At 41.0% G+C, this 144,179-nt stretch overlaps 7 protein-coding genes and 1 pseudogene across 7 annotated transcripts; all 8 read right to left on the bottom strand.

Annotated features, from left to right (window-relative positions):
- Positions 1 to 16,370: 16,370 nt before the first annotated feature.
- On the bottom strand, positions 16,371 to 17,303 carry LOC139016925 (olfactory receptor 2A7-like). The gene has a single exon (XM_070425100.1). The coding sequence runs from the start codon at positions 17,301 to 17,303 to the stop codon at positions 16,371 to 16,373; it is 933 nt and encodes a 310-aa protein (XP_070281201.1).
- Positions 17,304 to 30,156: 12,853 nt separating this feature from the next.
- On the bottom strand, positions 30,157 to 31,089 carry LOC139016924 (olfactory receptor 2A5). The gene has a single exon (XM_070425099.1). The coding sequence runs from the start codon at positions 31,087 to 31,089 to the stop codon at positions 30,157 to 30,159; it is 933 nt and encodes a 310-aa protein (XP_070281200.1).
- Positions 31,090 to 67,856: 36,767 nt separating this feature from the next.
- OR6B1 (olfactory receptor family 6 subfamily B member 1) lies at positions 67,857 to 68,783 on the bottom strand. Its single transcript, XM_070425098.1, has one exon. It carries the CDS (start codon positions 68,781 to 68,783, stop codon positions 67,857 to 67,859), a length of 927 nt encoding a protein of 308 aa, XP_070281199.1.
- A 10,115-nt stretch (positions 68,784 to 78,898) lies between these two features.
- Positions 78,899 to 79,840, bottom strand: LOC139016922 (olfactory receptor-like protein OLF3). Its single transcript, XM_070425097.1, has one exon. It carries the CDS (start codon positions 79,838 to 79,840, stop codon positions 78,899 to 78,901), a length of 942 nt encoding a protein of 313 aa, XP_070281198.1.
- A 14,981-nt stretch (positions 79,841 to 94,821) lies between these two features.
- LOC139016921 (olfactory receptor-like protein OLF3) lies at positions 94,822 to 95,754 on the bottom strand. Its single transcript, XM_070425096.1, has one exon. It carries the CDS (start codon positions 95,752 to 95,754, stop codon positions 94,822 to 94,824), a length of 933 nt encoding a protein of 310 aa, XP_070281197.1.
- A 15,781-nt stretch (positions 95,755 to 111,535) lies between these two features.
- Positions 111,536 to 112,489, bottom strand: LOC139016920 (olfactory receptor-like protein OLF3). Its single transcript, XM_070425095.1, has one exon. It carries the CDS (start codon positions 112,487 to 112,489, stop codon positions 111,536 to 111,538), a length of 954 nt encoding a protein of 317 aa, XP_070281196.1.
- A 14,645-nt stretch (positions 112,490 to 127,134) lies between these two features.
- LOC139016919 (olfactory receptor-like protein OLF3) lies at positions 127,135 to 128,088 on the bottom strand. Its single transcript, XM_070425093.1, has one exon. It carries the CDS (start codon positions 128,086 to 128,088, stop codon positions 127,135 to 127,137), a length of 954 nt encoding a protein of 317 aa, XP_070281194.1.
- Positions 128,089 to 140,808: 12,720 nt separating this feature from the next.
- On the bottom strand, positions 140,809 to 141,595 carry LOC139015987 (olfactory receptor-like protein OLF3; annotated as a pseudogene).
- Positions 141,596 to 144,179: the final 2,584 nt, after the last annotated feature.

Here is a 144,179-nt window from a genome sequence, read left to right as displayed (position 1 = left end):
GGGCTTCTCCACCTCTCCCTGCTCCTGAGGGGCTATCAGGGCAGCAGCAGCCACTTGCACCTGCTGCTGGTGCCAGCCCCAATTGCTCTGTGCTGTCAGCAGGTACAAGCAGGGCCAGCTCCATCAGCATGTGAGAGCAGTGGCAGTGGGAGCAGGGCTGCCAGCAGACAGGGAACCAGGAGGCTGCGGCAGGAGGGGCCGGGTGAGGGTGCAGAGGATGGGTCGAGACCTGCCTCTGTGCCTACTGCAGCCTCGTGGACCACAGTTCCTTTATTTTTTAAAAAAATATATTTTATTGATTGTTTACAGAGAGGAAGGGAGAGGGATAGAGAGTTAGAAACATCAATGAGAGAGAGAGACATTGATCAGCTGCCTCCTGCACACCCCCTACTGGGGATGTGCCCGCAACCAAGGTACATGCCCTTGGCCGGAATCAAACCTGGGACCCTTCAGTCCACAGGCTCAGCCCTAACCGGTTGGGCTCAGTGGGTAGAGCATTGGCCTGCAGACTCAAGGGTCCTAGGTTCGATTCCGGCCAACGGCATGTACCTTGGTTGCAGGCACATCCCCAGTAGGGAGGGAGCGAGGCAGTGGAGAAGGGAGGGAGCGAGGCAGTGGAGAAGGGAGGGAGCAAGGCAGCGGAGAAGGGAGCGAAGCCCGCTTCGGTGGGCTTCACTCCCTTCTCTGCTTCACTCGGGTCTCAGGAAGCCCTATTCTTGCAGGAATCTTCCTGCAACGGGCCTCTAGTCTATATATATATATATATAAGTCTAATATGCTAAGTGTCTGACCGTCTGCTCGACCGTTTGACCAGTCACTATGATGTGTACTGACCACCAGGGGCAGGCACTCCAACCAGTAGGTTAGCTTGCTGCTGGGGTCTAGCTGATGGGGACTGGGCGAGAGGGGCCAGACACTACCTGGAGCCCTCCCGTGGTCCCTCCCAGGCCCTGATCATGCACCGGTGGGGTCCCTCAGCCTGGCCTGTGCCCTCTTGCAATCCAGAGCCCCTCAGGGGATGTTGGAAAGCCAGTTTCAGCCCAATCCCCACAGGCCAGGCTGAGCGACCCCACTGGTGCATGAATTTGTGCACCAGGCCTCTGTGGCTTCCAATCTGATAATCATCATGATATGCTGATAACATGGGAAGGTCAGGAAAGGAAATAACTAGGTGGCAAACTTACACCTTACACTATTTCAGCAAAGAAACAACTTACTGAAACTCTTACTAGGATTTTCTTTTCCACTGAGAGAACTTTCCTTGGACATCACCACCATCATTAGGCGAAGTAATATACAACATCATTAATCTGGCTATGTCAGAGCCTCACTCAGAGACAATGCCTGGATACACAGCCTCTCACTGAGATGCTGTGCTGGCTCTGCCCACCACCACGCAGGTGCATCGGGAGGTCAAGGCGCCTGCCCACAGCAAAGTCGGCAGAAGTTCCCTAAGATAAGGAAGGAAGAAATCTAGGTGCCTATTATATCTACCTGCAAGGCACAATATGAGTCAAGAGGAAAGATCACCCAGCAATGTCATTCCTGTCCACACAGCCAGGTGGTTTCTGTGGCTGTCCTGGCCCACACCAGCTACCTGCACTGAAACCTACTTCCCAGCATGAATTCCCCACTTCTGCACAAGGAGATGCTAGCACTGGGTTTCTCATGAGCATCTCTCTGACCTGGAATAAACCCCCAGAGGTGAGAGATGTACCTCTAAACTGGTGTGGTATCCTGCTGCCTCAGCAGCTTGTGGGGGTTTAAATCCAGGTACAGGAGGATCCACAGGTCTTGGTGATGGTTTCTCAGAGAAGCCCAGGAGCACAGCTTTTACTTTAGAATCAGATGAATTAAAAACATTCTTCAGTTTCTATTCAAATTCCCAGAAGGATCATAAAATATCCTATCTAGTTATCTTCTGGAGGAGAGCTGAGATTGGGTCTGATTGTCCTCAGAGGAAAAATACTAGGGAACAGGCAGGGTGGATACTAGCAGATACTGTTTCTACATAAACTTCCAGATATCTCAAGGTTTTTAAACCTGAGACAGGTATTAAAAATTATAGTACCCAAACTCTTACCATTATTAGCTTTATGAATGCATGCTTCTCTACAATCCCCATGAAGGTACATATGAGGTTGGGACTTTTAGGTGGTTGAGAGGTGGATTCCCATGGAACTTGTTAGGACAACCCTAAGAGAGAACGGTTCCCCCAAGCAGGACTATCTCTCACTGCAGTGAGGGTTGATAGGTACAAAGGAGGAAGGATTATAACATCCATAAGCAACAATGATTGAGTCCTTATGTTTCAGAAAAGGTGCTAAATACCATATGTTGACCACATAGTTCCATCTGATTATAATTTTCACTTTACAGATGTGGAGATTGAAGCTTAAGCACACTGTTATGAATTCTTTGAGTGTGCTCCAGGGACCACTGGGAATCTCTGAGAACCTTTCAAAGGGTCTATGAGGTCAAAACTACTTTCACAATAACATGTAGACACTTTCTGCCTTCTTCATCCTCACTCTCTCCTGAGTGCACAGTGGAGCTCTAGAGGCAAAATGACATGTGATGTTGCAACAGACAGAATGCAGAAGAATAAAAGCCAGTTGTCCTTTGTTAAACCAAATACTGGAAAATTTTCAAAACTGTAAAACATGCCTACTCTTCACTATTTTTATGTCTTATACAAGATAGTTATTTATCATAAAAAGACATTCTTCATATTAAAATATAACAACAGAAATGTGTCTAAATGAATTAGAAATAAATATTTAATAAATTCCCAGTTTTAAGTTCTAATGTAACACATATAGATAATAATATAACCACACAAATAAAATGTCTTTGAGTAGAAGAGGATTCTGTCTTGTCTTTTCACCCTTTTTATGCTCTTTATTGAATAATACACATTCTTAATTTTAATTTAGTCAAATTTATCAGTGTTTTCTTTTATAACTTATAATTTTACATATTATTTTTAAAATCCTCCCCCTTCATATCTTGTAAAAGCTTTATAGTTTTGCCCCTGACACTTGGGTCTTGAATATACTAGGAATTGTGTTTTCTATGTGTATGTATGTGGTTACTCAATCGTGCCAGCACCATTTCCGGCAAAGCCCTTCCTTTTCCCAGGGACCTGCCCTGCCACACATCTCATCTAGCAAGTGGTCATGAAGTCATGGATCTGCTTCTATGTTTTTATTATGTTCAGTTTGTTTGCTGGTCAATCCCTGGATGACTACTACACTTTCCTTTACTGGCACCTTATAGTGCATTTTGTTACCTGGGAAATCAGATCCTTCCACGTTGTATTTTATCATTTTTAATAGTATCTGGGCTAGCCTCAGCCCTTTGCATTTTAGAATCAGTGTGTCAAATTCTGCACAAACCCACACATGCTGCTGGGATATTATAGGAAATTGATTCGGTTTACATTAAATATACCAATCAGTTTGAGGAGACTCAATGCTTGTAACATTATGTTTCCCAATCCAAGAATCTAGCATATCTCACAGTGAATATCTGTGCACTTAGTTACCACAGTGCCTCGTTGCCTCTTTATAGTGTTTTATACATCCTTTGTTACATTTACTCATAAGCATTGAACAATTAAGTCCTGGTGTTTTGGGCTGCATTTTGTAAAATTTCATTTTTAATTATTTGTTATTGTTATATGAAAATATAATTTATGTTCATATTGATTTTGTATTAAGCTACTTTGTTAAACTATCTTGTAATTACAATTATACATCAAAAGATTTCTTTGGATTTTCAACATAATCATGTCATTTGCATATAACCATGATGTGTTTATTCCTTTTCAAATGTGTGTGTGTGTGCACATGTGCATGCCTGTATTTCTTATTTTTGTCTAACTGTACTAGTTTGGATCTCTAGTAAAAGTTGAAAACAAGGCGATAGTATACATCTTTATTTCATTATTTTACAGGAAAGGATGTTAGCATTTCATCATTAAGTATGATGTCTGCTGTGTGGGTTTTCTTTTCTTTCTTTCTTTCTTTCTTTCTTTCTTTATTTATTTATTTTTTTTTTTTTGGTAGATCCTCTTTAGAAATGCTTATTGTCATACTAACATATAAAGAGTTTATCATAATTCAATTTTTTTAAGTGTTATCATAGTTAAATTTTGTCAAACACTTTCTTATATCTACTGACATGCATCCTTTAATTTGTGAATGTGGCAAATTATTTTCATTGTTTGTTTTTGACGTTAAACAATTCTTGAATTGGGGGCATAAAATCTTCATCAAAATGTAAAATTATTTTATGGACATGTTTTACTAATATTTTCATTAAGATAGTTGGATCTATTTCCAGAATAGGATTAAGTCTGTGATTTTCTGTTTTACACTTTATCTCAGATTTGGTATCAATGGCTTAATAGTAAGAGTATTTATTTTCTCATTTTTGCCCTTGCCAGTGTAGTTCAGTTGATTGGACCTCACCTTGTGCAACAAAAGGTTGCTGGTTTGATTCCCGGTCAAGGAACATGCCCAGGGTTGTGGGTTGATCCCCAGTAGGGAGTGTGCAGGAGGCAGCTCATCAATGTTTCTCTCTCCTTCTACCTCTCCCTCTCTGTCTACAAATCAATAAAAATATTTTTAAAAAACACAATTTGATATACATATGGCATTAGTAATCTTCCTTTTTAATGTAATATGAATTATAGATATATGGCAAGTCTATATATATATATGTATATATCCTATCTAATAATAGACAAACATGGTAATTAACCATAACTTCGCTACCCTTCCCATTGGCTAATCAGGGTGATATGCAAATTAACTGCCAACAAAGATGGCGGTTAACCACCAACAAAGATGGCTGTTAATTTGCATACATAGGTGCAATGATGGGAGGCTATAGGGGAAGGACAGTGATTGGAAACACAGGCGGCAGGCAAGAGCCAGGAGGCACTGCCCCTGGCCCTGGATCGGAGAACAGGCCGCCTTTGCCCGCCCCCCTGCCGGTGATCGGAGAAGCGGTGCCTGCCTCTTCCCTGGCCACCGCTGCCAGGGATGTGCAACTGGAGATCCCACAGCAGGAAAGGGCGACCTGCAGCCAGCCCCCCTGTGCACCTGCCTGCCCATGGGATCGCCGACTGGATCCCACAGCGGGAAAGGGCGGCCTGCAGCCATCCCTGTGTGCACCTGCCCCTGGGTCACCACGGCGATCACGGAGCAGGATAGGGTGGCCTGCAGCCAGCCCCCGTGTGCGCCTGCCCCTGGGTCGCCTCTGCGATCCCACAGCAGGAAAGGGCGGCCTCTAGCCAACCCCCCTGTGCGCCTGCCCGTGGGATTGTCCCAGAGATCATGGAGCAGGAAAGGGCGGCCTGCAGCCAGCCCCCATGTGCACCTGCCTGCCCATGGGATCGCTGATGCAATCCCACAGCAGGATAGGGTGGCCTGCAGCCAGCCCCGCTGTGCACCTGTCCCTGGGTCGCCCTGGTGATCCCACAGCAGGAAAGGGCGCCCCACCCTGGCCACAGCTTAAGGGAGAATACAACATGCAGTGGAGGCCAGGAGCCTGAGAGATCAACAGAGAGGGGTGCCTGCTCCAAGCCTCCAGGGTGTGGCTGGGGGCAGGCCCCCAGCAGACACACACACACACACACACACACACACACACAGCGCCTACTCTGAGCTTCCAATGTGGCTGGGAGCAGACCACCAGTGGACACACACACACACACGGCAACTGCTCGGAGCCTATGTGGCGCGGCTGGTGGCAGGCCCCAGCAGACACACACACACACACACACATACACAAACACACACATGGGATGCCTGCACCGAGCCTCTGCTTCCAGACTGTGGCCATCGGTAGGACATCCACTGAGGGCTCCTGGACTGAGGGGCAGGCTTGGCTGAGGGAACTCATCCCCCAGTGCATGAATTTCGTGCACTGGGCCTCTAGTATATATATATATATATATATATATATATATATATATATATATCATCTCAAAACCTGACTTTTAATAAGATATTCTTTAATATGCATGTTCCACATAAATATGTATTTTACTTATTTCATAATGTTGGGAATCTTGAAAGTTTAAAATCATTCACTACTACAAACAAACACTACAGTGAGGAATCTTTGCTCACATAATTATTTCCTTAGATAATTCTTTAAATTGGAATTCCTGGATCAAAAGTAACTTGTGGTGCTCATCTCTTTGCTATTATGTACAAGATTGCCCTCGGCAAGATAAGAGGCTTCAGGTCCTCATCAGTACTGTAGGGTATTACCCATTTTCTCAAAGCTCTGCCATAAAATCAAAATAGACTCATGGATAGAGAAAAGACTGACAGCTGTCAAAGGGGCAGGGGAATTTTGGGGCTAGGTGAAAAAGGTGAAGGGATTAAGCAAAAAACAAAAGCAACTCAGACACAGACAACAGCATGGTGATTACCAGAAAGGAAAGGGGGTGCAAGTCAAGTAGATGAGGGTAAAGGGGGGATAAAAGGTCATGCATGGATGGAGACTTGACTTGGGGTGGTAAACATACAATATACAGATGATGTATTATAGAATTGTACACCTGAAACCTATATAATTTTATTAACCAATGTCACCCCAATGTAAAATTTTGTTCAATAAAATTTTAAAAAAATGATAATAAAATTGAAAAAGTTATCAATATCAATTACAGATAATTGTATCTTCTTTTTACTTTAATCTTTATCACTGATGATATTTGTCCTGATTATTTGGGAAATTATTTTTAAAGTGTTTTGAAAATGCTTAAAAAGAAAGTTAATTTTTTTTTTCTAATCAATTTGGTCTTTTTTTCTCTCTTTAAACTCTTGAAATACTTTGGGAAAGAAACTTAGCTGTTAAAAAACTTCATTTAGAGGAGACATCCAGTTAAAAACTGGAGCCTTAATAAGGAATATTGAAATGTTAATTGGGCAAGAAGTTTTCTTTCTAAGAAAGCTCTCTTTTCTTATATACCATTGTGAGTACATTATTATGTGGTCTTACAGAGCTTACTTGCTGCTAGAGATTATTCTGACTTTCTCTGTATTTTTTAAGGCATATCTACTTATATTAACATGGAAGAATATTCAAGAGCACTATTAAATAAGAAACTTAAGATGCATAACTGTATGTCCAAAATGGTAGCCAACCTCTCAGATGGTCACCATATTCACACCTTTGTGTGACCCCTTCATCTTGACTTTCTCTGTGTTTTTGCAACTGATTTGGAAAATGAGCATGAATTACTCTAAGAAGTTCTAAAGTTGATAAATTAATCAATATAGTTTATATTGAGTCATTTTAATTTCATAGTTAAATACTCAAGTATGTTCTATTAAAAAACAACTGACCAGCTTGAGCAAACTTCCTCAATCATTCTATATTCTGCTTTTGACAGCTAAGATAGAATTTTTGAGTCCATACCAATATAGAATCATACAATTCAGGCTTTGTGTGAAAGACTTCTAAATTCATAATAGTTTCATGAATAAATCAAGATCTATTTCTCTGGCACTTAACCTCTCATTCACATTCTCAGACCTCTCGACCTCCGTTCTCTGGGACCTTCACCCAATTATCCCAACTCAGCCACCACTGTGACCAGCTCTGGGCTCTGACCTGTTTGGCTTTACCTGGAAAAACCTGAGAGCACCTCACTTCATGTCACTTCCCATGCCTCTTGCTTCCTGATCCAAGGCTTTCCTTCTGCCCCTGGGGAAAGTCACCCTGGATTACTTAGTGGCCATGATGTACATGCAACTTGTACTGTGAGATAAATAACACCCATGGAGTGAAACACTCCTTTCACCAATGGGAGGTAAGAGTGAGCCTTACCTTCTTCACTTTGACTCTTCCTGATGTAACTGTCTCAAGATGCATGCTGCTGAAGGCCTCTCATTAGATCATCCCATGAGGTGGAACAGTTAGTTGTTTCTAACACCACATAGTGACCAGCATCAGTAAGTCACCCTGGAACTTGCTTTCCCTACTCTTTTGTCTCACTCTTCTTTCTCTTTATTTATAATTTATTGTTGGCACATAAGCTTTTACATCGGGTTCTATTTTTTTGAGAACCAGGCTAATAAAACCACTGAAGTTGCCAAAAGCAAGCGGTGGAGAGAACTCAGCCTAAGATGTAAGGGTATTCTCTGCCATTTTGGAAAGGTAGAGTGTCTGTTTCTCTGGCCCCAATAAAGTATAAGGGAAAAAGGCAGACAGGCAAGAAAAGTATGTATATCCTGGCTTTCCCACTGTGGTTTGAAATGACAGATAGGGGTTTGCTACATCTGATGAGAATGAACCTGAAAGCATACAAGTAATTCTCTACGTCCCCCATTAGTGTCTCTGGGTGGAGACCAATGTACAGGCAACTGCATAAAACATCATAGCAGATGGAGCAGGAGAGGCGAGCACTGAAGAGCTGAGTTGTATAGACAGACAAGCCTGAGGCCACTCTCCTGGTTCCTTGCCGCCTCTGTATTTTCTGGAAAGGATTCAGATGATTCCACATGTCCTCAGGTGGTGGATGCAAATATTGGAGAAATAGGGCTACTGTTTTCACAGGGAATCACCATGGGGCCAGTGAAAGTCTGGTACCTGAGGATTTCAGGGTGGTTCAATGAAACCCAAGAGCAAAATAAAATACACAACCATATTTCAGAGAGGTTCACAGCACCAGTGAAGGAGTAAGATGTGAATGAGACACCAACGAAGTATAATTGATGCTGATTCAACAGAATAAGAAAACATACTTTCCACAGCCCCTGCTCCAGGGCCAAAGTCAGGACAGGTCCTGGAATATTTCCAGAGAGGCCAAGTTTCAGCACAGAACAGCCAGGCCTCACCATGGACACAGCAAGTCTCCCAGGAGAGACTGCCACATGGAACAATGACATGACATGAGAAAGGGGCTCTTAAAACCCGGCTGACTGTGAGAGCTTCAATAGAAACATTTAGATATTCATGTAGTCCTAACACACATAGATGGCTTCATTTTCCCCACTCCCCAAACCTCTTAGTGCTGGTAATTAAAAAATATTGAGCTAATTATAAAAGAATAAATGTGGGGCGTGGCTATAGGGTTAATCCTCGGATTGACCTGTTGGCAAAGTCACAAACAAGTCCCAGCCTAGAGGGCACTGTCCTCTTAGCATAATTAGGCTTGACCTTATAACTCTCCCTATGTCTTATCTGGGAAACTAATGGGCTGAGGGAGGTGCAGCAAGTGCTGCCAAAACAAGTGAAACTCACAAGAAGCTAATGGGTTGATGGAGGTGCAGGAAGTGCTGCCAAAACAAGTGAAACTCACAAGAACAGTGTAACTACAGTAACCACTACCTTGTTTACCTCTGACTATAAAATAAAGGCTCAGCTTGCCTCTGGATCTCTCTCTGTGGCCTCAGCCAGGCACAGGAAGACCCACAGAGACTAAAGAGAGCTATGCTCATCATCTGAACGCTGTCTCTGTGTCCTTCATTCTTCACCGACTCCATCCACACCTTTGGGAACCCCAGGATCGCTGGGGCTGGACCCTGGAAATAAATAATTTCCTTATTCCTGATTGAACTATCCTATCTAATAATAGACAAACATGGTAATTGACTGTACCTTCGCTACACCTCCCATTGGCTAATCAGTGTGATATGCAAATTAACTGCCAACAAAGATGGCGGCTAATTTTCATACTGCAGGCAGATCCCACTGTGCCGCTCCACCTGGGGCTGGCGGCAGCCTGATCCCTAGCTGCTGGCCGCCCCAGCACGGGATCCAGGCCTGTCGTGTGTGGGGCGGGGCAGACGGGGCGGGAAGCAATACAATCCCGAGCCGCCACCTGCCCCAGCTCAGGATCCGGGCCTGCCGTGTGTGGGGCGGGGTGAGCGGGGCGTGCGGAGTCAGTGGCAGCGAGATCCCAAGCCGCCACCTCCCCCAGTGCGGGATCCGGGCCTGCCTTGTGCGGGGTGGGGCAAGCAGGGCTGGCAGCTGCGAGATCCCCAGCTACCACCCGCCCCAGCGTGGGATCTGGGCCTGCCGTGTGCGGGGCGGGGTGGGTGGGGTGGGCGGCAGCACGATCTGAGTGGCCGCCCACCCCAGCGTGGGATCTGGGCCTGCCATTGGGCCTGTCATCTGCCACCAGGGGAGCGGGCCTAAGCTAGCAGGTGGTTATCTCCCGAGGGGTCCCAGACTGTGAGAGAGCACAGGTTGGGCTGAGGGACCTCCCCGACCCCCGCCAGTGCACAAATTTTTGTGCACGGGGCTTCTAGTTTAGATTTGTACACAAATATCATATGATTTCACTTATTTGTGGAATCTCATGAACAAAATGAACTGACCAACAAAATAAGACCTGAAGCATGGGGGCATGGAACAGACTGACATACCTTGATGTGGAGTTGGAGGGACGAGAAGAGATAAACCAAAGAATTTACCTATATATATAAAAGTATAAGCAACCGTTATGACGGAATGACCAGAATGACTGGTCACTATGATGTGCACTGACCACCAGGGGGAAGATGCTCGACGCAGAAGCTGCCCCTAGCCTGCAGGCTGGCCGGACAACCTCCCGGTTCCTCTCCCCCGGCCAGCAGGTGGGTCCGGGTCCCTGGGCTAGGACAGGAAACCAGGGGTGGGTAGTAGCAGAAACAGCCCCTTTCCCAGGGAGGCTGAGGGCCAGCTCCCTCCTTGGGGCTGGCAGTCAACCTCCTGGGTCCCTCCCCCCAACCCTCCCCCCAGCTGGCAGGTCCTGATCACCCGATCGGGGCCAGGCTCCAGGCTGGGACAGGGAACCGGGGGTGGGTGGTGGCAGCAAGCAGGTGGTGAGGGAAGGAAGAGGCGGGGCGGCGGGGATGTGGGGAACCTGATAAGCCCTGATTGTTGGCCAGGCCTAGGGACCCCACCTGTGCACGAATTTCATGCACCAGGCCTCTAGTATGGACATGGGCAATAGGGTAGTGAAGACCTGGAGGGGTGGATAGGGACTGGGAGGGGGGGGGAAGGGAGGAAATGGGAGAAATCTGTAATATTATCAACAATAAAAATATATTTAAAAAAATAATTGTGACCCAGTAATATATCTACATATACAACTAGAGGCCCGGTGCACAAATTCATGGACTAGTGGGGTTCCTCGGCCTGGCCTGCGGAATCAGGCCGAAACCGGCTCTCTGACATCCCCCGAGGGGTCCCGGATTGCCAGAGGGCGAGAGATGCGGAAGGTTGGCAGCCGGGGAGGAACCTCGGGAGTGCTCCAGGGCTTGTCTGGCCTGTCTCGCTTAGTCCTAATCGGCTGGACACCAGCAGCAAGCTAATCTACTGGTTGGAGCATCTGCCCGATGGTGATCAGTGCAAAAACATAGCGAATGGTCTACCGGTCGACTGTCCGCCCCCTGGTGGTCAGTGCACGTCATAGCTAGTGGCAGAGAGGCATTAGCATATTACGCTTTGATTGGTTGAACAGCCAACCAGTTGACTGGACACTTTGCATATTAGGCTTTTATTATATAGGATTATCAGAGTCATTGCCAATATCCCTAGTTAGACTGCACATTATCTAGGTCGAAATTTCATATATAGTTGTCAGTTTAACAATGCAGAGGTTAGGGACACCCATTCCCCATGTATTCAAATACATGTATAAATTTGACTTCCTAAAAACATCGACACTAATAAAAGAGAAACATGGTAATTAGCGTACAACCGCTACCCTTTTCATTGGCTAATCAGTGAGTATATGCAAATTAACTGTCAGCCAAGATGGTGGCCGGCAGCCAGGCAGCTGGAAGCAAACATGAGGCTCGCTTGCTTCAGTGACTACGGACTCCAACGTTCCCCGCCTCACTTTCCTGCCTCTCAGTTGCAACTCTAAGCAACTATGTACTATGTTGCAAATAAGAAGCTAAACAAAAGCCCAGAAACCGGCTTTCAGTCAGCCAGGCTTTAGCAGCGAGGCCTCAGAGCTAAAGCTGGCCCAGAATAAAAAAAAGAAAAAAGAAAACAAGGAGCGATTGGAAGCTTTAGTCACTCGCTTCCGGAAAACAGCCCTCAGCCCCTCACCCAGACTGGCCAGGCACCCCAGTGGGGACCCCCACCCTGATCCAGGACACCCTTCAGGGCAAACCAGCCGGCTCCCACCCGTGCACCAGGCCTATTTTCTATATAGTAAAAGGGTAATATGCCTCCCAGCACCGGGATCAGTGGAGCCGCGAGGCCTCCCGGCACCGGGATCAGCATGACAGGGGGCAGCGCCCAAAACCCCTGATCGCCCTGTGGCTCTGTGTGTGACAGGGGGCGGGGCCACAACCTCCCTATCTGCCCTGCTCTGTGCCTGATAAGGGGGAGCTCCCCAATCCCCTGATTGCCCTGCAGCTCTGTGTTTGACAGGGTGCAGCGCAACAACCCCCTGATCCGCCCTGCTCTGTGTGTGACAGGGTGCGGCGCCCCAACCTCCCCTCCCCATGGGCCCTGCTCTGTGTGTGACAGGGTAGAGCCATAACCTCTCCATCGGCCCTGCCCCGAGTGTGACAGTGGCGGCGCCCCAACCCCCTGATCGGCCCTGCTCTGTGGGTGATAGAGGGTGGCGCCCCAACCCCCCTCCACAGGCCTTGCTCTGTGTGTGACAGGGTAGAGCCATAACCTCCCCATTGGCCCTGCCCTGAGTGTGACAGGGTGCAGCGCCCCAACCCCCTGATCCGCCCTGCTCTGTGTGTGACGGGGGCGGTGCCCCAACTCCCCTATCGGCCCTACTCTGTGAGTGACAGCGGGGAGCTCCTCAACCCCCTAATCAGCCCTGCTCTGTGCATGACAGGGTATGGAGCCCCAACACCCCTGATGGGCCCTGCTCTGTGCATGACAGGGGGCAGCACCCCAACCCCCTGATGGGCCCTGCTCTGTGCGTGACAGGGGGTGGCGCCGCAACCTCCCCATTGACCCTGCCTTGAGTGTGACAGGGGGCGGTGCCCCAACCCCCCAATTGGCCCTACCCTGAGCGTGACTGAGGGTGGCATTGCAACCTCCCGATCCGCCCTGCTCTGTGCATGATGGGGTGGCGCCCCAACTCCCCAGTTGGCCCTGCTCTGAGCCTGACCAGGGGCTGCACTTAGGAATTGGGCCTGCCCTCTGCCACCCGGGAGCAGGCCTAAGCCAGCAGGTCGTTATCTCCCGAGGGGTCCCAGACTTCGAGAGGGCACAGGCCGGGTTGGGGAATCCCCCCCCCCCCCCCCGCCCCGAGTGCACAAATTTTTGTGCACCGGGCCTCTAGTAATTAATAATAGCCTAATGTTGACCAGAAGCCTTGCCAATAATCTAGTCAATGGACACATATTTTTTATGTTATATGTATTATTTACTGTACTCTTATAATAAAGTAAGCAAAAGAATAATATTAAGAAAATTATGAGAAAGAGAAAACATTTTACGGTACTTATTGAAAAAATATGCATAACAGTGGACCCATGCAGCTCAAACTCCTGTTGTTCAAGGGTCAACTGTATTTGGCTCACCATTGTCTTACCATCATTATCTCGGTGTGAGGAACATTGTAAGTGATGAGTAAATGATAGCAATAATGATATCGGCAGCCTATCAGACGTCCAAGCCAAAGCAGATCCAAGTCTAGGACATTCATAACCCAGAACTTCCCTGAGAACATGTCCAACAGAAATGATTACATCTGTTCCCCAAAACCCATGTGTAATAACCTTCATGGACTAACTATTTATTAGAGCCAAACTCGTAGAGAACTAGAAATCTACTATCAGAAATGCGATAGATAAATTGTGATAGGTTTATACAATGTAATGCTATGAAACAATTAAAATTAATGAAATAGAGCTATATAGAACAACCTGAATGAATCTCACATTCATTCAGTAATGAGTGAAAAAAGGAAAACAAAAAGAACACATATTGTATATGTGTGTGTGCACATACTTACATATAATTTTTTGCAATTTTTAATTATATTTATCCATGTACTTTTTTTGCATTTCTTCTTTAAAATTTATCTTTATTGTTGAAAGTATCACAGATATCCCCCCTTTTCCCCCCTATTGACCCCTATACCCTGTGCTCCTGCCCCTTCTCCAGGCCTTTACCACACTATTGTCTGGGTCCATGAGTTATGCATACAAGTTATTTGGTTAACCTCTTCCTGCCTGCCTCTGAAATCTGTCAGTCTGTTGTATGCTTCCATGTCTCTGGATCTATTTTGTTCATCAGTTTATTTTGTTCATTAGATTCCACATATACTAGTAAGTGAGATCATGTGATACTTGTCTTTCTCTGAATGCACATTTTGTGTATGTGCACATACTTATATATAAACTAGAGGCCTGATGCACGAGAGTAGGCCTTCACAGCCTCGGCTGCCTCGGCCTTCACAGCCCCGCCCTGGCTTCATCTGGAAGGTCGTCTGGACAGTTGTTCCTCTGTTGGGCCATTCATTCAATTTGCATATTACACTTTTATTATAGATTTTTGCAATTTTGAATTGTATTTATCTATGTACTTTTAAAAATTCTTTCTTTCGAGAACTGAGATTGCAAAAAGACTGAGTCATTTTGAATCACATAAAAGGCTACCTTTTGTAATAGTCCTGCTTTTGTCTAGTATAGTAGCAAATCTCATTTTACATTGTCTCATTTATGTCACAGTCCTTGTTCTATAAAACTGATGAATGTATATAGAGGATAATATGAATAATTACCATTTATTGAGCTCTTATTTTAACTTGTGGGTTCTGCTAATCATTTTGCACAGAGTATTTCCTCTTCACAACAAACTATGAGCTTAGTACTAGTAAATTTATTTTAGATGCAATAAATCTAAATTCTAAAGAATTTAACTATATGGTAAAAGTTTGTACATCTAGCAACTGGCAGAACGCTGTTAAAAAACAAACAAACAACTTTATCTGAATTCAAAATCATGGGTTTTTAACCATTGTTTGGTCATGGAGTAATGTCTACATAACAGATTTCCTTATAAAAGGGATGCTTTGTAAGAAAGAAATCCATATACTGTCCTCTTTAAAAATATTGTTCACGAAACAAAATTATTTTTAAAGTAAAATATTTCCCTTTGATGCAGTTCAAATATTCAGAAGGTTTAACTTAGTAAATAATTTAAGGAAAGTGTTGAAAAAGTAAAAGTCTCTTTTCCCACTATTTTGTAACTGTATTCTATCACTTCAAAATTAAGTGTTGGAGTTTCATGTTTGATTAAAATGGTTATTTAACTTACCTCAAACCTCTGAAATTAAAAAGCAAATCAATTCTAGTAATTTATAGCTTTAGTGTCATTGGTCAACTAGTCATCCCAACAATTACAGTCTATTCTTATTTGTCAGAATGTTCTCTCCAAGTTTTGGTCATTTCCCATAAAGACAATTGACCAAATGAATGAGAGGAAATGTATATTTCTTCCAAGGATTCTCAGCTACTTCCATTCTGCTCTCTGACTCTCGTCTCCATGATCCATGGATCTCTGCCTACACTCCAGAAGCAGAGAAAGACGTCGACAGAGAAAGCTCCAATATGTCTGAAAATTTTTAGAATGACACCCCTCGGGGTTTGGTTCTTGTTAGTTCTATCACAGTTACACACTTAATCCTCTTTCCCTTAAAGTCATGGCTCATGCTCTTCCCAATTTAAGTTGAAAACATCACTAACTGTCATAGAAATATGTAGAAATATAATTAAATATTTTAAATGTGGATCAATATTTGAAGATGACAGTTGCCAAATTTAAAATATTCAAATAACTACTATGTGGTCGATCTTTTTCAATGTCCGTGTTTTCAATATTCTGCTGAACCTTGTTTTATTCTACATTTTGTCTATAAGTCCTCATTATGGAATATATAAATGTATTCCATCATATGCGAATATTTCACATCCATATTAAAAGTGTGTGCAACATACAGATAGTTGGGAGAGGTTTTCACTTTCGGTGCAGCACTGAGGAGGGAGGAAAGCAGAATGGCTCTCTTGGGAGGGAGTCACAGGGAAATTTAAAGATGAAAAGGATTCCCTAGAGCAGTGGTTCTCAACCTTCCTAATGCCACGACCCTTTAATACAGTTCCTCATGTTGTGGTGACCCCCAACCATAAAATTATTTTTGTTGCTACTTCATAACTGTAATTTTGCTACTGTTATGAATCGTAATGTAAATATCTGATATGCAGGATGTATTTAGGCGACCCCTGTGAAAGGGTCGTTTGACCCCCAAAGGGGTCGTAACCCACAGGTTGAGAACCGCTGCCCTAGAGCATGTCTGTGTATCTTGTGTAGATACTGGGTGACAGGAGTCCTCAAGTCCCTTTAAGCTCACTTGTTTCCTGATTCTAAGGCTTTCATGAAGTTCTCTCCTTTTCAAGCACCCTCTTCAGAGCAGCTTTGACATCTCTGTTCCTCAGACTGTAGATCAGGGGATTAAGCATGGGATTGAAAAGGCTGTGAAAGAGGAGGAGATATTTCTTCTGCTCCGTGGGGTCCCCATGTGGGGGCCCCACATACATGATAATGGCTGTGCCATAAAAGAGTCCAACCACGCACAGGTGGGAGGAGCAGGTGGAGAAGGCTTTCCGGCGCCCCTCCCCTGACTGGATCTTTAGGATGGCGCGTAGAATCTGAATGTAGGATATCACAATGGAGGAGACTGGTCCCACCAGTACAGATGCTGCCCCAGCCAAAACCATAATCTCGTTCATGTGGGTGTCTGCACAGGCAAGTTTGAGAACCGCTAGAATTTCACAGAAAAAGTGATTCACTTTCTGGGGTCCACAGAAGGGCAATGATAAGAGTAGCACTGTATGTACTAGGGCCAGGAGGGCCCCTAAAGTCCAGGAAGTCACTGTCAGCGTGGTGCAGACTCTCCAGCTCACGAGGACAGAATATCGGAGAGGGTGGCAGATGGCCACATACCGATCATAGGACATTGCCACTAGGAGAAGACATTCAGTGCTAGCAAAGGTCAAGAAGAAGAAGGTCTGCGTCATGCAGCCAGCAAAGGAGATGGGCGTGGCTGGACTCAGGAGGTTTACCAGCATCTGGGGCACCGTGTTGCAGGCATAGGACATGTCAACAATGGCCAGGTGTGAGAGGAAAAAGTACATGGGGGTGTGCAGTCGGGAGTCCAACCAGATGAGGCCCAGGATGACCCCATTGCCCAGCAGGGTGAAGGCATAGAACAGGGAGAAGAGCCCAAAGAGGAGCATCTGAGTGCTTGGGCTGAGGGGAAATCCCAGCAGGAGGAACTTTGTGACCAAAGTCTGGTTTTCCCCCATTTTCCTGGGAAAGAGATAAGGGCACTCACGTCTGAATGCCGGGGGTAGGGGGATGGGAGGGTAATGACCAACCTGGTGGATCTGTGTCATTGTTTCTTTCCTCAGAAAACATCTTCCATGATATGTTTGTCCTGTTAGTCACTTACTACATGAATACTATGCCTTACAAATAACACAGAAGGAAATTGTTTTTCACTGTGATAAACTAAATGCTAGTGTTCAGTCTTACCTGTATTTTCAAACTTTCACCACTGTTCACAATATGGTAACACTGCAACTGCCTTCACAGCCATGGATACTCCTGGTTGGTGTGATTGCATCAGAGGTTTGCCCGTGTGTGATCCCGCACTGCAGTGCACACAGAGCCACATGTGAGAATCTGGGCTATGGTCTTGTATCCATATCTGCACATGAGGATGGGAAGATGGACCAGGAGCATGTCAGAGACCCTCTTATCAATGACCTCACAAATCTATGCCTTCATTATGTGAATTTCTTGTTAGCCTTGTAATTTTTACTGACAGAATAATCTTGAATTGAGAGAAGGGTAGGCAGCCTGCCACACCTTGAGCTGGATTTAAAAGAGAGAACTTTGTCTTTTGACTTTTGTACCCACAGATTGTCTACTCTGATCCTGCTGTTTCATGATCGGATATTACCCATCACGCTCTTATCCTCTATATCAGTGATGGTGAACCTATGACACCCGTGTCAGAGGTGACACATGAACTCATTTTTTTGGTTGATTTTTCTTTGTTAAATGGCATTTAAATATATAAAATAGATATCAAAAATATAAATCTTTGTTTTACTATGGTTGCAAATATCAAAAAATTTCTATATGTGACATGGCACCAGAGTTAAGTTAAGGTTTTTCAAAATGCTGACACGCCGAGCTCAAAAGGTTCGCCATCACTGCTCTATATGAATATTTATATTCTATACCTGCATGTGTGTGCATGATGTATATGTAAGATAAAGAGTTATATATGTACACATGCACTTGAATCCTTATTATGTGCAAGTGTGCAAGGTACTTGGTATTTTCTATATTATCTTCTACTATATTTCACCAGTAAAAATGCTGGTTGAATATCTCAATGGGTCATAGCCCAAGATTTTAAAAACCCAAGTCTAAAGCTCTAACTATATACTCATATTCATAGAACCTCCAACATATTTTATAGCTTAACTCTAATATAAAGATATTTATCATGAACCTTTACCTTTTTGTGGTTTATCAATTTTTTAAAGTATTTCTACCACAGAGTGGGTATTCTAAGGTTTGATTTGTAATTATTAAACCATTGCTTTTGTTTTCTTGTCTGTCCGATTCTACATCTTCCTTCAATCCAGAATCCATCTGAATTTCACTAAAACAAAAATCCCAGGAAAATTCATAATTGAGTTCCTATCGATCGGTTCCCCATTCAAATTTTCTGATTGACAGGTCAGCAGAGGACATTTGGCTCAAGCGGACTAGAAAGTCCTAAATGAGAAAGTGGCCCAGCCTCATTTCGTGGAACAGCCAACAGTCACCCTATCCAGCACAACAGGAGGCAGCTGCTCCAGAGCGTGAGACAGCAGGCCAATAGTAACAATGGCCGCTTACAGCCCGCAGCCTCCATGGCCAGCACTGATCAGTCTGAAGGATAATAAACTCCATCTAATCTGACTAGAACATTTACATCCCCCAGCCTCTGCCCCTTGTGGTTTTTGCACATAAAATTCAATCCCAAGGACAGTGAAGGCTGAGTCCTAATCTTTCCCGGTTGTGGCTCTATCCCCCGTTCCCTCTAATAAACTCCCCTCTTGCTCGCTGCATCTGCCTAAAGCCTTGAGTGACTCCAATCTTACACTGGTAAGTTAGTATTTGCAAGGTTTTATAAGCAAAAGTTTGAAGGTTTTATCCTGCTTCAAAGGAAGAATCAGAATTCACAGTAGAAATATTGGGAGATGATTTTACCTTAGTTTAAGAAATAACTTCATAGCAATTGGAATCACCTCCTTGAAGAAAACTGTTGTTTCATTAGGACTGACCTTCATGTCAGTGAATGTTTTAAATCAGAGATTGATTAACCATATATTCAAGATGGTATTCCCATGTTATGTGAGAAGTTGAACAAGAAGAATGCTGAAGTCTCTTCCAACTATAGGATTCACTGGCCCCAAATGTATAGAAAAGTGTTAGCGGTTTTTATTTCGACTTTCTTGCAACATTTGGGGACAATGGAGACAGTGGTGCTATTTCTAAAATGTCATGGATGAAGGCACACAATGAACTAAATTAGAAGGACTAATGGGTGTCATCTCATCTTCTTTCTATCTGCCAGTAGCTAAAACACAAAACATAAAATCCACAGATATTTACTAAACATATTCAATGTCCTGCCACGTGTCTTGACTGAGGACATACAAGACAATTCCCGTCTGCTGGTGTATTTAACCACTTGAAATGAAAAAGACTGTTAAAAGGACTAGAAAGATGATAATTCTCATATTTAAATAACTCATCAAATGGCAGTTCACTTTCAAAAATAAAACTTTCAGGACACTCTTCTGTAACAAACTCATTTTGTGGTCAATTAGGTCCATTATTTCATGAAAACATAATTTAATTTCATGGGACAATGGAAATATTTTCAAGCAAACCTCTCAAATAGCTTCTTACCTTATAATTTAAACATGAAATTCAACACTAAATGCATCAAAATAAGTGATCCATATTAGGTGAATCTAAAGGAGACAATAACTTAAATTATCCTATTAGGCATGTCTATACATAGCAGACATCTGGCATTGACAGACAATAACAATTCCATTTGTGATTTTTTCATTAGAGCCTATCTGAAACTGTACAGTGAACAAAGTCTGGATAATATAAAAAAACTTACCACAGACTTACAGCTAAAAAGAAGAAGATGAGGTGAATGTGAGTGGGGGTAAGCAAAAATACACCAATAAAGTGAATAGCATCTGTGAGTTAGTGTTGAAATCCTGTCTCACAAGGATCTATCTCTTAGGAGAAAAGGTGCCCCAACAGAAGCAACGGGATTCCACTCAGAAGAGAAGATTTATTCTCTGCTTAACTCCCCCATCTCTCAATAGACTGAGTGTTTGGTATAGAGGAGGGAGAAAGACCCACCAGGCACACTGCCATCTGCTTCCTTCCAGGGAAAAGGGGCTCTCCAAGGACTTGTCTCTGGTTTTCTCTAGAGGGACATTTACGACAAGATGATGTTGATGAGTCCTTCACTCACTGGAGGTCCACCATCATCAATTTAGAAGCACTAGAATGATTTAGGGAACTCCTTCATACATTACAATTACCACACACTTGGATTTATTACAGCTTCAAGAACTCTAACATTTCCCCACCTACTAACCCTCCAAATAGAGTAAGTAGGAAACAGGGCAGATGGAACCATCTATTTTTCCCATCCTCTCTAATGTTTGCTGAGCTTTATGTTACACCCAACCAGAATATGCAAAATATATATATGTATTTTAATCAAGTCACCATAAGGAATACATCCCATAAAGCAGCAGAAGCTATGGAAGCAATGGGGAACATGTGAAGGAGTCAGAAACAGGATAAGCTATCCCAAGGGGACTTGTTAAATTCTGTTTGGTAGGATTTAACTTCGGTGCCAAAAGCAAAGGAAGACTCTCACCAGGAAACACTCTTAAATAAAAGACCAGAAACCATAAAATTTAGAGAAGAAAACACAGGAAAAAAGCTCTTTGACATTGGTCTTGGCTATCAAAATGAACAAGTGAGTTTTCATCAAACTAAAAACCTTTGGATAGCAAAAGAAATGATCAGCAAAATGAAAACATAACCTACAGAATGGGAAAACATGTTTGCAAACCATATATCTCATAAAGGATTAATATCCAAACTATATAAAGAACTCATACAACTCAATAGTAAAAATATCAAATAACTTCGTCAAAAAATGGGCAAAGAAACTGAATGGGCACTTTCCCAGTGAAGGCATACAAATGGCCAAGAGGTACATGGAAAGGTGCTCATTATCACTAATTATAAGGGGAGCGCAAATCAAACCTACATTGAGATAGCACCTCTCACCTGTTAGAATGGGAGCCATCAAGAAGACAAGAGATAAATGCTAGTGAGGATACAAACAAAAGAGGACAGCAGAAGAGGAAAGCACCTAAAGGTCGGGCAGAGTCCTGCTTTCTGGAAGTTCCATGGGAGCTGCAGAACCCTCTCTTTTGTTCCTGATTGAAAATGGGGCAGAATCCTCAGAAAAGGGGATTTATTCTCTGATGGGCTCATCCTAGTTATCAGCTTCTCAGGGCTCACTGCAGGGTGGGCTGTGAGATGCAGTGCGTGCCCACTTCCACTGGGAAGGAGACAAGCTACTCTCTTTTCCTATTTCTGCTCTCATCTCTGGCAGGACGCACAGTTAGAAACTCAGACAGACACGGAGCACACCTCTGAGACATCACTCATTACAAAACCTGAACACTCCATAGTATTTGAATTTCATGAATCCCAGCACTGCCCTAGTCCCCCGTCTGGTCCAGGTGAGCCCATAAGGAAGCAGAACCCATGTGAAAATGAATAAGCTCCTGGCATTATCTCTGTGGTTCAGCTTATCCCCACTGTGATATGGGGCCTGTGTGTTACAGCAAAGGTGGGATGAAAGGCCCCCTCCCCCCCCCAAAAAAAAACAACAACAGCTGATTCCAGTGACAACTCAAGGTTGGAGATGCTGTACACAACTGGCTGTGGGTGCAGGGAGTGGACTGGGGACTCCAAGGAGAGGTCAAGGGGTCCCAGTTGGGCTTATCAGAACCTGCCTGAGGGAGGGGGGAACAAGGCACACACCCATTGAAGGTGTCCTCTAATCTCTATTTTGAAGTGAGGAGATTCTGAGTCCAGTTCCTCAGGGAAGGGGAGGAAGGGACACTCCCCACGGCAGCTTCCCCTCGAAGCTTCATGCTTTTTCTGAGCCTGAGAGAAGATTTGCTACATAAGGCATTGTCATATTTATTTGTACTCTACTGCATTCTTTTACTGAAAGAACATACGGAGTCAAAACGTTATTTTGGAAGTTTCATTTCAATTAATCATGCAACTTACAAACTGATTTGTTTACTACAGTGTGATTCCTGACTTGCTGGGTTTATGAAACAAATTTGGAAAAACTGAGCATAGTTATCAAGTTTGGAGAACAAGTCCCCCTGTGCTGTGACCCTACATAACCATGGTGAGGAGAAACACACATTTAGAAACACCAAAGTGCATACCAGTCAATCCATAAATACTGGCACCTATCCACCTTCCTTTTCTTTTTCTATTATTGGTTACCTACAGAATATCAGAAAATCAGAAACCTGACAGATAGGTGACAAAATTAGGAGCCAACTAATCCTGTGAAAACAATAGTTTAGGACATAGTTTTCTATGTTTGTCATCATCTAATCATCCTATATAATAAAAGGTTAATATGCAAATTGTCCCCTCCACTGGGAGTTTGACCGGGAGTTCAACCAGGGGGCGGGGCCGGCCAGTCAACCACCTGCAGCCCCACCCCTGACCAGCCCCACCCCCAATTCCCCCCCACCCTGATTGGGGGAGGGGCTGGCTGGCCAACTGCCCACAGCCCCTCCCCCTGGCTGGCCAGACCCCGAATTCGTGCACTGGGCCTCTAGTCAATTATAAAAAGTAAAAAATTAGAACTAAGTCATTAAATATAAATGCTTTGGGTACCAAACAGACTTTAACCTAATGCATCCTCTCAAAATGACATGTTTTCTATGGCATATCAAGATGAAATTCCTTTAATGTGTGAAAAAACTTCTAAAAGTGGTTAGAGTAAAGCATAAACATACATGAAACATAAATGTATACAAAGGAAAATGACATACACAACACAGTCAGCTCTTAATTGCAATAAATATGTTCTCAGATATTTACATTACCTGTCAGCACTGGGCATTTTCTGTAACCACAGATCTTATTTCAACTGCATTTATAACTCATAGGGGCCCAGTGCATGAATTTGTGCACCTTGAAAGGAACTGTGGTGGGCACAAGGGCGGGTCTCAGCCCATCCTCTGTGCCCGAACCTGGCCCCTCCCATCTCTGCTCCTGTTCCTCTGTCTGCCAGTAGCCCCACTCTCACCACCACCACTCTGAGGCGCTGATGGTGTCGGCTCCACTTGCACTCACTGAAGATGAAGATGCGGAGCCAGCAGTGGGTGCTAGCGGTGGCTGCTGGCCCCAATTGCCCCTTGGAAGCAGGGGAAGGTGGAGAAGCCCTCAGGGGCAATCAGGGCCATTAGCCACCACTCCCACCCGCTGATGGCACTGAGCAATCAGGACCGGTGCCAGGCACCAGCAACGGGTGCAAGTGGTGGCTCCAGCACCAGCAGCAGGTGTGAGTGCTGTGCGGGACCATGACACGTGGAAGCAAAGAATTTTCAGTAACCACCAGAGGCTTGCCCCAATGAGAGCGACCAGCACCCTGCCTTGGTCTGGCACCCCTACTCACCTGCTCCATCATCCCACCGCGGCCAACACCCACCATGTTCCGCACTCTGCCACCTGATGCCGATGCCCACCATGTTCCATGCGCGCCCCTTGGTGGTCAGCACACATCATAGTGACAGGTTGTCCCGTTGTTCTGCTGTTCAGTCTATTTTCATATTAGGGTTTTATATATAAAGATAGTTATAGAAAGGGCTACTAAAATTCATATATACTTTCTACTTGAAAGTAAAATAAGTAAAAATCAACACATTGATAATTTAAACAACTTCCAAAGCAAGTTACCATAAATTTGGTTTTCAAGTTTTTGGTTTTAATTGATGTAATAAATATTCAACTCAAGGGTGAACGGATATGCAGAAAGTCATATAATTGATGGAAAATAATTGGAAATTGTCATTAATTGTGTTTTTGGGGTAATTGTGTGTTAAAAGGTCAAAAGTTCAATATTTTACTTGAAATCTTGAAAAATAAGAAGCTGAATTTGTTAGAGATTATTAAGCACAGCCCAAGACACAGACACTTCAGCTGACAGACACCTGAGTTCTCATTATGAGAAGTATGATCTATTGGAGATTTTTTCTACACTTTGATCCCTCCATATTGTTCAATTGCATTTTCTCTAACTCTGTGTTCCTTGAGCCATATTTTTATTTTTCACACATTTCTCAGATTTTTTAAAAGAAAACTGGGTGTTTTGGATAATAGGTATGAGGACTCCTTTTCCTGGGAAGAAATATCCCCCCTTACAAAAGTTGAAATTGGCATCTGCAGGACCAAGTTTCTGAGAAGTGAAGAAAGGACCTACCTTCCAAGAAGGGGAGTCAAGGATGCAGCACCCAGTCAGGTCAGGCTCTGTGTCCACTCCTCCGACACCTTTGCCCCTGGTGGTGAGGCTGGTGGCTATGGAGAAAGAGCACCCAATTCCAGACGCACAGGGACACTGGGGAGGTGCCTGTAGGAGGTGGCCATGTCCGGTGGGATCTGGCAGCTCCAGCAGGGCTCTGACCCGGTGGCTAGATGAGGTGAGGTCTGGGGATGAGGCCTCCAAGTTCTGGCCCAATCCCTGCATTGTGGGCCATCAAATGCTAAACACCTGCCACCCACCATGGAGGCCCTAGGTGCTGGGAAGCTCAGAGTAGTTGGCCAGTCATTCAGGCCCCACCCCTTGCCCTTTGACCTCTCTCTTCCAGAGCTGGCCGTGAGTGCGCACCTTTCTAGGTGAGGAGTCAGGGAGACATCAGGAAGCTCCTGAGTCAAGGCACGTCGGAGTACTCTGGGGCAGGAGAGGAGCAGGAAGGAGGGAGACATTCCCCCAGTGTCCTGCTCTATTCTAAGCTGTTTGGAACACAAGTGGCCCTCCATGGGCAACTTACTCTATAAACTTCACCCGGTGGTTTTCCCTGTCATCTGAAAAGATGCCCAGCCTGGCAGGGTCCACCCTGCTACTCATGTACCTGCCCTGGGTTCCATCTGGATTCTGCACCTTTATCATCAGGCCATTTATATCCAGTCCATGGATATAAATCAGGCCATGGGCTCCCCTTATGGGGATGCTCCCCTTATGGGGATTCTCCCATCCAAGACCTGGAAGGACCCTCCAAAGAGGCCCCTGCTATTTGTTCCTCATTTCATCATGTTTGGACACTCGAGAACCATCCACATCCCTCTTCTAGGGAGCAGATTTTCTCTCCCACATTCACCACCTGAGCAGGTAGTCAAGGTTGTGAAGCTGGAACCATTCCACTTCTTTGCCCAAACAAGATGGAGGGGAAGATCCAACAAGAACCAAGAGGATCACATGGAGACCAATGAACAGGACAATGGGAACAGCCCCACAGCAGTGGGGATCTACCACCCACATCTAGGACCCTGGACACCAACAGTCTCCAGTTCCCACAAGTGCAGTCCTGGGCCCTTGGACCTGCATCCCTAGCACCCACAAGACAGCTTGTGTGAGGTCGCCCAGAAGTCTCCCATGGGCTCCTCCTCCGAAGGCCAGTGGTCACAAGCTCACAACCCTGCAGGAGATGTCCTCCCTCCTCTTAAGCCTGATTCTGAAGCAGCAGTGCTCTCTAACCAACCCCATGCTGCTCCAGGCTGCCCTGCGATACACAAGGGAAATGCTGGGTGAAGACCATCATCCAGCTTGACAGGTTCGCTGACTTTGGTTAAAGAGATACACCATGAAAAAAGCCTTCAGACCTCTCACCAAGGAGCAAGTCTCCACAGGACTCTTCCTGCAGGAAGCCCTGTAAACACAAAGCGTCCATGCCACTGCCAACACTCTGTAGGATGGAGGTGAGCTGCCCCCATCTCCTAAGTGGCCTTGCCTTGCTGTGGACAGAAACCTGGGCACCTTGGAGAACACTGAGTATTAGTGGAACAAGATCATGGAGACAAAAACTGAGATCTAGGCTGACTGCAGTGCCATACAGCCTGTCCCTTCTTTGTCTCCTCCAGAAACCTGCCCCTGGCCACTCAAACTTGGCAGGCCCCTGCCACCACTAATGTGGCTGTGCTATTTGTGCCACCCCAGAACCTGTTAATCCCCCACCTTCTCTGACACCACATATTGATCAAGAAATAAGAGGCACAGTCCCCCATCTCCTCTTGTTGCTCACAATGAGCCTCTCAATTCTAATTGCATTCCGGAATTCCACTTCATGAGAATGCAGTCCCTGCTTTTCCTATATAATAAAAGGCAAATCGACCGAACAGTGGAATGACCGGTCACTATGACACTCATTGACCAGCAGGGGGCAGACACTCAATGCAGGAGCTGCCCCTGGTGGTCAGTGTGCTCCCACAGGGGGAGTGCTGCTCAGCCAGAAGCCCTGAGCTGGGTCATGGCTGGTGAGCTCAGTGGCAGTGGCGGGAGCCTCTCCTGCCTCCGCAGCAGTGCTAAGGATGTCTGACTGACGGTTTGGGCCCACTCCCCGGGGAGCGGACCCAAACTGTCATTAGGACATCTCCTGAGGGCTCCTGGACTGTGAGAGGGCACAGGCCAGGCTGAAGGACCCCCCAAGTGCACAAATTTCGTGCACCGGGCCGGGCTGAAGGACCCCCCCCAAGTGCACAGATTTTGTGCACCGGGCCTCTAGTTTATTTATAACCACAAGATCTTCTATTTCTGACATTCCCACACCTCCTAGGACCTCAACCTTCTTCTTCCAGCCCCACTCTTGTGAAAATGAATTTCTGACACAAATGGGTATAGATTCTTACCCTATTTTTGTCTTAGCTACCTCTGTTCCAGTTTTGCCTAAGATAAACCCCAAGATTGGGGAGGCTTACATATGTTTAGAAGCTGTGGCATAATACAGATATGAATGCAAAATAGGATGCCCCTTAATTTGAGCCAGTGCTGGGTTCCTGCTTTCCTTTAATCCCATAAGCCTAGAGCACTGGTGAGGTCCATCCTAGGTCCATATACAGGTGAGGCAGGGAAGCTTCCAGAGATTCCTCATAAAGGAAAAGAAAACAAATGTGTAAACTTGATGATGGGCATCTCAGAATCCTAGGTAAGATGAGATGCTGAGAACAGCATGGTGTCTTACTCAGATTGCCTCCTTTAGGGCAGTGCAGAGTGGCATGGAAAAGGAGTTGTTACTAGGCATGATTTAGGCCACTCAGGTGAGAGTTTCTGCTCTGATCAAGAGAAGTAATGTTTCTCCAATGACAGGCTGGATAACAGACGTGTTCTTTGTAGTGTTAATGCTTTGACCAGAATAATATAAACTCTTTTTTTGTTTCTTCCACTCTGTCATGTGGATGCCAACGCTAAGCCATGTTGAGTTAAAATCTGCGATATTTTGGGAAGAAAGCAAACAAGCAGTGTGGGTTTGAAATAAGTATGATGCTGTTAAACCCCCAGCTAGGTCCTATTACCGACTGTGTGGTGTAGGCCAAATTACTAAATTACTCTGAAAGTTTGCTTCCTTGTCTATGAAAGGACGAAAATAGGTGAAGACAAAGAACATATATGCATAGCCCATGGACACTGACAACAGTGTGGTGGTGGCCAGAGGGAGGGGAGCTGGGGCTGGATGGAGGTGGGTAAGGGGGAGTTGGAATGTGGAACATCTGTAATAGTGTCAACAATAAAAAAGGAATAATGTTGATTTCACAGTGTTACTGGTGAAATGTAAATAGGGTAATTGGGAAATATCCCTCAGAATCCTCAGGATAAAGAAAATGCGTCCTTTTTTTGTTTCTCATCTCTTTGAAAACAGTGACCCATGTTGAAAGAATATATATATATATAATATATATAGTCATAAAACAATATTCATAAGCAGTATTTGGACTCGTGCTAAATAAACTCTAATTAGGAGTATACCTCCAAAACAAAAGAAGTCATAAGAGTAAAATATAATTTATTAGAATTCTAAAACTCAAATATTAAAACAGTTAATAGAATTTCCTCATATACTCAAACATTTCCTGCAGTTTAATAACAAAATAGAGTTGGGGTTTTTTTTGTGTTTCTTTTTTTTTTCAGTCCTCACCATTTCTCAGACCTACTGGAGGCTATAATTCAGTGGTACCAGTTACCTTCACAGAAGCTTGGTCTTTTAGGCCCATTCTTTGTCAAGTATTTTTGAACTGACATAATAAGAGTGAATGCCATCCCTAATTTTCCTAATGGGCTCTTCTAAAAATATTCTAAATTCAAACCTATGGCTTATGTTTTGTGTGAGAGAAATTATCCTATATTTTCTTCTTCCTCTTCTTTTGTAGGGTTTTAACCTTAACACAAGATATACATATTTTTGAGAAAATAACAATTTCTCTAGGTATAGTTAAAAAGCCTGTTTGTTTCTTTCTAACTTTCAAATGGGGCACTCGATAATTCCATAGTGCTTTTTGTTACACTCAGAGCCAATATGAATTGCTTTATTCAAATTGTTTGTATACCGGGGCAAGGGGGCTCAGAGCAAGGTTTGTGGTTTTCTGGGGCTGGAAATGTCTTGATTCCATGAAGATAAAAAGACTAATGGCTGGAGATAAAAAGACTAATGGCCAGAGATAAAATGTATTTCCCAAATGAGCTAATGAATGAAACTTTTTGAGAACTGAGAGGAAAATAGGAGGGTGGAGGGAAAAGCTTCCCTTTTGCTTCCTAATTTCATGGGAGAAGAAAGCTATGAAGTGATAATGGTATATGAGAAAATTCAGATGAAAAAGTAAATCCAAAGAAAGCAGATAATATACTATCACATATATGATACACTTGAATGACGCATGATAAAACAAGAATAGAGAAGAAGAGAATTCAGAAGACACCATTACTGTGTTAAAGAAATCATTCATTATACTATGCTGGCCACTTAAGCCCTGAACTTGTGTTTTTTAAAAAAAAATAAATTCCTCTTCCATATCATTCTGATCACTTGGGTCCAGAAGAAGTAATTTATAGTCCCTGGAACAGGTGTTCTTTGGAATTTTGTTGAGGTTCCTACAAGTCCTTATCCGACTTTGTCGTGTTATTGGTTCTAACTGTGGGTCTACAATGTTCTGTCAAGCTATTAGCCTTTCCTGATGCTTTCTTCCTTTCACAGGGTTTCCTTACTCCTAGAATATTTTATGTAATGATCATCCTAATGGGTGATGACAGACATCAAGCTCTGTCACCAGGACTCTGGGAAAGACAACTTCCCTAGTAACTGACTCATTTATTCTAGACACAAGCTCTTACTAATCAAATGGTGCAGAATGAAATGAAACTAAGATTCTGATATTTCTGTCTCTCGTATTGAAAATTCGTATAATTAAACTTTGCTTTTCACAGAAATAGATTTATTGGGCTCAGATGCAGATGCTTTTTCAGATCGAATGTCATCATCTCTAGTTGTTACATTCCAGAGCAGGGAGTTGACTATAGGAGCCTGCTTGTCCCCAGGTGAGTATTCTGTCTTGATAGAGGTGCCCTTTGTAGCAGCATATATTATGGAATTGTTAGCATATACTTACAGCAATAAGGGCAATGGAAATTACAGAGGAATCTAAAAGGAGATTAGAGAGAACAAATCCTCAGCAGAAGAGAAACCGCATATCAGATTGTGCTGGGAATTTGCTGTAGGAGTCCGTGGCTCTCTGGCCCTGTGCTTACACACTTTGTGACTTGTCTCAGAGTCTATGTGCTCTGTCACTTTCTACTTATGCTCCATGTTCTGGACAGTACACCATGTTAAGGATAGAATCTGATGAATATATATTCTTGATAGCAGAAATCTAAGACATGAGATTTTTGAATATTCACAACACCGTTCCCCCAGATCTCACAGAGAACAAATCTTCTACCTTCAGGCCTCTCCCTGGCATCCCTCACACTGCTCTCTGTTTCCACTTCACTCTCTTCAGGGCACCCTTGATTTCTGCGTTCCTCAGGCTGTAGATCAGCGGGTTCAGCATAGGGTTGAAAAGGCTATAAAACAGGGAAAGGATCTTCTGCTGCTCTTCAGGATGGTAGGATTTGGGGGCCATGTATATGACGATGGCACTGCCAAAGAAGAGACCAACCACACAGAGGTGGGAGGAGCAGGTGGAGAAGGCCTTTCTGCGACCCTCTCCAGACTGGATCCTCAGGATGGCAAAGAGGATGCGTGTGTAGGACACCAGCACCAAGCTGAGGGGCCCCACTAAGATAAATACAGAAGCAGCAAAGATGACAACCTGGTTGAGCCTAGTGTCAGCGCAGGCCAGCCTGAGGACAGACAGGATCTCACAGAAGAAGTGGTTGATTTCCTGAGGCCCACAGAAGGGCAGCCTCAGGATGAGAACCACATGGACTAGAGCCAGGAGGGAACCACATGCCCAGGAAGTAGCAGCCAGGACTGTGCATACTCTCCAGCTCATGATGACAGGGTAATGGAGGGGGTGGCAGATTGCCACGTACCGATCATAGGACATCATTACCAAGAGGAGACACTCAGTGTGAGCAAAAGCCATGTATAAAAAGGTCTGCATTATGCATGGGACAAAGTAGATAGTTTTTTCCTTGTTCAGAAGGTTTTCCAGCATCTTTGGGACATTGTTTGAAGCATATGAAATATCAACAATGGCCAGGTGTGAGAGAAAGAAGTACATGGGGGTGTGCAGTCGGGAGTCCAGCCAGATGAGCCCCAGGATGACTGCGTTGCCCAGCAGGGTGAAAGCGTAGAACAGAGAGAAGAGCACAAAGAGGAGCAGCTGCGTGTTTGGGCTGAGCAGGAATCCCAGGAGAATGAATTCTGTGACCCATGTCTGATTTTCCATCATGCCCTGGCAACTGTGCCTATGTGGGTCACTGCAGTATGCTGTGGGCTGAGGAGCAAATGCAGATCTGGATTAGTTATTACACAGAAAGAGGACATTTATGGTGCCCACTGTATGCTGACTCAGCTAGCAATCTCTTTCAGGGTCATTACATCAGATCCTTTTATCCACATGAAAGTAGAAATACAATCTGTTCAGGTAACTAGTCTAAATGGGCACAAGGTATCATGTACTGTTTCCATTTCTAAAGAATTTTATTAACTTTGATTGCAAGATCCACATTTTTACCATCCTGATGGCAGCCACAGAATAAATCATTTTCCAGAATGCCTAATCATTTTATTTCTTAGAAAGGCCCATTGCCATATTCTCATGTAGTTTTACTTCCTAATTTATTTAGATTTTTAATTCTGTTCCCATTTTTTCCTCCTCATTTGATTTTCTCTTATTATATAATGTGTGCGGAGTATATTGCCCATTGCAGGTGCTCAATAAATGATCAGGAGCAAATATATGAATTAATGAATTAGGGAATGAGATTTACAAATACAATTTCAAAGAGGTCCGTTTTCCTCTGTATTCACTAGGTTTAGGGCTTTAGTAAATGCTGGCAGTAAGTTTTTTACTTCCTGATGCCATGCAGGAAAATCTAGCTGTCTTCTTTCTGGGCACAAGCAGAGCAACATCACTAATCTTTCCAGTGTTCATAGAGTCAATTCATGGTACAGGGTCAGGGCGAGTGGTTATCTATGTAAAGAGTTAACAATATAACCTTACCCCCTCCTACCCCACCCCAGCCTCTTATAGGGCTTCTCCCCTGCTTCTGAGTAGATACTGTTTCTGGGCCCACTGCATTTGAATAGTGCCCAGTACATTTGTTGGATGGATGGATGGATGGATGAAAGACAATACATTCCACCAACCATATGGCCATAGGGAGAACCAAAAGGGAAAACCTAAGATATTCCATAGAAGTGTACACCTACTACCTGACAATTCATGGCATTCAAGAGCATTCATTCTCAATGGGCAACGTATAACCCCAGATCTGCAAATTCCAGCCCTGCCTTAAGCCCAGAAAGCTGCCTGCCCATAAGTTGACCCTGTACCCCCCATTTAGTTTGCTGATTTCTGGAGCCCTTCCTTCCTCCAGACCCCAGCTTCTGTAAATTACCACACTTTGCAAATGGCCCTTTACTCACTGCGGCACCAGCCTTATCTCAGAGATATTAGATTTAGAGAAACTGCACAGAAGTGAGGAGAGATTTTGCAGGTCGGAGCTGAGGATCTTGCTCCCTCCAACAGTCGTGGAAAGAGGATCTTGGCAGGTGCAGGAGTTGTCCCAGTTCTCTTTTTTTTATATAGCAAAGGTGGATATTTATTGAAGAACAAGTATAGACTCCCACGTGGGAAGAAGGAAAGAGTCCCACAGAATGAACTCCCATGTGGGGAGGGGGCAAAGGCTTCCACTGACTCCCTCTGTCCCTGTTCTCTTGATGCAGGCGAATGCAGGGATAGGCTGGCTCACTGTGAGCACAGCTGTAAAGGTTTTACAGTGAGGTCATCGCCACCCAAGCTCTCCTAGATTGTTCCTGAGGGTCCCTGAGAGAGATGAGACAAGGTCACAAAAGATACAGACACCATCTCTACCAGGAAAACCAGAAGTTGTTTGTCTTTCTCTCTCTCTGGGCCCTGGGGATGGATGTTCGGAAGAAAAGGAGCAGGTATTATTGACTTAATACCCAGCTGGATCCATATACATGAAACTTGTATCATAATAAGGATAAACATACTCCTGGGGCCACATTGCAAATTACACCCCCTAAGTATTTGGATAGTGATGGATCCTGGATCTCAGTCTTGTCCCAAATGAAATTAGTGGAGCTCAGAGGAGGCAAAGCATCATCCTTATGAGATAATGACTTTAAAAACTGGCATTAATTTATTTCTCCTTTCTTCTTAGAGAATTTTAAGTTTGGTATCGGTAGGTAAGAAAAACATTTTTATCAACCTTCCCACACTTGGTGAGAAAGATGCTGAGACATTTCCACATAGTACCTGAGATTTTTATATGGGGTATTAGAAGGAAGGGAAACCAGAAACCAGAGTAAAGCTAGCCTTGAAGAGGTGTCTTGGGGTTTAGAGGGCAGGAATGTCAAATTCACATCTAGACTATGATATACTCAGGATGTTCAGTGAACACTCTGATACAATGATGCCTTGGAATAAGGTGTTGTCTTTATATAACACAAAATAAAATATAAATAGAGAATTTCTTGAAAATTTTTCTGTATGTCTCTCTTATGGGTCAAGCCTATACAGGTGTGAATGTGTATATTTATGTGTTTGCTCATTGGGCAAAGTTTTGGAGAGAATTGTCCAAAACCCACCTATCAGAACACATTTGGGGAGAGAATAACCAAGATGGCGGCATAGGTAAACACCGGAGACTGCTGCCGCAAACAACCACTTCAAAAATACAACTAAAAGACGGAACAGACATCACCCAGAACCACAGGAAAGCTGGCTGAGGAGAGACTCTTCAACTAGAAGGAAAGAGAACAGCATACCGAAGCTCAGAAGAGGCGCAGTGTGGAAAATATAAAGGTACCGAGGTGCGCACGCAAAGCGGGCTGGTGGCTGAGGGCGCGGTTGTCGTTTTCAATCAGGAGGGAGTCTCAGACTCTGGGCTCCAGATCCGGGCGAGTCTCTAGGGACTCAGACTCAGACGGGAGAAGCGGGATTGTCTGGCATCAGTTGGAATCTGAGGGCAGCCTTCTCTACGAGGTTTGCAGTGGCGGCCGGGGTTCTGAGAAGCAGAGCCTCTAGGACCGGGACTGAGAGCAGCCATAACTGCTCCCTCCACCCGCCCTGTTGATCCCGCCCTGCCCAAGCCCTGCACAGAGCCATTTGCTGGATCGCCTCAGGCAAAGGCTAGATTAGCACCTCCCCAGAGGACACAAGTTTTCCACACAGCTGATTCTCACAGCCGGTCAGCCTGGTGGTCAAATCCCTCTAGTATTAACTACAACAATCAGGGCTTAACTACAACAAGACTGCGCACAAAGACTACTAGGGGGTGTACCAAGAAAGCGTAAAAAATGCGGAGACAAAGAAACAGGACAAAACTATCAAGGGAGGATATTGAGTTCAGAACCACACTTTTGAGGTCTCTCAAGAGGCTTCTAGAGTCTGTCGATAAACTTGATGAGATGTACAGGAAATCTAATGAGACCCTCGATGGTGTGATAAAGGACCATCTAGAAAGTAAGCATACACTGACTGAAATAAAGAATATTATACAGACTCCCAACAGCAGACCAGAGGAGGGCAAGAATCAAGTCAAAGATTTGAAATGCGAAGAAGCGAGAAACACCCAACCAGAAAAGCAAAATGAAAAAAGAACCCCAAAATACAAAGATAGTGTAAGGAGCCTCTGGGACAGCTTCAAACGTACCAACATCAAAATTATAGGGGTACCAGAAGATGAGAGAGAGCAAGATATTGAAAACCTATTAGAAGAAATAATGGCAGAAAACTTCCCCCACCTGGTGAAAGAAATAGACTTAACAAGTCCAAGAAGCGCAGAGAACCCCAAACAAAAGGAATCCAAAGAGGACCACACCAAGACACATCATAATTAAAATACCAAGAGCAAAAGACAAAGAGAGAATCTTAAAAGCAGCAAGAGAAAGAAACTCAGTTACCTACAAGGGAATACCCATATGACTGTCAGCTGATTTCTCAACAGAAACTTTGCAGGCCAGAAGGGAGTGGCAAGAAATATTCAAAGTGATGAATAGCAAGAACCTACAACCAAGATTACTTTATCCAGCAAAGCTATCATTCAGAATTGAAGGTCAGATAAAGAGCTTCACAGATAAGGAAAAGCTAAAGGAGTTCATCACCACTAAACCAGTATTATACGAAATGCTGAAAGGTATCCTTTAAGAAGAGGAAGAAGAAAAAGGTAAAGATACAAATAGTGAACAACAAACATGCATCTATCAACAAGTGAATCTAAGAATCAAGTGAATAAATAATCTGATGTACAGAATGAACTGGTGATTATAATGAATCAGGGACATAGAAAGGGAATGGACTGACTATTCTTGGGGGGGAAAGGGGAATGGTAGATGCGGGAAGAGACTGGACAAAAATCGTGCACCTATGGATGAGGACAGTGGGTGGGGAGTGAGGGCGGAGGGTGGGGCAGGAACGGGGAGGAGGGGAGTTATGGGGGGGAAAAAAAGAGGAACAAATGTAATCTGAACAATTAAGATTAAAAAAAAAAAGAACACATTTGGTACTTAACTTTAGAGAGATGTAGGTTTTTATGTGTGTGCAATGTGGTTCTGTGTTAACAAGGAAGGAAAGAAAATTTGTCTATGGTTTTTGGTTCACAGCCTAGTTGATAATTGAAAACATACATATTTCCATTGGCGAAATAAAGAAGCTCAAGGAACAATTTCCCTGAAACCTCTGGAGAAGTGATAAGAAAAGTTTAAAAGCCATTGTATAGTGGTTTAAAAATTAATGGAAGCACTTAATTAGATAAAATTAATTTACTGACTACCTAAAACTGGAGAACTAAATAAAATATCACCAAGATGCGTTTCAATTTCTATATAGTATCTCTCCATATATGAATACTTTATCTCCATAATTACTCATATGTAGATATTAAATTTCATTGAGTCATTCATTTCTTAATCTACTTATTCAATTTACATTTATTGAGTATCTGCTATATGTGGGCATTATCCTAGATACTGGAGAAGCAAACATTAATGAGATACTGCCTTGAATGTGAAGGACATTACAGTTTCCCTATAGAGCTAGCCATGTAAATAAACAATTTAGGGGCTGTTTTAGAAGTGTGCATAGTATGCCCTGGGACAAAGAGAAGGTGTGCTAGATTATTCTGAAAGGGGTTGAGACAGGCCTCATAGTGGGTGGGACACCCTTCAAGAAGACACAAGATGGATAGGACATGCCGGATGTACCCTAGGGTGAACATTATGCAACATGTATGGAACATTTTAATTTACAAAGATCCTGTTATTAAAAGGTTAACCAGAAATACCATACAAATTTGCAGCAACATCACTGTGAAAATGAAAAGCATGAAACAAGGAGTCAACCGATAGAATATGACGCCAAGGATGGCGAGGCAAATGACCAAAGATTTCCAATGTGAGATTTATCAATAGTGCACCCTGCCAGGAATCTATCACATTCAAAAGGAGTTACTGTCAGTACCCTGGAAATACATCTATACTCCATCAACTTATCACATTGTTCTAAATTCCTCAACACTCTCAGAAAGAGCTGATGACTGGGAAAGTAATGGATTTCACACCTTCTCATTTTTTCTTCAATTAGGGGACAAAAGTCCACATGATCTCTCGTATCTCCAGGGCCACAGTATAGACTCAAGGGGAGGGACAAGGAGCAATGGCATTTTTAAACACAGAAAAATCAGTATTAGATATGCAGAGTATTAATAAATATGATTATGAAGGACAAATTGTGTGCCTGTTTGTTGGGTTTTTGTTGTTGTTGTTGCTAGAAAACCATCAAATTCTCCTTTTATCTCTCAATTGCTCAGCATTTGGTAGCGTCCTTAGCAGCAGAGATGTGTTTCTCAAAACCTGGTCCAAGGACCACCAGCATGAAAAGAGAATTTCACTCTTTATAAGGAAACAAAAAGTGCTTTGTAAATTCTAAAGTTCAAAGTAAATGTAAGGTACTATTTTAAAAAAAACCCAGCTTTCATGCATGCAAGAAACCTTAGAGATTATTGCAACCAAAGGTGTCATTTGGAGATGAGACTACTGAAGCTAGAAAAGGTATGACTCATTCAAGAATAAAGGCAATTTAAGACAAGAACCCAGGCATTTCAAATTTAGTGTATTCAAAATGGATGCTTCATTTTCCTGTCTTACCTTTCACAGGTTGAAGTGCTATCCCTCCAAGTTACTCTAGTGAGAAACTGAGTCATTCTTCTTCCTTTCCAAAATTACTTAAATTCTGTTCACTTCTCTCCATCTTCAATGCCACTGCCATGGACCACAGTCTAAGAGGAATGCTTGAATTAGAAGACAGGGAGAGAGGTTTGAGCCTCAATGTTAAAAAAGAACTTAAACATACATTTAGTATTAATTCCAAATTTAATAATATAAACAGATATAGATTCACAACATCAATTAAAACTTTTTTCAACTTTGTGCTTTTTATTGGCAGGCAACAACTTTATACTCCTAGGTATCACTAAACTGTGTACAGTTAGAGACGCAGCATTCTAGAAAAGCAGGCAGCAGGATTAAACAGAGCAGACTTACGAGAAGGTCAGTCTTCATTATGTTGCCCATCTTTCATTATGTGTACACAGAAGCACGAATGCAATTTGAAGTTTTTTTTGTTAAATATATTTTGATTGATTTCAGGGAAAAAGGGAGAAGGAGAGAGAGAAAAACATTAATGATGAGAGAGAATCATTGATTGGCTGCCTTCTGTGTGCCTCCAACTGGCGATTGAGCCCACAACCCAGGCATATGCCCTGACCAGGAATCCAACTGATGACCTCCTGGTTCTTAAGTCAATGCTCAACCACTGAGCCATGCCAGCAGGGGCAATTTGAAATCTTTTAATGGAAATGAAGTTACAATCACGCATCTATGTGACCAACACCTTAACTCCAAATATTTGACTGTAATGTGTACGTAAGCAGTTTCTCATTGCACAATTATTAAAATGTATTTTTCCTGTTAGAAACCAGCAACTTATTTTTTGTGTTTTTCTTTTGAAGAACTATGCTCCACACAGAACTGTTCCATTGTATGGAGGAAGATCAACTGAAGAGTGAGGAGTCACAAAAAACTGATTGCTTTCATCAGGGCTAAAATCTCCAAAAATATACTATGGGCCCGAGGGCCATGGCAACCAGTTTCAGTGAAACTGGGTTCCTCCCTCCTCCTCCACCACTCTGCCCCCACTGGACTCCTTACACAGCTTCACTCACTGCCATCACTTCTCACCCACGCACACTCACCTAAAAACATTATTGTATAACCTTAAACCTGTGTCTCACTGCTGGACCACACTGCTCCCTATACTATACTATAAATAATATCTTAACAACTCATAATTACCTTATCTCTAACAAAGATAGATTGTGTTATTATTGTTGCCTTAACAACATTAATTAGTTAAATTAAAACACTTGATCTGTATCTTAAGTTATGTGAGGTTTTATTTTAGTCAGGGGGACAAAATCCCCTATATTATGTATAGTCTCTTAACTTGGCTTCAGACTTCCATTCCTGCTGCCACACAAGCCATTCTCCACAAAGTAACAATTATCCCCTTCAAACGCAAAGCATATTATATATGTCTCCTGGTTAAAAATCTCCAACCACCCTTACCAGTTTGGCTCAGTAGATAGAGTATCAGCCTGCGCATTGAAGGATCGTGGGTTCAATTCCAGCCATGAATCTCAAGTCTTTTTTTTCAAGACTTATAAGACAGTTAGATAAAGAATAGATCTTTTCCAAAAGTGTAATACTGGACTTCTTGTAATTATATTGATGTTCCTCACTGAACGTGGCTGGGCCTGAGCTAACATTTATATAAGGAAGGCTCACCCATTATCTTTTGGTTAATGTGGAGTAGCAGCCATGAATCTCAAGTCTTTTTTCAAGATTTTTTTTTACAGTTGTTTCATGTCTTCACATCCTGAACACATTGTAGTAGTGAAAGTAGTGATGTAAATATACTTTTCCTCATCTCAATGACAACTTGCATAATGTATAAAAATTTTGAAATACTTGTATATTAATCAAAGACTAGTGATTTATCATTGATCAAGAGAATAAGAAGGGTTTCATGTTTTTATAACTAGAATGGGGACCAGTCAAAAGGAAATTTAGGAGTGCCAAGAACTTTAAGTTCAAAGCAAGTTTTTTCTTAAGTTTCTAGTTGTGATCTAGGTAAAATTCATGATTAATTATTATTGATGTGGAATTGTCCCACATACAGAATCTTAAATATTCCCCAAAACTTAAGATCATGAGCCATCTCATCTCCATTATCAGGGGAGGTCAGAGGTTGAGATGTGGTGTACCCTGCTCAACTCTCATCTGATGAACACCTAAAGATGAGTGGGAATTAACCATAACAGTGAATTCCTTACCAGTCAGCACCCCTTAGATAAACTGTTTTAAAAGTTGTCTAGTTTATATTTATGTACTCCAGTTAGTGGTATTTTCTATCTGGACCTATGTTTTGTTGCTAATTGTATCTAAGAACCTCAAATTGAGTTCACATTTATCTCTACAAACATAATCCTTTGCTTCTAAGAGCTCAACTGGTGATGATAATAGACACATTGGTTCAGTTCTTGGTGTATGTCAGGAACTGTTCCAGAAACTTTGCATATATGCTCTCATTCAGCAATTGTCCAAAATACACGGAAAACTAATGAGTTCATGTGAATGAGAAAATTAGGCCTACAAGGAGGTAAGTAATCTTGAGCCCCGCTCAATCTGACTACAACTCCACGCTCTTAGCCACTGCCCTCTTCCTTGTCTGGTAGGTTGCACTTAGTAAGCCCAGGAGGCACATGAATATACATGCCACATGGCAAGATGGTCATGCTGCCTGGCTGAGTTTCATTTGCCTTAGTGCTTGTAACACAGAACAACTTTTTAAATGCTTTAGGCCTCCTTTGATTTTAAATTAATGTTTATGCTTAAAGTAGAGAAAAATAAAATTCACCAAGACCACCATTCAGAGGTAAATTTTGTTAACATTTGTTATTCTTTTATTCAGATTTCATATATTTTTAAAAGATAGTCAAGCTCATATAATTTCCTATGCTGTCACACTCACCAATAATAACCTAGGCAATCTATCAATAAATTTAATTTTTTATAGTTACATAGTATCCCATTGTGTGAGCATATTATAATTTATTTAATCAATTTTTAGATATTGAGATGTTTCTCCATACACTAAAATATTATACTACTAGTATTTTATTTTACTTTTAATAAATCTTTATTGTTCAGATTATTACAGTTGTTCCTCTTTTTCCCCCCATAGCTCCCCTCCACCCGGTTGTCACCCCACCCCCTGCCCTTACCACCCCCACTGTCCTCGTCCATAGGTGTACGATTTTTGTCCAATCTCTTCTCGCACCCCCCACACTCCCTTCCCCCTGAGAATTGTCAGTCCACTCCCTTTCTATGCCCCTGATTCTATTATATTCACCAGTTTATTCTGTTCATTAGATTTTTTATTCATTTGATTTTTAGATTCACTTGTTGATAGATATGTATTTGTTGTCACTTTGCTGTTCATAATTTTTATCTTTACCTTTTTCTTCCTCTTCTTAAAGAATACCCTTCAGCATTTCATATAATACTGGTTTGGCTGTGATGAACTCTTTTAGCTTTTTCTTATCTGTGAAGCTCTTTATCTGACCTTCAATTCTAAATGATAGCTTTGCTAGGTAGAGTAATCTTGGTTGTAGGTTCTTGCTATTCATCACTTTGAATATTTCTTGCCACTCCTTTCTGGCCTGCATAGTTTCTTTTGAGAAATCAGCTGACAGTCATATGGGTACTCCCTTGTAGATAACTGTTTTTCTCTTGCTGCTTTTAATATTCTCTCTTTGTCTTTTGCCCTTGACATTTTAATTATGATGTGTCTTGGTGTGGTCCTCTTTGGGTTCCTTTTTTTGGGGGTTCTCTGCGCTTCCTGGACTTGTAAGTCTATTTCTTTCACCAGGTAGGGGAAGTTTTCTGTCATTATTTCTTCAAATAAGATTTTCAATATCTTGCTCTCTCTCTTCTTCTGGCACCCCTATAATTTGGGTGTTGGTACACTTGAAGTTGTCCCAGAGGCTCCTTACACTATCTTCATATTTTTGGGTTCTTTTTTCCTTTTGCCTTTCTGGTTGGGTGTTTTTTGCTTCTTCATATTTCAAATCTTTGACTTGATTCTTGGGATCCTCTAGTCTGCTGTTGGATCTCTGTATACTATTCTTTATTTCAGTCAGTGTATGTGTAATTTCTAATTGGTCCTTTTTCATATCCTTGAAGGTCTCACTATATTTCTCAGAGATTTCTAGAAGATTCTTGAGTAACCTTATAACCGTGGTTTTGAACTCTATATCCAGTAGTTTGCTTTTCTCCATTTCTTTCATTTGTGACCTGTTACTTTGTCTCCACATTTTGGCTGCTTCCCTCCACACTTCCACACCTCTGCACCTCTTACCGGACTCAATGTGCTTTTTCTTTTTCCTTCTAGTTGTAGAATTTCCACTCAGCCAGCCTTCCTGTGGTTCTGGATGATATTCATTTTGTCTTTTAGTTGTAGTTTTAATGTGTTTGTGTGTGACAGCAAATTCAGGTGTTTACCTATGCCACCATCTTGGTTGCCTATACTACTAGTATTTTAAAATACTAGACTAACATTACACATACTAGAGAATATATATACCTTTTCTATAAGTTTAAAATTATTTCAAGATAAAATATTTACAACAATCAAATAATACTTTGACAAAGAGAAGAATTTCACCCTTAAAACAAAATCACTCTTGGTAATTATTTAACTTATATTAAAAATTTTAGAGTTCAGCTTCAATTACACATGGGCTTTGGAACTTACGTGCAAAGTTCCAAATACATCTATAATCATTCTATATTTATGTATACATATTTTTAATATTTTTATTGATTTCAGAGAGGAAGGAAAAGGGAGAGAGAGATAGAAACATCCATGATGAGAGAGAAGTATTGATTGGCTGCCTCCTGCATGCCCCACACTGGGGATGGAGCCTGCAACCTGGGCATGTGCTCTGATTGGGAATTGAACCATGACCTCCTGGTTCATAGGTTGACACTTAACCACGTCAGCTGGGCTATGTATATATATTTTTAATGAAAATATGTTTAAAAAATATTTATAAGATTTAGGTGAAATGATAACTTGTACTTCAACAAATTAAAAACTTGTTTTTTGAAAGGTACTGTTAAGAAAATGCAAGGGCTAGCAACAATATTAAATAAAACATACCCAATACATATTTCTGACAGCTGAAAGGACAGCTACAGAGAATATATAAAGATTTCTTAAACTTAATAAACAGATAAGTGACCTAAATAATAAATAGATATTTGAACAGATACTTTACAAACAAATACATACAAATGGTCAATAAACACATTAAAAGGTGTTCAATATTATTAATCAGAGAAATACATATTAAAACAAGCAGATACCACAATACACCCACTATAAAGATTCAAAATCTATATATATATAAAAGCCTAAGAGACCTTTACGACGGAACGACCAGAACAACCGGTAACTATGATGTACACTGACCACCAGGGGGTAGATGCTCACCGCAGGAGCTTCCCCCATCCCACAGGCCCCAATTGCCAATGGGGCCTACTAGCCAACCTCGTGGTCCTTCCCCTTGTCCGGCAGACCCCGATTGCCTGATCAGGCTGGGACATGGAACTGGGGATGGATGGTGGCAGACATGGCCCTTTTCCCAGGGGGTACAAGGGCCAGCTCCCTCCTTGGGACCAGTGGCCAACTTCCCGGGTTCCTCCCCACGTCCCTCCCCTGGCCAATAGGCTCCAATTTGCCCCCTGCCCACCCGCCACAGTAATGATTGGCCCCTCCACCCCAGCGAGGGAAGGAGGAGGTGGGGAGGTTGTGGGGGGCGGGAACCTGATCGGCCCTGATCGCCAGCCAGGCCTAGGGACCCCACCCATGCATGAATTTCTTGTACTGGGCCTCTAGTAAAAAAAAATTTAAAAAGTATACTAAAGATATTGGTCAACTGGAATTCTCATATACTAGAGTCCTGGTACATGGATTCATGAACATGTGGGGTCCCTTGGCCTGGCCGGCAATGGGGGCCGATGAGGGCCGATCGGCTGGCCAGCCGGGGAGAAGGTATTGTGGGAGGTGGGCCAGCCATGGGAGGTTGGTTATGGGAGTGCATTCACCACCAGGGTGCAGCTCTTGCATTGATCGTCTGCCCCCTGGTGGTCAGTGCGTCATCATAGCAACCAGTTGGCTGGTCATTCGGTTGACAGGTCGTAATGGTCACTTAGGCTTTTATATATATAGATTGCTGGTGGGGATGTAAAATGGAACTGTTTTTCAGTGCCCTCTGAACTAAAACATACACTTCTACATGGTAAAGTAAGGAAATGTTTTTAGGTATTTTCCAAAGAGAATGAAAGCATATCTTCACACCAAGATATACACAAACATTCAGAGCTGCTTTTTAAAAAATAGCAATACTTATGTGAAAGAAGCTAGAGAGAAAAGAGAATATTCTGTATGATTGCAATCACATGAAACTGGAACAGGCAAAACTAATCTATAGTGACAGAAATCTATAGTGGCAGGTCAGTGGTTGCATAGGGCAGAGGTGAAGGTGCATAAATTCATTGTACAGGACACCAGGAGAATTGTTTGAGTAATGAAAATTGTCTATATCCTGATCACATTGATTTGTCATAACTCATTGGATTGTACTCTTACAATATATACATTTAATTGTGTATAAATTACACCTCAATAAACTGACTTAAAAACAAAATTATTTCATACCAATTGCTCAATTCCAACCTACACCTCTAAGTGTTTGCTAGCCTACCCACTATCCCATAGTTATTAGTACATTTTTCAATTGTGATAAGTCCTCAAAGTATCTGCTTATTTGCACAGTACATCCAATGTCCCAACCATGCTACCTCTATACTTTGCATCCTGAGTACCTCTGGTGCACGTCCATGAGTTCCTGCATCACTACCCCACCCACACCCAAGCAACTGACCAACTATTGATTTCTTCTAGGAAAAGAAGGTAGGAAAATGGAATTATCTAATTATTGACTGTTATAGTTTTATTCTCTCCATCATTTATATTTCCACTGTTGTTTTTTTGTTTGTTTTGTTTTTGTTTTGTTTTGTTTTTGGTTTTGTCTTTCATTGGAAAATCTGTATGTGGAGTTTCAAGTAGGGGGATAGGATAGTCCAGCTAGACATTTTGTTGAGATTCCCTCAAATGTGAATGTCTCTTGCAAGTATGGTTTATCCAAATGGCTTCTTCAACCTCTTGCCTAATTGGGAGCAGGAGGGGTATAATGCACCAGAGTGTGAGAGACTGAGGTGCAGGGAGAGTAACAGAGCTCACACTCTCATTCTTTGGTGCTCAGACTTTCACTTAATTCCTGTTTTCAGAACCAAGCCTCACTGGTTTCTGCTTTGTCTGGGATCCTAAAATCTAGGGCTTTTATCTTCCGTTTCTCCATAGAATGAGCCTCCCACTCCTGCCCAGAGTGAGCTGTTGACTGGCTGTGTGGGGGTGGTACAGAAGTCAGAAGGTCCAACCACTGTAATAACAGACTCTCATCTTGCCTGATTTTCACCCTTTTGCCCACCCCCACCCTCCATTGTTGCTAATGTGCTCAAGTCTGCAGCCCCTCAGGGGTTCTTGGAGGTAACCTGTCTTACTTCCTGTGCGTTTCCCCTTCTGCATGCTTCTTAGTTGGTAGCTTTTTCTCTAATAAATTAATTATCATTCCTCCATGTGATTTCCATATTTAAAAGTATGTTTCAGTTTCTCTGATTCACTAATATCTCCTCTGCCATTCTATTTGCTCCTGTGGGTTATGTCTTTTGCTCTATTGCCATTTCAATGGTGTCTTGGAAGAGAGAAGAGATAAATGTTTCTGACACATTTCCTTGTGCAAATAGACCCCTTATTGTCACTTATAATTGTATATTTCTATCAATTCTTCACTCTAAGAATTCTCTCCTCTCTAACGTGAATTTAATTAATTTATCTAATTTTTTACAAAAAAAATTGCCCTTGCATATTCTGGAAAATCTTTTGACTATTAGTAGCTTATGGCTTATTTTTTCCCCCAGAAGGAATTTGAGAAATTCTTTAAAGTCATAAACTGAAGACTCTTTATAAAATTCCATCAGAGATATCATGTCAGTGTCTTCCCTGCCTCATCTATCTATAATAACTCTAATCCATCGCAGGTTCTTCCATTTACCTTGACCCCAACTCTGTTCCACTGGCATATTTGATAGATGGTGAGCATGAAAACCAATGGAAACACAAGGTCAAGGAACTCAAAAGAATTGGTCATTTCAGCAATAAATATCAATCTATTCCATTACTTAGCTTCATGGACCCAAACTTAGTTCTACGAAAGTTTGAGTTAAATGTTTTTCATCATGAATTCATTAATCTGTTCAATTAAAAGTCCAATCTGGTCTGTGTATGCATAAGCATATATACCCTATATACACATTCTTTGTGTGCTGATTTCCTGGGGTGAGAGGACCACCTGCCATATCGTCAGGTTAATTAAAGACCTGAGGTAGCCTGAGGCTGGGGCTAGGGATGGTAAGAGTACTTATGTTCCTCACTGCAGATCTGATCAGTGCTCCAGCTCATAGCTGACAGGATATAGTTGAGAAGCCCAAAGTCTGCACTTATATATGAAATTATTTGGAAATGCCTTAACCAGTGACCTGTTAAATCCTTTTGGAGTACTCTCCCTTCCTTTTTCCCTCCCTCAGTGGCCATGACTGAATCTAGCAATTGTAAATTGAAAGGTATGGATACCTCTGAGCCTGCCCAGAGAAATCACCTAAGGGTTTCTCAAGTTTTCTTGTCCTCTTTCCAGCTCCCAGAGCTCCTGTAACTTCAGTTATTTCATGAAAGAACCTCAGGGTCCATGAGCCATTTAGAGAACTCATTAAAAAGACACAACTGGAAAGTTGCCTCAAGCACCTTGACAAAGATTTAGTTTTTAATTGATCTCAAAGGAATAAAAGCTATTTCAGGAGCTAAAAAGTAAGTGTCAGAAAAAAATCTCCTTGTGGAGTTCATTAAAACTTTGCCACTCTTAATTATATCAGGAGCACTCTCAGCAGGCAACAGCTCAGGAGACCACAGAGGCACGTGGCCTTTGGGGGAAAGCCCTGGTTACTCAGCAATGAAGCCCTACAGTTAGTGTTTAAGTGGTGTGTGGAGACACCCTCCTTGGAGGCTGAAGCTGAAAGCATCTTATCAATGAACTGAATGCTTTTCCCATTCACACATTTAGGTAAGAGAATAACAAACTAAGACCTTCCTATGAATTATTACCAATCATCAAAATAACATTTAAAAGTAAATATTTCTTTCCTTCCTGTTTATAAAAAAGAAGCAAGTTCAATCAAGTGAAAAACCTCATCCGAGGTCACATAAGTGATAGCTCCCAAATTTAAAACTGATTCCAAAGCCTTTTACATTTTTCTGCTGACAGAGTCCAGTATGAACTCAAGAATACTCTCTTTAGACCTACTCATCCTCCCAAACAACCATCTTATTTATTTCTTCTTTGGCAACAAGGAAGACCAAACAGGGCAACATTAACTCAAGACATAATGATAAAAGATATAAGCTAGAACTTCTTTGAATTGACATTATTCCAATATTTACATTTCCTGCTGCTAGCATATGTCGGTCTCAGTTGCTATTAACCCCAGGTCTGAGTCCACCATCTCCCTGTCATAGTCCATTTAGATGCCTTTGCTGGTTCACTAATACAACAGAATCTTTCCGAATAGATAGACACCAAATTGATGTCAAATTAGTCAACCATCTCAATTCTGTAAGCGTCAACTAATACCCAAGGCATGGAGGAATGCTTGGGTTCATAAGCTGCAGTGTTTGTCTGGGTCTTCCAAGAGCTGATGCTCAGACAAGATTGGATGTACAAGGGAAACACCATGAGGAAAAGTGAGGAGGAATCCAGTGGAGGCTTGGATAGCCATTTGATGAAGGTCTGATTCCTGTGAAGGGAGAGAGAAGAGAACAAGCCATGTGTATTACCTAGACTCACAACTGGAAACAAGGTTCACTCAAATTTGGTAATCTGAAGGAAGTTTAATCCAGGGTAGTGCAGAATCCTGGGCTGGTAATAAAACTCCTTTACAAACTGCAGGCCTAAAGAAGAAGAAGAGATTGCTGTTACAAGAACCTGGAGACTAAGAGGAATGTGTAGAAAGTGTGACCTGATAGAAACTGAAATCCTAAATCAATTGGACCAGTCCACACTGAACCTGCAGGAAATGAATAAACACTAGAACTCCCTCACCCCTCTCTCCCCAAGCTCTTGTCTTTCTTTCCAATGCACCAAACCCTAACAAGAAGCCAGAGGGCAGTGAAGCCCCAGGGTGTGGTACATACAGATTGGTCTTAACAAACACAGAGCAGGGCAGAAAAAGTGAAGTGTAGATATGGAGGGGCAAAGCGAGGATGTTCGCAAAGCATTTGATTTGTATGTTTATCAGAACTGGCCATGAATTTGGACTCTGTCTGATCAGAAACCTCAAAGGAATTTCACACATGTTGTATTTACAAATATTTACTTATAGGTATAAATAACATTTTGAATAGTCATAAAAGGTACATGAGGTAATAATGATGAGAAGCAGAAAAGAAAATTCTTCAGAAAGAATGTCAACTAATAGTTGTGAAAAGTAATGTCAGAATTTGAAAATCACAATTTCGCAGCCTACTTAGTAATTGATTCAGACAGTCAATGGATGCTAAAATTATTGGCTGAAATACTGTTAGGAGACAGGTTCTTCACATGATCTCCAAGACCCAAACTGCAGGATACTAATTCATTTCAAAGAAGAACAATGTTCCTTTATGATGCAGAATTTGGTGGAAACACTTAACCAAATTACCAAATTTAACATTATTGATAATGGGCAGACTGACCTCCTATGCCTCCTGATATGATGTACTCCACAGAACACAACATAGTCTATGTAGAATTCCTCCAAAAATAGTGTTACCTGAATCTAGATATGATAAATCCAAAAATCAGGATAATTTACAAAACAACTAGCCTGGACTCTTCAAAACTGAAAGACAAAAGTGGAGAAAACCCTTTGAGATTAAATGAAAACAAAGAGATAAGAAACTAAATGACTGTATGATCTCTGATTGGACCCTGAATTGAAAAACAAAACAAAACACCAGAGTCATTAGTAGGTATTATTGTATTGATGTTAAATTCTATGAATGTGATAATGGTACTGTGTTTAATATTTGTTTTTAGGAAGTACATGCTAAATTATATAGGGGTGATTAAGTACATGTGTATATGCTCTATTACAGTTAACCATAATGTCTAAATCATACTTCTAAATGATTCAGCAAAAATATATATTAGCAAATCATATATATTTATTATTTTGTATGTATCATTACATAATTATATATAATACATAATATTGTTTTATATATAAATTTGTAAATATTTTAAATAAATATATATTTATTAATGGTACATATAACATTTATTGTAATAAATATTATATATATACTCGTACAGGGTGGGGCAAAAGTAGATGTACAGTTGTGAGTATGCAAAAGTTTATTCTTTATTATTATTATTTGATTGCTGTATTATTTTACATATGAACAATTATAAACCTACTTTTGCCCTACCCTGTATATATTCCCCTCCTTAACTTCAGCACTGTTGGCTAAATAATTTTGGACTGGATAATACTTTGTTGTGGAGGGATGTCCTACACATTATGGGATGTTTAGCAGCAACACTGGTCTCCTACCAAATACCTCTCTCTCCCATTCATAACAATCAAAATTATCTCCAGACATTGTCATATATCCCCTCAGGAATGGGCACAGAGTGTCACTATGATATATTTAGATATGGAGAACTATCAAGAGAAAAAGCAAGAGAGATAGCTAGATAGGCAAATAGTATAGTAGATAGGTAGGTAGATAGATAGATAGATAGATAGATAGATAGATGATAGATAAAAACATGTAAAAATACTAACAATTAGCAATTATTAAGTATAAGAAGAGGAGATATAGGTATGTGTCATATTAATCTTTCAAAAATTCTGTAGATTTAAAAATTTCACACAAAAAATCAGGGAAAAGTTAAATTAAATAATATATCACTCTTTGACCATATGGGAGCCTCTAGTCTTTCCATTATTCTACCTTTTCTTCTATTAGTTTTCACTGCTTCTCTGAGCCTGCTTAGACTCCACATTCCATAATTTTAACAATATTTTTAATAAATCATCCCAGCCGAAACCGGTTTGGCTCAGTGGATAGAGCGTCGGCTTGCGGACTGAAAGGTCCCAGGTAAGATTCCGGCCAAGGGCATGTACCTGGGTTGCGGGCACATCCCCAGTAGGAGATGTGCAGGAGGCAGCTGATCGATGTTTCTCTCTCATCGATGTTTCTAACTCTCTATCTCTCTCCCTTCCTCTCTGTAAAAAATCAATAAAATATACTTTAAAATAAAATAAAATAAAATAAATCATCCCAATGATACATATATACAATGGAATACTACTCAGCCATAAGAAAAGATGAAATACTGCCATTTGTGACAACATGGCTAGATCTTGAGAAGAGCATGCTAAGTGAAATAAGTCAGACAGAAAAAGTTAAGAGCCATATGATTTCACTCAGATGTGAGATATAAAACTGAAAGCAACAAATGAACAAACAAAAAAAGCAAACAAACAATAATTCATAGACACAGACAACAGTGTGGTGGTTACCAGAGGGAAGAGGGGCGAGGAAGTAATAAAGGGTAGAAGGTGTCAAATATATGGTGACAGAAAATGATTTGACTTGGGGAGATGGGCATATAATGCAATATATAGATGATGTATTATAGAAATGTACACTTGAAACCTACATAATCTTATTAACCAATATCACTCCAATAAGTTTAAAAAATACAATAAAATAATTTGCACAACAAAAAATAAAATATACAACATAATTTTTAAAGTTATCAATCTACCAAGCTTAACATAAAATCAGATGATAGACATCAGAACAAACTCTTAGTCATAACAATAAATGTAAAGAGACTTAAGCTTACTTATTTTTTTTGTTTTTGTTGTTGTTGTTAATTAAGGATTTTTTCCATTGATTTTTTTTAGAGAGAGTGGAAGGGATGGGGAGAGACAGAGAGAGAGAAACATCTATATGAGAGAGACACATTGATTTGTTGCCTCCTGCACACACCCCAACCGGGGCCGGGGATTGAGCCTGCAGCCAAGGTAAGTGCCCTTGACCAGAATTGAGCCCATGACCCATCAGTACTTGGGACAATGTTCTGACCACTGAGCAAAACTGGCTAGGGCTAAGCTCACTTATTAAAAGAACTTAGAGATTGGATCAAAACACAAAGCTCAGCCCTAGCTGGTTTGGCTCAGTGGATAGAGCATCAGCCTGCGGACTGAAGGGTCCCAGGTTGGATTCCAGTCAAGGACACATGCCCTGGTTTCAGGCTCAATCCCCAGTAGGGGGCATGCAGGAGGCAGTCAATCAATGATTCTCTCTCATCACTGATGTTTCTCTCTCTCTTTCTCTCTCTCTCTCTCTCTCTCTCTCAATTTTATGGTATTCTCATGAAACACAGTTAAAGCAGAGAGATCTAGCATATCTAGAAAGAAAAGCGTGAATTGTAATCTTAATATCATACAAGGTATAATGTAAATGCAAAAAATCATTAATAAATTATATAACATCAAGAAACAAAATCAGCACAGACAATATAATAGTTATAACTATGTAACTACTAATGAAATCAGGTCAATCTTCACTAAGCAAAAACTACAAGCTATTTGAAGATTAATGGCAAGAAAAAGCAGAAGCAGTAGAAGACATTAATTTACCCTGCTCAATCATATCAGATCACTAAAAAAATGTAAGATGTAGAGGACTAAAAGCAGCTTAATTAATAAAATAGATATAAATAATATTTTACTGATTCTCAATCCTGAAAGCAGACAATGAATCTTCTTTTCAAATGCTAGAACACCCACAGAGAAAAGGAAAAAACAAAAAGAAGAAAAGGGCCACATATCAAGTGCCAAAGACTACTAATTTCAAATAACAGAACTCATACAGGCACTATTTTCCAAGCACAATTTTAAAAATAGAAAATACTAATAAAATAAGAACAATAAAATTCCACAGTGTCTTAAAATTTTAACACAATGCGTGAACACACGGTGAACACTTCAAAACAATGCTTAGTGATGCAACAACCTGATCAAAAGGAAAATGTATCATCATCTTGAATAGGAAGACTGAGCATTATAAGTATTCCAATTCCCCCAAGCAATTCAGTAAATATAAAGCGATCCCAAAGGAGCAGCAGCATTTGTTTTTTAATTAAGAAGGATGTTGCTAAAATCATACAGCTAAGTCAAAAGCATGAACAACCAGAAAATTATATAAAAGAAGAGTTACAAGGAAGATGAACCCTTTTTTATTTCTAAATTCCTTAAAATTTTAGTAATTAAAGTATGTTACTGGTGCACGACTAGAGAGATATGTCAGGAATCAGGATAAAAAGACTGTAAATAAACAAATGTGCATTGGAATTTTGTTTACCATGAGAATGTATCTCAAATCAGTGACACAAAAATGAATTACACAATAAATGTACTGGGTGTACTGGAAAATAATAAAACTGAATTTATGTCTCTCACTTCGTACAGTTATATCTGCCAGATGTCCAAATCCATCCTCAATACATGGATGGGGAAGCAAGGAAAATTTTTCACTATATGCTCTTGAATTTTAAACCATGAAAGTGCATAAATGTTTTTTAAAAATAAAATACAAATAGACTTTTATTATATTGTTTTGAAATAGTGTATTTTTTCTTATTGTAAAGGTAACATATGTTTTAGAAATGTAAGGAATAGAGAATATATAGAAAATCCTCAAGCCAAAAAAAACTCCCCATACTGGTAAATACCAATAAACAGCAATCAGCCTTGTTATTTCCTCTTCTTTTTATGCTTCTACTTAACTTATTCATTTAATTACACTGATTTAAATCATATATAATCCATACTAATAAAAGAGTAGTATCTATACTAATAAAAGAGTAGTATGCTAATTAGACCAGATGCCTTCCAGACAACCATCCGGACGTCCTTCCTGACAAAGCTGGCTGGGTGAAGCCGCCAGCCAGCAGTCCTGAGCGCAGTGCCTGTGGCTGGCTGCCACCTGGGAGATGAAGAAGCCGCCAGCCCTGTGGTCCAGGGTGCCAGCGCCTGCTGCCCAGGAGATAGATTCCCTCTTCTCCCACTGCAGTCATTACTCCAATTCCTTCTGAATTCCTCTCTGCTCCCCCAACCCAACTGCACTTTTCATCTGAAGGATAGGGAACAGAGAGAGCAATGTTAAAAGCTTACATTTTTAAGCAGGTAAGGTTGGTACTTAAACATATAAATGGAAAACTAGAGTCCTTAAGGTAACAAAGGCTAGGAAGGGAGGGGACAGGGACAGGGCAAGACATATTATATCCAGCAATCCATGTAGGGACTGAAAACTTTGCAATCATGATAATCAGTGAAGATATTAATCAACTGAAATAGTTGACAGGGACAATTCTTCCATCTTTGAAAATATCCATATCAAGTCTGTTTAAATAGATTTTCATCTGCATAATATAACACATTCTGACAAGACCACCGCCACCAATGTGGCCAGTGTTGTGCCGGTAAATGTTTAACACCTGGCTCTCAATCAAAGAAAACAAAACCCTGATTTATAGTATTGGCCAATTTCTGTGGTATAAATTCTCCATCCATGGCTGATTTCGACTGCTAATGTGATGCCACTAAATGCAGAGCTGAGGAGAAACGTGCAGTAATACACTATTATATTCCACCAGAGAGACCCAAAAGATAAAAATAATGTCAAGAGTCAGAACAGTAAAGTGTAGTGAATAATTGAGGAGTGATGAATTTAGAGTATGTATTACCTTTGGTTTTAATGTAATTTATTCACTTTTAAGATTACATAATTTAATTTTTAATAATGACCATGTTTAACAACCAGCTTGCAAAATTCCTGAAAATTTGTGAGCCAGTAAGAGCAGGCTCCAGCACAATACTGAGTGGAGTATAATGGTTAAAGGGCATGGCTCATGGATTTAAAACGAGACTCAGCCACTTTCAGGTTTTACTGGTCAAGTTACCTGATCTCTCTATGCCTCAGTGTTCTCATCTGTGTAATTATAGTACCTACTGTATAGAGTTGTTGCGAAGATAAAATGAAATCTGTGTATGACACAGCACAGTACCTAAAACAATAATTCGGAGTCGACCAAGATGGCGGCGTAGGTAAACACCGGAGACTGCTGCCGCAAACAACCATTTCAAAAATACAACTAAAAGACTGAACGGACATCACCCAGAACCACAGGAAGGCTGGCTGAAGAGAGACTCTACAACTAGAAGGAAAGAGAACAGCAAATCGAGGCTCAGAGGCGGCGCAGTGTGGAAAATACAAAGGTACCGAGGTGCGCGCGAAAGCGGGCTGGTGGCTGAGGGCGCGGTTGTCGTTTTCTGTCGGGAGTGAGTCTCAGACTCTGGGCTCCAGATCCGGGCGAGTCTCTAGGGACCCAGACTCAAACGGGAGAAGCGGGATTACCCGGCATCAGTTGGAACCTGAGGGCAGCTTTCTCTCCGAGGTTTGCAGCGGCTGCCGGGGTTCTGAGAAGCAGAGCCTCTGGGAACGGGACTGAGCGTGGCCATAACTGCTCCCTCCGCCCGCCCTGTTGATCCCGCCCCGCCCAAAGCCTGCGCACAGCCATTTGCCGATCGCCTCAGGCAAAGGCTGGATTAGCGCCTCCCCAGAAGACAGACGTTTTCCGCACAGCTGATTCCTATAGCCAGTCGGCCTGAGGGTCAAATCCCTCTAGTGTTAACTACAACAATTAAGGCTTGGCTAGAACAAGACTGCGCACAGAGACCACAAGGGGGTGCACCAAGAAAGCATAAAAGATGCGGAGACAAAAAAACATGACAGAAATGGAGGATATGGAGCTAAGAATCGCAATTTTGAGGGCTTGCCATAAATTTGTGCAGAACCTCACGAAAACTAATGAGACCCTCGATGCTACGATAAAGAAATTAGAAAGTAAGCATACACGGACTGAAATAAAGAATATTATACCCAATAGCAGACCAGAGGAGTACAATAATCAAACCAAAGATTCGACAAAAAACACCCAATTGGAAAAGCAAAATGAAAAAAGAATCCGAAAGTGTGAAGATAGTGTAAGGAGCCTCAGGGACAGCTTTAAGCGGTCTAATATCAGAGTCATTGGAGTGCCAGAAGATGAGAGACAGCAAGATATTGAAAACCTATTTCAAGAAATAATGGCAGAAAACTTCCCCCACCTGGTGAAAGAAATGGACTTACAGGTCCAAGAAGCGCAGAGAACCCCAAACAAAAGGAATCCAAAGAGGACCACACCAAGACACATCATCATTAAAATGCCAAGAGCAAAAGACAAAGAGAAAATCTTAAAAGCAGCAAGAGAAAGAGGCTCAATTACCTACAAGGGAATACCCATACGACTGTCAGCTGATTTCTCAACAGAAACTTTGCAGGCCAGAAGGGAATGGCAAGAAATATTCAAAGTGCTGAATACCAAGAACCTACAACCAAGATTACTTTATCCAGCAAAGCTATCATTCAGAATTGAAGGTCAGATAAAGAGCTTCACAGATAAGGAAAAGCTAAAGGAGTTCATCACCGCCAAACCAGTATTATATGAAATGCTGAAAGGTATCCTTTAAGAAGAGGAAGAAGAAGAAAAAGGTAAAGATACAAATTATGAACAACAAACATGCATCTATCAACAAATGAATCTAAGAATCAAGTGAATAAATAACCTGATGTACAGAATGAACTGGTGATTATAATAGAATCAGGGACATAGAAAGGGAATAGACTGACTATTCTTGGGGGAAAAAGGGGTGTGGGAGATGCGGGAAGTGACTGGACAAAAATCATGCACCTATGGATGAACACAGTGGGTGGGGAGTGAGGGTGGAGGGTGGGGTGGGAGCTGGAAGGAGGGGAGTTATGGGGGGAAAAAAGAGGAACAAATGTAATAATCTGAACAATAAAGATTTAATTTAAAAAAAAAAAAAAAAAAAACAATAATTCACTCAATTTGTTATAAACTGTTACTACCTCAATACATTGTTGACAAAATTACTCTACTCATGCTGAAAGAATGAAATTTTATTGATGAGAAAAATATCTTATTTTGTGATCTACACGGAGACAGTCAATTTTGCTTCCTAGGCAGTAGATGGTAATTTATTGCTAGAAACTAATGACCTCAATCAACATGATTGAGGCAATGTATTATTAGCTGGATCATAAAGCAGAGAGGATGCCATACATTCTGGGATACATCTGCAGTAAGAGGCTTCACCTCAGTTATTAATTCTGATCAACTAAGCATCTGACTTAAGATGAATGATGAGAAGGATTCTGAGGCTGCTTCTACACTTAACAGGAATAGGACTTTAATACATAAGCAACAGTTACTAGGGTTAATGATGGCAAGAAAAACACACCATCTACACTAATAAAAGAGAAACATGGTAATTGGCATACGACCGCTACCCTTTTCATTGGCTAATCAGTGAGTATATGCAAATTAACTGTCAGCCAAGATGGCGGCTGAGAACAGGATGCTTGGTTGCCCCAGCGATAGAGAAAACCAAGGTTCCCGCCTGCAGCTGCGGGGCTCTGAGCTCCTGAAGCAACAGCTCCAAAAGATACAATGTTTCAATTATAAAAGCTAAAAGATGGCGGTTAATCTGCATACTCAGGCTCCAAGCGGTAGAGCGAAGCCAAACAGCCCTGAAGCCGCAGAGCAGAGAGGCCTCCCAGCCCGGGGATCAGCGGAGCGGAGAGGCCTCCCGCCCCCGATATCAGCGGAGCCGCAAGGCCTCCCAGCCCCGGGATCAGCGGAGCCTGATGGAAGCCCTGTGTGTTTATGCACCCTGGGGGTGCAGAGGTCCTGTCCTAGGCAGAGCCCTATGGTGAAATTTTTGACTCTGAGAAGCAGCCTACGGGCTGGAAGGCAGCTCCTCTGACCTCAGTGCTGGAGAAGACCATTAAGCAGAAAACTAAAGAAACCAATTTTACGTCATTTCCCAGGTGGAGAACAGTTGGCATGTAAGCCTCTGACCAGTGCCCAGCCTCTCCTCTGTCAGTCTATCTCACTCTTAGGTACCATGTTCTTTGTTCTGTCTTAACTGCAACTCATTTTTAAACTAGATTGCTTTTAAAAGAAGACTAAATAAAGTTTCCCTTAAGTTATTTAGGTGGTGCTGGGGCTGCTGGGGGCCTGATAGAAGACACAAACATGCAACAGGTGGCCTGTACCCAGCAGCTCCAAGGCCGGCCACCTTGGTGCTGGGGCTGCTGGGGGTATCAGAGACACAAACCGGCAGGCCTGGCACCCAGCAGACCCGAGGCCTTTGTGGCAGCACTAAGGAGCAGCAAGCCAAGTGGTAGGAAGCAGCAAGCAGCTGGGCAGTAACAAGGGAGGGGTCCCGGACTGCAAGAGGGCACATGCTGGGCTAAGGGACCCCCCACTCATCCCCAGTGCACGAATTTCGTGCACCAGGCCTCTAGTGATCTATATAAAAGGGTAATATGCTAATTAGACCAGACATCTTCCGGATGACCATCCACATGTCCTTCCTGACAAAGCCGGGCCCAGGCAAAACCACCTACCGGCAGTCCCAGGCACCAGTGCTTGTGGCTGGCTGTGGCCTGGGAGATGAAGAAGCTGCCTACCTCACAGGCCCGAGCACCAGTGCCTGTGGCTGGCTGTGGTCTGGGAGACAGAGAAGCTGCTCACCACAAGGTCCCGGGCGCCAGCGCCTGCAGCCCGAGCGAAGCCACCTGCCCCACCATCCCCTGCGGCTGCAGCCGGCCCAGGTGAAGCCGGCCCAGGTCCCAGTGCCTGTGGCCGGCCAGAGGGAGAGAAGCCCAGGTCCCGGGTGCGGGGCTGAGGCAGAGGTGGTTAGGGTCAATCAAGCCAGTAGAGGAGCAGTTAGGGACAATCAGGCTGGCAGGCAGAAGCAGTTAGGGGCAATCCCGCAGACAGGCAGGTGAGCTGTTAGGAGCCATAGGTCCTGGATTGTGAGAGGGATCCCAGGTTGGAGAAGGTACAGGCCGGGCTGAGGGACACCCCCCTCCCATGCACAAATTTCATGCACTAGGTCACTAGTATTCAATAATATTGAATGATTTAGGCATAATATTTTTGACTTAATTTTATGCCAGTTTTTTGTTTTTATTTCTAATCTTCACTCAAGGACATGCTTAGACAGAAGGGGAGAGAGAGAAAGAGAGAAACATCTATATGCAAGAGAAATATGGATTAGTTGTCTTCTATATGCTCCCCAACTGAGGATCAAAACCACAACCCAGGTACATGCCCTGCTTTTCTTTGCCATTAATTCTCAAATAGCGTGTAGTTTTTGCTTTATGGAACCAGCAACCTTTAGGTGCATGGGACAACGCTCCACCAACTGAGCCACTTGGACTGGACACTACAGTTTTATTCTAACTTTTATATATGTCTTTGATACCAGTGTCTTTGTCATCAGAGCTACTTTTTGAATCATCTTACACAATTTTCTAAAGCACACCATTTTCACCTTCCTTTAAGTTACCTGAAATACACTTTTTGAACCAATATATTATCTTTAGTGAATCTCATTCTAAGCAACAAGTGCTCAATCATATAATATTGGAGTATTTGTCTTTTTTCTCATATATATTCATAATTTTTAATCTAATCACTATTATATATATATATATATGCCTAAGTGACCATTTGACTGTTCTACGGTTCAATCATTCGACTGGTAGCTATGATGTGCACTGACCATCAGGGGGCAGATGCTCAATGTACAGGCATGGAAACATGGAACAGACTGATGAATCTCAGAGAAAAGGGAGGAGGGCGAGGAGAGATTAACCAAAGATCTTATATGCATACTAGAGGCCTGGTGGGGTCCCTCGGCCTGACCTGTGGGGATCAGGCGGAAACCAGCAGTCCGACATCCCCCGAGAGGTACTGAATTGCGAGCAGATGCAGGCCAGGTCGAGGGACCACACAGGTACACGAATCCATGCACCAGATCTCTAGTTTAAAATAATCTTAATTACAAACTCCAAGATATTATCTTTCAATACATTCACCATACTCAATTTATTGATTCAATTTTATGGTTTATTGTTTACCTTCTCACATCAAATTGATTAAAAACACTTTTTAATATTTTATTTGTACCAGCCTCCATTTCACTTTAAATAGTCAATGTACTCTTATGTCATCTTATTCCTACGGCCATTGTCCCCTAAATATGTCTTGTTCTGTCTTTTCCATTGCGTTAAATGTTCCTTGCTTCTCTAGCTGCCAAAATTCTACACAGCTTTCAGGATTTAACACAACTTTCACCTCCTTTAAAAACCTCATTTTTTTATTCACTGAAATCTTAGCAAATTTATGAATTTATAAAATTTAATCTTATAAATTTATAAAACTTTTCGTCTGTATATTTTATCAGGCAAGTTTTATTCATATTAAGTAATTCAAATATTTTATCGTCACCTTTTACATATCAATGTCTTATGTCCCCAAGTCAGTAGTAAGCTATGTGAGTGTATGAACAATGCTTTATAATTCTTAGTATCTCATCTAACAGTTTATTTCATATAATAGGAGCTCTGCCTTATGTAGACATTGAGAAACTACTTAAATTATCAAAATGCCAGTTTATCAATTTGTATAATGAAGAGTGTTAGACCTGAATATCTTTAAGGACTCTGACTAACTCTCCAATGCCAATTGTTGAAGCATTACTCATACTTCCCACTAGATGGTACCAACACCAAATAAACACTACTTGAGAAACAGGACTATTTTTTTGAGTTGTAAAAATGAATAATCAGAAAAGGTAGCCTGTTGTGTACAACAGTTATAATTTATGAATAAAATATACAGAAGGATAGATTTTTTTATTTTTTAAGTGGAGAGATATTTGATAATAAATAATTTTATGAGTATTCCCAAAAAACATTATTTGGAATAATGGTTATAAAATCAATTCAAAATACCTTATTTAACAAGTATTTACTGAGTGCCTACCTTGTACAAAAATATGATAGTTTGAGGCTACACAAAGACAAATCATACATAGCTGTTCTTATAAGGAAAATGAGACCTGCATTTTAAAACCATAATACAAGTGAGAAATGGGAATGTTCAGAAGGCACAGGTATTACTTCAGCTGCAGAAATTAGCATTAGTCTTCATGGGAATTTGGTATTTTAGATGAATTTTGAATTATGGATTCAATTTGTTGTGTCATAAAAAAGGGAAAGCAGGTTGAAGAAGATAGACAGTGGAGGATACTGAGTTTTAAACTGAAGTCTTTGAACTTTATTCAGTAGATAATGGGGCAAAATTGAAGAGTTTCCACACAGAGTTTCATAATCAGAGCTGTGTTTGTAAAAGTGTGTCTGCTCACAGAAAGATTGTATGATCTCACTTATAAATGGAACCTAAAACAGTCATATACATGGGAGCACAGAGTAGGGTGGTGACTGACAGGGGCTAGATGAAGGAAGAAATGGGGAGTTGATGGTCAAAGTATACAAAGTATCAGCAATAAAAATTTTAAAAAGCTCAGGAGGTCTACCACACAGCATAGCGCCTATAGCTAACAATACTGCATTGTATATTTGAAATTTTCTAAGATGATAGACCATATGTTAAGTGCTCTTATTACAAAAATAACAATAATGATTAATAATAATAAAAATGGAGCTGAAGAAACTTTTGGGGGTGATGGATATGCCTATGACCTTTGTGGTGGTAACGGTTTCATGGGCATATGCTCATTGAGTTATATATATTAAATATGTACAGCACTTTACATGTCAATTATACTTCAATACAATGCCTTTTGGTGTTTGTTTTTAAAAAGGTACTGTTGGTTGTGTGGCTATTTGATGAAAATGAAAGGAAGGAAGATATGATAGTACATTCATGTGAAGGTTAAAATGGCTTGAAGATGCATGATGGTGGGTGATGGATTTATGGCATCAAGGACATGAGGAAGAATGGATTGAAGTGGAGGTCTAGGAAATGCAAACAAAGATAATAACTGGATAACAACTGGAGAGAACTGCAGTCAGTTTTAGTTTTGTGTATTATGAGGGAATGAAAGATCATTAATTTTGAACATCCTGAGTTTTAGCAACTGACACTACAACTTCTCTCAATACATCTGTTTGGGGGGCGGGGGGGGGGGGGGGGCGGTTCTGCTCCATAACAGCAGCAGGTCCTGATTCCTGTGTTTGTTTGTTTGTTTGTTTGTTTGTTTGTTTTGGCATGCTGCATGTGTGTTCATGATTTGGAAAGCAACTATATCTGTTGGGTAAGAGTTGTACCTGCAGCACCATCTAAAGCAAGTTATTCAGAGCTGGGTCTCTGTTGAGTCTGTCAGTAACAGCTACAGAATTGTGTAGGTCTTTTGGATTCTTCTCCTAAGGAACCTTTTCAAGACATTTAGAGCGGTGTTGGAGAAATGCCCCAAGTGGCCCCAGTAAATTTCTTTGTCCTTCTGTCCCTTCCCTTTTTCTCAAAAGCAGAAACTCTCCCTTAATTCAGTTCCACTTAGATTAACGAGTTAATCAAGCACTAACCACACGCCAGGACCTGTGACGGACTCTAGGGCACAAAGACATTAGACAAGATGCCTGCTCCTTTGACCTCAGAGAAAAGAATGCAGGACACAGATTGTGCCTCTGCAGGAACGGGAGGCCCCAGTGAGTAAGGTTCCTGGAGGAAGTGACACCTGAATTGAACTAGAAAAATAAAATAAAAAATGCCTAACCACATAAATGAAGATGGAGGAATGTTTTAAGCATAGGAAATGTAAATAAGATGGGGAGGCCATGTCGTATTTTAGAAAGGACAGGAAGATTGAGGACGTAAGGTGCTAGTGGCAGGATCAGGTACTGCCCCGAGGAGGCAGGTGCTGAGACGGAAGCAGCAGCGGAACACAGCGCAGAGAGCCCAGGACCAAGTGGAGGAACCCGTTTTTGCAACTGGTGGAGAGGAACACTGGCGTGTCTTAAAGAGGAGTAGACAGGAGCTCATTAGCATGTTAATTTAGGGAGGAATTATTTTACCTTAGAAACAGCAATAGAGCACTTACTAAACAGAAAGTAAGAGGTACGTGAAAAAGGAGGAGGAGGACCAGGGGGAGAAGGCAGAGATGCAGAAAACATGCCATCCATCAACTCCGAGACAAACACCTCTTAAATTTGTATCTATGCCTGCTGATGTTTTCCTTATTTGATTATGATTGACCACATGATCTCAGCACACCACGGGAATATTCCAGTGTCTCAGTCTAGACATAAGCAAAACTCTGTAAATGTTAAGTATGTTTTATGCAAACTTATAACTGCTGCTTTGGCCAGCTCTGGGTTCTGAAGCCCTGCAGTTACTATGACAACCTGCCCAGCACAAGGCAAGGTTGATGAAGTTGCTCTGATTTTCATATCAAAAAACCTCAGCCAGGCTTCGGGCACAATCTGTCGTACACCAGGAATCTGAAACTACCTAAATTTCATATTTCAGTAGAACCCGTTTCTTCTCTGCATATACCTTTGGAGTCATAACAGGGCCAATCCATAGATGTTCTGAACCTCAGAAGAATCTGATAATGAACAAAAGGAAAATAATTCTGTATGTACTTAACCAGCCATTGTTATTCTGCCTTGATGTGAGATCCTTAGGAAAATGTGAGAGCAAGCAAGTTCAGGAGGTAGCCACCCCGGTTCTCTCGATCTCTGTTGGACTATAAATCCTTCATTTGACTAATATTTGACCCACCTACTCTCTCCTCTGCATCTCTAAACTTATCAATGCTTCTCTTTGTTTCTCTTTTCATGGAAATACACATATGCTATACATGCATGTATCTTTATGGTATCACACTGCACATTATTTTTGGAATTACTTATTAGTGACCACTTTTCACCTCTGTAATATCATATGAGCCACTTTCCATGTCCTTTTTTCTACCTATATTTTCCTTCATAAGGACATGTCATATGTTAATCCACCCAACTCTATTTTGTTTAACATGCTGAGTTTTTCCCCAATTACTATGTTGTAAACAACATTGTAATGAGCATCCCGTTAGTTACTTCCACATGTACACATTCCCTTAGTATAAATATCTAAATTGAACTTATTATACTACAAGTTTTACTGTGCTCCCAGCATCATTAGCCTGCTTCAAGGGCTTGCTACCCTAGTTCTCACCATAAGCTTCAAAGCTCAGTATCTGTTTTGCCTATAAAAATTTTGCCTCAAGTAAAAATAAAATATACTTTATGGAACACTTACTCTATTCCAAGCAGTAATCCAAGTAGTTTACCTGTATTTGCTAATTTACTCTTCAAAACAATGCAGTGAGACAGATAATCTTATTAGCCTCATTTTACATCTGAGGAAACTGAGGCACAGAAGGTTAAAGTTGCCCAAGTGTACACATCCCCAGAGCCTGTGCTTTTCAGTTATTATTCAGATGGGCTCCCTGACACTATCCAGGCTCTGTGCGAAGTGCTGTGTGGTCCTAAGCCCTCAGATGCTGTTGGTAAGCACTGCCCAGTCACAGGCCATCACCATGTTGCTTACTCAATACTTGCCCTGCCCTGTTCCACTGCCACACATAAAGTCTCTGGCAAATACTAGTAAATAATGAACATGTGCCCATATTTATTTAAGAGAAACAGCAGGAAAACCAAAGAGATTGTTCCAACAGCATTCAGGAACAGAAATTTATATAGTCAGTCAGGAAAGGAATATCCAAATAAGATAATTGCATTCTGGTGAACTTTTTACAGTCCAATAAGCCATCTCAACTTTGGTTCAACTTCTCTAATTAAGCTGCAAAATTATAACATCTTCCCATTGCCCCCTTCTCACTAATAAAGAACTTGTCATTGGATTTTTTAGTGCCTACCCAGATCATCCAAGATGGTCTCATTTTGAGATCCTTAACTTAATCACATTTCAAAGACCCTCTTTTCAAATAAGTTCACAACCACAAGTTCCAAGTTGAGGATGTAGACATAGCCTTTTGGGAGCTACCATTCAACCCACTATCTTAGGTATGTATGGACTTCCTTGAGTTTGGTTGGTAATAACGAAATTCTGAGGGCTTAATCTCAGGATAAACTGCTAAAACTGACTACCAGAGACTATATCATGGTTACCTAACCCCATGAAAGCTGGCTCAAAACTTCTAACTTGCTTTATGTGCCTCGCCTTAAACATAGCTCTCGTCTACGTTCATGTATCCATTCCACTGCTGTAAATCTCTCCTTGGGGGCTGATTCCCTCATAGGTCTGATCTGTGTGTACCCTCTACTCTGCTTAGCCCATGCATTCAGCTCTTTCTCTCACACAGAGGTCAAGGTAACATTATTGATTCCACCTGCTCTGAAACACAGTTTAATATAATTTATGATGAAATATTACTTCCACACACTCCCTCACCCAGACACTGTGAGAAATAATCAAGGAACAAACATCCCTTATATTTGGAGTCTCCCAGGTGACATTTGTGGAGCTCTGTCAGTTTGGGAGAGTTTCAGACAAACCCTAACTGAGTTTCAGCCTTCTCTGATCTTCCACTGGCCCAGACCTATGACAATCAAGGTATTCTGCATCATGTCAGTTGGCCATTATGGCCACTGTGTAAGGTAGGCAGAGCACCTACGCATTATTATTCCTATTTTGCATATGAAGAATCAGTGTTTCAGAAAGTTGGGATGGTTTGTCCCAGGCCATGTGTTAAAAATATATCTTGGATTAAACTCAGAATGTTTTTATACCTTATTCCTGCTGATGGTGTCTTCGCCTGCTTTTCCATGCACATATTTCACAGCCCTATATGAATTTTCCACAATGTTTTTATAATATACTAGAGGCCCGATGCACAAAAATTTGTGCACTCGGGAGGGGAGGGGGTCGCCCAGCACAGCCTGTGCCCTCTCGCAGTCTGGGACCCCTTGGGAGATAACAACCTGCTGGCTTAGGCCTGCTCCCAGGTGGCAGAGGGCAGGCCCAATCCCTAGGTGCAGCCCCTGGTCGGGCTCAGAGCAGGGCCGATTGGGGAGTTGGGGCACCGCCCCGTCATGCACAGAGCAGGGCGGATCGGGAGGTTGCGATGCCACCCTCAGTCACACTCAGGGTAGGGCCGATTGGGGGGTTGGGGCACCGCCCCCTGTCACAGGCAGGGTCAATGGGGAGGTTGCGGCGCCACCCCCTGTCACACACAGAGCAGGGCCGATCAGGGGGTTGGGGTGCCTTCCCCTGTCACTCACAGAGCTGCAGGACGATCAGGGGGTTTGGGCGTTGCCCCCTGTTACGCTGATCCCGGTGCCGGGAGGCATTTTACCCTTTTACTATATAGAATAGAGGCCTGGTGCACGGGTGGGGGCCGGCTGGTTTGCCCTGAAGGGTGTCCTGGATCAGGGTGGGGGTCCCCACTGGGATGCCTGGCCAGTCTGGCTGAGGGGCTGAGGGCCGTTTTCCAGCTGGTGGGTGACTAAAGCTCCCAACTGCTCCTTTTTTTTCTTTTTTCTTTTTTTAATTCTGGGCCAGCGTTAGCTCTGAGGCCTCGGCTGCTGAAAGCCGGTTTCTGGCCTTTGTTTTTCCTTCTGTATTTGATACAATGTTGCGGTCCAGCTGGCTGAACCTGGCTGACTGAAAGCCGGTTTCTGGGGTTTTGTTTAGCTTCTTATTTGCAACATAGTACATAGTTGCTTAGAGTTGCAGCTGAGAGGCCGGCAACTCAGGCGGGGAACGTTAGAGTCAGCCGTCACTGGAGCAAGCAAGCCTCCCTGTTCGCTTCAGTGCATGGCTGCCAGCTGCCATCTTGGCTGACAGTTAATTTGCATAAGGATATGCTGATTAGCCAATGAGAAGGGTAGCAGTCGTACGCTAATTACCATGTTTCTCTTTTATTAGTGTAGATTTTTATTGATTTCAGAGAAAAAGGGAGAAGGAGAGAAATAAAAGCATTAATGATGAGAGAGAATCATTGATTGACTGCCTTCTGCACTCCCCCAGCTGGGGATCGAGCCCGTAACCGGGGGATGTGCCTTTGGCTGGAATCTAGCCTGGAACCCTTCAGTCTACAGGCTGACGCTCTATCCCCTGAGCCAAACCAGCTAGGGCCATAATGTCTTGATTCATATGAATTATCTCAGGAAATACTCACTTTTCTTCATATGTGTGGGTTTTAAGGGGCAATATATTCATAACCACTTTTTTCATATTTATTATCTATAGGAGGTAGGATTGCATTTTATCTTTGTTTCTTTCCTGAGGACAGTATTTCACATTTGTCCATGTTTGTTTTATCAATAATTTTCCAGATGTAGTAATTGGTGATTCCAACCATGTCTTTTGCACAGTTAAGTTTCCATACTCGGCTTGCTGAAGAAGCATGTGTTCTCTCTAAGGAGACCCATGAGCTAAGAAGGGGACCAGGGTTCAGATTTAGGAGACCTTGATTTTTGGAAAGATTTTTTAACTGTTTTTATTGATTCAGAGAGAAAGGGAGAGGGAGAGAGAGATAGAATCAATGATGAGAGGGAATCATCAATCAGTTGCCTCCTGCATGTTCCCTACTGGGGACTAAGCCCGCAACTTGGGCACATGCCCTGACTGGGAAGTGACCTCCTGCATGGGTCGACACTCAATCACTGAACCACACCAGCTGGGCAGGAGACCTGGGCTTTTGACACTGCTCCCCAATATCTGTGACTAAAAATCATTTACTTCCTTAAACTTCTGTTCTGGAAATTTGTAAAATGTAGCAAAGAATCCCACCTAATGCCTATTACTTCAAAAGAATGAGAAAATGTTCTTGAAAGTAGTATTTGTTCTTAGCTGAAAAATATTGCAAATGCCAAAAGCCATCCTATTTAAATTCTTCTAATGAAAGATTTAAATTCCCACTGACATGGGCGTGTTATATGGAATATAGCTTAAAGTATAGCTCCCTTGGTCATTGACAAAACTGTGAACCAAGAGATAGTGGGCATATCTGTGCACCCTTCTGTGGATGTGTAGGCACGTTAGATCAGAAAGGACTAGTATACACAGGTAGGGTGTCAGATAAACAAGTAGAAGAACTGGGAGTCACTGTAGCATAGAGTGAAAATCTGTCAAATCCTAAAATTACCTCATTGCTTGTCTATGACATGTGTGAAGGTCAGGAGGAACTAAAAGAAAAAGGAAGAGGAATGAGAACATTGAGTTCAGAAGAAGAGACAACTGATGAGGGCAAGTTTTACTCAGCAAATACTATATTTGATTATTTTATTTATCATCTATATAGTGCTCATCCACTAGAGGATACAAACATATTGTGACATCTAGAAGGAACATGTGAAAGGCAATATAAAGCAACTCTATAAGTTATGTCAGAAGATAGTATCCTGTATAATAAAAGGCTAATATGCAAATAGACCAAACTGTGGAACAACCAAACAACCGGTCACTATGTGCTGACCACCAGGGGGTGTGTGTGGAACATGGCGGGTGTTGGCATCAGGTGGCAGAGTGCAGAACATGACAGGCATCAGCCATGGCAGGATGGTGGAGCAGGTGAGTGGGGGCACCAGACCAAGGCGGGGTGCTGGTCGCTGTCATCGGGGCGAGCCTCTGGTGGTTACTGAAAATTCTTTGCTCCTGTGTTCTGCGATCCTGCCCAGCACTCACACTTGCTGCCAGCGCCAGTGTTGTCCCTGATCACTTGGTGCTGTCAGCAGGGGCAAGCAGCAGCTGCCAGTCCCGATTGCCCCTGAGGACTTCTCCACCTCCCCCTGGTCCTGAGGGGTGATCGGGGCTGGCAGCTGCTGCTCACACCCCCTGACAGTGCCAGCCCTGCTCGCACCAGCTGCTGGCACTGGCCCCAATAGCTCAGCGCCATCAGCAGGTGAGAGTGGGGCCAGCACTGTCAGTGTGTGGGAGCACAGTCAGCGTGTGGGAGCGGCGGCGGGAGCAGGGCTACTGGCAGAAAGGGGACCGGGGGCTGTGATGGAAGGGGCCAGGAGGGGGCATGGAGGATGGGCCGAGACCCACCCCTGTGCCCACTGCAGCCATGTGGCCCACAGTTCAAGGTGCACGAATTTGTGCACTGGGCCCCTAGTATAATTATAAAAGGTTAACTCCACATATAGATAACAGAAAGCACTATTGCTATTAGAAGCAGGAAGATATTTAATACAGGGAACCAAGTGCTAACAAAAGGTGGTGGAAGGCCTAGAGGAGCAGTCTTCACTCTCTTCCACCAAGACTGATTCCCAACTCAACATCCAGAATGGCATTGTTGGGGAAGCTGCTATCTATACCTCTTTGGGGAAGCAATCCTCAGTCTGTTGGCCTCAAAGCCCTTAATGTATGCTAGATCCCAAAACAGCTAACTCATACACTGCCATCTCTCTCCTCACCTCAGTTGAGACACTTCATTTTGGGTTCCAGCAAGAGAATTCTCTCTATGAGGACTATTCCCATAAGAGCACAAACCACATGCACCCAGATACAGACTCAGGACATAGCCTATGGTTGATGTGGATATGGGGATGGCCTATTAACATGAGTCCCACCCAGCCAAGGCATTAAAGGAGAAAGGACAGAGGATGGAAGGGCAGGAAGCAAATCAAATCATGCATTTCTAATCACTTTTAATAGTCTAGTCAGATCAGATGGCCTTGCAATAGATCAGTTTCTTCAGAGCCTCCTTGACTTCTCGGTTCCTTAGGCAATAAATGAAAGGGTTGAGAGCAGGGGTGACAATGGCATAGAAGATGGAAATAACTTTGTTCAAGTTGAAGGCATGGATAACTCGAGGCCGGGCATACATGAAAATAGTGGCTGAGTAGAAGATGGTGACCACCACGAGGTGGGAGGTACAAGTAGAGAAGGCTTTCTGCTTTCCTGTGGGCATGTGTAGAACAGTGGCCAGAATATGTACATAAGACAGGACAGTAATAGAGAGGGGGAGGAGTAAGATGACCAGTGCCAGGACAAAGTCCACCAACTCAGCTATGGACATGTCTGCACAGGAAAGGTTAAGTACTGGAGAGATGTCACAGAAGAAGTGATTGATGACATTGGGGCCACAGAAGCTGAGGTGAGAGATGAAGTAGATCTTAGCCAAGGAGATGCCAAAGCCAATGGCCCAGGAAGCAAGAGTCAGGTGTAAGCAGAGTCTGTGGCTCATGATGGTGGGGTAGTGCAGTGGGCGGCAGATGGCCACATACCGGTCATAGGCCATGGCTGCCAGAAGCACACATTCTGTACACATGAGCGCGATGAAAAAGTAAAGTTGTATCATACAGTGAGTGAAGGAGATGCTGTTGCTCACAGACCAAAAACCAAACAGCAACTTGGGTACAGTCACAGAGATGTACCAGGTCTCTAAGAAGGACAGGTTGGCCAGAAAGAAGTACATAGGCTTGTGCAGTGGCCGGTTCTGCTGTACCAACAGGATGATGATCATGTTTTCAGCCACTGTCAAAATATAGGCCACAAGGAACATCAGGAACACTGCTACACGCATGCCCCAGTTGCCGGGGAACCCCACCAGAATGAACTTGGTGACCCATGTCTGGTTCTCCACTTCCATATTGGAGACACAGGGCTTAGCTCTCCTGAGGGGAAAAATCACTTGGTTAGACACCATGGTCCAGTTAGAACCTTCCATCCTTTGCCTTCTCTGCTAGCAATAACCATAATAGATATTTAGTAAAAATATATTATAAGCTAGACCATATACTGGGTATATTATGTACATAATGTAATTTAATTCTCACATAGCTTCTTTATGCTATTACTAGAGGCCCGGTGCATGAATTCATGCACGGGTGGGGTCCAGCCAGCCCGCCCCAATGGGAGCTAATTGGGCCAGGTTGGCAGGGGGAGGGGAGGCAGGAGTTTGTCGGGGGGGTGATTGGGGCCCCAATCAGGCCGGTTGGCCAACTCAGTATGTGTCATAGTGATCGGTCATTCCGGTTGTTCTGTTGTTCTGGTTGCTTGGCTTTTATATATAGATACCAATTTTAGTGATGAGGATATGAGTCTTGGAAAAGTAGTTATTAAGTAACTTACCAAGTTCCCACTGGTAGCAGGGTAGGAATCACATTCAATTCTAAGCTGACAGCCCATGTTCTGTCTAATATCCTACATTGTCCTTCACAATCACCCCCAAATTAAATAGTTTCAAACCCCATGTTCCCATTGCCAATTCCAGAAAATATACCTGGCTTTCCTTGCCCATCATTTACCCAGAGTTCTGGAAGTTCCTCTTTACAACTTGTTTATCCCTCACCTACTATCACTTTCTTTTGCTCTACATCCATTGAATTGGACCATATCTCTGTGAGGTACCTGAGAAGGGGAGATAATAGCCATGCTTTCCAGCCGAGCCAGCATGACTCAGTGGTTGAGCATCGAACTATGAACCTGGAAGTCACAGTTCGATTCCTGGTCAGGGCACATGCCCGGGTTGTGGGCTCAATCCCCAGTAGGGGGCATGCAGGAGGCAGCTGATCAATGATTCACTCTCATCATTGATGTTTCTATCTCTCTTTCCTTCTTCTCTGAAATCAATAAAAAATATATAATTTAAAAAAATGAGTCTTGCTTTTCAGTGTTAAAAATCTGGACCATGTCTGCTCTTGATTTGCTATACAGGGTGGGCAAAAGTAGGTTTAAATTGTTCATATGGAAAATAATACTATGATTAATAAATAATAATACAAAAATAAACTATGTGTTTCATGTACTCACAACTGTAAACCTATTTCTGCCCTACCCTATGTGACCTTGAACTATGATCCTCTCTGAAACGCAATTTCCTCTTCTATAAGTGGAAATATTAATATTCACCCAGTGTACATCAATGTGGATCAAAGCCTAGATGAAATCTTATATGGACTATAAATAATGATAAGTGTGGAAGGGACTCTTACCTCTCCATAGGTCATTAAAGAGGAAGGTCTGGGATAAGAGGGAAGAGAGTAAATGCTATGAGCCAAGTAGAGCAGTGAGCACAAGAAGTATGAGCTTCCTCTTAGGAAGCTTTCAGTCCTTGGGTAGGGGTGAGAGTCCCTGGGTAGAGATTTTATTTTAAATAAGCAAACAAAGATAGAAACACATAATAAAATGTGAGACATTTCGGGGTTGAAAAACAGACAATGTTACTAGTGTGATTAGGAAAGGCCCCTCTGACCAATGAGGAGGGGACATGAAGGCAGGCTCGAGACCGACCCTTGGAAGAGCTGGGCTGCAGAGGGCACAGAGAGACAGGGGGAAGGTGAGGGCCAGGAAGTGCACGGCTCCACGGGTCGTAGTAAGGGATCTGGACAGTGTTTTCGTACAATGAGAAGCAAGTGGAAGATTGACGCTGGATAGGGGCACAGATGATTCATGCTCTGGAAAGACCGCCCTATGGTCGCAGTAGTCTTCATGGCAGCAGGAGTGGGAGTCTGAGACTGGTTGGAAGCTAATCAGAGGTGACAATAACCTTGACGACTAGGGCAAATTCAGAGAAGTGGGTGGATTTATGATATGTTTCAGAAGAGTCTTTAACAGTAATTGATGGATGAATATGGAGTTAAAGGAAAAAGGGAAATCAAGGAGGAATCTCATATCTGTGCTCATGACATAGATGGGATGCCATTTACTATGATGGGTAAAAGTTGGAATGTTTACAGGCCTATTCCTCATAGGTAAGGCCATGGCAAAGGGCAAGACGTTGGTAGGGTTAGTTTGATTAGTTTTAACATGAAGCCTAAATAATCAGTGCAGAGAATTCTCTAACAATATGTACTGATTATGTACTAGGTGTCAGTAAGTTTGCTAAGTACTTTTCACACAATATCCCATTAAATCCACAAAACACTACTAATGAGGTGCTGTTATTCTAATTTCACAGAAGACACTGTGATTTAGATGAACATTTCTAAGTGAGAGAGTGATGAGTCAGAATCACAGCAAAGCCGAGATCTGTCTGACTGTGGAAGCATGTGTGTGTGTGTGTGTGTGTATGGCATTCTCTTAATTACTAGGCTGCCACGTAGAGATGAGAAATGCCAGATTTGGGATTCGCCACCTCTTTTATACATTTAAAACTTTTGGTTATTTTAGGAAATATTTTGTAAACCTACTGAAATTTCACTATAGGCACATGTTATTATAAATAAGCCCAACTTAAATATACTCATATATGACACATGTACATATTCAATCAAACAAAACAGAAATGAACATATAGAAATGCTTTGTAGCTGTATCAGAGAAGAGATAATCATTGACTGAGTCTTAAAATATAAATAAGTGAGTGGGCAAGGCATTGAAGGCACATGAATGAGAGAACAAAGGCATAGAGGTATGAAACAGCCTGGCGTTGTCAGGAAACATCTCATTATGGCCTAATGGCTGTGTGAGTGGGCAAAATATGAATGAATGAAAGAGTGAAAAGGGAGAGAAAGAGAGAGAGAGAGAGAGAGAGAGAGAGAGAGAGAGAGAGAATACATAGTGTCAAGGGCTACATCATGGAGACTTTTGTATGAAATATTAAGGCATTTAAGAATTATCCTATAGTACATACAATAAGTAACCACTGAATGTTTTTTAGGCAGATTTTAACATCCTCATATTTTGCCCTGGCTTTTGATGTTGGAGATGGATTAGGATGGGTCACAATTATTAAACCAGAGACTAAGAGACTAAGTTGGAAGACACCCCCATAGCAGACACTTAAAGGCACACACAAAGATGAAAATCACCAGTTATAATGTTTGCTAAAGAAACACATTTAGATATATCTGCTCACAAATTACACAAGTAATTTTGCACTCCTAAAGAAAGCTCAGTAAAATAAATTTCCCTAGTCCTTATCAGCTAAATGAAGAGTACATAGGCATTAATTACTGCATACTGAAAAGAAGAATTGACCATACTAGTTGTCAGTGTATGGTTTTGCTGTAAAATTTATGGGCCCTTCCACTGATGATAATTTCTACTCCATTACAGTGTACTCAAACTTATTTACCCCACAGCAGATTTTTACCATTGATCTAGAATCAAATATCTTAGCTTCTCTCCATTCTTATTCCTGCTGTGCATGCACCTTCCCTTAGTCTTGTCCACATTCTACATAAGTAGGTTTCGAATAATTTAAGTTTGAGGAAACATAACCTTCGTCCCTGCTGAGACAACAGCAGTTTTTGCAACCACAGTCACAAATGATTCACCAGGAAGACACAGCAGCCTGCAGTACAGAAAGTCAGAGGTGTGGGAGGATCTGCTGAGTGGGATCAGAATCTGCAGCACTTATTTCTGATTCAACACCAAGAGATGCCCCTCCAGAGTGGTAGGGGGAGTGTGTTCCCTCAGCTCGATACATACCTGGCTGCACTAGACGTTCAAAAGATGAGATTATCCATCGATTGTTGGGAACCGAGGGTGGTAGTAGGAAGACATGGCAATGGAATTAACTATTTAGCACTGAAGCACTGCTGCGCACAGAGCTGCCTGCGCAGTCAGACAGTGACACTCTGGGAGGGGACACTTACCACGGCTCAGCGGCGTCTGCTGGGATAGGACGTGACAAGAAATTCTTCACTGGTTCTAAAGCAGGGAGAAGAAGAAAAGAAAGGTTCAGGTACTGAACAGATTTGAGGAACCCAGTCCCTAAAGCTGGAAGGACTGAATGGGCACAGGTTACCCAACTGCTTCCACACTGACATCCAGGACTGGAGGAGAGGTGAGCCCGGGGGCCCGGGGCCACATATGTGCCTGATGTGGCACCAGGCAGGCTCTCCGAGCACCCTGGGGCCAGTGCACCCATCACCGTCCTGGGGAGCAAATAAAAATAAGGCAGTCTTGGGCGCCTCAAGCAGTGAAGATCTCTGGATTCTGAGGGCTTTATATGGGATCAGGACTTTCCCTCCATCTCTGCAAGGACCCAAGAGGAAAGCACCATGATGATGGCACTTCAGGTCTCTTGTGGGAGCCATGAAAAATTTCTGTTTGCCCGTTGTGACAGCCAATTTGTTTTATATAATATTAGTTCCATGGATGAGGGAGCTACTTATGGCCACATGCTTTGAAAAGAACCACATTTGAATTTATTCTTTGTTGAAACATAAAGAGAAAAAAATGAGTACTTTTAAATCTATTTGCAGATTGTTGATTATTATTTAATCGTCAGCTTACTTGAAACAGGAAGATCATATCAGTGCTCCAAGGGAAACATTAATACCCAAAGTAGACTTATATTGCTACACTTCAGTACATTTTTAATTAAAGTTTTTGCTATAAATGCTTGTGCCATAATGTATGCTAAATAAATTTATCCTGTGATGGGACCATCATTACTTTGTCAACTGCCTTTGGGAGCCATTTGACCAATATTTTATGTTTTGGGACAGAACTCCAATTTCTGAACATCACTTCTCTATCATCTGCTGACCTCTGACCTCTGAAGCAGGCCCACACAGAAAGAAAAGCTGTCAGATTCGCTATGCTTTCCTGAAATGGTAAATGGACATATTAACAGTTATAAACAACTCAATCTGCCACACATGCTTATGGCAATGAAGCAGCCTTCAATATAGTTTCTCTTATAGACTGAAGTATGAAAACCAAATTGTAGCAAATAAAAATAAGGCAATTCTTTCAGATCTCTGGCCTCAATTTATCTCAAAACCCGAGAAAAACTCCGACAGCCTCTATAGTATATAATTGGATATTATTCGCAATTTTCCAACAAGGATTTAAAATATACTGTCACGTGGTGGTCACTGATAGAAATGGAAATGAGAGTGTCCACCAAATGACAGTTGTGCTAACCAGGTCTGGTTGCCTGCTGTGCTGACAGTGGGGGAGGGAAAATGGAAAGGGGAACACACTTATCCAAAGATAGGAAATGCCCATCTGTTGTGAGGAGCTTCTATGAATTGCTGTGACTGTGATCCTTCATACAAGATGGTTGGGGTCCAAATTTCATGCAAATAATCCCAAATAGGTTAGAGATTATACAAACTGGCTCTAGTCCATGACATACTGACACAGCCTATCCTAGAATTCAACTATATAGGCTTTTCTTGGAGCTGTTTTTGTCTCTATCTGTTGGCAGTTCTAGGTTGGAGAATTTTTCAGACCCCTGTTCAGGATATATGGGAGAAAGTCAGGGAACCCTGGGAACTCACTGTCGTGTTGTTCCTCACATCCTGGGGACTCTTGGTTGTCGTCTGCTTTTTCTCAGTCTTCTGTCTCTTGTGTTATGTCTAGGTTTTTCAATCATAAGGGGAAGTTTATGTTTTCATTCCTCAGTAGGATGTTACCACGATTTGTTATCTAGTCACCATTTGGACAAGCAAGAAGCCTTGAAGCTTTATTTTATTAGCTTGATGGTAAATCTACTTCTGGATGTAGGAGAGTTTACTGCAAATGTAATTTCCTCAAGATGGCCACAGAGTACATGGAAGGAATGATCATACAATTTTGCATGGAAGCTACTCTTTCCCAGCGTAGAAAGAGGGGTAACAAGACAAAATGTGTGTGTGTGTGTGTGTGTGTGTGTGTGTGTGTGTCGAAGAGGGGGCAGTCAGGGGGAGTATGGATGAGAAAAATGTGCTAGGCTTAATGTAAAAGAGGTCATGGTGGGATCAAATTTGTTTGAGTTATACCATATGGTGTAAACCAGAAAGAGGAATCAGAGCGAGTGGTCAGAATGGGGACTTGACATGCAGATGTCAGAGGTAGTACAATTATTAGCAATAGAAAGTCTAGGGTATAATGACAGAAATGGGAGACCTAGAGTGGGTTAGAGGTCAAAAACATTGAAAGGAGTTAGAAGCCAACTAACTGAGAGGCCAGGATGCCAAATGCATCTGCATAAATGTAGGCATTTCCACATTGCATTTCCACATTGATGACGGAATTGGTTTTACCAGGGTAAATGAAGGGGATGGATGGTAAATGATGAAGACGGGGGGGGGGACGATGGTGCTGTAGCTTAAGGGCACATGCTTTGAAGAAGCTGGAGTTATTCAGGGAAAAGTAAAGAGCAATGGTCTGGAAGGAGCAGAGTATCAAGAAAGATACCTTCTTCATCTCTACTCACTCTTAGAGGAAATATGGGAGGCAAAGGGTCTGTATTTGAGAGGGCTGAGGGGAATCAGAGTTCTCAGTGAACAGTCAGGTTCAAGTACAGCAAAAAAGAGAAGAATGCATTCAAGGAAGACAGTCAGAATATAAAGCATTTTGCTGAACACAGAGCACAAGCTTTAGAAGACAATTAAGAATGATTGTGGTACCTCATTGTTGTTTTGATTTGCTTCTCTCGGAGATGCAAATTAGTGATTTTGAGCATTTTTTCATATGCCTCTTGGCCTTCTGTATGTCTGCTTTTGAGAGGTATCTAATCCTTTACCCATTTTTTGATTGGATTGTTTATCTTCCTTTTGTTAAGCTATATGAGTTCCCTATAAATTTTGGAGATTAAACCCTTATCAGATGTCACATTGGCAAATATGTTCTCCCATGCAGTGGGATTTCTTGTTTTGTTTTTGGTTTTTTGTTTTGTTTTGTTTTGTTGTTGTTGTTGTTGGTTTCTTTTGCAGAAGCTTTTTATTTGGATGAAGTCCCATTTATTTATTTTCTTCTTAGTTTCCATTGTCCTAGGAGATATGTCGATAAACATATTGCTATAAGCTATATCTGATATTTTTCTGCCTATAGATTCTTCTAAGATTTTTATGGCTTCCCATCTTATGCTTAAGTCTTTTATCCATTTTGAGTTTATTTTTGTTTATGGTGCAAGTTGGTGGTCAAGTTTCATTTTTTGCATGCATCGGTCCAATTTTTCCAACACCATTTCTTGAAGAGACTGTCTTGACTCCATTGTATGCTCTTGCCTCCTTTGTCAAATATTTATTGGGCATAATGAGTTGGGTCGATTTCTTGGTTTATTTGTATGTTCTTGCACCAGTACCAGGCTGTTTGGAGAACAGTGGCTTTGTAATATAATTTGATGTCTAGTATTGTGATCCCTCCAACTTTGTTCTTTTTTCTCAGGATTCTGTGACTATTCAGGGTCTTTTTTTATTCCATATAAATTTTTTGGAGAGTTTGTTATAGGTCTGTGAAATATTAACAAATCAACAAATGGCAAGTGCTAGCAAGGATGTGGAGAAAAGGGAACCCTTGTACACTGCTGGTGGGAATGCAAACTGGCACAGCCTCTGTGGAAAACAGAGTAATTTCCTCAACAAATTAAAAATATAATTCCCATTTGACCTAGTAATCCTATTCCTAGGAATATATCCCAAGAAACTAGAAACACCAATCAGAAAGAACATATGCACCCCTATGTTCATAGCAGCACAATTTACAATAGCTAAGATTTGGAAACAGCCTAAGTGCCCATCAGCAGATGAGTGGATTAAAAAATGGTGGTACATCTACACAATGGAAAACTATGCTGCTGTAAAAAAGAAAGAACTCTTACCATTTATAACAGCATGGATGGAACTGGAGAGCATTATGCTAATTGAAATAAGCCAGTCAGAGAAGGATATCACATGATCTCACTCATTTGTGGAATATAATGAAAAACATACACTGATGGAAAAAAATAGATCCAGAGACATAGAAGCATCGAACAGACCCTCAAACCTCAGAGGGAAAGCAGGTGGAAGATGGGCTGGTGAGGGGTGGGGGTGTGGAGAGATCAACCAAAGAACTTGTATGCCTATACGCATAACAATGGGAGTGGTGGTGAAGGCCTGGGCTGGGGAGTGGGGGCAGACTGGGAAAGAACAACAGTGGGAAAGGGGACACATGTAATAATTTCAACAATAAAGAGTAGTTGTTGTTTTTTTAAAAAAAGAATAATTGTGGTATCATAGGAGGTTAGCATGTGGGTCAGATGTGTGGGACAAATGGAGGTAAAAGTCCAGATGATGAAAGATTGTCAGGCATGACAATATTGCTTGGGATAACCTCTTAAGAGAGGGTGATTAATCAAATTTAATTAAAACTTCTTTCTCCACTGGTCTCTACCCAAGTTCTCATATCCCATAGAGGTGGCAGCTTTATTTTGTGCTTATCATTCTGGCTTTGGTTTCTTCACTTTCAACATTATAAAAATGTAAGCTTTTAAAGCTTAATTTTATATTAAAAGGTTTTAGTTTGTTGCCTGTCCTAGCACAACTTAATTTCCATGCCCCTAGTCCTTTACTTTAAGCCATTTTTTGTTGGCTGAAGTTGTTTTCACATTTTTTGTTACAATTGTTATAGTATTTTAAAGAATGAATGGGCAATAATTTTATTGAGTTCTTGCATATGTCGATATGTATTTCTGTCAATATGAAAGTGAATGATGTCAAGAGAATGAAAAGACAAGCCACACACTGGAAGAAAGTTTTTGCAAAAGACATATCAGATAAATAACCATTATCTAAAATGTACAAAGAACTTTTAAAACTTGACAATAAGAAAACAAACAACCTGATTCAAAATTAGCCTAATGCCTTAAATACCTCACCAAAGAAGATATACAGATGGCAAGTAAATACATGAAAAGATGCTTCAGGTGTTTTGTCATCAAGGAAATGCAAATTAAAAAAAAAACACCTGTTAGGATGACCAAAATCCAGAACATTGACAATTCCAATTGCTGGTAAAATATGGAGCAATAAAAAGCCTCATTCAATGCTGCTGGAATGCACAATGGTACAGCCGCTTTGGAAGACAGTTTGGTGTTTTGTTTTTTTACAAAATTAAACATATATTTACCATGTGATCCAGCAATTATGTGTCTTGGCATTTACCCAAAGGGTTTGAAAATATTTCCACAAAACCTAGCAGCTGTATTCATAATTACCAAAATTTGAAAACAATGTGTCTTTCAGTAGCACAAACTGTGCTACATAGAGATAATCGAATATTATTCAGTTCCAAAAAGAAAAAAACTATGAAGCCATGAAAATACATAAAGGAAACTTAAATGTATAACACTAAGGCAAAAAAGCCAATCGGAAAAGGCTACATACTACATGATTTCAATTATATGACATCTGGTCCTATTTTTACTACCTGGAGGTAGATTCACAGTGATATATAATGAACATGTACTATTTGGTATTTCTTTTCATAACTTTTTCTGCTTATTTTATCTATGGAACAGAAAGAGAAAGTAAACTAATGGGATAAATTGGAGAATAAAAATTCAAAATAATCTTGGCAGATTGGTGTGATATGTGAAAATCAATAATAACAATTAGTAGAATAAATATACATACCTACATTTAAGTTTTTAAAAGAGTGCAATGGGTGTGGAGAATTTGTAACCAGTTTATAGGAAACAAGTCTTGAAAAGTTAGTTAATTAAAAGACTATGGTGATGAATAATTTTGGAAATAGATATAGTGACATTTGCATAACACTTTCTAATGCAATTAATGCCACTGATGAAGCCACAGATCATTCCCTTAGCCACTGATACACCAGTAAAACTAAAAATGGTTAGATAAAGTCTAAATACCACTGGATATGTGAGACAAGATGATCTAAGACAAGGCTCTCCCATGGACCACTGGCATAACTTATCTGATATTGGCCTATGTAAAGAAATTCATTAATCATTCAAATGCAAGGATCTGACCATAACAATTTTCTTCAGTGTAAATGTGATATACTTTGTGTTTTGATAAGAATTTCTTACAGTCTTTATCTTTTATCTCTAAATTTCTTTAAAACTTTCCAGACAGCAGCCATAACTTCCTTATTTCTCAAGCTATAAATCAAGGGGTTCAACATAGGTGCCACCACAGCATAGAATAGAGCAACCATCTTCTCCTCTTCCACTGAAGATGCTGACCGTGGCCCCAAGTAGGTGAAGATGGTAGCCCCAAAGCACATGGACACCACAGTGAGGTGGGAAGCACAGGTCCCAAAGGCTTTGCTACGTCCCTGAGCAGAGCGAATACGCAGAATGGCAGCAACTATATGACCATAGGAGAAGAGGACCAGGGAACAGGGAAGCATGATCACCAGAAATCCTGAGATGGCCACCATGACCATGTTGAAGGAGATGTCCACGCAGGCTAGCCGCAGCACAGCTAGGGTCTCACAGGCAAAATGGTTAATAATGTTGTGACACAGGGGAAGCTGAAAGGTGATGATTGTTTCCATCAGTGAATTCATGAAACCAGCCACCAAGCAGCCAGCAGCCAGCCCCAGGCACAGCCCTCCATGCATGATGACTGTGTAGTGCAGCGGGTGGCACACCGCCACATAGCGGTCATAGGCCATGGCTCCCAGCAGGAAGAACTCAGACCCGCCCAATGCCAGGGACACATAGAGCTGGAGCACACAGCTTTGGAATGGGATAGACTTCTGGGCTGAGAGCAAGTGGGCTAGCATTTGTGGGGCAATACTGTTTGCATAACAAAGGTCCACAAAGGATAAAACAGTAAGAAAGAAGTACATAGGGGTATGAAGCCTGCTGTCCAGTCTGATCAGAAGAAGAATGAGGAGATTTCCCACAATGGTCACCAAGTACATGATCAGGAACAAGACAAAGAGGGACACTTGTGTTCCCCAGTCACTGGACAGCCCCAGCAGAAAGAACTCACTCACCCATGTCTGGGTTTTATTTTCCTGGCCCATGAGTTCCCGAGGATTTAAACTAAAGGTGTTGATATAACAATCATGAAAACTCAGGATTGAAAGGGTGGCTTTTAGACCATATAGAGAACCTACCCATCTGAACCTAAAGTTCTCTAGAACACATCAGCCAAACTCTGCTTGAACATATCCATAGATGGAGAACACAATGGGATCCAGCTGTGCAGCTGGAAATCAAGGAGAAAAGAAATTACATTCTTGGAGTTCAGTTAACTGGAACATAATTTCTCCCAAACATCTGTTCTTAAATGGGAGAAGGTAATGAATGAAGTAGGATTTAAAATCTTACTCAATTTAATAGTTGTTATATAATCCCTGTCTTTCTGGTGAGAAAGTTCTTGGTCCACATGGAAGTTTACCTCTGAATAATGTCCAATCCCATTTAACTGCTTTTTATTTACTAGGTTTCCACTCTAAATATTTCTGACACAACACTACTTACCTCTCCTCGGTGCAATGTATCTATGAAATCCTAAATGATTTAAATATAAATATTCTTATAGGTGTTTTTTTACTAAATTATTTTGAATTTATCTTCTGTAACTTGTCTTTTTACTTTCATTGATTTGAGAGAGAGAGGAAGAAGAGATACAAACATCAATGAGAGAGAAACATTGATAGGCTGCCTCCTGTACAACCCCTAATGGGGATTGAGCCCATAACCTGTGCACATGCCCTGACCAGGAATTGATCTGATGACCTCTTGGTTCATGGGTCAATGCTCAACAACTGAGCCACATTGGTTGGGCTGTATTTTTACTTTGAGAGTGTCAAGTAGGAGGCCTCCTCTCTACCTACCTCACACAAGTGGCTCAGTTAGGCAAGATCAACCCAAGGTGGTCTAATTCAATTATCAGGTGTTGCATAGAGAAGGTATACATAGCTTCTAAAATTCATCACTTATGCCCCACAAGAGGAATTTAATGGATTGTTTATTGATGTCAGGTTATTACTTAATAACAATATTTTCTTAAGGACAGGACAGCTCATTCACTCACAATATAACATCGATATAACCTCATCAGTGAAGATAGAAGGATAGAAGATCAGGTCATTAATTGTAGAACATATGGTAATGTCATAGGCAGTAGTAGTTTTTTGACCCCCAAACAAAATTTCTCTTATGTTTTCTCACTTACAGAAGGAAATAAGTGATACATAACTAAAGCATACAGATGGGAATCTGAGGTTTTGGAGACAATCCTGTGATAATACATGTAAGATCATTATTCAAATGGCTCCCTAGATTATTCATGCCCTAACTATAGATGGACAGCAGACTAAAGTTAAATTTATTGAAAGGTTCCAGTTTCAACCTTTCAAAATGTTCGATATCATACCACCAATGAATGACACAGGTGGTTTGGGGGACTTAAGATTATAGTTCATTATTATCAAGATAGCAATATTCAGATGGTTAGTCATCAAATATTCAGGATTTAGTATTGTTTTAAATAAGCTCCAAAATTTTGAGAAACTTATTAAAAAGAGAGCTTTCAGCCCAGCCAGCATGGCTCAGGGATTGAGAATCGACCTATGAACCAGGAGGTCCTGGTTTGATTCCAGGTCAGGGCATATGTCCAGGTTGTGTGCTCGATCCCCAGTAGGATGCATGCAGGAGGCAGCTGATCAATGAGTCTCTTCATCATTGATGTTTCTATATCTCTTTCCTTTTCCCTTCCTCTCTGAAATCAATAAAAATATTTTAAAAAATAAAACAGAGCTTTCAGAAATTGTCACACAATAGAAATGATCAAACAATGTCAGGTACCACCCTCAAGCCCTTGTGCTAGAAGCTTCAGTCATCCACACCAAATTTAATTGGAACAAGATACTCAGCTATGGGACTGGCAAAGAAATATAAAATGCCTAAATATGTAAGACTCTTCACTGTGTGAAAAAATAAATGAGTCGAAATCTTCATGAAAAAATAGGTGGTTTACAATCAATAATGATATTTTCTAGAACGTTTAGTATTAACACGTTTTTTTAGCCTCATGGCTAAAAATCAATAGCATAGTCTTAATTTTTTGTAATCCCTTCTTTGTAATTTTTTTTTGCATCATATCTATTTGTACACTGATTTCTTTTTGTTCTGCTACATTCTACTCTGGAATAGAAAATATTGTCATTAGACTGGTTGGAAAATTTCCTAGTCATGAAAGCCCGAATAAAAATATGGATGAGTAATGTTTACAGTGCTTTCTTAGCCTTATGTAAATGTACTTCAGATACTCCAATGCTTTTTGGAAATTCACCAATAGCTAAAAGAAATACACTACAAAATACAGCTAAATGCAAGACCCATCCATCCTTCCCCACCCAACTGCTTTGTACCCAATATGTGGCTTCCTACACTTGTAGTTTTCAGAATATTTGGATTGAGGGCATCATCAGGTCCAAGTTGATAGGCAAGGGAGTTTTCTGGAAAACTATAACTATTTTCCCTAGGGATATCATTTTAAGTCTAAATATTTTAACTATATTTCCTTCACATGTATTTACTTTCCCCTTTATTTTCTCTTTCCACCTAATATCCTGATGGCTATAGCTGGCATCTAAAGATGTATATACACATATTTCAAAAATTGCTGACAACATAGATGTTGAAGAAATCAATAATTATTTTGTGTTGTCTACTCTGTGTTTGGGTTAAACAACTATGCAAATCACAAATAAAACCTAAAACATACCAAAGTAGGATAAATTACTTTCTAGAAGTATTTCTATTGTGACCTTTCTTTAGAGGCACACCAGTGATTTTGTCCTACATTGTATATAAGACTTATTCCAAATAACCTTTCTTTAGTCCCATCAGCCAGCAGCCCAAGTGTAAGTGTGATGCAGCAGCTCCTCCAGGTATATCAGCAGGTCTGTATGTGCACACAGGTGGCAAGGATTGAAGGTGATGGTTAATGGTAAATTCATTTACACTGTTTGAAATTCTATAACCAGGACTTAAACAAATGTCAGTTTTTAAAAATCAAACAAACAACAACAAAACAAGTGATGTTTCCTACCTATTTCCAAAAATATACTCATAGGAAGGTATTTGTGCTTAAAGCCATGTTGATTTTGCTTAGTTATGTAGTCAAGCAAGTGTATTTCCAAGTGACATGTTATTTGTGTAAGCAATTTTTAAAAATAAAATATATTTGATATTTTTAAAAAGTGATATGTCAAAGTAAAATCTGTTTCTTTGTAAAATTGTTTAAAATAACTTATCCAACTCAATTACCCTGTGAATCATTGAACAGCCAGGATCAATTTCAGAAAACCTTGTCAGTCTTGTCCATTGTTTGGTGGGAAGAGAGCAAACAAGCTCCTGAAATACTCTTGCCAAGCCAAGACCAAAAACTCCCTGGGGTGGGAGGAATGTTAACAGAAGAATTTAAAACCATAGCTATACTTTTTTCTATATCAAGTTGATATGAACACTTTATTTGCTAAACACCTACTCTGTACCAGGCATTCTATTCAATACTTTATATATCTATTAATATAATGTAATATAATGTCATATAACAATCTTCACAATACTGAATTTTGGCTTATTATCTCTATTTTGCAGATAGAGAAAAAGAGATGACGTGAGTAGATAGTGGAGGAGTCAGCAGGTAAACTGATTATCTGATAACCTGGAGTACATCTGCTATGCTCCTCTTCTACATAGCATGACCCTGTGTTTGTACAGCACAGTGACAGTCACTGTTCAAAGGTTGTTGACTCACCTAACACAAAAATCAGGAGATATATCAGGAGGACTGATTTCTTACTTTTGGTCCCATTCACTTCAGAATCATGGTTGACCAGAGTAGCCCCTCCCACTCACCTGTGAACTTAAAGTCTGGCCTTTAAGCCACATGGCCAGCATGACAAGGAGAAACAGGAGCGCAGCAAATGTCTCCCATTAGGAACTCTTCTTGATGTATGTGACTAACTGTCCTCTTTTATACATTTGAAAAGGCGATCATGCTTTTACTTGGTGTCGGATATGGCGATGAATACAACAACGTAGAGTAGATGCATGGCAGGAAGTCTTTTCTTCCTCTAAGAAAAAAATAAAGGGCTCTGCTTATAGACTATAAGGACACAATAATGGTCTAATATCAGAAAAAGATAAATCAAATGTTTATTTTTTTTAAATTAGCATTCAAATGTGAAGCTAAGGATATTTTTGTCTAGTTCAAAGAATATCCCTAACTGGTAGAAGGTGAAGCACGGCAAAGGATCCTGGTCTGTGGGGATGCATCTTATCTGGTTGGAAAGACTTGTCCCTTCTGAGTCACTCCCACGGGAACTTGGAATTTATTCCTTGTGGTTGTGAGCACTTATAAGTAGTGCTTACATATCCTTCAGTGTTTGTGTAAATAGTACTGTCACACTAACATAGAAAAAGAGGTTATATTTCCTGGTCATTTGGCAATCACATCAAAGACAGAGATAACATGTTGAGCAGCTGTGTAGATAAGCTGAAATCACTACAGAGAAGAGAAGCAGGAATTCTTTCCACAGTCATAGGAATGTTTTCTTTCCATAGTGTCCCCTCAGTTCCCACACACAAATATACTCGCTTGTGTCCAAGCTGTTCACAGATGCCTTTTCATACCTGCTTAGTTGTACACTCACAAATATAAAACAAAAATAACATTGTGAACATACTAAATGCCACTGAATTGTGTACTATTCGATGTCAGGCGAATTTCACTTCAATTTTTAAGAAAGTTTTCACAGACCAGTGATATGTCTTTCTAAACATCTAAATGTCTTTCTCAAAAAATCAAAACTAGCCCAAATTTAAATAAATAAATGTAGATAGGTAAACAAATATTTGAAAGAGAAAGTTGTGGAAAATGGACAAATGAGAGAAAAGGAGGGGATACCAAAATGTAAATAAGAATAATGAGAGAAGATATTGATGAGCTAATATGGAACAAAGTAAAAAAGAGAAAATGGATGGTAAGAAAGAAAATCAGAGAGGAAGTCAAAGAAAAAGAAGAGCACAATGAAGAAACCAAAGCAATAAAAATGAAACCACATGAGGAAGAAATGGAAAGTATGAAAATGAAAGAAAAGAAAGTAGAAATTAACATTTATAAATGCCATTTTCTTGACATTTAATAAATTTACACATTGCTAGCTAGATGTATGCCAGGGCTTCCAATATTTTATTTATCCTGGTATTCTGTCCCGGTGTGTGGTGTTCAGTCATTTCTTACAGTGAGATTTTTATAGAATTTGGTACTCTCATGGTGGAAACCTTGATCAAAATATACTTACCAGAGAGATCAATGGATCCTCAGAAAATCTGAAAAGTGAGATCTTTCAAGATAACACCCCCACACATATGCACATATGCACATACAAAAATCTTCAGGACATTTTTTTATTTCAGTTACATTACTGAAAAACCCAAAATTCCCCACCAAGAGCTAGAAGACTCAAAAACACTTAAGACATGTATATTTGGCATTACTGTATATTTCCACACAAGCTTAATTTCTGCTCTTTGGCCCCTTTATTATAATCTGCTTCATAAAGAGGAGCAGTACTTCACCAGAGTTGTCTCTGCATTGAAAAGCACGGTGGAGATGTTCACAAACCCACATTCCTTTACTAGGAGTTTTTAGAATCATTTTAAGAGGAGAAAGATGTGGGATGAAGAAGAGAAAACTAAGTAAAATGACAGAGAGCAGGAAGAAATGGGGGGATGGCACAGATTTGAGCTGGAGGAAAAGCAAGGGCTTCCGGGTCCATCTGCCTCCTGTGGGCAGAGTCTCCCCTCCTCCCTGCTTAGCTCCTTCCCAGCCCTTTGCCATTATCGGGCTGTTTCCTTTTCTTTGCCCCAAAGTACTTAAAGGATGAGCATCAAGCTAGAACCAGTCACGCAATTTTTTAAATCAAGTAGAATACCTGCATTTATCATTACCAACAACAGATTTCTTTCTTTGGATTGTTTTCATGCAACTCAAACATTTTATTTTCATTTTGAAAGACCCTTTCCATGGACTGATGCTTTATGAAAAAGCATATATACTAAAATCTTACCACATCAGTTTTCACATTTGCAAAATGAAGATAATGGCATAGCACAGCTGGCATGGTTCAGTGGTTTAGCGTCAACCTATGAACCAGGAGGTGACGATTGGATTCCTGGTCAGGGCACATGCCTGGGTTGCGGGCTCTATCTTGAGTGTGAGGTGTTCAGAAAGCAGCTGATCAATGATTCTCTCATCACTGATGTTTCTCTCTCTCTCTCTCTCTCTCTCTCTCTCTCTCTCTCTCCCTTCTATTCTGAAATCAATAAAAATACTTTTTAAAAAGATAATGGCATAAATAATCTCTCTCCCAGAGGAATATACACATAGTTACCTATAACAGTAAAAATAACAAAAATGATTTATTATTATGCAAATGGAAATAAACTTGAAAATATAAGACTATTTTCAAAACATGCACCAGCTAACTGACCTCAGCACATAAGTGTGTACACTGGGACCTAGAGAAGCCAAATTATATTTCTGCCCAGTCCCAGATGTGCAATTGTGGAAAGCACTTCATACATGGTGTTACTTTAAAAACTTGTGCTCCAAACAGAAATTCGGTATGGAGAGAAAAGAGCTAGTCTCTGGGGGGAGGGCTCATCTTTCTACTCCATCAGCAAAGAAGAGGCCCATCAGCACAGACCTGGCACCTGACCAGTTTCCAGGAGACAGTGAAAAGCAGAGTTCATGACTGCAAATCTGGCACTGACTCGTCAGCATTCTCAGGCTCATCCACGTGGGGAATCCCTAAAACAGTTGCACGGTGCTGGTGTCCTAATTTGGATAGCCAGAGCATTTTTCTTAGGACAATTGTTACTAGAGGACAATTACATCACACCATCACACTCTTAGGCTCGAAGAATACAGAAGGCGTGGATTACAGGACCTGGTTTTGTAATTCATGTTCCCAAGTAAGTGTTGAAGAAAGGCTGAAAAATGTCAGACTCACCTTTGGAGAGTGGAGGAGGCTATCCTGTGCAAGGCGGGGAAAGCTTGTCATTTAAAGCACGTGCAGTTGGATAAGGTAGAACTTTCTCTAACTTTAGTGATGACATCTCAAGGGGCCAATTATGTTTTGTTTATTAGATTTCTTTTACTTTCCCTCCCCTTATCTGGTCATTTCTGCACCTAATACCTTAACCTATATTTCAACTTTGCCAATGAAGGTTTTGCTTCCTTGTCCCTAGAGCATGGGAAGGAGCTCACCAAACTTTAATTGCTCAAGAGGGGTTTGTCTGAGCCTTCAGCGACACTGCCTTTAAATGGTGGGAATTTTATCTACTTTATGAGCATGAAGATATGATTCCACCTCAACTTCCTCATTCCAATTCACCCATCTCTACATTCCTTTCAGCAATAGCTCTGGGGCCAGACCATCACTGGGAAGCTCTGTGGAACACTATCTAGTCTGAGTGTGGGCAGGGAAGCCTTTTTATGCCAATCGCTAGACAGATGCTGCTTACTATTGGGCTGGTCTCCACCTTTGGAATTCAACCATCACATCCTGTAACCTTTTAGAACTTTGCCTTTCCTTTCATGTTAAGGAAGACAACCTTCCTATAAACGCTGCTTTGTACTTAGAGATGTTCAGGGTTCAGAATTGCTAAGAAAAGTGCAATCACCCTGTGTAAACAAACACCACTGAAGATGTTGAGCACTGTACAGTGAAACATGCAGAGGCCCAGTGTGTGCCTCTCTCCCCTCCCACAAGAGTGAGAGTGAAGACTTCCACTCGTGTGCCTTGTCCAGGTGACAGCGACCAGGCTGCTCTCTGCCCGGCCACCTGGCACTGCCCCAGGAAAGGGCTTATGGTTTCCTCTCCCAACTTATTCTGGGAGCTGGCGGCAACAGCATCATCTCCCAGCCAACTTTCTAAGCACAATAAACAATCTGCCTGCTGAGGGCTACCCATGTGAGTGCTGCAGTTAGAAGGGGAAGTTTAACCGAGCCCAAGTTAGCTTTGGATCTTCAAAAAGACAGAAGAGACCAAAACAAAGTTGCTTTTCTAGTCTCCAAATGTTTCTGGCATTTCTCATAAAATACTGTTTTGGGTTTTTTAATTTTTTTTACAAATATCAATTACAGTTGACATTCAATATTATTTTATATTAGTTTCAGGTATACAGAATGGTCATTAGATATTTATATAATTTACAAAGTGATCCTCCCTATAAGTCCAGTGCCCACTTGGCACCATACATAGTTATTGTAATAATATTGATTATATTCCTTATGTTGTACTTTACATCTTCATGACTATTCTGTGACTACCTATTTGTACTTCTTTTTTACTTATTGTGCTCTTCACTTTGTGGATTTACTATATCATTTTTTATCCCTTTACCATTATTTGGTATGTTTTTAGAAGGGAAGGCAACAGACATAAACTCATTTACAAAATATATTTCCTCACCTTTAAATATTATAAATTCATTTTTATGACATACAATAGAAAAGATGACATTTCTTTTTCCTGTTAGTGTAGCCATTTGTCCTAACATCATTTATTTAGTAGACTTTATTTTCCTAAATTTACTTGAAATTATATACTAAATCCCGTTTACAAAAGCTTCTTTGGGTTTATATTTTGATTCATGGATGCATGTCTTTCTCTATACCAATACCACAGTTTTTTTGTTGTTGTTGTTGTTTTTTAAAATATATTTTATTGATTTTCTACAGAGAGGAAGGGAGAGAGACAGAGAGCCAGAAACATCGATGAGAGAGAAACATTGATCAGCTGCCTCCTGCACACCCACCACCGGGGATGCGCCCGCAACCCAAGCACATGCCCCCGACCGGAATCGAACCGGGGACCCCCTAGTCTGCAGGCCGACACTTTATCCACTGAGCCAAACCGGCTTTGGCCCAATACCACAGTTTTAATAGTAGTTACTTTATAATATATTTTGCTATATACTAAGGCAGACACACCCTCACTTTATTACACTTTGTTCTCAAAAACTTAACTTAATGAAGGTTAAATACCCTAAATCCACAGCAAACATTATACTTAATGGAGAATCTATAGATGCTTTGCTTTGGATCAGGAACAAGAAGGAATATCTGCTATCATAGCTACTGTGTGATATGACATTAGCAGTCCTGGCCTAAGAATAAAAAAAATAGATTAAGATGTACCAAGTTTATAAGAAGAACTATCACTATGTACAGATGATAAGATTATATATGTAGGGGAAAATATTCAACAATCTATTAGATTTAATAAGTAAGAACTAGATACAAAACCACCTTACAGAAATCAAGAGCATTTATGTACATCAGCAATAACCAACTAAAAAAATAAATGCCAGTTATAAATGCAACATAAATTATAAAGCATTTAGGGATCCCTTAACAGAGAGTATACTAGTATATGACTTCTATCGAGTACTCTGCCAAAACTTTGTCTTCCCAGTATTCTTTACCTACCTTTTCTATTTTACTTTTCTCTATAACAATTAAAACCACATAACATACTACATATACTACTTATTTATTATATTTATTGTCTATTTCCTTTAACTAGAATGTAATCTCCATGAAAGCAGAAATTGTTTTTTGCTTTTCACTGTTGTATCCACAACACCTAGAAGAGTGTCTAGCACACAATAGGTATTTAACAAATATTTGTTCAACACAGATGGAGAAAATATTAACACTCACAAGAGGAATGACATGATTTGAGTTATGTTTTAAAGGGATTGCTCTGAGGGCTGGGATGCAAGAGTAGAAGCAGAGAAATTGGTTGCAGACCTTTGCAGGACCCAAGTGGAAGAGATGGGGGCTCGCACCAGCATGTAAGAGTGGGAGGATGAGAACTGAGCATATTCTGTTTAGTTCTAGAAAGCAGCAACAATAGGATATTCTTGTAGATTTGAATCATTTGTGAGAGAAAGAGTAGTAAATGGCCTGATCACAGTGGTGACGCAGTTACCATGAACTGAGGTGGGGAGGCATGGATAGAACAATGTGGGGTGAAGGGAGACAAGAATCAGGAGTGCAGCATAAGTAATTCATATCAATTACTTATCAAGTAATAAAAATAAAACAATTTTATATCTTTTAGGCTAGAAAAAAAATTCAAAGTGTGCAGGCTCTGTGTAGATAAGAACTCTCATGCACTAAAGGGGTATAGAGTTATAAAGCTACTAGTGGCCCAGTGCATGAAATTCATGCACTCGGGGTGGAGGGGTGTCCCCCAGCCTGGCCTGTGCCCTGTCACAGTGTGGGAACCCCATGATCCATTGCCCCAAAGAGGTAGGCCCAGTCCACCCATCCGGGGCTCCTCAATGGATTTCCCCAAAGAGGTAGGCCGGAGCCGGGGAAGGCCTGTGGACCCCCGGACCAGGCTGTGGCAGAGGCCTGTGGACTCCCTGCGCAGGCACATGGAGGTCCCTGCTGCAGCCCTGCCCCCAGGCCAGGCCACAGCAGAGGCCTGCGGACCTCTGCACACCTGTGGACTCCCAACTGGGGCCGCAGAGGAGGGGCCTCTCCGCCATGGCCCTGCCCCTGGCTGGGGCCGCAATGCTGCAAGTCCCTGCCCACCCGCTCCTGCTGCGCATGCAGCCTGCTGATTGGTCATTAATGTGATGGGGTCCCAGCCAATTTGAATATTACCCTATTATTAGTACAGATTCTGGAGAGAATATTCTATGACCCTAGCAACTTGACTGCTGTGTATATTCCCTAAATAAATTCTCACATGGGTACTTAAGTGTGCATATATTATGATGTTCAATATGGGGCTATATGTGATTGTGTGTGTGGGGGGGGGGGGGGGAAGGGACAGGGTAGTTGGGTTCCATAACAAAGAGTGATAGCTAAAATATTGTGAGCACCATGGATTACTATGAAGAGAAGTAATAAATGAGCAATATGTATGGGTCTTAAATATATATGTAGATCTTTAAAGTATAGTGTTATGTAGTATAGACAAAGGATGAGTAGTTAACAATATAATGCACTTTTAAAAAATACATAAACTTCAGAGGGAAGGCAGGAGAGGGCCAAGAGGGGCTAAGAGATCAACCAAAGGACTTGTATGCATACATATAAGTATAACCAATGGACACAGACACTAGGGGGGTGAGGACATGTGCTGGGGGTTGGGGTGGCAGGGGAGAGGTCAATGGGGGGAAAAGGAGACATATGTAATACTATATATAATACTTTAAACAATGAAGAATTTTTAAAAATACATAAATGCACCTCAATCCAATTATATGTATCAAACACATTAGAAATTAGAAATAAAAGTAGAGATGGAATTTAAAAATAATTAATTTTTAAAAATTAATAAAAGGCCTTGTGTAATTTATTAATGTCCCATGTACTGGGGAGTATTATTAATCAATTAATTCCACTCTGCACCTGAGAGTTTTTAAGTCTTATTTATTAACTAGAGGCCCAGTGCATGAAAATTCCCTCAGCCTGGCCTTCCCCTCTCACAGTCCAGGAGCCCTTAGGGGCAGGAGGTAACCTGGAGATTAGGGGAAGGCAACGCCCCATCACACCTCTGCTGCTGCCACTGCCAGCAGCACAAGCCTCAGCCGGCCCTGGTTACTTGAGCCTCAGGCAGCCCTAGGCGGCTGGGCAGCTGCCATCCAAGGATTGCCTGCGCCTTGGGGCCTTGCTGCATGCCTGCCACCCCAGTGGGGCCAAGGGGATCGGCGCCACCATCTTGTGGCTGTGGGCACTGCCATCTTTGTGACAGCATGAGGGCCAATTAGCATATTCCCTCTTTATTAGATAGGATCTTATAAATTCCAACACATATGGTCTTTATATACTTCAGAAAAGGCAACTCCTAAAATAGTAAAGAAAGTTTCAATCAATAAACTATTCAATCAGCAGGAATTATTAGTATTGTTAAGGCACCACAAATACAAATATGTTTAAATGAATAGTCCTTGCTCTCAAGAAGCTTATAGTCTAGCTCAGGGGTGGGCAAACTTTTTGACTCGAGGGCCACAATGGGTTCTTAAACTGGACCAGAAGGCCGGCACAAAAGCATGGATGGAGTGTTTGTGTGAACTAATATAAATTCAAAGTAAACATCATTACATAAAAGGGTACGGTCTTTTTTTTTTAGTTTTATTCATTTCAAATGGGCCAGATCCGGCCCGCGGGCCATAGTTTGCCCACGGCTGGTCTAGCTGGTGAATACAAGACTGCCTTTCTTTTCTTTTTCCTTAATCCTCACCGGAGGATATTTTTCCATTGATTTTTAGAAAGAGTGGAAGAGAGAGGGAAAGACAGAGAGAAATATCAATGTGAGAGAAACACATCTATTGGTTGCCTTCTGCACGAGCCCTGACCAGGGCCTGGGCCAGGGAGTAGCCTGCAACTGATGTACGAGACCTTGACTGGAATCAAACTCGGGATCCTTCAGTCTGCAGGCTGACACTCTATCCACTGAGCCAAACAAGTGAGGGCAAGACTCCTTTTCCAAGGCAGCAACTTGGATTTTCTTCTTTTAAAAAGTGGGAGATCAAAAAACCTTTGCTGTTGAGATTTTATTCAGAAATTTTAGCACGATTTATGATGCTAATTGATAGGATTCAAAATTTCCAGTGAAAGTCAGTATTTATGATTAAGCTATTAGTATTTATTAGTAAATTAATACATTGCATAAGTCTCAGATTTCATACACAAGAAACTTATGTCTATAATTATTTTCTCCATGAATATGATGACTTGTGGAAAAATAAACTTTCTTTTTATAGAGATTTATCTGTTTTCTTCTGACTCTTGCCAGGTAACCAGTGTGCCACAAATGCAGTAAGAGAGGGGATGGGAACAGAGGAAGACGCATGCTACTGTTGGATCACATCGTGCCTTGCATGTGTGGAGTCTGGATTTTACTGTAAACAGTATAAAGATGTGCCCTGATTTATTTCCTAAGGTAAAGATGCCTTCTGCAGGTCAAATGGTCCAGGTCACTCAAATAAATTGTATGGCAATAAAGAGTTAGAGGGGACTGATAGATGAGAGAGACTTCATAGACATATCGAATTGAATGAGACTGAACTACAATGATTAGGGATGTTTGTTTGGGTAATGAGACTGAACTACAATGATTAGGGATGTTTGTTTGGGTAATAAAGCCATAAGGAAGTACAAGTAAGTGATTGCTACAAAGGTCAAGACAGTATTTTGGGGGAAAAGGAGTTGTGATTAGGACAAGCACATGAGGGGCTTCTGTAGTAGCTGCCAGATCTGCTTTTTTACTTGAATGTTTGTTACAAGGGGTACTGTATTATAATAATTCACTAAGTTACACATTTGTTTAGTGTGGTTTTCTGCTTCTGTGTTTTATTTCACAACATAAAGTCAAAAATAGATAATAATTTTAAAAATTAAAGCTGCTGTGTAAAGAATAAAATGTAGAAAGCAGACTGATCATATATTTTGTTAATAAAGCTCATGGAATCTATTGATGGATTAGATATAAAAGAAATTATTGCCCTAGCCAGTTTTGCTCAGAGGATAGTGCATCAGACTGCAAACTGAAGGGTCCCAGGTTTGATTTCAAGGGCATATATCTTGGTTGCAGACTCCTCCCCGACCTGGGCCCTTGGTCAGGGCTCACACAGGAGGCAACCAATCCATGTGTTTCTCTCACATTGATATTTTTCTCTGTCTTTCCCTCTCTCTTTCATTCTCCCTCAAAATCAATGGAAAAAAATATCCTCAGGTGAGGATCAAAAATAAATAAAGAAATTATTTTGAGTGTCTGATGGTTCCTTTTACTAATACAGTCAAGGTATATTGGGACAAAAGGAAAGGAGTACCCTGGGCTAGAAGAAGCAAGAGCAATAGTTCTATTTTAATTATGTTAAGAATGAGATTCCTATGGGATAAGTGAAGGGGTTAAGTAAGCCAGTAGACATATGTGTTTGGAGCACATGAGAAACCTCTTGTTTGAACTGGAGATAAGAAAAATAAGAACTTTAGCTTTGACAGATAAATAGATTAGAATAGATGGATGGATGGATGGATGGATGGATAAATACATAGATAGATAGAGGCCATGGTTCTCTGGAAAATCACAGACATGGGATAGTGATCTACTACCGGCAAAGCAATAGGAAAAAAGTTCATTTTGAATAACTGTATATAGAAAGAAAGTTGCATAATGCTTAGTCCTGTAGTTGTGTCCTAAAAATATTTTTAAAAATAGTTGAATATCTACTCTATGCTACCACTCTACTAGGTATTTTATATTGATTACTCATAATCTTCAGGATAATAACACTTACTGGTTATCCTTTTTATAGTTGAGGAAACTGGAGGTCAGAGGTATTAAGTACATTTTCTTTTTTTTTTAAATACATATTTTATTGATTTTTTACTGAGAGGAAGGGAGAGAGATAGAGAGTTAGAAACATCGATGAGAGAGAAACATCGATCAGCTGCCTCCTGCACACCCCAAACTGGGGATGTGCCCGCAACCAAGGTACATGCCCTTTACTGGAATCGAACCTGGGACCTTTCAGTCCGCAGGCCGATGCTCCATGTACTTAGGGCTTAAGTACATTTTCAAAGCCATATTGCTGGTGAGCATTGGGTCAAGATGTGAAGTATGGTTGTACTCAGCCTGAAACTTTTCATTGTCCACATGGTACTTCCTGAGGGAATATGCAGGAGGACTATGAAAGGGATGGGGGAATATGAATTCTAGGACAGATTACCCAGCAGGCCTCTGTTTAATAACGGAATGCTTTTTTTTTTTAACCACATGTATAACAGGGCAATGATACATAGTGAAAATGTGGACTGGTGTGGAAAGTCAGTCTAAAAAGGATGTGCTCACTATTTACCTTATCAGCAAATCTGAGGAGAAAGGACATGTCAATCATTTCCTCTCTGAAATGTTCTCTGGGCTGTTGGAGGAAGTAGGACTCCTTTGAAACTTCACCTTTTTACATTAAGTTTTCTCACCACTATTCTTAGGGCACTCATCACCTCCTTGTTCCTCAAGCTATAGATTACAGGATTCAGCATTGGAGTCACCACAGCAAAGAAGAGGGTGGTCATCTTCTGTTCTGCTGAGGAGTCACCTTCAGGTCTCATGTATGTGAAGATGGCCGTTCCAAAGCACATGGACACCACAGTGAGGTGGGAAGCACAGGTCCCAAAGGCTTTGCTACGTCCCTGAGCAGAGCGAATATGCAGAATGGCAGCAACTATATGACCATAGGAGAAGAGGACCAGGGAACAGGGAAGCATGATCACCAGAAATCCTGAGATGGCTACCATGACCATGTTGAAGGAGATGTCCACGCAGGCTAGCCGCAGCACAGCCAGGATCTCACAGGCAAAATGGTTAATAATGTTGTGACACAGGGGAAGCTGAAAGGTGATGATTGTTTCCATCAATGAATTCATGAAACCAGCCACCAAGCAGCCGGCAGCCAGCCTCAGGCACAGCCCTCCATGCATGATGACTGTGTAGTGCAGCGGGTGGCACACTGCCACATAGCGGTCATAGGCCATGGCTCCCAGCAGGAAGAACTCAGACCCACCCAAAGCCAGGGACACATAGAGCTGGAGCACACAGCTTTGGAATGGGATGGTCTTCCAGGCTGACAGAAAATGAACAAGCATCTGTGGGACAGTGCTGTTGGTGTAACAGATGTCCACAAATGACAGTACACTGAGGAAGAAGTACATGGGTGTATTTAGTCTGCTGTCCAGTCTGATAAGGAGGAGGATGAGAAAGTTCCCCAGCATGGTCACCAGATACATGGCCAGGAAAAGGAAGAAGAGGAAGACCTGAGTTTCCCAGCAGCTGGACAGGCCCAGGAGAATGAACTCACTCACCCAAGTCTGGTTTTCCCTGCCCATGAGCCTCTGAAGACAAAACCCCAGTTATAAATCAATAAATCCCAGATACTTAAGGTGGCAGAGAGCCTGATAGGGCATGTAGACCAAATAGCCATCTAAAACTAAATGGCGTGGTTTCCCTAATTGTTTCCTTCTGGGTTTGGGACCATAGTAAAACACATTAACATGATCCCGGTTCAAGGAGAAAATAAAATTCTTCTATTCTCCTTCCTTAAGTAGGAAAGGTTTATTAGAATGCTTAGACATTTAAGTAAAAGATTAACTGTAAAACACACTTTCTTCTTCAGAGCCAATCCTTAACCCTGAAGTTTGTCTACTTCTCCTTTGGAAACCCGTTTTCACCTCTTTACTCTCTCAAAATCCATATTAAATGGAACCTAACAGGCAGAAACAGATTTTTTTTAAATGATGTTTTTACACCTGGATTCTCTATGATAATAAAACACTCAATTTTCACCTTTTGAAATAAGAAATGTGGGGTTATAAGTTAGAATGTGGCAAATACACAATAGACTTTTTAAATAGCAAAAAAAAATGGTCAAAATTACATTTCAGAGACAGTGACATAAAGAATGAAGACCTGGCCATTGGGCTTAGTTTTGAAAAATCTTCACCTGCTTGTCTTTTTATCTGGATGAGAGGCTAAGAAGACTGCCACACATACACCATACATGTGTTCCTTGATAGGCATGACTATCAAGAAATAAATCAAAGTCAGGGAGGCATTAACTACCTTCCCTAAGAAATAAGAAGAACTCAAATACTTGCCATACATATTAGCCTATTAACTAAGAGGTCATGGAAAGCTGGCTGTGCATTCCCGCTGATTCTATTTGTACGTATCCTGGACAGTGATCGTGATGGATTGGAGACTATAATGTGATGGAAAATAATTAACTGGAATTAACTCAGTACAACGACTGTTGATTAACTCTCTCCTTTCCTTTTATCCCCATCTGAAATACTCAACTATCCTGTACCTCCCCAACCCCCTCACCCCCAAGAAACTGTCTTCTCTCATCCTCGCACTCTACTCCCTCTATCATGATTCGCAAGACAAAAGGCAATAGGCTAGTCTGCTCAATACCATCCTTACACTTTCTAATCCTGCTGGTATATTGGTATTGCAGAAAGCTCAAACACTCTAGTATTCTCTCTGGAGCTCTAGTATTGTCTCTAGTAATCCTGTTTGCACCTTATTCAAGTCACAAGTGATTTCCAAAAACCTCATGGACTCAACAAAGCCCACTCTCAGTTTTCCACATATTGTCCTTCTAATTAGTCTGCCGTTTAGGTAGAGAAAGTGAAACCCATGCACAGCAGTGCCAAGGAGATATTATTTGCTTGCTGTAATCAGATAGTACCAATGAATATGTTATGGGAATCAGAGTTTGTGTTGAGGGTATTCATGACAGTAAGAGCCACTAACTATAGATAAGGAAGCTGCCAGAGGTGCTTGGATTAGCCAGAAGAAAGGGGTCCTTGGGCATCTGCATATGACATCCTTCCTTTATCTATGAATAAATTAAGCTTGATAAACAATTCTCACCTCAAGAGATAACTTATGTGGACACAAGGAGAGGCAGTAAAAATACAGAATGTTCTTTAATTCTTTAAAACTTACTCTAGAACTTCAAAAGGTTAACAAGTCACCTTGCAATATCTCTATCAAAGAAATAGGAAACCTACCTTTTTGTCCCTAATGAAAAAGAAAACTTGAAATACAAAAATATCACTGTTAAGGGTCTCAGGTATGAGAGAAAGACAAGTGATTTCACAGGGGAAAAATTTGTGCTTAGGACCCATCAATGGAGATTGACCACCTATGCATGATCTTTTATGAGCTAAGCTAAGGAAGGAGAATGGGGTAGTCTCCAATTCTGCTACAATACTGAAACAATTTATGTAAAGGAATTTCACCAGCAGAAGGCAAAAAGAAAAATAATAGTGCAGGAGGTAACTTATGATTAGTGATTATTCAATGTATTCTTGGGTACCAAATAAGAGTTTGTTACAAACAAAAAACCTGACTAATGTAAATCTCTTGGAGTTTTGAGTCTTAAACTTCTTAAAAACTAATAATAATTAGTTAAGGGTTTGACAAAAAGAATGTAATCCCTGATCTTTGGTCAGCAATGTTCCTTAAAAGCCCACAAAGGTATTGGTCAAAAGTAGAAATACCCTTAGCTAGCCTATCATTGTTTCTGCATCATCTTCATGCTTTGTAAAGTGCCTCTCCCTAGGAGTGAGTGAACTCCTTTGTCAATGAACTTTAATTTTCCAGTTCAACTCTCATTACCTAGTATCTTCTTCTGGGTAAAGGAAACATAATTTCAAGTCTGTCCTAATTCATTAGAGGCAGGAAAGTTGGGAGGTTAAAAAATAAGGCTGTAACACCAATAGAAAAATGAATGACTAAGTTAAGAAATAAAATAAAATGTTTAAAACATTTTTTGAAAATTTGATATTTAATGGAGATTATAACAGATGTTCAAAAGTAAAATGGAGGTGTTTTAACTGGCAATGATGGCATTCCTGTACCCCCCTTTTTCCCTAGAATTGTGACTCAAGCTAGTTAATCACAAGTGATCTTTAAAGAAAAAAATCCATCTGGAAACCTTGAGATTTCCCCAAAATGTTCATTGGCAAAGCTGTTCTCCCCACTCCATCCCGACTTCCTTATGCATATCTATACTGCTTGTCCATTATCATTTCAGAATGAGCTGGTCAGCACAAACCTGTCCTCTGGGTCCAGATTTCTAGTGGGCAGGTGCTAAGGGGCGCAGTGTAATGCAAGGGATGTGACCTGTAGTAGCTAAGCCCAGTGATTCCTATGAATGTTGTCAAAACCTGTGCTAGGTGCTTCATTTCTCAGAGGAGAAAGAACTTTCCAAAAGAACTTTCTCCTCAGTTTGGCTCCTCAAAATGGGACATATCTCTCCAGTAACCCAATTCAATTCAATTATCACATGAGACTAGGAAGGAGCTGTGTGTTAAGGAAAGCCTGGTTTCCTGACTCCTGTCCCGAGAACCCACTCTCTGAGCATGACTCTCTTACCTTCAGGACAGGCCAGCAATGCCCCAGGAAGGGTGAGGCTGAGCAGGATGTGGGGTTTTGGAAGAAGTAACTTTTTTTTCCCTCAGGGATAAAATCTCTGCAGGCCAATTATGCTGTGCTTGTTAGACCTGTTTCTTCTTCTCTAGCTGGTGATTCCCTCACCTTAAACTCTCACCTGCTTTCACTAGTAAGAGAAGTTAGTTTTTCCTGACCCAGAAACAAAGCCCCAGTTTCCCTGGAGACATTCTCTTAGGTCTTTGTTGAAATTTCACTTGGAGGAAGTTATAACTTGCCCATGACTTTCTGTCCATGTTCTCATGATTGGCATTATTTGACCCCAAACCCCCAATTATTCATAGATCTCATAGGAGAACAATACTTTCTGCACCGTGATTCTGAAGTCGTACATGAGCTTTCTCCAATGTTGGCTCACTGTTAGGAGGCTCCTTTTAACTGGGCCTTGTCTAATTATTTGACTGCTTTTGTATCTAAATGTCTGTCCTCATATTCTGCAAATACAGAAATTTACTATCCACTTTAATCATCTCAAATTATATATCCATTCTACAATATATTCAGGTTGTTTCTAGTTTGTAGCTATTGCAAACAATACTTGCTATGAACATTCACACACACACACACACACACACACACACACACACACACACAACCTCTCTCAGCTTTTGTCCCATATATGTATTCATTTCTGTTTCCCAGTAGTAGCACTGACCCATCACAGATTATGTGCATTTCCAGTTTTAGCTAATATTGTCAGGTGTTTTTTTTAAAGTTGTACCATTATACTTGCACCAACTATGTATGAAGATTTATTTGCTCTAAGCTTTCTCTAACATTGGATTGTAAATCCTTTTGATTTTAGCCGTTCTGATGGGTATATATATATATATATATATATATAATGGTATCCCATTGTTACTATATTTTATATTTCTCTGATGATTAATGAGGTTTTGCATATTTTAAAATATTTATTGCTCATTTGGATATTCAATTTTCTGAGATATTCAATCTTTTGCCCATTCTTCTATTTGGTTATCTCTCTTTTTCTGATTAATTTTAATTATTTTAATATTTTGAGCATGGGTCATTTGTCATTTATATGTATCACACCAAAAAAAGTGGCTTAACTTTTCATTTTCTTAATGGTGTCTCTGATGAAGAGATGTTTTTAATTTTAATGTAGTTCTATTTATCAATTGCTTCCCATATATTGCTCTTTTGTGTCTTGAAAAATCTTTGCCTACCCTATATCATGAAGTTATTATTCATGTTATCTTCCAGGAGCTTTAATGTTTTCTTTTTCACATTTAGATCAACAATATATGTGGAATTTATTGTTGTGCATAATATGAGAAAGGAACCCACATTCACTTTTTTTCTATGTGACTATCCAACTTTATTGAGAGACCATGCTTTCCGCACTATTCTTCTGTGTTGCCATCGAGCAAATTTCAATTTATATTTGTAGGTTTGTTTTGAAATTCTTATTTCTGACCCACTGGTCTATTTATCTATTATTATAAAATTAGAGGCCCGGTGCACAAAAATTTGTGCACTGGCGGGGGGGGGAGGGGGGGAGCGGTGTCCCTCAGCCCCACTTGTGCCCTCTCACAGTCTGGGACCCCTTGGGAGATAATGACATGCTGGCTTAGGCCCGCTCCCAGGTGGCAGAGGGCAGGCCCAATCCCTAGGTGCAGCCCCTGGTCGGGCTCAGAACAGGGCTGATTAGGGGGGTTGGGGCTCCGTACCCTGTCACCCACAGAGCAAGGCTGATCACGGTTTTAACTGATCCCGGTGCCAGGAGGCCTTGCGGCTCCACTGATCCCGGGGCATGAGGCCTCATGGCTCCGCTGATCCCGGGTTCGGGAGGCCTCGCAGCTCCACTGATCCTGTGCTGGGAGGCATATTACCCTTTTACTATATAGGATAGAGGCCTGGTGCATGGGTGGGGGCCAGCTCGTTTGCCCTGAAGGGTGTCCTGGATCAGGGTGGGGGTCCCACTTGGGTGCCTGGCCAGCCTGAATGAGGGTATGATGGCTGTTTCCAGCTGGTCACACCCCCTTCAGGGTGGGGGTCCCCACTGGGGTGCCTGGCCAGTCTGGGTGAGGGGCTGAGGGCCGTTTTCAGGCTGGCGGGCGACTGAAGCTCCAAACCTCTCCTTTTTTTCTTTTTTTTTTATTCTGGGATTTATTTACCTTCTATGGCTGTCACTGGAACTGAGAGCCAGCTTTCTCTCTGAGGCTCGGCTCCAGCTCTGAGACCTCGGCTGCTGAAAGCAGGTATCTGGTTTGTTTGGGTTCTATAATCGAAACACTGTTTCAACTCCAGCTCTGAGGCCCGGCTGGCTGAAAGCAGGTTTCTGGGTTTTTTTTAGCTTCTATATTTGCAACAATGTTTCTTAAACTGAAAGCTCAGAGGCCGGCAGCGGCAGGCAGGGAACGTTGACTTCCTCCATCACTGAAGCAAGCAAGCCTCCTGTTCGCTTCAAGCTGCCTGGCTGCCAGCCGCCATCTTGGTTGGCAGTTAATTTGCATATCGCCCTGATTAGCCAATGGGAAGGGTAGCGGAGGTATGGCTAATTACCATTTTTCTCTATTATTATATAGGATACTGCATTGTCTTAATTACCATAGTTTTATAGTGTAAATCATCCAACTTGTTTCTACATTCTCAATTGTTTTGGTTATTGCTGGCCATTTGAATTTGTAATCTGTTTTTAAAGTTAGCTCAAACATTTCCAGGAAAGAAAAACTTGCTATTTTAGTTGGGATTTTATCTAAGAAATCAGTTTTAGGAAAAGTCACATTTTTGTGCTTTTGAGTATCCCAACCCTTAAAAATATTTTTTTTTCCAATTTATTTAATACTAGAGGCCCGGTGCACAAAAATTTGTGCACTGGAGGGGGGGCGGGTCCCCCAGCCCGGCCTGTGCCCCCGCGCAGTCTGGGACCCCTCGGAAGATAACGACCTGCTGGCTTAGGCCTGCTCCCGGGTGGCAGAGGGCAGGCCCAATCCCTAGGTGCAGCCCCTGGTCGGGCTCAGAGCAGGGCCGATTGGGGAGTTGGGGCGCCACCCCATCATGCATAGAGCAGGGCGGATTGGGATGTTGCGATGCCACCCTCAGTCACGCTCAGGGTAGGGCCGATTGGGGGGTTGGGGCACCGCCCCCTGTCACACTCAAGGCAGGGTCGATGGGGAGGTTGCAGCGCCACCCCCTGTCACACACAGAGCAGGGCCAATCAGGGGGTTGGGGCGCTGCCCCCTGTCACTCACAGAGCAGGGCCCATCAGGGGGGTTGGGGCTCCGTACCCTGTCACACACAGAGCAGGGCCCATCAGGGGGTTGGGGAGCTCCCCCCTGTCATGCACACAGCAGGGCCCATCAGGGGGTTGGGGCGCTGCCCCCTGTCACTCACAGAGCAGGGCCCATCAGGGGTTTGGGGAGCTCCCCCCTGTCATGCACACAGCAGGGCCCATCAGGGGGTTGGGGAGCTCCCCCCTTTCACACACAGAGCAGGGTCGATAAGGGGGTTGGGGAGCTCCCCCCTGTCACTCACAGAGTAGGGCCGATAGGGGAACTGGAGCACCGCCCCCTGTCACACACAGAGCAGGGCGGATCAGGGGGTTGGGGTGCTGCACCCTGTCACACTCAGGGCAGGGCCAATGGGGAGGTTATGGCTCTACCCTGTCACACACAGAGCAAGGCCCGTGGAGGGGGGTTGGGGCGCCACCCTCTATCACCCACAGAGCAGGGCCGATCAGGGGGTTGGGGCGCCGCCACTGTCACACTCAGGGCAGGGCCGATGGAGAGGTTATGGCTCTACCCTGTCACACACAGAGCAGGGCCCATGGGGAGGGGGGGCGGGGGGGGTTGGGGCACCGCACCCTGTCACACACAGAGCCGCAGGGTGATCAGGGGGTTGGGGAGCTCTCCCCTATCAGGCACAGAGCAGGGCTGATCAGGGGGTTGGGGCACCTTCCCCTGTCACAAACAGAGCAGGGCGGATAGGGAGGTTGTGGCCCACCCCCTGTCACACACGGAGCAGCAGGGCGATCAGGGGGTTTGGGCGCTGCCCCCTGTCACGCTGATCCTGTGCCAGGAGGCCTCGCGGCTCCGCTGATGCCAGTGCTGGGAGGCATATTACCCTTTTACTATATAGGATAGAGGCCTGGGGGCTGGCTGGTTTGCCCTAAAGGGCGTCCTGGATCAGGGTGGGGGTCCCCACTGGGGTGCCTGGCCAGCCTGGATGAGGGGATGATGGCTGTTTGCAGCTGGTCACACACCCTTCAGGGTGGGGGTCCCCACTGGGGTGTCTGGCCAGTCTGGGTGAGGGGCTGAGGGCTGCCTTAAGGCTGGTGATTAACTGAAGCTCCCAACCGCTCCTTTTTTTCTTTTTCTTTTTTTATTCTGGGCCAGCTTTAGCTCTGGCTCTAGCTCTGAGGCATCCGCTGGTTTGTTTGCCGTTCTATAATCGAAACAATGTATAACTTCAGCTCTGAGATCCCGGCCATTTGTTTAGCTTCTATATTTGTTAGAATGTTTCAAACTGCCGGCTCAGAGGCCGGCAAGGCAGGCGGGGAACATTGGAGTCTGCAGCAAGCAAGCCTCATGTTCACTTCCAGCTGCCTGGCTGCCAGCAGCCATCTTGGCTGACAGTTAATTTGCATGTACTCACTGGTTAGCCAATGAAAAGGGTAGCGGTCGTACGCCAATTACCATGTTTCTCTTTTATTAGTGTAGATCTGTTCATTTTTTTCTATGTGAAAATGTTGTATATCTCTCATTAGATTTGTTCTTAGACATGGTATTTTTCACATGCTGTTTTAAATAATATCTTTTAAATTATATAAAATATAGTTGACTTTTATATATTAAACTAGAGGCCTGGTGCACGAATTCACGCATGGATGAGGTCTGGCTGGCCTGCCCCAATCAGAGCCAATTGGGCTGAGCTGGCTGCGGGGAGGGGATGCGGGCAGTTGGCCTGCTGGCCCCGCCCCCTGGTTGAACTCCCAGTTGAACTCCCGGTCAAGGGAACAATTTGCATATTAGCCTTTTATTATATAGGACTAGTGGCCCAGTGCATGAAACTCATGCACATTAAAAAGGAATTAATTAGAGAAAATATTTTAATATTGCTATTTGCTCTTTCTCTATAATAGAAGCATCAAAGGTGAAAAAAATAGTAAAATGTGTATGAAAATCTCCCTCTTGTCAGAGTCTGGGGCATGCCATGGGACCCAGAGTCAAATCCCCGCCCACCCACACATACCTCAAAATCATGCAAGATCCAGACCTGGCCAGCCCCACCCCCGTTAAGCCCCACCGGGCAGGGGGTGCAGCCTCAGGTCCCCTGTTAAGCCCTGCAGGGAGGCGGGACATGGCCTCAGGTCTCCCAGCCAGGCACCAGGCGCGGTGCATGACCTCAGGTTCCCCAGGCCTGGCACAAAGACGTGAGGGTGCAAGGGCACAAGGGCATAATGACCATTTGCATATTAGCTATTTATTATATAGGATTATATAGGATATGTATATATGAAATGACTTTTATGGATGACTGGTGTCATTTCTTCCTTATATTTTTGGTAAAATTCACTGGTAAAGCCACCTGGCTTGAAGTTCTATTTGGTAGAAAATTCTTAAATATGGATTCAAATTTCTTAGTATATAGGACTATTCTATTTCTTCATGTGTTCATTTTGGTAAGTTTATTTTTTTTAGAAATTTGTTCTAACTTCTCAAATTTATGAGCCTAAATTAATATCTTCCTATGTATTTTAGTGTATATAGAATCTCTTTTTCTTCCACAATATTGTTTATTTCTTCCATTTCTTTTTTTTTTATTAGTCTTGGCAATGAACTATGGTTTACCATAAAATACTTTTTAATATCATTTGGTGCAAGGAGAGCAACAAAGACAAGGTAATCCCATCCCTTAGCAAATGCCATTTACTTAGCAAATGTCATTTAATAGGTCACTTACTAGATTTAATAGGGAGGAAAAAATATATTTTTCCTTAAAAGAAAAATATTAAAAACTGTCAAACATCATAAAAATTATCCTAAATTATATGTGAAGGGAAGTAGAGAACATGTAGTTCTTCTGAGTTATTGCTAGTACAGGACCAGAGAATTAGTACTCTAGGACACTGAGAAACATAGCTAGTATATCAAACCCAATTCTAGGCATTTTATAAAACCCTGTTGGATTAAAAAAATCAATATCCAAAGTCATTACAAATTCAGTTTCTGGCCATAATTGAAAAACGGGGGTGGTATTTGTCCTAAACATCTAGAAAATTGAACAAAATATATAAAATGCTGGAAAACATCAGCCAAACATCAGTTCCAGACACTGATCCTGAGAGACGAGAACAAGTGAGGTGAGTCACAAGTGCCCCTGCTCACTGCCTAGAGAGAGTTTCCAGGCTACAGGATGATGAGAGAAACCTAAACAGAGCCCGTGGTCATCCTTTTCATCCTGAAAAGACAGAGTTCATAGTTTGGAACATAGTGCCAAAGAGAAGGGGGTGTAAAGAAAAGGGGAATTTATTATCTGAATATTGGTTTTTTTAAGTCTTTTGCTGACTACTAATCTTTGCATGTTGTGAGGGACCCACCAAGGCCAAGAAAAGAACCACCAGAAAGGAGTAAATAGAATGATCTCTAGAGGTAACACAGGGCCCAGAGCAGTTCATGTTCTCACCAGTCAGAAAGGAAAGCCCTCTAACACACAAGACATTGAGCAGGGTCCTTAGGAAAATATAACCTCAGTAGTGTTACAAATTGACTCAATACTTTGGCCTGTTTTAGATCCAACCTTTATGACCCTTATGTAAAAGAAAGCCTCAAATTATCAAATAAATTCTAAACCACGTAACTGCCTCCCTGAACAAAGTGCAGAAATATTTAAAGTAAAACAAAAATATCTAGCACATGAAAACATAAAACTCACAATGTCGGTAATGCAATAAAAATTTTCCATGCATGCTAAGAGGCAGGAGACTTTCTAGGCCATAGTACAAGGTAGGGAAACCCAAACAAGTCAAAGTGAGGGGGGAAAGGCAATCAATAGGAGCATATAGAAACAACATAGATGACATAATTAGGATACAAGCACATTAAAATAACCATTATAAATATACTTCACATGTTCAAGAAGATAGAGAGAAGTCTAAGGATGATGAGGAACAACACCAAAGATATAAAAACACCAATTCAAACTACAAGGATAAAAAATACACTACATGGACTCAATAACAGATTAGACACTGCAAAACAGAAAAAAAAGAGAAAAAATAAAATAAATAAGGATATATTCAGGCATACAAATGATAAAAGTATTCATCAACAATAGAAACAAAAATGAATTACAAGCAACTTAAGGACATAAACTAAGGGAAAAAATTAAAATGAGGACATCCTATATGCTGAGGAGGTAATATGCAAATTGACCATCATGCCCTCACAAGATGGCTGCCTACGACCAGGCTGGCAGGGGGGTTAGTGAGGGATGACCAAATGACTGAACAGCAGGCTGTGTGGGGTGACCAGGCTGGTGGGGGGGGGGGGCAGTGAGGGAAGACCAGGCTGGCAGGGGGGCCAGTTGGGGGTGACCAGGCCAGCAGAGAGGGCAGTTTGGGGGGACCAGGCCAGCAGAGGGGGCATTAAGAGGCAATCAGGCCAGTGGGGGGGGGAGTTACGGGCAACCAGGCTGGCGGGGGGGGGGGGGGGGGTGAAGTGCAGCTGGCGGTGACCAGGCTGGCAGCAGGGGCAGTTGGGGGCGATTAGGCTGGCGGGGGGGGGGGGGGCAGTGAGGGGTGACTAGGCCAGCAGGGGGGGTAATTGGGGGCAACCAGTCTGGCAGGGGGTGGCAGTTTGGAGCAACCAGGCTGGCAGGGAGGGGGCAGTTGGTGGTGACCTGGCCAGCAGCGGGGGACAGTTAGGGGCGACCAGGACAGCTGGGGGGCAGTTAGGGGCGATCAGGCCAGCATGCAGAGGCAGTGAGGGGTGATCAGGCTGGCGGAGGGGGCAGTTAGGGGTGACTAGGCAGGCAGGCAGGTGAGCGATTAGGAGCCAGTGGTCCAGGATTGTGAGAGAGATGTCCCAGATTGAAGAGGGTGCAGGCTGGGCTGAGGGGACCCCCACGTCCCTGCACAAATTTCATGCACCGGGCCTTTAGTAAGTGAAATAGAAAAACAAGACAGAAAAAATAGAGAAAATTAAGGAAATCAAAAGCTGATTCTTTAACAGTTCTGTATCAATAAAACTGATAAATTTATATCCAGATTGATGAACAAAAAAGAATTTATAAATGATCAACATTAAGAAATGAAAGGGGTGACATCACCACTGGTCCTACAGATATCAAATGAATAAAAACAAAACCTCTTGAATATATTTAAAGTCAATACTTTTGACTAGTTAGATGAAATGGAAAAAAATTGTGTTGCCAAAGCTCACACAAGATTAAATAAATAATCTAAATACCTCTCTATCTATAAAAGGTATTGAATTTATAGTTTTAAATATTCCCACAAACTGGGACAAAGCAACTTTTGGAAATATTCCATAATTTGTTTATGTTGGTTATAAACATTTGTCAAGCCTTAGCAGGTGTGGCTCAGTGTTTGAACATAAACCCATGAACCAGGAGGTCACATTTCAATTCCCAGTCAGGGCCAGATTGCAGGCTTGATCTCCAGTGGGGGGCATGCAGGAGGCAGCTGATGGATGATTCTCTCTCATCATTGATCTTTCTATCCCTCTCTCCCACTCTCTTCCTCTCTCTGAAATTAATGAAAACATATTTTTTAAAATTTAACATTTGTCAAACCTCATATAACTGAACACTTTAAAATGATAAATTTTTGTATGTAAAATATGCATCAATAAACATGATTTTAAGAAGGAAAAGTGATAAAGGACAAATAAATAATATCATAATTTTGAAAAGAGATGTAACTAAAAATTGAGTAGGCATTCAAATGGCAATAAGCAAGGCTGTGAATAAATTTATGTCAATAAATTTTAAAACTTAAAACAGACAAATTTCTGCAAAAATATAACTAACAAAAGCTGATGGGATGTAAAATAGTCTGAAAAAATCCTATAAGCATTAAAGAAATGGAGTTTGTATTAAAAATATTCCCACAGAAATAGCTAGATGAGTGAGTTCCATAAAATTTTCACAAAACAGGATCGTTTCAATCATACCCTCTGGAGCTCCAGTGTGTAGTTGTGTGTTACACAAAGGTAGAGAGATGAGGTAATAATAAGACAGTATAATCACACCCATGTTTTACTTGACAGTGGATGTGCCCTGGCATGGGCCTTTTTATCCTGAGGGGATGCCTTTTTCTCATTGGAACAAAGACCATGCCATTTTACTAAGCTGTGAGTCTAGTTGCCAGCCTCCCTAATGAAAGTAGAAAGTTGAGTCACCTGATGTCTACATTTATCCCATGTCTACATCTCATAAGTTTAGAAAAATTGTCTTAAAGCAAATTTTTCAACTTCCCATAACTAGTTCTTCTTCCTATTTTCTATGTGCATGTGCCATACAATCATGTCCTCTCTTTAAAAAAATATAAAAAAAGGGGGGGGGGGGGCTAACCGGTTTGGCTCAGTGGATAGAGCGTCAGCCTGAGGACTGAAAGGTCCTAGGTTTGATTCTGGTCAAGGGCATGTGCCTTGGTTGCAGGCACATCCCCAGTAGGAGATGTGCAGGACGCAGCTGATCGATGTTTCTCTCTCATCGATGTTTCTAACTCTCTATCCCTCTCCCTTCCTCTCTGTAAAAAATCAATAAAATATATTTTTTTAAAAAGAAAAGGAAAAGGGGGGTGGGTAAGAGATCAACCAAAGGACTTGTGTGCATGCATATGAGCATAACCAATGAACACAGACAGTAGGAGGGTGAGGGCATGTTCTGGGGGTGGGAACAGCTAGAGAGGTCAATGGGTGGGGGGGAGACTTAAGTAATACTTTAAACAATAAAAACTTTAAAAATAAAATAAAACATTTACCAATTTGGCAAAAAACCCCAAAACATTTTTATATACTGCATCCCTCCCCGGCCCTGTGCACTGGTGGAGTCCCTCAGCCTGGCCTATACCCTCTCACAATCTGGGACCCCTTGGGGGATGTCGGAGAGCAAATTTTGACCTAATCCCACAGCCAGGCCGAAGGACCCCACTGGTCCAGCCCATCTCTCTCAGTCCTGATTGACTGGACCCCAGCAGCAAGCTAACCTACCAATCGGAGCATCTTCCCTCTGGTGGTTAGTGCACGTCATAGCAACTGGTCGACCCGTCAACTGTCTGAGTTCTAGTGGTCAGTGCACGTCAGAGTGAGCAGTTAAGCGGCCTTAGCATATCATTAGCATATTACACTTTGATTGGTTGAACACCAGACTGGACGACTGGACACTTAACATATTAGGCTTTTATTATAAAGGATAAAAAATCAGGAAAATGCAAGAGATTGTTCAAAATCTCACTGTCTCCTTTCTCTTATGTGTCTTCATAAGAGTTTTAATGCTCATAGATAACCACAAATTTGACTTTCAGTTGACCTCCAATTATAGTACTTAGATAGCACTTAGTACTTAGTGAAAGCAAAATTGCAGCTCTGTAAAGTTTTCTGCAATAAAAATTTATTTTAAAGACCTGTACTTGTCTTAGAATAACCCTCAGTAATTTTAAATAAAATAAAATATCAAGCAAAGTTAAATCCTTTGTAGCCTTTCCAAATTCATTAATTCCTCATATTTTGAGTGAGAATATTAATATCAATTCTGTCCTTACTGGATAAAGGATAGAGAAAAGGGCTATAACAGTCACAGCAAAAATCTTTATTGAATATGTGACTGTTATGGGCTGACTCGTGTCCTTAACCCCAATGGTCTTCAGAGGTAATTGAGTTAAAATGAAGTCATCAGAGTTGGCCCTAATCCAATATGACTGGTGTCCTTATAAGAGGAAATTAAGACAGACATGCAGAGGGAAGACCATATGAAGACACAGAGAGAGGATACCATCTAAAGGCCAGGAGAGAAGTCTCAGAAGAAAGCAACTCTGCTGACACGTTGATCTCAGACTTATAGTTTCCAGAATTGTGAGAAAATAAAGTTCTGTTTAAGCCATCCAGTCTATGGTACTTTGTTATGGCAGTCCTTACAGTGAATTGATAAAACAATAGAAATGAAATAATAGATATCAAAATAGTTTAAAAATTTCAACTATTCAATGTAAAGTAATAGTGCCCAAATTAACAATAATAAATAATTAATTAACAATAATAAATAAATAATAAATAATAAATAATTAACAAAAATAAATAAGTAATAATAATAAACTATGCTGATACCCATAGTTCAAGATACTCAATGCATGATTTACCCATTAGTATGGAGTCCTTAGATCTTGGGCGACTGAACATAAATGACTATGATAAATTGAGATGCTTTCTGAAATGCAAACTGAAGTGAGAATCATTTTATCTTCTCATAGAAGCCTTCATCAATACAACCTTCAGTGGGGAGAAAGTGGGGAAAACCCCTTGATCTTTTGAATTCCCAGAGTTCTTCTGTAAATACCTTGTGTTATAATTTTGGATTTTGTCCTATTTGCCCTATAATTGTACTGTAAACTATACCTCATAAGTCAAGTTTTGCTCACCACCTGTTTTTGTATGGCCCACAAGAAAAGAATTTTTTTATTTTTTAAATGTTTGAAAAAATCAAAATAATAATATTTGATTATGTGAAAATTATATAAAATTCAAATTTCAGTATCCACAAATTAAGATTTATTTGGTATTCATTCTTTTATACATTGCCTCTGGCTGTTTTAGTGCTTCAATGGCAGAGTAGAGTAGCTGTGACATAAACTGTTTAGCCCACAAAGCCTAAAATATTTACTATTCTGGCCCTTTACAGAAACAGTTTCCCAACCCCTGTCCTAGAAGACTGTCAATTTCCTGAAGTAGTGGCCATATCTAAACACAACTTTGGTACTCCCACAATGCCTACAGCAGTGTCTTCAACAAAGTGGATGCCCACAAAGTGATCGTAAAATAAAAAATTTCAGATTTTCCCTAGCCAATAATGTCATTGTGCACAAATGACCCTGGTTATATCTTTATCAGAGTAAATTATTTGTTTTTCTACTCAATTATTTCCATTAGTCAGACAGACTGTGTATGTTCACATATAGTAAGTCCTGCACAAAAACATTTTAATAAACTTTCATAGCAACATTCTCCTAAGAATAGTGACTCATTCAGCTTCATTCATCACACTTATCTTAAGTGAGTCTTCATATGTGAAAATCATTGTGCTCCCAATAGAAACATGATAACTTTGTACAAATTCAGATTCATAACCAGGTCCATGACTACAATGTGACCAATCAGTAAATGGTGTTTTCTCCAATTTCTCTCAAGCCATCTGAGTGAAGACTGAGTAAGGTGAGCTAGATTACAGCAGTGCTTAACTCCACTGAATATGCTTCTGTGACATGAAAAAACACCACATCTCACACCACAACCTAAAACTCAGACTCCTACCCTACATCACCAGTACACATTATGTCATCCCTTTCCTGGTTGCCAGGGCAATGCAATTGATGCCTGTCTTATCTGAGTTAAGTGGGAGAACACACAGGCAAAGTTTATTTTTCTAAGTGATGCTCATGATTCATCAAGTTCCAAGTTTTGACATCAATTCTGATAACTGCCCTAATAGTTTCTGCCAGGCCCCCTTCACTTCCTTATTCCTTAGACTATAAATCATGGGGTTCAGCATGGGTGTCAAAATGGCATAGAAGAGAGAGATCAACTTCTCCTGAAGGCCAGAGGGGCCAGAGCTGGGCTGGATGTAAATGAAAATGGCCATGCCATAGCACAGGATAACTACTGTGAGGTGAGAGGCACAGGTGTGGAAGGCTTTCTTTCTTCCCTCTGTGGACCTGATCTTTAGGATGGTGGAGATGATCTTGACATAGGACAAGAGAACCAGGCAGAATGGTGACATCAGCAGGACAATGCTAGAAACCATGGTTGCGATCTCATTGAAGGAGGTGTCCACACAGGCCAGTCTGACCACAGCTAGGATTTCACAGGATATGTGGTCAATAAACTTGTTGGAGCACATGGGCAGCTGAAAGGTGGTGGCAGTATGCACAAGAGAGTTGACAGAGCCACTGATCCAGGATGTGATGGCCAACCTAGTACAGAGCCCTCCATGCATGATGACCAGGTATCGCAGGGGATCACACACAGCCACATAGCGGTCATAAGCCATCACTGCCAGTAGAACAAACTCAATCCCACCCAATCCCAGGGAAAAAAATAACTGGGCTGCACAGCTCACGAGTGGGATTACTTTATGTTCTGCAAGAAAATGAGCCAACATCTGAGGGACTATGGTTGTGGCATAAGAGACATCAACAAGGGAAAGGTTGGTGAGAAAGAAATACATGGGCGTGTGGAGTCGGCTGTCCAGTCTGATCAGAAGAACAATGAGGAAGTTCCCCAGCACTGTCACCATGTATGTGATGGAGAACAGGACAAAGAGAGAGACCTGAGTGTCCCAGTCACTGGACAGGCCCAGAAGAATAAACTCTCTCACCCACGTCTGGTTTTCTGTTCCCATTAAAAAGTGTGAGGATTATTAATCTGCAAAGAGAGTCAGAAAAAACAACAACAAGCTGTTGAATCAAAGAACCTTAAGAAAAACTTTTTAGCAATACAAACTTTATACAAGTGGCCAGCCTTATCTAGATGTTTCAGATTCTTAATTGGCTATCCAACAGGCTATGTTCCAATATGCATTATATCTTTTCCACATCAGAGACAGGCCAATGCCTTGATAAGGACATGATATGGCCTCAGGGAGACCCAGCTAAAGCCTAGAGATGATGCAGTGAAACTTTCAAAGATCTTTATCTTCACCAACTTACCTCAGATTCTAGGGCAAGAAGAGCTTGATAGGTGACAATAATAAACAATTACAAAATTCCTGATTAGAAAGTTTTTTATTTTGTTTTTATTCATCACTCAAGGATATTTTTCCATTCATTTTTAGAGAGAGTGGATGAGAGAGCGAAAGACAGAGAGAAACATCGATGTGAGAGAAATACACCGATTGATTGCCTCCTGCACATGCCCAGACCAGAGCCCTGGCAGGGAAGGAGCCTGCAACCAAGGTAAGCAATCTTGACTGGAATCAAACCTGGGACTCTTTTCTCTGCAGGCTGACACTCTATCCAGTGAGCCAAACAGGCTAGGGAGGAAAGATTTTTTTAAACGTACCTTAAATATATTAACTAGACCTGTCATAATATAATGAATAAATGTATTATTATAAAAGGAAAGACTGAAAAGCGGCAAATCCTTGTGAAAAGATCTGGAATCAAGGATTCTAGCTTTGAAACCTGTTTTTATTTAGCAGATAAGTGATTTTGGTTTAGTGAGAAACCTTTATATATGAAACAGGATATTATTTTACAGCTCAGAGTACATTTAAGCTCAATGTACCATGAGGAAAGTTCTTGTAAATTGTTACTGATAGTAGTACACAGTAGGATGAGTATTAGCATTAACATGATCTCTGCCTTGGAGTAGATAAGGTAGCAAATGTGATTTTTCTCACAGATAATTTCTACAAACTCAGACATAAATGAATTGGGAGACCATCTTTAATGAATCTGTGGGCTTAGGAATGGACGGCTGCTTTGAGGGTTTTGGTTCTTTTGGTGTTTTGTTTTTTGTTTTTTTTTTAACATAAATTCTTCTTTAATCAAATTATCTGTGGGCTCAAAAGCAAAATACAACAAAACCTCCAAAAGAGAATAATAAAAATGTCAAGGTATCTCAAAACAATATATTCACTCATTCAATAAAATATTAAGAAGAGTTGGAGAACTCAAGACCTTAATTTTGGGAAGAGATTACTTATTGCAACATAATAACATAGCAACAATCTTTAAACATCTTAAATAGTATCATGTTGAAGAGGGAAGAATTAGGAATAATAAATGAAAATTATAGAAAGGCAGATTTCCACTCAGTTAAAAAGAAAATCAAACCTTGAAATATTCAAAAGTGAAAGCAGTTGCCTAGGCAAGATATTAATTTATTAGGATATTCAGAGCACAGATAATTGCTTGATAAAAAGGGGTCAAGTAGCAGGCTGGTCACAAGGAACCTGTGATTTTTAAGTTCACTTCCGATCTTTTAGTTCTATAGTTTTATATCTTCAAACCCATAAAAATAAGCTAGTAACTCTAAAGTTCATAAACCAATGTGACCTCCTTTGGAGTTTATCATTTACAGAGCTATTTCAGGGGACTTATGAAATTTAGCCAAAGCCTGTCTAGGTGACACAGATTATTTTTAGAAAAGAATAGCCATGCTTGTATAATAACCTTTAGAAATCAAACGTGTGGTATATGCCTTCTTTTGGTGTTTTTGATAGCTTTGATCTCTTCATCCTTTTATGGGATGAAATGGGAAAGGAGATTGTAATTGTACCTTGTCCTGTTTATCTTTTTGAGTAATCCTACTAATATTTACCCTTTGTAAATGGGCTCAAAAGAAAGCAAAGAAGACTTGGTACAAGAGAGTAAGAAAAAGCAAATGTTTAAAGACTCTTCTTCATCGTCTAAGGCAGAGAAGAGGGTATGAATTAATGGAAATGTACATTAAAATGAAGTTTCCCTTTTGTTTTATTTTGCTCAAGAAATGCTTTTCGGTAGCTCTAATGTGTTATAATAATAATTGGAACATTAAACAGAAATAGTTTAAATTTTAAAATACATTTGAGAAGCACCAACTCAATTTTATTTCTTCATGTCTGCCTATTCACTAACTTTCCTTTTCTTGCAAAGTACAAAATAAGGGAAAGGAGGAAATAAAGACAGCAGGAATGGTTGAGGGAAGTATAGAGCTGCTTTTCTCATTCCAGAACCCATATAGGGGTCAGTTTAGGGTCTCTGAGTAGAAAGGGTAAGACTGTCTATGTGTAACTTTCATACCTCTTAAAGGACAAAACAAAGAAAAGTCATTCCAGAAATGCCTTTCTTATTCATGATTAGACACATACATTTTTAAAAACTTCTTTTCTAATGTCTTCCTCAAAAACTGATCTATCAACAGTTTCCCCTTTCCTGCTGTATCATGATAATTCCATCACTACCCCTCCCTTTGCTTTTCTTCAATCATGATCAGTCTGAGAAAACATCTGCTTGCCTTGAAACCAGTGTTGAACAACCACCACAGTTAAGAGTTAGCTCTTCCTCCAATTTAAGTTTATGTTATGTTCTCTGCTCAATATTTGTTACAACTCTGGCTACTTCATTCTTTTTGCCAGGTACCTAATGCTCCTTTAATAGACAATCAACCTGAGAAAAAATGTCGATAAAATGGCTTTCCCTCCTACACAGAGATCAACTCCTCTGAGAGAAATCCAGAAACTAGTAGAGAGACTTCTAAACTTTAACTGTTGAGAAAATACCCGAATCAGAACAGGTAGAAGAAGCTGAGGCACATTTTTGCCATAAACCCCACCACTGGCACCATGCCTTACAATTGGGAGGAAACCCACAACTCTCAGTTTCTCACTGAGAATCTATGGGATAGGGCCACACATCCAGCAACCTCCTTGATATTAGCCTTGGCAGTGATTCTCTTTTTTTATTGACACCAAAAGCAAAAATAAGTAAGTGGAACTACACCCAACTAAATAGCTTCCGCACATCAAAGGAAATAACAAAATGAAAAGGCAGCCTAGGAGTTGAGAGAAAATATTTGCAACCATATATCTCACGAAGGGTTAATATTCAAGATACATATGTACTTACTTCAGCAGCAAATATACAAAATATATAAAGATGTATAGAACTTTATAGGAAAGGCAATAACCAATTAAAAATTGATAAAGTTCCTGAATAGACATTTTCCCAAAGAATATATATGAATGGCCAAGAGGCATATGAAAAGATATCTCAACAACACTAATCATCAGGGAAATGCAAACCAAAACCACAATGAGATATAACCTCACACCTGTAAGGATGGCTATTAACCAAAACAATCTATATATATATATAAGCCTAAGTGACCAAATGACTGGAACAACTGGTTACTATGATGAGCACTGACCACCAGGGGGCAGACGCTCAATGCAGAAGCTGCCCCCTGGTGGTCAGTGTGCTCCCACAGCCAGAGCACAGCTCAGCTGACAGACCCATCCCAGCAGCCCACTGGCCCAGCGGCAGCCACTCCCTCAGTAATCCTGCAGGTCCAATCTCCAGAGAATGGGCCAGGCACCAATGGACCAGCACCACCAGCAAGATCCTGACAGTGCCACTGGCCTCCTGGAAGTCGGCCTTGGGCACCATGGCTGCTTCCCCTCCCTAGATGCTCCACAAGGAAGAAAGGATATAAAAGCAGTCGCCAGGTGGCTCCTGACAACCAGTGCGAATGTCAGCACGATGGACCCAGATCCCAGGCCAGCAAGGGTGCCTGCCTGGAGGACTGATCACGTCTAGGCCCCCCCATCCCCCTCAGGATCCCTCTTGTGCATGAATTCATGCAGCGGGACTCTAATAAAAGATAAAAGAGAACCCTAGTACACTGTTGGTAGGAATGCAAATTACTATAGCCACTATGGAAAACAGGATGGAGTTTCTTCAAAAAAATAAAAAATCAGCCCTAGCTGGCTTGGCTCAGTGGATAAAGTGTCAGCCTGCGGAGCGAAGGGTCCCAGGTTCGATTCCAGCCAAGGGCACATGCCTGGGTTGTGGACTCAGTCCCCAGTGGGGAGCACGCAGGAGGCAGCCGATCAATGGTTCTCTCTCATCATTGATGTTTCTATCTCTCTCTCTCCTTCTCCCTTCCTCTCTGAAACCAATAAAGAAATATATTTTTAAAAAATAAAATAAAATAGCCCTAACCCGTTTGGCTCCGTGGATAGAGTGTCGGCCTGTGGACTGAAGGATCCCAGGTTCAATTCTAGCCAAGGGCATGTACCTTGGTTGCGGGCACATCCCCAGTAGGGGGTGTGCAGGAGGCAGCTGATCGATGTTTCTCTCTCATCGATGTTTCTAACTCTCTATCCTTCTCCCTCCTCTCTGTAAAAAATCAACAAAATATATTTTTTTAAATAAATAAATAAATAAATAAATAAATAAATAAATAAAACTACCATTTGATCTAACAATCCCACTTCTGATACACACCTAAAAGAAATGAAACCAGTAGCTTAGAGAGATATCCGCCCTCCCATGCTCATTGCAGCACTATTCACAACAGTCAAGACATGGAGACAAATAAGTGTCTGTCAGAGGAAGACTATATAAAGAGACTGTGTTGTATAAACATACAATGGAATCTTTTTGAGATTTAAAAGAGAAGGCAATCCTGCCGTTTGCAACAACATGGATGAAGCTGGAAGATAGCATGCTAAGTGAAATAAGCCAGACACAGAAAGAAAAGAAAAAGCACACTGCATGATCTCACTTACATGTGGAATCTAAAGCAGCAACTACAGAGAATCAGAGTAGAAAAGTGGTTACTAAGGGCAGGGAGGTGGAGGAAATGGGAAGATGCTGGTCAAATAGACAAATTTGTGGTTATTAAGGATGGATAAGTTTAGAGAGGTAACAGCATGATGACTATCCTATATAATAAAAGCGTAGTATGCAAAGTGTCTCTTCCACTAGGATTTGTCCGGAAGTTCAACCAGGAGGCAGAGCTGGCCAGGGGAAGGGAGAGAGGCCCCGGCAGCAGCTGGAAGCCACTAGGGACCCTACCAGTGTATGAATTTTGAGCACTGGGCCTCTGGTCTTTAATAATACTGTATTTAATACTGGAAATGTGCTAGAGAGTTTATTTTAGGTGCTTATCACAAAAAAAGGTAACTATGTGAGAGAACAATATGTTAATTACCTTGACTGTAGTAATCATTTCACTAAATATACATATATATAAAAAGTCATGCTGTATACCTTAAATAATGCAATTTATTTTGTAAATAATTAATAATTAATTAAACAACAAATTCTACTTTACATTCTTTGGGCCATATCATGCTAATACTCAACAAACCTCAAGCCACAACTCTCTCTATATGTTTTGAATTTTCTTTGTCTACTCAAAAATAAACAATCCATGCTGTTTGCTCAGAACATTGTATTGAACAATTATATAACCCTGTGGTTAATCTCCTGAGACATGAACACCAGGAAAAAAGAAATTCCTCATGCTTATGGTTTATGAATTGTGGTGAATGTAATTACTGTGAACATAACTAATAAAACACAATATGTAATATAATAAGATAGGTACCATTGAAATAGTTCATGACAAAATTATCTCCTTTAAGCACTATCACTAATGCCTGAAACCTATTACTTTTATGTGAAAATTGTCCTTTTTGTGAAATTATTAAAAAGGAAATAATTATAAATGGAAGTTTTAAAATGTAAAGTACCTAATCTTGTTATGAACTAGTATATCAGGAAAAGTTAGGTATGGATTGCAAAGATCAACTTTTTTTGTTTAATATATTACTTTTGTTAGACATTAATTAAAAGTACCTCCACTTGCCTTCTCCTGGTATCTATTAATTACTAGTTATAGCAAATATCAGCACTAAAATGTTTTATGTCTATAACAAAAAAATAAAACAGAAATAGATTGTCATATTTTGCAAAAATAACACACTTACTTTTTACACCTACTTACAAGTTGAATTTTAATCAATCGTTCTGATTTTTTTTATTTATTTTTTTATTCTTTTTTAAAAAAATATTATAATAAGTATTACAAACGGTATTACATATGTGTCCTTCCCCCCCCCCCCCACCACTGATCATTTTTTAAATAAAGCAGTTTTGTTCATCAGTTCTGTGAAAACTGTTATTATTATTTTGCATTAGAAAAATTGGTGTAACAAGTTAAATGTTATTTTTCAATCTATTATACCTCCATTAATTCAACCACAACTATTTTTCCTATTGTTTTAATTTCCTACTATCTGATAACATCTTCAGCTGAAAATATATGTCACCTGAACAAGAAGATGAAAAATGAAAAATTCAGACAACCATGCAAGCTGATGTTAGAAATAGTCTTTATCTGGGAAAGAAGACAGAGATAAAATTTGGCATGCTTCTGCCTTCCTTTTTCTGAGAGTCTTTTATCCCTTCATCTATGAGCCAAAGAGTTTCATGCCATCTCTCAACTCTCTAAGCCAGCCGTGGGCAAACTACAGCCTGCGGGCCGGATGCGGCCCGTTTGAAATGAATAAAACTAAAAAAAAAAAAAAAAAAAGACCATACCCTTTTATGTAATGATGTTTACTTTGAATTTATATTAGTTCACACAAACACTCCATCCATGCTTTTGTTCCGGCCCTCCGGTCCAGTTTAAGAACCCATTGTGGCCCTCCAGTCAAAAAGTTTACCCACCCCTGCTAAACCAAAGCTTGCTTCCAAGAGAAGTGGCCCTAGCTCTCCCCATTTTAAAAAGAATATTAGGAAAGTCAAGATATTAAGTCAAGTTAAATATATTTCTAATGATAAAGAAAGTAGTGATTTTTTTTAAAAATTCTATTGGGGTGACATTAGTCCAGGTAGTGATTTTTGGTAATATATTTCGTAAACCACTGGCATTTTGGAATAACGAAAATCAGCTTTTCCCAACTAGTCTATTACAATTTATTTAAACTCTGACCAGTTAATCTCCCAGACAGGAGCCCCTTCCCTGAGTAGCTCCCTGCAGCTCTGCAGTATGCCAGAGATGAGAGGGTATTAATAAGCCCCAAGTAACCATATGGCTTCTCAACCTAAAGCATCCTTTTAGCCTTTTATCACAGCCTCCCCATACTCCTGCACTAACACTATTGGTAAGGACTTGAAGAATTATGAGCAACTGCTCATCAAGGGGGGGAAAAAAGAGTAACCTGACCCAAACCATAGAAAATTAATCAAGTGTATATATCCGTTCTGATTGGTGTTTCTAGTTTCTTGGGATATATTCATAGAAGTGCGATCACTGGGTCAAATGGGAGTTCCATTTTTAGTTTTTTGAGGAAACTCCATACTGTTCTCCACAGTGGCTGCACCAGTCTGCGTTCCCACCAGCAGTGCACGAGGGTTCCTTTTTCTCCACATCCTCACCAGCACTTGTCATTTGTTGATTTGTTGATGATAACCATTCTGGCAGATGTGAGATGATATCGCATTGTCATTTTGATTTGCATCTCTCAGATGATTAGTGACTTTGAGCATGTTTTCATAGGTCTCTTGGCCTTCCTTCTGTCTTCTTTCGAAAAGTATCTATTTAGATCTGTTGCCCATTTTTTTATTGGGTTGTTTATCTTCCTTTTGTTAAGTTGTATGAGTTCCCTGTAAATGTTGGCGATTAAACCCTTATTGGTGATAAGATTGGCAAATATGTTCTCCCATGCAGTGGGCTTTCTTGTTGTTTTGTTGATGGTTTCTTTTGCTATGCAAAAGCTTTTTATTTTGATGCAGTCCCATTTGTTTATTTTCTCTTTAGTTTCCATTGCCCTAGGATCGGTATCAGTAAAGAAATTGCTTCGGCATATGTCTGAGATTTTGCTGCCTGTGGATTCCTCTAGTATTTTTATGGTTTTCCATCTTATGTTTAAGTCACTTTTCATATGTTGGTGTACACAGACAGACAGGATCATTACTTGTGGTTCTCTGGAAATGACTTCAGATCCTTCTGTTTACATTTGTTAATCATTTTAACATTTCTTTTAGTTTCCTTTGCTACTCCATGGACCAACACTCAAAAATATTCAATTAAACTTTGCCAAGAAGGAAGTATCCTGGACTGACACGTTGGTACATTTTTCAACATTCAGTGCCACATTTTATTATCTCATGCTGGGGAGTGTATTATATATTTAAGACAATATTTTCTACTGATTACTTCATAAATTATTTCTCTCCTTTCTACCACATTAGGAAGAGAGACATATTGAAGATTCAGGAGATATGCACACTCTAGAAGAATTCTTCCTCTTCTAGAATTATATTGTATTTCAGAATTTTAATCTTTTTGCTATACTATTCATGCCAATTTAGAGTTCATGAATAGACAAAACATTAGATCAGCCTCGAAAATCCAACCTGAAACACAATGTGGCTTGAAGGTGAGCTCTGTTCCTAAACGCTTTTCCTCCCTGAAAGTCTGTTTGTGTGTCATCTTTTGCAACACGCCATGAATCTTAATCACATTTAACAAGAACTCCACAGCACTCTCAGTCACTCCTGCTCAAAATCTTGGGAAATCTTCCTTTTCATTCAACCTCTATCATTCAACAAGCTATATCAACTCTTACTCTGAAACAGCTGTCACATGGATCTTTCCTTCCCATTACTAATACTGCTGACTTCTATTATTTTAGCACTTTGTTCCTAAGTGACTTTTAAAACATGATGGGCGTCATCCTACCCAGACTGACTGTCAGAAACTATGCAGATAGGGTCCAGAAAACTGTGTTTTTATGAGGCTTTCAGATGTTTCTGATAAAACACTTTGCAGGTGTTTCAGATAGAATAAAATTTGAAAACTACTAAAACAATTCCTTTTGTAGACCACTACTGAATGCTTTCATTACGCTACTTCATTGTACCATTACCCATGTCATAAAGGTTTGATGTAAAGTCTCCAATGACTTTAATGCCAAACCTCAACTAACTCAGAGTGAACAGTTTAAACATCAACCACAGTCTTTTTCCATGCTTCTCCCCAATGTGAAACCTCCATCCTACAATTCTTATTGTTTCCCAAACAGGAAATGCTCTTTCTTCTGCCCCCCCCCCCCCCGCCGCCCCGGGGTGGGGGGGGAGGGCGGGGGAGGTCATCTCATAGGTGTCTACCTAGAAATTGAATTAGTTCTTTTAAGAATCATTTGTGACAGACACACAGATATATACAATCAATGCATAGTTTGAAAAAAATCCGTTAAGTATAACAAATTAATCTTTTATAGGCAGTATGCATGTAATTTGGGTAGGCAATGTCCAGAAAAGTGTTTTGACACAAAATACCTTGACCTAAAAGCATTATTTTCAGATGCTATAGTATTTAGTTAAAGATTAGTTAAAATACAATGGACCCCATTTTATTTTGTCTGTTAACAGACATTAAAAAAGTAATTTGTCTTCTTCTAGACTTCATTTAAGTTATAAAGTTGGAAAAAAATTACTTCCATCATAAACAAGAACACATCAGATAATCTATAAAATCATAACTTGAAATCATCAAAGAGCTGAGGTTGCAGGAAAACCAGCTGGAAGGAAATCTTAATAAAGGTAAGTATATCCATAGAGACATCGGTGTGAGCACTGCCTTACCTGAGCCAGAATATGGGAGAAAAATGGTGCCATCATACAAGCCCATAACAATTGTTTCATAAAACTGTTGAAGGCTCATTTTGGGAGTGCTATGTGTATACAATGGCTAAGAGCCAAAGAAAAGAAACAAGTTCACATCTATTTTCAAGTTTTCTTCACAGGCTTAGAACAGTCCTCACAAGAATGCTTGAGGGAGTGTGGAAAACCAGACAAAGCCTCCTTCATGGTGAAGGTCTAGTGAGAGCAGCCACAGTCTCTGTGTAAGCAGGAAGCATGCTCCCATCACCAAGACTGTCTCCCTTAAGGAACAAAAGCCTGAGGCCCCTGGGGAAGGACAGCAAACCCTGTTCCCCTCAGAGATAGATGAGGACTCATTGCTAAGGGAAGAGAATTTAAAAAAATATTCTAGCCCTGGGATTGGATGGGAAACACTGTGCTCAGACCATGACCCATCTCCTCACACTGTGGAAGAGCAAGATCACAATGCAAGTCCCAATCCTGAGACACAGGCAGAAAGGATCTGCCTAAGACTGAGACAAAAGCAGAACAACAGGGACCACATTGAATGCTTTCATTACACTACTTCACTGTACCATTACCCAGGTCACAAAGGTTTGCTCTAAAGTCTCCAATGACTTTAATGTCAAACCTCAACTAACGCAGAGTGAAGAGTTTAAAAGTCAACTGCAATCTTTTCCCATGCTTCTCCCCAATGTGAAACCCCCATCCTACAATTCCTATTGTTTCCCAAACAGGAAATGCTCTTTCTTCTGCCTAGGAAGGCATCTCAGAGGTGTATAACTAGAAATTGAATTAGTTCTCTTAATAATTATTTGTGACAGACATGAGGCCATTCTCTATCACAAGGCCAGAAGGAATTAAAGAACAAGGAACAGCAGTTAGCCATGGCAGATAGGCAGCTTGTAGGAAGACATGCAGTCTCTGACATGCAGTCCCACAGGAAGAGCTTAAAAGTAAGGGTGGAACAGCAACACTGGGAAAACCCTCCAACCACTGAACTTCCACTCCAGTCACAAGTAATGTTATGGAATTTATTGGTACCCTGATGATAACCACAGCAACAACAAAACTCAAACCCAGCTCAAAACATGACTGATTGATTCCCATATTCTCTCCCAGCAAACAAGACTATAAGACAAACAGATGTGACTATTTCAATTCATAATACTATTAATCAGAGTCTTTTATCCTATACACAAAATATACTTGTTTCAATCCAAATTAAATGCCAGAGGAAAAGGAAAGAAAAATTACAATGTCACTAATCAAAGAAATTAATAGAACCAGATATACTTGGGTATAGGAACTATCACACAGGGGTTTAAAATAACCCTCATAAGTAAGTTAAAGGATCTAGTGGAAAAGATGGACAGTATCAAAACTGAGCAACTTCAATGGAGAATTCAAAAGCTTACGGAGAGATTATATGGACATGCTCAATATAAGGAGCACAGTAACAGAAATAAAGATCACTTATAAGTACACTCAACAGATCCAGAAAACTATCAGTGAGGTTAAAATAAGTCAATAAAAATTAGCAAAACTAAAGCACACAGAGGGAAAAAACTAATGATAAAAAGAGAAAAAAAAGCCTCCCATAGCTGTCAGACAATATTAAACCATCTAACATACATGAAATTTAAAAAAAAACACACACACAAAAAGAAAATAGAGACAAAAGGAGTTCAAGAAATATTTGAAGAGATAACAGCTGAAAAGATATTCAAAGACATTACAGCACAAATCAAATAAATTCAGCCAAATAAGATAACATACAAAAACAACTAGACACATCATATTCTAATTGTCTAAAAGGCAAAAATAACATAAAAGTTTTGAAGGCAGCCTGCGATAAAAAGATACACCACATACAGAAGAACAAAGATCTCAATCATAACAGACTTCTCAGAAACTATGCAAACCAGGAGACAATGGAGTGACATCTTTAAAGCCTTGAGGAGAAATTATCCACTAAGAATTCCATATGAGAATATGAAAGTAGCTATGAGAATGAAGGAGAAATAAAGACATTTTTACACAAACAAAAAACTAACTGAATACATTTACAGCAGACTTAACTTATAAGAAATGTTCATGGAAGTTCTTAGAGCTTCTTGAAAATATAATTCCCCTTACAAGGCAAGAAATGTAAAATATGGGACTACAATATTGTCTCACACTAGGAAGGTAGGAAGCTGTTGAAGATTACTAAGGGTCGTGTGGAAAAACTAAGTGGCCAATTTGAATAGGTTGTGTGGTAGGCTAAGTAATGACCCCCAAAAGATGTCTCTGCCTAGGTCCCAGAAACTGTGACTATGCTGCTTTACACGTTAAAAGGAACTTGCAGAAGTATTTAAATAACAGGTTTTTTTTTAAGGGAGACTATCCTGGATAATCTTAGCAGTCCTGATGTAATCACAAGCTTCCTTATTAGAGCAGTGTGAAAAGACCAGTATCGTCAGAAAGAGATGTGAAATTGGTAGTGGAGGATCAGATTCAGAGAGAGACTGCCTGTGCTGCTGACCTTGATGACGGAAGAAGGGAAAATAAGCAGTGGAATGGAAGCTAGGTGACGGCAAAGGGATTATGAAATGAGTAATGGAGAAAAGTGACAAACATTTTAACCAGTAGGATAAATGAGGATACACATATTCTCTTTCTTAAAGTATCATGTGTATATTTGTATTTTTTAGCAATTTTCTTCTATCATCCCTTTCCCCTACATTTAAATAGCATGTGTTCATGGTGGAGAGTTTCATGGTTTATTTCACAAGTTACAGAACATTCAAACAGAATCATGACATTTTAGAGGAGATATGGAGTCCACAGAATTCCATTCTGGGAGAAGATGAAGTATTCCTCTGAAATCTCTTTTAAATCACATGATTTCTGTTTCCCCATTGCCACTTCTTTAGTTCAAATTCTTCTAGTGTCTTATGAGTAACCACTGACCAGCCTCCTAGCTGGTCTGATTGCCTCTAATTTTTCTTCCTCTGGCTCATCTGCCAGGATGATAATTCAAAAATGTGAATCTGGTCATGCCATACTCCAGCTTAGAAATGTTTGCTGACTTCCTGTTGCGATTAAAGGTAAGAGGTATTTTGCATTAGGTGCGATTTGTGATCTGGCCATTCTTTAGCTGCCTGCTTCACCCCCACTGCTTTCTTCATCTTCTCTGCATTGCAAGAGCAGCTTCAGGACATTATTGAACTCACCCTCTCTCCCAGCTCAGCACCTTTCACAGGTCAGCCTTTACTCAGGTTGCTTGTTATCTAGGTAACTTGCTCTCACTTTCCTGGTCTCCACCTGTTCCTTTCATTCAGGAACACTTCTGCGGTCACCACTGAAAGTTTTCTCCCTTTGTAAAACAACACTGCATTTTAACTGCTTCATTGTTTTTCATCCCACTGTTCAGTCTTATCACTGTGAGAACTGTATGATATTGACTATTGTATCTCAAGAAACATTCATTCTTACAGACATACAGGAGTCTCTCCTATAACATTTACCAAATTTACACCAAGGGAAATGTGGCCAAAGAAATCACTAGCATTAACTTCTTTGGGATGCTTGCCTATATTGCAACCCTTAGGCTTGGATTATTTTAAGGTAAAATTAAAATACCAAAAGAGCACCAGATTAAATGAGCCTTCAACTCTACTGGAATGCTGAAAGACTATGTTAATGTGTTCTCAAATGAAAGAACTGTACACCAACTAACTGAAAGAAGAGACCACTGGAAGATAGGGCTTTGAGACTTCTTCAGGGGAGGGATGAGCTGCTGTCACTTTCTCCTTTTTCTCCTTCCTAATCCCATGTTCAGATATTTCTTCCCCCTCTTTTACCTTATCTAAATCAGGCTTTTTTCTCAAAGGTGTGGTCCATTCTCAGACTATTCCAGCTTAGTGCTGTGTGCAGAAAAGGGATGGGAGAAGGTTAAATATGGAGATGAGAGGGTGATGTGTGCACAGACAACTGAACTATCCTGATTCCCAAAACCATGTTAAAGTTGTCTTACCTCTTATTGCCTTTGACTAAGGAATTTTTCTTTCTTAGATAACTATGTATTTTATAGTTTATACATGATTTCATATTTTATGTGCTTATTATTTCCTAAAATATCAGAACAAGAGGTAATAAACTTTTCAGCCAATGGACAGCTTTAAGATTTAAATAATACCACTTATAATGCAGTAAAATTCCTCTCAAAGTGCTTATATACTCAAGCACTGCCTGAGACATAACTTTCCCTTGACCCGTTATAGCCCCTTTAATTTGATTCCTATCAGTGTAAAATAATACCTTCAGTTGATGCTTCTCCACTGAGTTACCTCCAGCACTCAAATACATTATGTCCACATGAAGTAGATACAGCACAAAAGCATCTAATCAGCCTTGATAGCAACACTCTTCTCAGAACAGTGACTCACACAATTACTGGATGTAGTTACATATACCACACCTTTTTTAAAATAAAATGTGAAAATGATGTGTTCCCAATGGAAACATGATAACCTCCTACAAAATGTGGATGAATAAGAACCAGTGATCGAAACTGAGATCCATGAATAGGTCCATGACTAGAAACAATGTGACAATCAAAACAGTCAAGGTAATTTTTTATTTCAATTACTCTCAGATCATAGAAAAGGAGATTTTGAAGTTCTATTATATATGTCCTTAACTCCCTGAACATGCTGCTATGACATTAAAAGACTTTTACATTTAACCTAAACACTCAGTATCCTACCTCACTTTAGCAGTACACATTACATCATCCCTTTCCTGGTTGCCAGGGCAATGAAGTTGATGCCTGTCATATCTCAGTTAAGTGGAAAACACACAGGCAAAGTTTATTTTTCTAAGTGATGCTCATGATTCATCAAGTTCCAAGTTTTGATGTTAATCCATTTATTTGCCCTAATAGTTTCTGCCAGGCCCCCTTCACCTCCTTATTCCTTAGACTATAAATCATGGGGTTCAGCATGGGTGTCAAAATGGCATAGAAGAGAGAGATCAACTTCTCCTGAAGGCCAGAGGGGCCAGAGCTGGGCTGGATGTAAATGAAAATGGCCATGCCATAGCACAGGATAACTACTGTGAGGTGAGAGGCACAGGTGTGGAAGGCTTTCTTTCTTCCCTCTGTGGACCTGATCTTTAGGATGGTGGAGATGATCTTGACATAGGACAAGAGAACCAGGCAGAATGGTGACATCAGCAGGACAATGCTAGAAACCATGATTGCAATCTCATTGGAGGAGGTGTCCACACAGGCCAGTCTGACCACAGCTAGGAGTTCACAGGATATGTGATCAATAAACTTGTTGGAGCACATGGGCAGCTGAAAGGTGATCGCAGTCTGCATGAGAGAGTTGACAGAGCCACTGATCCAGGATGTGATGGCCAACCTAGTACAGAGCCCTCCATGCATGATGACCAGGTATCGCAGGGGGTCACACACAGCCACATAGCGGTCATAAGCCATCACTGCCAGTAGAACAAATTCAATCCCACCCAATCCCAGGGAAAAAAATAACTGGGCTGCACAGCCCACGAGTGGGATTACTTTATGTTCTGCAAGAAAATGAGCCAACATCTGAGGGACTATGGTTGTGGCATAAGAGACATCAACAAGGGAGAGGTTGGTGAGAAAGAAATACATGGGCGTGTGGAGTCGGCTGTCCAGTCTGATCAGAAGAACAATGAGGAAGTTCCCCAGCACTGTTACCATGTATGTGATGGAGAACAGGATAAAGAGAGAGACCTGAGTGTCCCAGTCACTGGACAGGCCCAGAAGAATAAACTCTCTCACCCATGTCTGGTTTTCTGTTCCCATTAAAAAGTGTGAAGATTATTAATCTGCAGAGAGAGTCAGAAAAAAAAAAAAAAAACAAGCTGTTGAATCTAAGACCCATAAAAATAACTTTTTAGCAACACAAACTTTATACAAATGGCCAGCCTTAGCTAGATGCTTCAGATTCTTAATTGGCCATCACTACAGGCTTTGCCCCAATATTCATTTTATCTTTTCTGCTTCAGAGACAGGCCAATGCCTTGATAAGGACATGATGTGGCTGCAGGGAGACCCAGCTAAAGCCTGGAGATAATGCAGTGCAACTTTTGGTGCTCTACATCTTCACCAACTTACCTCAGGGTAAGGAGAGGTTGGTAAGTGACAATGATATGTAAAATGATAAACAATGAAGAAAACCCCAGGTGGAAAGTTATAAAAGCTACCTTAAATATGTCAACTAGACCCACTGTGATGACATAGGTAAAGCTGTTACAAAAGGAAATATTGGAAAGAGGCTGGGCTTAGGAAAAGATCTGAAGTCAGAAAGCCTAGGTTTGAAATATGATTTTATTTAACAGTGATGTGATTCTGGTTTAGGGACAAACTTTTATATATAACACAGGACATTTTACAACTTACAAGTATATTTAAGCTCAAATGTAGGTAATGTTGGAGAAAGTACTTTGTGACCTGTGTTGATGGTAATACCATTAGTAGTATCATGAATTCTGCCTTGGGGTACATAAGGTAGCAAAGGTGATTTTCCCATGCATTCCCTCCAGAAATTCAGATCTAAATAATATTGTACACAATTCTTAAAAGAACTGAGAGCTTAGGAATAGTTGGGTCACTTTGAGGACCTAGTGACCATTGTCTTTTTTATGATGACCTTTGTTCTGTTCAGACTCAGTGGCATATGGTGTGGTAGGAGATTGTAATTGTATTTTGTTCTTTTCATTTGTCTCTTCCCAACTTGCTGCTGTTAGGAACCTATCTACCCCTTGAAATGGGCTCAAAACAGAGAAAATGAGAGTATGAGTAGCTGACTTTCTATTTACAAGAAAGGATGGGAAGCACATCTTTAAGGCATTGTCTTCATTGTCCACACCAGAGAAGGAGGCATGGAAATGTACACTGGAACAGAGTTGCACCTGTGGTTTATTTTTGTCCTGGAAGTGCTTTTCCAATAGAACTATATATAATATCAATTTTGAACATTAAACAGAAACTGTTTACATTTTTTAATTTTATAGGACTGATTTATGTTTATTTTTTCTCTATGCCTACCTATCACTAACTTTCCTCTTCTTGCAGTGTACAAAATAATGAAGAAAAGGAGATAATGTTGGTAAGAGGAATGGAGGCCAGAAACAGAGCTATTTGTTTTATCTCAAAATCCAAGAGCCAGGCTGAGATCTCTGAGCTGAAAGGTGAAGGTTGTCTGCACTTCAACACTCTTATCTGATAAAGGACCAAAATAAAGTAGTTCAAGAAATGCCCATCTCTTCTTTCATGGGTCAGACACATACATTTTTAGAAACCTGTTTTCAAATTTCCTCCCCCAAGTCTGATCTCCCCATTCAATAGCCCCTCCTGTTCTGCTCTATCATGACCCTTACCACCACCCCTTACATAGCTTTTCTTCAATCATGGGAAGAATGACACGACATCTACTTTACTCAAAGAAGAGATTTGAATTTAATTCTAGAACATCAAGAAAATATTCAATTTTAAAAATCTTTTAGCTGTTGTTGCATAGATAGTAGATCTGCAGCAGAAAGCAGACATTTCTTTTTCAAAATTTAAAAAGTTATAGATTTATTTTTCAATTACAACTTACTTTCAATATTACTGTTAACTTTCCTATTAATTTAGCAAACATCTATAAAGGACCATCTTTGCTAGATGCTACTGTTTTATGGTGAATATTATACCTCTCTGTGCTCAAAGACCTGATCCATTCAAAGAAGAAATGATACAAAACAGATTGTCATCACTACATCATTTACTACACATGCAAGTTGTCTGGAGAATATGCCAGTCTGAATATGACTCACTGTGTTCCTCTTACACCGCCTGAACATCTCTTCACTATAGCCATTGTCTCACTACCAGGGAGTGACTGTGTTGCATCTTAATGCAATTGTGAGCTTCAGAGCCTAAGAGTTTCTGTTTGGCACTCAATCTCTTCTGCTTCCTTGGACCTAAAGCAAGTCATTTCAGAAATAATACTTGTTATTTCTTTAAGTCAAGTTAAATAAATTGGTAATGGTAAATTCTCAGTTGGTAACTTTTGGCAAAACTTGTAAATATCTGGTATTTTGGAGTCATGGAAACGGGACATGTCCCAACTAGCCTATCACAATTTACTTATACTGACTAGTTAATCTCCCACACAGGAGCCCCTCCCATGCCTAGATCCCTACATCTCTGCCGTATGCCTGAGAGGAAAGGGTATTAATAGCCCCAAGTAACAATATGGCTTCTTAACACCTTCTACATACTCCTATTCTAACACTATTGATAAGGCCTCAAAGAACTATGAGCAACTGTTCATCAAGAAAGATGAGATTTTTTAAGATGGTGGTGTAGGTAAACACCTGTATTAACCACCTCCCACAACCACATCAAAATTACAACTAAAATACATGACAACCATCATCCAGAGCTGCTGGAAAGCTGGTTGAATGGAAGTCCTACAACTAGAAAAGTAAAGAAGAAAGCATTGTTCCTATGAGGAGACCTCTCCAGGCACAGAGCTGACTGGCAGCCATTTCTGTTTGTTCCACCCTGGTGATTCCCTAAGACCCCCATCTCATCCAATTTACAATCCCTCCCAAGTTGTGTGCAGTGGATTTTGCATATGAATGGCCTTTCCTTGCTCAGGGTAAATCTCTCAAACAAATGGTAGCTGGGTCAAAAAGCCCCAAACCTATCAATAAAAGGCCCAAGACCTGGCACCAGCACCAGCCAACCTGCCTTGTTTCATAGCTGGGCCTCATCTGGGCACTTAAAAACTGATACAAAGAGAAGAAATCTGCAGATCTCTCTATAGTTCCTGCTGGGTGGCCCCACGCAGTGGCTGACTTTGCACCTCTCTGGAGACCCAAGAGCTAGTGTACCCAGTGGTCAGTGTCAGACCATACCAGATTACAACTCTACACATCCATAAGCTACCCATTCAAGGGGCAGACTCAGTGAGTACTAAAGCCCCACTGAAGCAAGTCCTGCTCCACAGGGGTGTCTCCTGCACAGCAGCTCTCTCACTGTAGTCACAGCTGGTCCTCACAGCCAATTGCTTGATCAATTTCTCCCAGTGATACCAATAGCAATCAAGTCTCAACTACAACAAAACTGTGCTCACAGCCCACAAAGGAGTGCACCTAGAGCAGCAACCCCTTTGGTGGTCGAAAGACCCTTTCACAGGGGTCGCCTAAGACCATCCTGCATATCAAATATTTACATTACCATTCATAACAGTAGCAACATTACAGTTATGAAGTAGCAACGAAAATAATTTTATGGTTGGGTCACAACATGAGGAACTGTATTTAAAGGGCCAGAAGGTTGAGAACCACTGACCTAGAGTGTCCAACTCAGGTGATTGGGGAGGCTGAGCCACTGGGCCCTATAGAACACCTACTATACAAGGCCACTCTGCCAACTCAAGGAGACATAGCATTTCTACCCAATACATAGAAACAAACACAGGGAAGCAGCCAAAATGTGTAGACAAAGAAATATATCACAAATGAAAGAAATGGAAGAAAGCAAACTACTGGATATAAAGTTCAAAACCATGGTTATAATGTTACTCAAGAATCTTCTAGAAACCTTCAAAAAAAGGGAAAAGGACAAGTCAGAAGATAAACATACACTGACTGAAATTAAGAATAAGATACAGGTATTCAACAATAGAGTTGAGTATTCTGAGAATCAAATCAATGATCTGAACTATGAGGAAGCAAAAACACTCAATCAGAAGAGCAAAAGAAAAAAGAATTAAAAAATATGAAGGTAGTGTAAAGAGCCTCTGGGACAATGTCAAGCATACCAATAGTCACATTATGGGGTTTCCAGAAGAAGAGAGAGAGCAAGATATTGAAAACCTATTTGAAGAAATAATGATAGAAAACTTCCCTTACTGGTGAAAGAAATAGACTTACAAGTCCAGGAAGCACGGAGAGTCACAAACAAGAGGAACCCAAAGAGGACCATACCAAGATACATCATAATTAAAATGCCAAGGCCTAAAGACAAAGAGAGAATCATAAAAGCAGCGAGAGAAAAGCAGTTAGTTACCTATATGGGAATGCCCATATGACTCAGCTGATTTCTCAACAGAAACTATGCAGGCCAGAAGGGAGTGGCAAGAAATATTCAAAGTGATGAATAGCAAGGACCTATAACCAAGATTACTCTACCCATTTAGAATTGAAGGTCAGATAAAGAGCTTAACAAATAAGAAAAAGCTAGAGGAGTTCATCACTGCCACACCAGTATTATATGAAATGCTGAAGGGTATTCTTTAAGAGGAAGAAAAAGAAAAATAAAGATAAAAAAGATGAACAACAAAATGGCAACAAATACATACCTATCAACAATTGAATCTAAAAATCAAAATAAATGAATAAGAAATCTAGTTAACAGAATAAACTGGTGAATAAAATTGAATCAGAGGCATGGAAATGGAACAGACTGATGATTCTCAGAGGGAAAGGGGTGGAGTGGGAAGAGAATAAACAAAGATCTTATATGCATATATGCATTTCCTATGGACATAGACAATAGGGTGGTGAAGGCCTGGAGCAGGGTGTGAACCTGGTGAAAGAGGGCAATGGGGGGGAAAAAGAGGGACATCTATAATAATCTCAACAATAAAGATTAAAATAATCATAATTTTTTTAAAAAGATGAGAAACCTGACCCATAGATAAAATCAAATGAACACTGACAGAACTCTTCATATGTTGGTGCCACACAGACAGGGTGGTTACTTGTAGTTCTCTGGAGATACCTTCAAATCCTGTTGTTCACATTTTTAAATCAGTTTTTTATTACATTTAGTTTCCATTGCTACTGACCAATACTCCAAAATACTCAGTTAAACTTTGCAAGGATGGAAGTATTCAGGACTTAACACATGGGTACATTTTCCATTTGCAACATTCATTGCCACATTTTATTTTTCTACCCTTGTAGGTGTATTATATTTTAAAACTAAAGTATTGTCATTTCTATTGGCTGGCTGCTTTAATAAAATATCTTCTCCCTCTCCCCATACGTCAGGAAGAAAGAAGTATTAATTTGAAAAGCCTCAGGAGGAGTGCACATTATAGAAGGATTCCTCAGCATCTCAACTTCCAGAGTTATATTAATTTATCAGAGGCCTGATGCATAAAAATCTGTGCAAGAATAGGCCTTTCTTCCCCTGGCTGCCGGCACCAGCTTCCCTCTGGCACCCAACACCTGCGCTTCCCTCAGGCTGCCGGCAGGGACCTGGGACCGGGCTTTGCTCCAGCCCCAACTTCGTCTGGAAGGATGTCCAGAAGATGCTCAGAAGGACATCCAGTCTAATTAGCATATTATCCTTTAATTATTATAGATATTATACTCCTTTCCACTACTCATGCCAATTCAAAAAGTCCATAGATGGACAAAACCTTGGATCAGCCTTTAAAATCCAATCTGAAACCATTACCCATATTTTCTCTTGTTCATTATAGAGATGATGCCTTACAGAGAAAAGCATGTTGTGTATCATCTTTTGTAACACTCCATTAAGTCTTAATTATATTTGGTCTTCTTTTTGGAGTCCTCTACAATCTTAGCAGAGACACACAGAAGTCCTGAACACAGGATCAGAGCACATAAGTCCCAAAACCTAAATATGTTTTCTTTAGTGCTGGTCAAATAAAGTAGAACCATACCTTCACACAGTTTAGTTGACAATAAAAACAGAACTTTCAAATAGAGACAGATTCATCTGACCTTGGCTGAACAACTAGATATGACATATCCTGGGCTCCTTGACCCTAGGCTAAGACCTCACTGGGACTACCTGACATTGTGAGGGACACTACATTGTGAGGGAGGAAGTTCACTGGTGCCTCTTACTTGGCTCAAACACAACCCTAATGAGGTGTAGCAGTGGCTGAATTAGCAATGTGGGTTGACAGATTCCCCCCAGGAGCTCTATGCATCAGAGTGTTAATTGCTGTCACCACTCCCAATTCATTATGCTGCCCTCTTCTCCCTCAGTAAGCTATTTTCTCCATCCTCCTCAAACTACAGCAATCCACTGAAGGCTAAGGTCATTCTAAAAAGTCCTGGAAGCAATTTTTCTGAGGTTTTTAGGATTCCTCCTATAGACCAAACCTGACATTTATCCCTCATGCCCTTATTCTAATGAGCAGTGACGAGGCATGCATCCAAACCTGGTGAAAAACCAATTATCCCCTTCAGCTCCAGGGTACCCTTACCTCTCCTTCTGGATTCAAGAGACTTGTTTCACACCTCTAAGATATGTGCAAAGGACATGCATGCATGCATATAAGCCTAACCAATGGACACAAACACCAGGGGGGTGAGGGCATGAGTGGGGGGGAGGGGGCAATGAGGGGATAAGGACACATATGTTATACCTTAATCAATAAAGAAAAAAAAGGTGCTGTGAGCACTGCAAGTGTTGATGGACATCTGAATACATTTTTTCATGGTACTACTTAAGTTACAAAATTAATAGCAATGAATAGAAAGATTTAAGACCCCAAATAAGATCTATGAGAATACCTTCTTATGACCTCCAAAGGAAAAAAAGAAAAAGAAGATCCAAAAATCTCAATACAGAGAATTAACCTTCCATACCTCTTCAAGTTTTTAATATTTATAAAAAGATTCAATGTAATTTTGACTGAATGCTTTCACATTACCACTCTCTGATGTAATGTATTCTCTAGGCATCATACACATTCTAAGTGAACTTTTGTCCATTTATTCATTTATGCACCAAGTCAAATACCCAGTAATTTTCAACATCATCATTCATGTATCCTCTCATTTATGCAATTTGTCTATAATCATCTTAATACTCACTCATCCATTTGCTTATCTGCTCATCAACTCATTCATATATTCTTACCTTTACACACCAATTCACTTGTACCTAATATTCATTAATTTTCTACCAAATATTCTATGCTCACCTAACATATTATCCTTCTGCTTATCTATTAATTTATTCCATTGTGATACCATGGTCTCTGATATTACAGCACCCAGTGGATCTAACAAAGGTTCTGTGATATTCCAGGAAATATAAAGGAAAAGTATAGATGCTTCTTAATCCTCACCTTGATTTCTGAACTCAAATAAAAATGACAGAACTGGTTTTATAATTTCTCTGAGGAAATTAGGGGAAATTCCATGGCTATGAAGGCTTAAGTCACAGTATCCAGAAGTTCACTCCATTCATCTGTGGACAACAAAGGTAAATGCCCAAATTCCAAACTTTTAATAAGAATTCCACAGAACTCTCACTCATTTCTGCTCAAAACCTTGGGAATATTTTCTTCTCATTCAACCTCTATCATTCAACAAGTTATATCAACTATTACTCTGAAACAGCTGTCACCTAGGTCCTTCCTTCCCATTACTAATACTGCTGACTTGTATTATCTTAGCATTTTGTCCCTAAGCACCTTTCAAAGCATGATGGGCTTCATCCTACCCAGACTGACTGTCAGAAACTATGCAGATAGGGTCCAAAAAACTGTGTTTTTATGAGACTGTCTGGTGTTTCTGATAAAGCACTTTGCAGGTGTTTCAAATAGAATAAAATTTGAAAACTACTAAAACAATTCCTTTTGTAGACCACTATTGAATGCTTTCATTACACTACTTCATTGTACCATTACCCACGTCACAAAGGTTTGATCTAAAGTCTCCAATGACTTTAATGCCAAATCTCAACTAACTCAGAGTGAAGAGTTTAAAAGTCAACCACAATCTAAGTTTTTCCCTGCTTCTCTCCCCTATGAGTCCCACCCATCCTACAATTCTTATTGTTTCCCAAACAGGAAATGCTCTTTCTTCTGGCCAGGAAGGTCATTTCATAGGTGTCTTTCTAGAAATTGAATAGTTCCTTTAAAAAGCATTTGTGACAGACTCACTAACATATACTATGAATGTATAGGCTGGTGTTTGCTAGAAGAACATGAATATAACAAATTGTTTGCTCCAAACTCTGTACATATAATTTAGGCTGCTGTTTCAAGATAAGTGGCTTGTTTGACTTAAAATGTATCTGCTTAAAAGTCACTACTTACCTTTATTTTATTTTACTTATCTGTAAATTATCCCTCATGTAACTCATGTATAATTTGTCTGTTAAATCAGACCTTTAGCCCTAACTGGTTTGGTTCAGTGGATAGAGCGTGGCCTGTGGACTGAAAGGTCCCAGGTTCGATTCCGGTCAAGGGCATGTACCTTGGTTGCGGGCTCATCCCCAGTATGGGGTGTGCAGGAGGCAGCTGATCGATGTTTCTCTCTCATCGATGTTTCTAAGTCTCTATCCCTCTCCCTTTCTCTCTGCAAAAAATCAATAAAATAAAATAAAAATTTAAAAATAAACAAAAAAAACCCCAGACCTTTAAAAGTAATTGAAACTGTACAACTCCAGTGCAGGATGTTTATAGTGGGAAGACTGGCAGGGAAGGGGGACTCTTGTACTTCCTCCTCAATTTTGCTATAAATGTAAGACCATTCTAAAAAAGTAGACTCTACTAAAAAGAAAAAATAAAGTAATTAAACTTGTTATAGCTTCCACTTAGGTGGTAGAAAGCTGGAGAGAGGATTAGTTCCACCCTAAAACAAAAAAAAATAAGGTTAGATAATCTACAAAATTATAATTATTCTTGAAATCCTCAGTAAGGTGAGACTGCAAGGCAACCAAAGAGTGTGAAATCTTGGGAAAGATAGGTATATCCACAGAGAGACAGGTTGTGAGCATTTACTCACCTAAGCCAGAGCATGGGAGGAAAATAGGACAGCCAAACAAGCCAGTGAGAACTGCTTTAACAGATGGCTGAAGTTGGAGCGTGGGGTACTGTACTAGAAAGTACAGGATGGCTCAGAGCCACAGCAAAAATAAGAGTTCCCATCAATTTTCAAGATTTTCTCCACAGAGTTAGAACAATCTTCACAAGAATGCTTGGGGGAGGGTGGAAACCCAGGCAAGGCCTCCTTCATGGTGGAGCTCTAGTGAGAGCAGCCACAGCCTCTGTAAGCAGGAGGCATGCTCCCATCACCAAGTCTGTCTCCCTAATGGAACAAAGCCTGAAGCCACTGGGGAAGGACAGCAAACCCTGCTCCCCTCAGAGACAGATGAGGACTCATTGCTTAGGGAAGAGAACAGAAGAAAAACAACAAATAAATCAAAACATTCTAGCCCTGAGATTTCCACTGGGCAGAAAACCTCTCTGTGTTCAATGATCCATCTTCTCACACTGTGGAGGAGCAAGATCACAAAGAAAGCCCCAACCCTAAAACACAGAAAGAAAGGATTTGCCTAAGACTGAGTCAGAAGCAGGACAACACAGAATAAACCTTCAATCTCTATCACAAAACGAGCAGGAATTGAGGAACAAGGAACAGCGATTAGCCATGGAGGAGAGGGAGCATGTGGGAAGGTCTCTGACATGCAGTCCCATAGGGAGAGCTTAAAAGTAAGGGTGGAACAGCAACCACTGAAATTCCACCCCAGTCACAAGTAACGCTAGAGAAAATAGAATTTGTTGGTACACTGATGATAACCACAGCAACAACAAAACTCAAACCATGACCAATTGATTCCCACACTCTCTCCCAGCAAACAAAATTACAAGGCAAAAAGATGTGCCCATTTCGAGTCATAATACTATTTATCAGAGCCTATTATCCTATACATAAAATATACTGGTTTCAATCCAAATTAAATGCCATAGGAAAAGGCAAGAAAATTACAATGTCAGTGATCAAAGAAATTAACAGAACCAGAATCAGATATACTTGGGTATAGGAACTATCACACAGGGGTTTAAAATAATTCTCACAAATAAGTTAAAGGATCTAGTGGAAAAGATGGAAAGTATCATAACCGATACTCTATCCACTGAGCCAAACCGGTTAGGGCAGAATTGTGAAACTTTAGAGGAGATATGGAATCCACAGAAGAATTCCATTCTGGGAGAAGATGAAGTATTCCTCTGAAATCTTTTTTGAATCACATGACTTGACTTCTGTTTCCCTATTGCCATTTCTTTAGTTCAAATTCTTCTTCCTCATGAACACCCACTGATCAGTCTCCTAGCTGGTTTCATTGGCTCCAATTTTTCTTCCTATGGCTCATTTGCCAGGGTGATAATTCAAAATTTGAATTTGGTCATGCCATACTCCAGCTTAAAAATGTTTGCTGGCCTTCTGTTGCGATTAAAGGTAAGAGCTATTTTGCATTAGGTGTGCTTTGTGATCTGACCATTCTTTGGCTGTCTGCTTCATCCCCACTGCTTCCTTCATCTTCTCTGCATTGCAAGAGCAACTTTGGGGCATTATTGAGCATCCATACTCTCTCCCAGTTCAGCACCTTTCAAAGGTCAGCCTTTGCTTGAGTTGCTTATTAGGTAACTTGTTCTCACTTTCTTGGTCTCCACCTGGACCTCTCTGATCCTTTCATTCAGGAAGACTTCTGCATTTACCCCTGTGAAACAACACTGCATTTTAACTGCTTCATTGTCTCTCATCCCATTGTACAGTCCTATCATTATGAGAATTGTATTATGTTGACTATTGTCTCCTATACCATTTATCAAATTTACACCAAGGGAAACAAAGCCAAAGAAATCACTAGCATTGACCTCTTTGGGATGCTTGCCTATACTGCAACCCTTAGGCTTGGATTATTTTAAGGTAAAATTAAAATACCAAAATGGGCTCCAGATTAAATGAGCCTCCAATTTTGCTTAAATGCTGAGTGACTGTGTTAATGTGTTCCCAAATGGAAGAACTGCACACCAACTGACTTAAAGAAGAGAGGATGGGAAAAAAAGTGCTTTGAGACTTCTTCAAGGGAGGGAGGGCAAAGATGAGCTGCTGTCACTTTCTTTCTCATCTTTCCTCTTCCTAATCCTGTGTTCAGATATTCCTTCCCCCTCTTTTACCTTGTCTAACTCAGGCTTTTTTCTCAGAGATGTGGTCCACTCAGACTATTCCAGCTCAGTGCTGTGTGCAGAGGAGGGATGGGACACGAGAGGGTGACATGTGCACAGACGATTCCCAAATCCATTTTAAAGTTGTCTTATCTTTCATTGCATTTGACTGAGGAACCTTTCCTCTCTCAGAAAACTATGTATTTCGTAATTTATGCATTATTTTGTATTTTATGTGCTTATTTTTTTCTACAGTATCAGAATAAGAGGTAATACATTTTTCAGCAAAAGGACAGCTTGAAGATTTAAATAATACCATTTACTAATGCAGTAAAATTCATCTCTAATGGTTTGTATATTCAAGCAGTGCCTGAAACATGGTTTTCCCTTGAACAGTAATGGCCACATGTACAAACAACCTTTACTTAGATTCCTATCAGTGTAAACAAAGACCTTCAGTTGATGCTTCTCCACTGAGTTATCTCCACCACTCAAACACATTATGTCCACATGAAATAGTTCCAGCACAAAAGCATTTAATCAGCCTTGATAGTAACACACTTCTCAGAACAGTGACTCACACAATTACTAGATCCATTAATATACTGTAGCATGTACACTTTTTAAAAGGGAAATGTGAAAGTGATGTGTCATCAATGAAAACATGATAATCTCATACAAAATGTAGATGAATATTAGTAAGAACCAGTGATCCAATTTGAGATCCATGAATGGGTCCATGTCAATAAACAATGTGACAAATCAAAATAGCAAACATGTTCTTTTAATTACTCTCAGGCCATATGAATGAAGAATAGGTGTGGGAATTTCTGGTACAGGAGTGTTTGACTCCTCTGAACATGCTCCTGGAACATAAAAATACCCCCACATCACATAACCCAACTTAAACACTCAGTCTCCTCTTCCACATCACCAATATACTTTCATCATCTCACTCCTTGCCGGGGCTACCAGCAGACCCTGAGCGACTGATGAATGATTACTCTGACACATGTTTCTGTGAAAGAGGGGGCTAAGGGACTGCCTGGCTAAAGGAACCAGACAGCCTCATTTGCCTGCCTCCTTAGGCTCTTATTGTAGCAACAGCTTGAACTAAAATTAACCTCTAGATACTATCAGAAGGGCAGGTATCCTTGAGAAAACACATGCATCTGCAGTCTCCTTTAAACAAGAATGTTTTGAAGTCTAAACATAAAGATTCCAGTAAAACACCCCGGGGGCTCAGACTTGTTTGGAAAAGCAAGGCAGGGTCTGCCTCCTTTGGCAAGAATCCCTTAGAGGCCTCTGACCTTTCAGAGAATCCTCCTTACAGACTTTCCAACCAAGTCCCATGCTTCCCCACAATTTCTGGTTGCCAGGGCAATGCAGTTAAAGCCTATCATGTCTGAATTAAGTGGGAGAACACACAATGCTCTTTTTCTAAGTGATGCTCATGATTCATCAAGTTCCAAGTTTTGACATTAATCCAGATAATTGCCCTAACAGTTTCTGTCAGCCCCCTTCGCCTCCTTATTCCTTAGACTGTAAATCATGGGGTTCAGCATCGGTATAAAAATGACTTAAAAGAGAGAGATCAACTTCTCCTGAAGGCCAGAGGGGCCAGAGTGGGGCTGGGTGTAAATGAAAATGGCCATGCCACAGCACAAGACAATCACTGTGAGGTGGAAGGCTTTCTTTCTTCCCTCGGTGGACCTGATCTTTAGGATGGTGGAGATGATCTTGACATAGGACAAGAGAACCAGGCAGAATGGTGACATCAGCAGGACAATGCTAGAAACCATGGTGGCAATTTCATTGAAGGAGGTATCCACACAGGTCAGTCTGAGCACAGCTAGGAGTTCACAGGATATATGATCAATAAACTTGTTGGAGCACATGGGCAGCTGAAAGGTGATGGCAGTCTGCATGAGAGAGTTGACAGAGCCACTGACCCAGGATGTGATGGCCAACCTAGTACAGAGCCCTCCATGCATGGTGACCAGGTATCGCAGGGGGCCACACACAGCCACATAGCGGTCATAAGCCATCACTGCCAGTAGAACAAACTCAATCCCACCCAATCCCAGGGAAAAAAAATAACTGGGCTGCACAGCTCACGAGTGGGATTACTTTATGTTCTGCAAGAAAATGAACCAACATCTGAGGGACTATGGTTGTGGCATAAGAGACATCAACAAGGGAGAAGTTGGTGAGAAAAAAATACATGGGTGTGTGGAGTCGGCTGTCCAGTCTGATCAGAACAATGAGGAAGCTCCCCAGCACTGTCACCATGTATGTGATGGAGAACAGGACAAAGAGAGAGACCTGAGTGTCCCAGTCACTGGACAGGCCCAGAAGAATAAACATTTTTCCAGTAAAAAATGTGAGGATTATTAATCTGCAGAGAACATCAGGAATAACAGGAGCTTTTAAATTAAAGAACCATTGGAATAACTTCTAAAAAGAATGCATATTTTATATGAACTGTTAGACATAACTAGTTTAGATCATTTATGGGCCAAGATCATAGGTTTTGTTCCAATATGTATTATATCTACTCTGCATAAGGGAGGCTAGCCCCTTTAAAAAACATGATATGGTCTCAGTCAGTCAGTTAAATCCTAGAGAGAATGCAGTGGAATCTGGGAAGCTCTATATCTTACCTATTTTCCAGAGCAGGAGATGATGGTAGTTGACAGTGGATCATAAAGTGATAAGCAATGAAGAAAAATATTTTTTAAAGTTCAAGAACTACTATGCACATATGTGCTAGACCAAATTACAAAAAAGAAAAAAAAATATTTGGGAGAGACAGATGTATCCTGTAGATAAGGCTGGTATCTCATGGAAAGTTCTGGAAATAGAAAACCTGAATAGGAATCCTTTTATGGCTTACTGGATGTGTGAGGGGATTAAAGATTTAAATGTTTACTTACAAAATGAAATTATGTTACACAATTTACAAGTATATTTAAGCTCAAATATAAACAATTTATGAGGAAAGTAATTTGTGAACTGTTACTGCTAATAGTGCTATAGTGTGGGTATCAGCTACAGCATTGGAAAGCTAGAGTAACATGGTTTGGTGTTTTTTTTCATGTCCCCTCCACAATTTCAGACATAAACAAAAAGGAAGCAAAACCTTTAATAGATTTCAAGTCTAACAAGGTGGTTTATTTGAAGCTCCAGAGAAATATGGGTCTTTTTGAGAATCTGGTGTCTTTCAGTCTAGAATGAGAGGGAGTAGAGTGATAATTTTATCTTTTTTTTTTTTTTTTTTTTTAGTGTATAATCACATTTTTATTTTTTTATTTTTTTATTTTTTATTTTATTTTATTTTTTTTTTATTTTTCGCTTAAAGTAGTACAAAGGGTATTACATAAGTGTCCTTTTTTCCCCCCCGCCCTTGACAAGCCCCTGCCCTCCCTTACCCCCCAGTGTCTTATGTCCATTAGTTATGGTTATATGGGTGCATACAAGTCCTTCGGTTGATCTCTTACTCCCCTCCCTCCTGTCCCCCAACCCTCCCTGGCCTTCCCACTGCAGTCCGACAATCAGTTTGAGGCAGCTCTGCCACTGTATTTATTATTGTTCAAAAGTTTGTAATGGTCTTAATTATCCATGAAAGAGTGAGATCATGTGGTATTTTTCCTTCATTGACTGGCTTGTTTCACTTAGCATAATGCTCTCCAGTTCCATCCATGCTGTTGCAAATGGTAGGAGTTCCTTCTTTTTAACAGCAGCATAGTACTCCATCGTGTAGATGTACCACAGTTTTCTAATCCATTCATCTACTGATGGGCACTTAGGCTGTTTCCAGATCTTAGCTATGGTGAATTGTGCTGCTATGAACATCTGGGTACATATATCCTTTCTGATTGGTGTTTCTGGTTTCTTGGGATATATTCCTAGAAGTGGGATCACAGGGTCAAATGGGAGTTCCATTTCCAATTTTTTGAGGAACCTCCATACTGCCTTCCATAGTGGCTGCACCAGTCTGCATTCCCACCAGCAGTGCACAAGTGTTCCTTTTTCTCCACATCCTCTCCAGCACTTGTCGTTTGTTGATTTGTTGATGATGGCCATTCTGACAGGTGTGAGATGGTACCTCATTGTTGTTTTGATTTGCATCTCTCGGATGATTAGTGACTTTGAGCATGTTTTCATATGTCTCTTGGCTTTCTGAATGTCCTCTTTTGAAAGGTGTCTATTTAGATCCTTTGCCCATTTTTTGATTGGATTGTTTATCTTCTTTTTGTTAAGTTGTATGAGTTCCCTATAAATTTTGGAGATTAAGCCCTTATCAGATATGACGTTGGCAAATATGTTTTCCCACGAGGTGGGTTTTCTTGTTGTTTTGTTGATGGTTTCTTTTGCTGTGCAGAAGCTTTTTATTTTGATGTAGTCCCATTTGTTCAGTTTGATAATTTTATCTTGATTCTTTTTATTTTTCTGCAATTCTATTTACTCGTCTGACTTGCTCTTGTTATTTTTCTACAACTCTAGCCCTTGCATATGGTCTCAGTAAATAATACAGTATGAAAATGCCTGCTAAGGCTTTCCAGTACAGAAGGAGAAAAAGAAAACAAATCTGTTCACATTCATTTTTGGTGTTGCAAAATCTTTTATTTGGCTAGAGGGTGGAATTAGAAAGCCATAAAACCCCAGAAAATTGTCACACAGATGATAGATTATCTGATTATGTTTGTTTGCCCTGTGTAAAATAGCACTTAAATCTTCATCTTTGAGGAAGTGAAGCAAATCCACCTAAGCACCTTCCCACAGAACCTACTTTCCATGGAAAATGTATCAATAAAGCTAAACCCCTGCCCACATTATATCTATATTCATTTTTAAAGCCTGTAAGGACAATGGAATTACAAATTGGTTTGCATATTAGAGGTTTTCTTGATTTAAAAAATTACAGTTTCATTTGTGCAGCTAAAAAGCA

This window comes from Myotis yumanensis, unplaced genomic scaffold, assembly GCF_028538775.1.
Source record: "Myotis yumanensis isolate MYYU_CA2020_CCGP unplaced genomic scaffold, mMyoYum1.0.hap1 SCAF_9, whole genome shotgun sequence".
NCBI lineage: Eukaryota > Metazoa > Chordata > Mammalia > Chiroptera > Vespertilionidae > Myotis > Myotis yumanensis.
This window is presented reverse-complemented; position numbering and strand designations above follow the sequence as displayed.

Bases quoted from the DNA above. Each gene is read 5' to 3' on its own strand.
- LOC139016922 (XM_070425097.1), bottom strand. From the start codon at position 79,840: ATGGGCCAGGAAAATAAAACCCAGACATGGGTGAGTGAGTTCTTTCTG.
- LOC139016921 (XM_070425096.1), bottom strand. From the start codon at position 95,754: ATGGGCAGGGAAAACCAGACTTGGGTGAGTGAGTTCATTCTCCTGGGC.
- OR6B1 (XM_070425098.1), bottom strand. From the start codon at position 68,783: ATGGAAGTGGAGAACCAGACATGGGTCACCAAGTTCATTCTGGTGGGG.
- LOC139016920 (XM_070425095.1), bottom strand. From the start codon at position 112,489: ATGGGAACAGAAAACCAGACGTGGGTGAGAGAGTTTATTCTTCTGGGC.
- LOC139016919 (XM_070425093.1), bottom strand. From the start codon at position 128,088: ATGGGAACAGAAAACCAGACATGGGTGAGAGAGTTTATTCTTCTGGGC.
- LOC139016924 (XM_070425099.1), bottom strand. From the start codon at position 31,089: ATGATGGAAAATCAGACATGGGTCACAGAATTCATTCTCCTGGGATTC.
- LOC139016925 (XM_070425100.1), bottom strand. From the start codon at position 17,303: ATGGGGGAAAACCAGACTTTGGTCACAAAGTTCCTCCTGCTGGGATTT.